Source organism: Aptenodytes patagonicus, chromosome 2 (assembly GCF_965638725.1).
Source record: "Aptenodytes patagonicus chromosome 2, bAptPat1.pri.cur, whole genome shotgun sequence".
In the NCBI taxonomy this organism is placed as follows: Eukaryota; Metazoa; Chordata; class Aves; order Sphenisciformes; family Spheniscidae; genus Aptenodytes; species Aptenodytes patagonicus.
Window position 1 is genome coordinate 125,420,424 of NC_134950.1, and position 103,877 is coordinate 125,524,300.

The following is a 103,877-nucleotide window of genomic DNA, read 5'->3' on the forward strand; positions in this document are numbered from 1 at the left end:
TCCCTTTCTGCTTTATTAGTCATTGTAAACCTCCTGCTACCCGGGTTATAACCTTGGGATTATTCTTTATACGATGAGCATATTTAGAGTGAAATTTTGTGTCCCATAACTTTAACCATGGCGTATGTTATTAAAAATTAATTTAATGGTCCTCCAGGATCCAACTCTGGAGGTAGCGAACAAGCGTCTCGGTTATGCATTGTCTTCAATTATTCATTAAGAACTATGGGGATTTTCTAGAACATCTCTAGCGAAGCTCAAAGCTGTTCTAGTGCCAGCAACAAAGCTCTGCTATTTAGTTTAACAGAAATGGATGCGATTTCCCTGTTGGGTTTCTCCGTTTGAACTGTGTAATATTTTATCACATTTAATAAAGTTTATTACAAACATGACTTGGTATGAGAAAAACCCTGGTGGTGAGGCTAAAGCATCATTTAATTTTGAATGGACATTTTGCCGACAAGAATTTTAATGTATCACCGTGTGTGTGAGCATAATAGTTTAACACACAAATTACACAGCATCAGTATGGATAATTTTCTTGTACACTAGAGCCGTGTTCTCAGCAGTTTGCACTCCCGATTAAGTTTCTTCTATCTTCGATGTTATTCTGGTTTGGACTTTGTAGTTGTTGCCAATTCTTTTCTTTTCTTTTCTTTTCTTTTTTTTTTTTAAAGCAAACCTGTTTTCCTCAAAGCACCTGCTTAATTATGGAGCTGCCAGTGCTGCATCCTCGCTCTGGGAAAGGGTTGTGTTCCACCTCATGCACCAGATGTACAGTTGCACAAATGTACGAGGGTCTATGGGAAGGGGGTATCTGGGAAAATGTCACCTGTTTGAGAGCCAGAGTTGAATTCAGGGTGGTTAAAATAGTGTAACCTCTGTGTGGATACTTGTTCCAGTATTTCGTTTTCTTTTTGGTTGTGTGTATTTCCTTAAACATATACTCTTAGTCATAAGCAAACTTTAAAAAGTATATTAACTGTTCCAGAAGTGGAGAATTACACCAGAGTTACCATAAGTTAAATGTACACTTATAATGCTATCACTTTTGTGATGACAAGCCCTTGTGTGGCTTCAGTGAGGCTGTTTCTGATTTACACGCAGCTGATGTGTTTTAAAATATTTCCCCTTTCCTAAAGGATTGCATTGGAGTTCGGTGTTTCTGTAATCCCCATAAGATGCTTTGCATCCAGAAATTGCTGTTCAAACAATAGTGCACCAAGTCCTGGATTTCTTTTTGTGGATTTTTAATTCCTGCTACGAACAGGTCAAATGCACAAATTTTGTGGAAAGTATTTTTCCTTCCCTTAACATCTTATTTTGAAGGGTAGAGTTTGCTTTCTCCCGTAATTTTACTGCCCTAAACAGGAGGGCAGAGCAGAGGGAGAGAGAGTTATGTAGGGAGAAGACAGACTGGTACAATTTTCAACACAATTATAACTGAACTTTCAACAAAAGCAATGTGACTTTTCCCTCCCACTGTAAGAAGGTTCAGAAGAGTACCACGAACTTCACACTGGCGAACTCCCTCTGCGAAGGCAGGCACTGGTTTTGGAAACCTTGGCAGTCACTTGACTCTGCGTTTTCGTCGCGCGGAGATGTGGCTTTCCTGCAGGATTCCTCTCGGAGAAAGGTCCTGGCCACTCGCGTTCCCAGTGATGCGCTGCTTCCGTGGCAGAAGAGCTCGCAATAGCCGAACACTGAACCCGGCCCTTCCCCTTTGTGTCTGCTCTGGGTATTTGCTCGCTGATACCTCCAAAACCAGCTTAGCTGGAGCGCTGCTGGTAGGTGCCATCACCCATTCCTTTCCCAGTGGCACGTGTGTGACCTGGAGGGTGAGTGACTGGTGATGCTGTATTGCAGGCTTGAGGGGAGCTGATCAACCGCTGTCTTCGTCGATGCAAAGGCAGGAGGCCTGGGTCAATGGCAGGGTGCAGCCTCCCCCAGCAGCCGGGGGGGGGGCTTGGGCCGCTGGAGGTAATGCTGGTGTGGTTCCTGGTTAATTTGCTTAGGCAGATTTGCTGGGAGGAGCTCTGGATTTCTGAAGCCATATTTTCTTCGATAAGCCAGATTCATATTTGACATTGGTATGATGCAAGACAACCCTCACCACCACCTCCCATGTGCATCTTTTTAAATTGGGAAGGAGTTTTTAATCTTCCTGGCCAGACTCTGCCCCTTCCAGCTTTAGAAATGCTCCTGCCCTTTGTATAGGGGCACTTATCACCTCCTGGGATGGTAAATACCCTGCTAATGATAGTTCCTGTACTTCCTTTACTTGTGACTAATTCATTAACCCATTTTGAGATGATAACGTCATTTTTAGACCCAGTGGAGCATCCAAAGTACTGCTTTTCCACACACCCATTTTCCAGATGTGCCTTTATATTCCAGGCATGCATGAATATGTGTGTATTTGCTAATCGTACCTTACAAAGCCATGCAACTGCGGCCATGCATGCATGCTCCTATCACTCAAGGTGAGGAAAGCTGCTGAGCAGTCTCTCTGAGGACAGCAAGACTCTTGGGTTAAGTGAACGCCTAGGCCAGTCCCCATGTATGCCCTGCCTAGGATTTGTTTCCAGACTTTCTGATTTTCAAATAGCTGGATCTTCTGCTAAGTTTCCAGCAAACGAAAGATGAGTGACGGTATTACATGATACGGCAGCTCAGAACAGTTTGGCAGGCTCCAGCCCAGAGCCAGAGGGAAGGGCTGCGAGCACACAGGCTGCGCTGGGACCGTGAGGACCCCCAGTCCGCCTTCCCTGGCACCACCTCCATTCTTGCTGCAAGGGGAAGGTTTTGATCATCCTTCAGTCTGGGTCCTTGTGGGAGGAGATTCATGCATATTATTGGATTTCCCAGTCTCCATCATCTCTGCCACCTCTGGGAAGAGCATAAAGCAGCATCTGAAGGACTCGTTGATCTGCACAGGAAGATCAAGAAAGCAAAGGCATTGCTGGCGGTTTCTGACCATCGTTCAGGTCATGAGCTCTGGGGAGAAACAGGGCTTGGTCCCGTGACATACATACAGTGGAGACCAGGTAAGGATCAGAGTCTGTCTGCAGAACTTGTGGAGACGTCAGTGAAAGGAGAGAATTTCAGTCATCCCTGCAGCAGTTTGTTTGCAGGTCCCCTTCAGACAGCCTGGCTGTGAGGGACAGTGCTGCTTGCTGGTCACGCTGGTCATCTGCAATTAGGATGCTACATCTGATGTTACATCTGCTGCTGCTGAAGGTCATGGGCCAGCGATGCCTTGGGAGCATGGGAGCCCAGGGACCCGCAGTGAGTGGGTATGTCTGGGTGCGGTGAGGGGCTGGCTGGTGCAAAACCTCTTGCCTAAAGCCGGGGCTCCCCACATGGGGGAAAATGCTCGTCCTCTGCAGGGAGCCCAGCCAGGAGAAGCTGGAGGCTGCCTGGAGATGGGGCAAGGGCCACCGCAGGCAGGGAGTCCAGCATGGCTGCAGGCAGCTGCCAGCAGGAGGGCTGCAGGTGGCTGCTTTGCACGGTGCTGTGTGAGCGGGAGAGCTGCGGCCCTAATGAAGCTGAGGGCTGTGGAGCAGCCTCGGGGATGCCGATCCCTTGCTAGGGTGATCCGGGGCGCGTGGGGTGGCTGGGCTCCTCCTGCTCACTGCTTGTAAAAACCATGTGTCAGTCTCCTGGAAATGCTTCTTATAATGGAAATGCTTAGGTTTGTTACAGGATAACTATGAGAATTGTAGTCATCCCGGTATGGAGGGATGGTCACACCCAAAAAGACCACACAGTCCCCACCAGCCTGAGGCTGCCCCAAGCTCTGGGGATGGGGCTGCTTGTGGGGCAGAGGGGGGTGAGCAGGCTCCCCCTGTTTGCTCACACTTTATCTCCATAGGTTTGCCTAATCTCCAGGCCTTACAGGTTGCTTTTCCTTCCTGAGTAAGGGCAGCGATAGTCAGCAAGCAGCATCCCTAAGGTGCTACCAGTGAAGGACAAAAGGGTTTCAGAGAAAGTACGCTGTAGCTGCAAAGCTGGCCGTAGAGACCCCGCCACACTTCACTGCCCATCAGGCACCTCTGAGGACGGGCTGAATAACCCATCTCTCCATCATTGCCACGTGCTGCCCTCCTCGAACACCAGGCAGCAGCTCCCCGGCACTCGCCAGGGCACAGCACCGTGCTCCAAACGCCTTCATGCACTGCCACTGCCGCATCCCCCCAGGAGCACGGCCAGGCCCCTCGGCTCCAGCCCCTTAAGTTGCAGTGCAGGACACGCTGTTTAGGGCTCCATTAGCCGGTAAAATGAATTATATTCTGTCTTTTTTTGTAGCACATTCAAAGAGAGAAATATCCAGGTTATTTGTACATCTTGAGGGTTGCATTCAGTCTGTCTGTCCAGGTGAACTCTTTGGGTCTTCTTTTTAATACAAAATAGAAATTGTCTATTTTTGACTTATCTATTTTAAAGATAAATCTACTGCGAGGTGTGGTCTAATGCAGAATGAATCTCTCAAATGTTTTAACAAAGGGGAGGAGGGTGTGTGAGACCTGGAGCTCTGTCCTGCCAGAGGAGCAGCCCCGCCAGCGCGATGAAAGATATTCCACTGGGGGATTTCTGACACACGCTGCCCCTACATTTCTGGTATTTATTATAGAGGGGAGGGAAGACAAAAGCTCAAGGGAAAACAAAAATCTAGGTCTGCCTCAGGTTATTATAAACTGAGAATTGATAGGCGGTCTCAATTGCCTGTTGCTAAGCAGCCAAGAGAATTGGTTGACCATACCCTGGGCCTTTAAAAAAAAAAAAAAAAAAACAAAGCAGAAAGCTCTCTCTGTGTGTGTGCGTGCTAGGGGTATATGAAATAACGTGTAAATATCATATTAGCATACAGAGCCCCAATTTTTTTTTTTTTTGTTGAATGTGTTTGTGAGATGCTGCTTCATGGGTGATGTGAAACAAGTCAGGCCTTGGGTGGATAGGATAACCTTTGCTTTAAAACAAAAAGAAAGAGAGGGAGAAAAAGAGAGATTCTGCCATGTCAGCAAGGCCAAGCAGCACTTTCTTGAGTTTTGAAGGGTCTCTTTAGGGCATGATCTTGTGTCCCCCTGAAAAGCTGCGTGCTGATGGTCACGGGGACTGATTCCTGGGGATCCAAGTCCCTTCTCTTCCAGCCACTGTCACCAAAGTGGCCTTTAGCATTATTTTTTTCAAAATGCCGATGTATAGAACAGCACAAAGCACTGGAGTCCCCACCCCTCATTCCCACCAGTGCTGGTCCCGGCTTGCTTTTGGCCGGAGCTGTGGGAAAGGCAGGATGCAAAAGTCGTACTGGGTAAAGTAACACCCACTCACCAGGTCCTGGCAGCCCCCGCTGCAGCCCCCGGGGAAGGAAGGCAGAGCCCAGCCCTGACAGGTCCTGCTCAGCTCCAGGCTTTCCCCCTTTGCGCTTCTGGCAGTCAGGTAGCTGGAGTGGGAGAAAACCAGTGTCTGCCTGGCAAAATAGTTTGCCAGAAGGTCATGGGGTTTTTTGTTATTTTCTTATTGCTCAGCTAAGCTAAAATGGTAAAATAAAATAGACATTATGCTTGGTGAAGAGCGTGTTGTCTTGGGAGCCAGCTCTGCTATCACCACCCATGATTATTTTACCCCCTTTTCCTTGTTTCTGCAAATGTGATTTTGCCCACCTTAAATGGAAAAAAACCAGAGCCTATGTTGGTTTGCAATAATCAGTCTCTAAATCGATGATTTCTGTGTTCTGCCTCTGACATCCCCAAGTCCCTTCTCTGCTCCGGTACCTTCCCAGCAGTCCCTCACTCACCAGCAGCACACACAGGGTTATCTCGATACGGAAGAAACATCTGGAAGTGGCCGCACTCGTTTGCACCAAACTTTGTCTTTCCCCCCCTCCACGCAGAGCGAATCCACTTGGAAGATGCTCATGGCCGAGCGCCGCTCCCTGTCCAAACCAGCTGTGGTACGTGCTCCTTCTCCTCACACACGCCAAGCGGACGGGGCGGACATCGGTCTTCAGGGGATTTGGGGTGGTGAAAGCGCCCCAGTACCAAACCCGGCTTGCTCAGGGACTCAGAGTGTGCACGGGCACGTGGGGCCATTGCTGCGACGTGCAAACAGGGGCACGCACAGGGGAGGGAAAGCAGCAGAGCCGCGCTATCGGGCAGGGTCAGGCCACCCCTGCCCCCCCTCCTTCCCCAAGCACGGGCCTAAAAATAGATGTAATCAGGTTTCAAAGAGGAAAAGAAATGAAAAGGTCGAGTGTCACGACCTTAGACATGCTCTGAGGCTGCTTTTCTCCCCGCGTGGCTCGCCTTCGCTGGGCCTCCTGCCGGCGTTTCCGGACCAGAAGCGGCCGGGGCGCGCGCCCTGGGCACGGCCATCAGCTGTGGCCTCTGCTCGGGGGGTTCTTCCTTTTTATCCCTCCCCGTCCGCCTTCCTGCCGCCTGCGACCGGCTCCTTCCTCGCCTGGGGAAAAGCACTGGCAGACGCCCGGGGCTCCATCCCTGGCTCCTTGCTGCGGTTGCCTCATGCGGCCAACCCGTTTCGCCGGGGCTCCTGCCAGAGCCACATTGATTTTGGGGTGCTTGAGCCCCACTCCATGATGGGTGGGCACAGGGAGGCACCCAGCATTTTCCCTTCGCGAGCCTACAAGCGTTGGGTTTCCATGGCCGGCCCACGTGGCCACGCTGCCCCGTCTGATTTTGTTCAAATCATAATAGAATAATGAGGCATGTTTCATGCTGGAAACTCAAGACCCGGAGCAGGGAAAGCAGAGGATACAGTGTCTTTGCAATTACAGTCTCATTTTTCCCAGCTGGTGAGAAATCCCTCCATCTTCCTTTGCTTTTCCCCTGCTCAAATAATGTCTGAAAAATTTGGATAATTGTTTTCAGTGTGTATGTGCTCTGTGCAGGTATGAGTCAGGACTCATGCTTTGCCTTCTCTTTCCTTTTGGTGCAGTGAGGAGCACACGGTCCATGCTCCGGGTCCAACCAAAAAGCCACACAGACCATCCTCTGCCTCCGCCAGCAGCAAGTCTGCCCCAGCAGTCTGCATTTATGAAAGCTGCAGCAGAAGACACCATATTTCACCATTTATCAGTGTGTACCAGGCTGGCACGGTGACAAAAACCTTTCCTGTGTTTTCCATTTGCAGATCTTCACGTCTCCTGTCAGGAGCATTTTACTCAATGGTTTGATTTTTATTGCAGCAGGAGAATGTAATAGCACAGCAAAACCAATCCTTGGGCGCTTTCAGCTCAGTGCATCCCAGGGGCAGACAAAATCTGCACTGCGTCCTGGCCGGTGCCTGCAGATGCAGGAGCTGGTAAAGCACGATTGCCGCAGGCAAAGCTCCGATAACAAATTTCTTCTGCAGAGCCGGGGGGGAGTGTCTGGGTTTTTGAGGATGCCACGCAGCATCGTTGGGGGAGGAGAGCCCCTCACTTTCCACCGGGTGTGCAAAGCGCTGCTGCTCCCTCCGCTCCAGGGCTGGAGGGCAAGAGGGCAAAAAAATGACATATTAAATAAACCTCAACATTTCTGAGGTGTGAATGGTTATTCTAACCACTTGAAATATTTGGCACTGTAGCACTCTGTCTTCAGCGCTTTGCTGTCCTCTCGCTTTGTCCTTGTCCCCTGCTTTTATCCTAAAAAGCTCCAGCCGCCGTGTTCCCAGCGCTTCCCTCTCGCTTGCCTGTGCCTCAGCCCTTCTCCTGCATCCTGCGTACCTGGGATCCTTCCTTATAAAGCGCAGCGGAGGATTTCAAAGCCGATTGTCTCCATACCAGTCCACCCAACCTTGCCCAAAATAACCATGGCACACGGGGAGGTGGTGGCTGTCGTACAGAAAATAACTGTTTTCCAGGAGCAGCGAGTAGCCATGTGCACACTTTGCACAAGCTATCCTGCCAGCAGATAGTGTCCCGGACGGGTGCACGGGGGTCTCGCCAAATTTCCCCTTTTTCTTGCTCCTGCCAGGGCTCAGCTCCCCGCACAAACCCCTTTTCCCCCGCCGAGGCCTCAGCTCCACTTTTGCATCTTACACAGCTGCCCCCATCCTCTCCCACCATTGTGCTAAAGCTGAATGAAGTTCTGCATAAGTTTATCATGAAAATAAGTAAATAAAACAGTTATCTCGTATAAGAAGAGGCAGTGGAAAACAAGAATTAAAAACAGTAAAGATGCTGACAAGTTAGAAATGAATTTGTGGCTGATGAGCACAGGGTTGGTTTGTTCTGCTTTTCAACTAAATATTTTTTATTGATACAATAGATCAATATATCATTATAAATATCATATATATCAATAATACAGTTGATACTTGCTTAAAATCCCAAACTAGAAAATCACTCTGAAAGGGTATATTCAGAATAATACCCCTTTTTCTTTACACAAGAAGAAATATCTACTAAACAGGCATATTCTCTGCTTTAAAATGTTCATTACTCTGCATTTTTCTGCTTCTGTACATTTTAAATCTATTCTGGGCACGTGCCTTCCTCTGTAATGACGTGTGGAAAAACCTGGTGCATGTCATTTTACTGGTTATTTGCTTCATCTGCAATACCAGGATCTGCTATCCAAGGCAGGATTTGCCTCAGGATCCTTAAAAAACTTTAGCTCGGCTATTAAATCAAAGATCTTCTTTAAAAAAATTAAAACCAAGCCCTTACAGTAGGAAGTTTCCCTGTCCCAGCTGGGATCTGCCATGAAAACTGATGAAAACGTTTCTGTAGGAGACTGTCTCAGCCCGGCTGGTGGTGCCAAGTGGTACCTGGAGACATCGGGTGTTGCACGAGCTCTCGGCAATCCTGATTAAGCACAAGAAAGTTCATGGCCATGGGCATCCTCAGACCTGTAAGGTGTCTCCAGGCAGCAGGTACCCCTGCTCGGGCTCCAAAAGGATGTGTGTGGGCCATCGTCTCCGAAACATCCTACGTGACCTGGTGGAAGAAAGGTGAGGCAGTGTTACGAGACCACAGGTTTAATGCTCTCGCACCCTCTTGACCTGAGGTTTGTAAAATGGGATCCATTGATTTTTTTTTTATTCTTCATACTGATCGATTCTTGCTAGAACTATAGATGCCAATGCACCTCCCCCTCGCTCCCCCAGATCCACCTCTGGAACATCAGAAATAAAACCGCTCGATGCCAGACCACGCGCAGTCTCAGGGAAGTATGTGGGGGCTCAGGGGGGGCCGTTCCCACGGGGCTCCCACAGACAGTGCCTCAGCTGATGGGGACATCGGCAGCAAGACCCCTGCGGGCTCCTGGGACCCCCCAGGGACAGCAGCGCCCCAAAGACCTTGATGACTGGTTTTATGGTCTTGAGCACTGCGTGTGCTGGCTTAGCGGGCTCTGGCACAGCAGCCCCACACTGCTGGTGAGCGGGGAATGCTATTTTGGAGATCGAAATCTTGCTCTTACAGAGCTGGGGGGCCTGTCACAGGCTCACTCTTCCCACTGGAATCGGGGGGGGGGGGGGGGGTGTCATCTGCCAAACTGCATCGTCGGCCACATGACTGCCAAAGTGTGTGGGGCTGTGTCAGTGCTGGGAGTCACAGGATTACCTCGTGTCTGGTCCAAAAAAAAAAAAAAATCTATGAATTTGTACAAGCATAGATCGTAACTTCTCCAGAAAGTTGATGAAAACTTTTCCCAAAAGCTGGCTTGCTTGTGCAAGGAAGACTTCCCCCTACGTCCATCTTAGCTAAGCATCTTGAGCAGCTCGAACACAGGTACCGAGCCTACCTGAGGAGGCTGGACCCAAACCTCGTGATGAATGGCATGACCTCTCCAGGCAGATGAAGAGCAGCGCTGGAGAGCCGAGCTCTGGATATTTTTCTCAAGGGTTTTTTCCACAGCATTGGCTGACCTTGGCCAGACCCTCAGGCATTCACCCACAAGCAGCAGCAGCAGCATTGCAGGGCGTATGGCAGGGGAACAAGAACATGGCAGCATGCGGTGCAGTGAGTTCTGGTTCACAGAGCACGTGCCCACGGTGTGCACCAGTGTAAATTCTGTGTCAGGGCCTCTGGCACATTCAACAGAAGCCCAACACACTTGTGCCCCATCTGCTTCAAATTTCTGCTCCAAGTGGCACAATTACATGCAGACGGGGTCTGCAGCCTGAGCTATGAATTGGCTCGGTGTACCCTATAGCTCAGCCCAGGGGCTGTACCAGGAGATTGTCCCACCTCCTCTTACTTGTCCTGTGAAGAAAAAAGACTGAAAATACTGAGGGATAAATCACACTGGCTAGAGGATAACTGGGCTCACTTCAAAATATTTCTTGTGAAAAACACTGATTCCTCATGCCATTGTGGCATGAACTCCTTAAGCTCCACTAGCTTCTCAAGCTATGAGTTTTGCATCAGCTGTCCTTGAGAAACTTCATATCCCAGCAGCCGAGTGGTGCTGCACAGAGTACAGCCGTTGCTGTGGCAGATGGAGTTCAATTAGTTTATGTGTTGCAAGCATGATTTTTGGGCTCCTGCTGCCTCGCACCTTGAGCAGAAGGGTCGGGAGCCATCAGCCCGGGTGCAGTTTCCCTACTGAACAGTTTGCACTTGTAGAGCAGAAAATTAAAAGCAAACCTCCGGGGCCAGAGGTTTGTCTTCCGAGATTGTGTCCACACAAAGAGCGGTCGCCAGTTGAATTCCTCCTGGCTTGTCAATCACGCTGCTAATCCCTCTATGCCTGGTTTTACCCATAGCAAATATAAGGTATCGTTCTTCCATGTCCCTGACTAGATCGGTTTTCTCCCTGAGGGGGTGTATGAGGCATGTCCACAGGCAGTTACCAAGCAGGGAAACCCGCACAGGTAGTTTGGCCGTGTTTTCATGCCGTCCCAAAGGCGGTATGGCTTTCTCATGTACGCAGAACCTTGCTCAGCAAATTAAAATGTGACTTGGTGTACTTAGTTCCTCATGTTAGACCACTGGTCGGAGGCTGGAAAGGATCTGGTGGTGAACTGTATTTAAGAGGGGAACCAGGGAGAAATATCCATTTTGCATGGGTAACTCTTCCCAACTCTTGATGGGAGGAGCATGATACCTCTGAAACATGTAGCTCACGTTTCTTTTTGCTGCTTTGCCATTTGGCTTAGAACAAGGGGACTTTCTTCCAGTCTGCAGAAGTGGGATTATCTCTGCTAATGTCAGGCACCCAGAGGACAGCACTGGTTACCTGAGACTGTATAATCAGTGGAGGGATCTGCTCTTTCAAGGTATGATTCCTCAGGACCTGGCACCTTTGCTAAAATTGAGAGCCAAAGCAGGGTCATCGTGCTCTGGCCTTTTGACATGGACACGTTTGTAATCCACAATGCAGCAAACTGATGCCTCCAAGGTGCGTCCAATCCAGCAAGACAGACCTGACATATTTTAACAAAAGCTTTTTAATTACCCTTTGGGAAATGCTGATTAATTATCAGAAGGAAAACTTCTCAGCTGGGCATTCTCAGAAGGTGCAGTGCAGCGCCCAAGGAGGGTGGCAGACGAGCCTTGCTGAGCTGTTCAAAGTCAACTGGGGTTAAAAAATGAACAATACATAGCAGAAAGTAAAAGAATGGCAACAGTGGGTCAGATCTGGTGTGTCTCCTCACCCCAAACCTCCCTCTAGCAACAACGAGTAGCAGATGTTCAAGGAAAGATGAGAAACAGGGTAAATGTAAAGTGACCTTCTCCTTATACGTCCTCCCAGCTTTCAGCGCACAGTGGTTTGGACAAATATGTAAGTCCCAGGGAAAAATCGTATGTGCGACCTTTTTTAATTCTTATTTCTGTGATGCATGACTATGGGATTTTTGTCCTGAATCCACATGAGCTCATTCAGCCACTGAACGGGCTTTTCAGAAAGACGGCGTTATCGCAATAGCCAGATCTTCTGCGTGGCTTTCCACATGACTGCTGTGGAAGGGCAGCCTGCCAGGCTATCTAAATCCAGCCAGGAAACCTACCAAATACCACTCAACAAGTCACATCAACTCCAATTTCCTAGTGGTTACATTAATGGTTGCAACTCTGACCACAGGAGGAATGGTGCGTACTCCTCTGCAATGTGAAAGCAAGGCCACAACATTGTGTTGCTCAGTCCTCCAGGGCTAAAGGGCCATTAAGGTCTGCCGAGATGGCTGCAGCTTGGTTGAACATCCCAAAGGTTTTGTGGAGAAGGGAAATGCCTAAAAACATAGGACTGAACATTTTGTCTGTGCTGGGGGCTCTACTCGCAGTCTGGTGGACAGATTTTGAATAAAATGAACTCCTGGGAGCCAGTTAACGTTCACCCTGCACATGGAGCGGGGAGGACCCCTTTGCAAAATGCTCCATTTTGGCCGTAGGCTTTGCACAGCAGAGGACAGGGCGGGCTGTGAGTCATAATCCCAAGGAGCTCCCGGCCCTGTGCCCTCGGGGCGTCCCAGGGTGCACCTCCAGGCATCAGCCCCCTCAAGCCGCTTGGAGAGGCAGCAGGGCTGCGGGTCAAGGAGAGGACGTGGCCACCCCAAGGGGCAGTCCCAGGCTGTAACCCACACCGGAGACCGCCTGCTCGCTTCCATGGGCTGAGCTGGTGGTAGGAGAGAAAGGGAAAACTTGGGGCAGCCTAATCCAGCATTAAACTCCTTGCTAATTCTCTCCTTCCTGAGGACACCTGAGCCGCGGGGCTGGCGTGTGGGGGCCGGCGGCTGCCATCCCAGCTGGCTCGAGCAGCTGCAGCCGTCTGCAGTACTTGTCTCCAGGAAGGTATGGTTTCTGCAGGATGGACAACCCAGGGTTGGATTTCTGCTCCTCAGGAGTCGCCCCAGACCTGGGGAGGGAGGGATGCAGCTTTCTGGACAAAAGGAGAGGGGGTATTTCACATCAACATCTCTGGTGCCAGGTGGGAGATGCTAAACCTCTGTGTCTCTCCAGTAGAGTTGCTTGGGAGGAGGGAGAAGTGGTTGCACGGAGCATAGCTCTCCCCTTACCCCAGTAGTTTGACCTGCTGGGGGCCAGGAGAAACACGGATGCTGTATTGAAAACCCTGCAAAGGGCAGGCAGAGAGAAGGCAGGGAAGTCCTATCCCATGGAGGGAATAGGACAGGTCATGTTATAAGCAGTTTGTCTAGACATTTTATCCCCAGTTGCTGCCAACGACAAGAGAAATTGTTGAGTCTGTGAAAAGGTGAGATGAAAAAACTCAAAGCGGTTCTTAAATGTATGCTTATGAAGTAGCAATGATCTGTGAATGGTGGCCTTCCAGCTTTGGATCTTTATAATGTGGCGATGCACGCACCCAGATCCAAACTAACAGTAATATAAACTGACCTGAAAAAAACTCAGTCAAACTGATTCAAAACCTAAAAAAGAGAAAAGATATAAGAATAACATGCTTCACATTTCCCTGTCCTCTTGGGTTGTTAGACCCACTGCGGCTGAAGCAACTTTCAAAATGCATAAACAAATCAAAGAACTAAAAATAACACAAAATTTTTAACTCGTCCAGCTGTATATTCACAAGTGACGCTTACTTTTAAAAGAAAAGGATCAAGATGGGATTTTTGAAAACCTTGCTACATGATTTAAGAACACCATAGACTGTGGTGACTATACCTACCTATATCCTTCATTGACTTTGCTTTCTACCCTTCACACTGATTTTGTTTTTCTCCTTGTCTTTATTTTCTGCTGCTTGGAGAATGACATCAGCCTGGCCAAAGAAGCTTTCTGGTTCTTCTGCCCTTGCACAAAGTGGCTGGGCCAGTCTTCACCAGGGCATGAACATCCATCTGGGGGCTCTGATCAGCCCGAGGGGCAGGGGGTAAGGTTCAGCCTGGACGACGCCTGCGTAGGGCAACGAAGGTGAGAAGGGCATAGGAATGACTCCCACAAGTTTGGGTACTGGCTCAATTGCAGGATTGCTGAGTGCCCTCAGGGAGGTCCTGGGCCAAGTCCTGGGCCACAGTCCCACATCTGTAAAATGGGGATAATGTTTCCAAAGCTTGCATGGCTTTTGGGAGGGTCATGACTATTAATGGTCATGAGAAGCTCCACCATGACAGAGATGCGGACCTTATAAGGGCTGCTGTCTCTCTTGAGAGAAAAGGCTTAATTAAAATCAGCTGTCTCCACTGGTATTAAAATTGTTATCACCTTTCGTCTTTTGGCTGCCTTGGTGCAATCTTTCTCCTTTAGAAATAAAACTGCATTTTAAAGCTTTAAACTGCAATTTGACCTCCACAGCTTGGCCAGATTCCTTGAAAATAGGGGTTGGAGCTTGCTTTGGATTTTCTTCTCACACTCCTGGCCACAACTGGGCTTGAGAACATAAACACCAGCCATCAGCATTCAAATAAAAATTACTCTGGAGTCTGAGGAAAAACGGTACCATTATTTGGGAGCCATACTACAAACTGCCGGCTACCCTCCTTCGGAGCAATAAAACACGGATCATTTTAGTGAAGAAGTAAAATTAGTTCCTGAGTTTCTGGCCTGCGTTTCCTACCCCTGACTGCTATTCCAGACTGCAGTTTAATTCAGCTGTTTATGTGAAGATGCCCTATTGGGATAAGGCAGTGAATCTAGCCAATGTTGCGGAGATGAATGCCTTTATTCTTCTTGAAATAAAAATGGTGTCATGGGATCTTTCATGCCTCCCCGCAGACAGAAGCTTGATTTAAAATGTCATCTGAGGGATCACATCACTAGAAGCACATATTACTTCCTAGCTCGGTGCTAGGGTGTTGACAGAAAGCAATAAAGTGTCCTCAGCCATGACATGCAGTTAGACGTTGTGCTCCGAAGTGCGGCTCAGCACCCGCGCACCTGCACTGTGGCGAGGGACCAGCCGGGCTCTTCGGTCCCTGGACCGTGATGGCAGGATTGTGTCCCTTCGCTGGAGATATTTTTCTATTTGATTTGGTATAAGTATGGCTTTGTAAAGAGCTAATGAACTTGAAACATCCCCGCTGCAGCATTTACTCAGCTCGGCTTTTGACAGTGTAATTTATTTTTCCCCATCCACACCGCTCTTTTCAGACATAGTTAGTACTAGTATTTCAAGTGTAAAGATCCTTGCTAAGCAGCAACTTCCCCATAATTTATCTATTGCTTAAACCATCCCTTGAAATGTGTTTGCTTAATGGTGTCAGCAACCTCCAGCTGACATCACTGGACATCATGGACCCCCATCACCCCCCCAAGGAGGGAGGGCTGGAGCCTGGGTTACGGGGAAACAAAGGTGGCTGCTCCTGCCATCAACCGGGAAAGATGGAGCAGCAGGCACCACCACACCTTTATCCACCTGCCGCTACTGGACCATCTCTCAGTCCAAGCCTCCTGACCCAGCAAAGAGTTACAAAATCTCTGGGGATCATTTGTTTTTGCCACGGTCCCCACAGAGTTTCTCAATGGGGGGAGAGAAGGGAAGCGTTTTGCGGTTAAGGAGAAGGTAAAAGGGGGAGTGTGCAGAGGAGCAAGGCTTCGCTGGCTGGAGTGGGATTGCCCTGAGGAGAACAGGTCTGTGACGGGCATCCAGACCATGCCTGGAGGTGGAGGGCAGCCCAGATGTGGCCTGCTTGGAGAAGCACTTTGGGATGAAAAGCGCTGCTGTTAGTGGTTTATGACTCCCCAGGCTTTGGAAAACAGACAGCCTCGGGGAATGGAGTGCATTGCATGGCCAGGTACGCTTGCAGAAGCAGTGAAATTTTCACTGAAGCTGCTAAAACAAGATTTTTGAGCCTGGCTTGACGTCCTGCCTCTTCCATGGCCCAGTGGGTTTAGGAGAGGCAGGCAACAGGCAGTCAGGGCATTGCTTAACAAATGCTTGGCCATGAGGAAAAAACTACTTTAGCCACAACATGGAAATCTCAACTGCACTGAGGTTACTACCAGGAGTAGAGCTGTCTCCCCACCACCACCACACAGCACGCTTGGCTTTCTGCCCTGGGAAGCCCATGTCCTCCAGAGCAAACCCCTTCTCTGCTCCTGCATCCATCCTCAATGTCCTCGTAGGAATTTGCTGTGTTGAACACCAGCTTGGGGCTAATTTTTTAGCACGGGACCTCAGGGTCAGCTCTGCTCTGTGATGGCTTCCTCAGGTGTCCTCCAGAGATGTTTTCAAGACAGTAAGTGAGCTGAATAGGTAAATTCTCCTGACAAAAAAAACGTGTTCTTCGGTGATTTGCTGTCTTTACAACGAAGGCAAGAAGTAAATAAAATAAGCAAATAGGCATGTTTGTGAGGACATTAATCTGAGAGGGAAGAAGTTGAGCTGATGGGGGAATGACAACTCTGCAAGCGTTTATCATGTGAAAAGGTTTAATGGCACGGCACTAGCTCCTCAGCAGACAAAATCTGGTTCAATTCTTGCACTGCTCAAATCACTGTGTTGGTAGGCACTGGCCTGCATCACTACTGACCATTTCTGCAAGCAGGGAAAACTGCTGGACAACAAACTTGCATGTTTGTCTGCAGCCAGCTAAGGGACAGCTTTCATGCCTCTGCACAGCGGCGCACGGTCCGCAGGAGAGAAAGGGCAGCTTTTCCTCCGGGTCTGGTCCCAGAAACAACTCCGTGCAAAGCGTGCAGGCAGAAGCCGAGGCGGCAGGCTCCCCCCTTGCACTCCTACAACTGCTGCTGCTTAAACACAACCCTCGTTTTCAATCAAATGAAGTGAAATGGAAGGCTTTGAGAAAACAAACTCCCTCCAAACATATCCTTAACTTCATTTCCTCTGGTGGCCCTCCTTCTTTCTGGGCTAGGTTTCATGGGTCACTTTGTATTTTATCTTTTTTTCTTCTTCTAATTTTAATTCTTGTCCCACCAGGGGTTGTTCTTTCATAGGATCCCAACCACGAGTTCTCAGATGGCAACGAGAGCCGAGACGGGGACCTGCCTCTGCTTTTTTCTTTTCTCTTTTTTCTAGGTTTTAAGCTGAGCTCTAACATATCCCATATTTTATTCATTTAGGAGGATTCTTTTACACCACAAGAAAAGTAGATTGTCTTCCCAGTCTGTAATCATGCTAAAAAGATTAAAAACAATAATAAATACAGGTTTTTTCTTAAAATATTTTTTCCACCGAACTCCACTTCTATTGAAATGCAGCCATTTGAGCACCGTTTATTTATCATCACATTTCCAAAACCACAGTTGGATCATCTTTGTCAACAGTCTCTTCTTACAAAGACAGCAATGTTCAATGCCCTAAACAGGGGTACGGTTAAGATCCGCTCGCACTAGGAGTTCAGCCGGAGTAAAACTGGCAGAGCCCGGCACCCTTTCTGTTGGAGCTGTCTTCTGGATGAGACCCGGAGGAGGAAGGTGAGTGACGGGCTGGCTCCTGCTCTCCAGTTTGCTCTCTCCTGGCTGGGCTTGGTGGCCCGTGGGCTGCCATGGCTGCATTGCAGCAGACACCACCAGTGCTTGCTGTGGGATTTGGGGCTGGTTCACACAAGCATGCAGATGATTACTTGCTAGGCATGATTAACGTGGTCTTTGTCACTCTAAGGCAGTAGATTATATTATTTTTGCTAAAAATCTGTTCTTAAGTGCAGTACTCCCAACCCAGGCACTCTGGCAGGCTCAGCAACTCCACCAAAGTGCCAATGACTGGGATTGGGGTTAAGTCTGACAGGTTTTGATCTCCTCTTCCATTTCTCTTGTTGGCACAGAAAGTTGCAGTTTGCCTCTTGCAGTCCAGCCTCGGAGCACCGCTGTCCCCACCCTGGGAGGGCTCCCTCAGCACAAAACTGGTGGGTGGACAAACCCTGCTCTCTGATATTTGTTATAGCAAGAGAGAGGTCCCAAAGCGTGTAGCTCCCTTTCTCCCCCCTCAGCACAGCAGCAGCAAGCCCAGACCTTCCCTCCGGCTTCCTCAGGCCTCCGCCACTCCTTCGTGTGTGTGGTTTTTATCAAAAGAAAAAAAAAAAAAAGCAGTTTACAAGCCCTTCCCAAGGCTGGGAGCCCTGGGCTGGAGACCCACCTCCAGCCCGGCGATGTCCCCGGCGGCGTCCCGCTCCCCGCGGAGCCAAGCCCGGGCAGCGCTTGGCCCCTCTCCGCATCCCGGGGACGTGGCGAGGGGATCATCCCTGTGATGGAGTCACCAGCCGCTGGGTGCCACTCTTGTCCTGCCAAACCCCGCCGAAACCGCCGCCGAGGAGGGAGCCGCCAGCAGCCGCTGCCGGGGCCGCCCCGCCCGGCGGGCTGGGGGAGCCGATCCCGCCCGCCCTCCCTCCGGCTCCCCGCCCGCCTCCACCTCCGCAAGCAAACCTGCGAAACCGGGGACAAAAGCAGCCCCTCTCCTCGAGAAGGTGCACAGGCAAGCACTCGCGACGCGGGTAGCTATTCCCGCTCGCCGTCCGGCGACGCGGCGGGCATCGGCACGCTGCCCGAGAGCATCGCCGGGTTCACACCTCGCGTTTTCTGTCTGTACGCCTGATGTCTGCCTCCTAAACAAGCCTGAGCGCCCTGCAGTCACTGTCCTGCACCGCGGTGGAGTCCACGATCTCCCAGCCCCACCGCCGGGGAAAGGTACAGGTGGCTCTGCCCAAAGCCCTGCGGTGGTGGTCCCCGTTTTCCCATCGTTCCCCCATCCAAAATGCGGGCTATGGCACTAGGCGACGCTGACCAGGCGTAAGAGTCAAACCATGTGCCGAAGGCCTATCAGGGTTATGCACAATGCAAAGCTGGAGACCCTCAGACCAAGCTTTTGTAACAGTATTTAGGTGCTTTACTCCCATTGGATTCAATGAGAGTTTGACACTCAAATATCTTTGTGTATCTGAGCGTTAGATTACTATAATAAAAGGCAAAAGAGCAAGAGAAGTAGGCTAACGCAGGTTTTGAAGCTCTAATTTGGCAGCAACATTTTACGGCATATTTTTGTAAAGTGAGTTCATTTTGTCCCTCTGGTAACACTAGCTACTGCGTTTTTGTCATGTTTTTTATTGAATGGAATGAACTTTTAGACAGAAAACACTGACTTGTGTAGCATCAGGATAAGATTTTAAATTAATATCTTTTCCTATTACTTGTGGATGTTTATTTTCAAGCTGGCAAAGAGGAGATGGGCAACTACCAACAAACACAGGATAGTGGCAAGAGCAGCTGGACAGCACGTTAGCTCATCTCTATTTAAAAGTATATAATTGGGACTTCAATATCAGAAGTCACTTAAAAATGGAAAGCAAGCTCTTACTGCAAACATCAAACAAATTTTCCTGTGTTCACCATTGGTGAAGTTCAGCAACCGGCAGTACTCACGGACATTTCAGCCTATTTAGAATATTTACACTGACAGTTTCCAAAGAAAAGAAGAAACAGGACGTGGGAATGACTCAGTAAGTACAGACTTCAGATGTAACATCTCCTGAAAAATTCATTAAGTACCTACCTATCTGTTTGACCCCAGGCCCATTAATCCCAGAGTGAAAGCTCTGACAACTACCTCTTGGTGTGGGCTTCTGGAGAGCTCTTTCTTCTTGGTCCACATGGTCCCCCCACAAAGGAAGCCCCCATCCCGCATGTGCGCAGCACCAATGTCCCCGTGTGACTTTTATATGCACTGAAGATTGATGGACCTAGATCTCCACTGACTTGTGGCCATTAAGCTCTGAGATACCTTTCTGTGTGGCTGCCAGCTACGCTCAGTCAGAGGAATTCCTCCTGGAAACGTGTATATTGAGGGAGTGTGGATTGTATGGGATTTTATACGCTGTAGGATTAACCTTTATTCAGCCTGTATGCTGGGGAGGAGGATTTAAGTGATGTGCTGGAAAATGTCCCCTGAAGATATTAATTTTTTCCCCTTATTTCACTTTAAGCCTTCTTCAGGAAATTGCTTGTGGTTTAAAGGTGAGATCTCTGATCTACCAGCAAATACATCTCCCAGGGGCCCAAATCTGCATTTCACACACAAAAACCACTTTAGCCAGCTCAGGTGTCTGTCAAAGCACCAGCGTTTAAACCAAGGTAAAGAAGAGATGCAGAGAACAGAGAAACGTGCTCCTGGAGCCACGGCAGATGAAAGAGCCCATCTCCAGGACTCAGCAGGAGCTCTGAAAACCGGGATATGGCACTAGCGAAACAGTTCAACGGCCAAAGAAACAATGATTTACTTGAATGAAAAACTGTTGAAGGTTAGGTATGCCTTTTCTTGAGAAAAACTGTATGTTATTGTTTGGGTGGTTTGAATTTCTGAAGGCTGGATTTCCCATATAGTCCAAATATAGCCTGAGTGGGAGTTGGGTCATTTATCGCTCTGGGAATATAAATCAGACCACGGACTACCCCCAAACTGCTCATTCTTGTAGCGTAATCATGAACGTGAAACAGGTTTACGTGCTTCAAAACTGAGCAGCCAGTACTTAGCACGGCAGGCCAAAGAGCATTCATTATCCCAAAACCTGCAACGAGCTGTAAAGATTTCAGCTGTATCCAAAACATATCATTAAGCCCTCTCTTGATTTTTGGTAATTAGAATCTTCCCAAATATCTCTGAGCGTTTTCATTACTTCGTAAATTTTCCCCAAATAGTTTAGACAAATTATTTTCAGCAGATGGCTTGTTATGAATAGCTTGTGAATTTTTCACTTTGACATCTGTACTGTGTTTACTGGGTGGTTTAATCAGTTCCTGGGCTGAATGACTGAAATGTTTGCAAGGGAGGAAAAATGAACACAGGATACTAAATAAGAAACAGCGCCTTTCAAGGACAAACATATTCGGCTGACTGTGTTCACAAACACTTTCAGAGATTTCCAGCGATCGTTGACTACCCTGTGGATGCTGGATGCCATGATGTATGTATGCCTGCAAATCAAACCCATCTCACTCAGCCAAAAGTGTGATTGTGAACCTTTTCTCATTTTTTAGCAGCCATGTTATGCAGTCAGAACTCACTAGCAGAATTTTTGCTCCAATGAGTTATGTTTTAACCACATGCCCAATTCTGACTGTCTCGACGCTGATGTGGAGGTATTGTTAAGCAGAGCTGCATGTCCAAACGGGCTACTTTTATCTCCTTGCTTTGTCTTTCTCAAAATAACATTGGAAGATAAGGTACACTCTTTCTTTGATCACTAATCTCCGACTCTTGAATGGTGACCACGAAGGATAAGTATGCATTGAACAGAAGTCCTAATGATCAGCACATGATTACAGTTTCAAGGAATGGGAAAATTAAAACAGAAAGCAAAAAACCCAAACATGGGGGAGGCTGGAAAGGAGGGAAAAAGGGCCGGTATAAAAAACTTCAAATATCATCAACAGAGCAACAAACATACGCATTTGCTGATGAGAATTAGCATATTCTTGCTTTAGTGGTGTCCTCTCCTACCTAAAGATAGTTTAATTAAAAAGAAAATCACAGTAATAGGGAGCAAACCACTGGGACAAGGATTGTCTCTGTGGTATGCTCATATGGTGCATGGTACAAAGGGGTCCTGGCTCCTAGCACCGCCATCATGCAAATACTAAATGAAAATAGCATTGGGGGGAGTGGCAGGAGGTTGTGAGGCCGCAGCACCAGTGGCAAAGCCATCTGCAGCAGCGCAGGCTGCAACACGCTCCAGGCTCCAGCCGTGCCTTTTCTCACACCAGATGCTGCTGCGCCCACCACCTCTGCTCGCCCCCGAGTCCCCAGCATGTCTGGCAAGCCACGGCTGGCCTCGGGTTTCTTGAAGGCTTGTGATTTTCTGCGCTGAGTTGCCATACAAAAGGTAAGTAATAAACACTTTAATAATTCATAACCAGTCAGTAATATCTTAAATAATTTAACAAACAATTTGTCATCTTTCCTTGTGATAGAAGATGCTGGCTGAAGAGTGGCTGAGAAAGGTTTCATGTCCACCTCACCCCTCCCCAGGAGGAGGCTTTGCCCCAGCCCGAGCTCAGCCAGGTGGATGCAGCCTGCAGGGGAGCAACGGGAGCCCACCCCAACCTCGGGGGGGGCAAGTGCAGACCCACCGGTCAGAGGAACAGGGGGAGCCACATTCAGCAATCTTCTCCTGTAAATGTTGGGTATGCTCAGAGATGTATTTCTGGAGCCGTTCTCCTACCCACTGGCCTTGGTGACGAGACACTGAATTCCTGTCTCCTTTGTCCCTGCTTTCCTCCTGCAGAGCAACGCAGACCCTGGAAGCCACAGGTCCTGCTTTGTCACTCAAGCTGCTAAAGGATCGCAGCAGGTCTAACGCAGCCTGGCAAGTCAAATGGCCCTTCATTCCCACGCGGTTTAAGCAGCAAGCCCCAACAAGATGGATGTTATCTTCCAAAGGCACGGAGAAGACCTTGGAGCAACGCTTAGTTCAGAGAACCATCCCAGAAGATAAAACCCCGAGAGAAATAAGAGACCAAACATGCTTGAGTCAAAAACAGTAGTCTTGCCTGGTTAGACCGTAGTATATGTCTGCAGCACATTAAACACAAACAGCATCCAGTGAAGGCAGCCAAGCTCTCCAGGTGCTTAAAATCATACAAGTGCTTAAGATTGTAATTGAGCAAAGCACATAAGGAACACAAGTGCTGTCAGCTTAGGCATAAGGAATGTGTAATAAGTCATAGAGAAGCACTTTTTTTATTATGTTTTAAAAGAAGTCTGTACTCTAATTTCCAAGTAGTTCCAATCCACACAGGCTTTTTTAGGAGAAGATGTTGCACTGGCTCCAGTGTAGTTAAGCTGGCAGAAAATGTGGTTCCCTGCAACTTAGCTGTTCCCCAAAAAGGCCCTTTAGCTAAGGCATTTGCCGTATCTAAATATGTATTTTCATTTAAGATGTGTATTTTCATTTAATAGCAGCCACTCTGCTATTAAAAGCATTTAAGACGACCCCAACCTTGCTGTGAGCACCGGGCTAGAGCAATCAGGCAGACAGCCCACTGGAGCACTGGCGAGCGCCAAGAAGAATAGCAAGGGGAGCAGGACAGAGCATCAAAGGGCTGCACTGCCCAAAAACCACACCAGAAGGAAGCACAGCCCGTTCCTGCTGCCACAGCATCTGTGCTGTGCTTTGAGGGTGAGAGCTCGGGCGTTTTGCAGGGCTTGCTCCCAGGAAATGGTCTATCCCAGAAAAGCAAGTGAAACTCAAGCAGCATCATTCTGACCCTGCAAACACATCTGTGGCTAATTGGCATGGCACAGCATTTTCAAAAGCACCAAAGCAGGGCTTAGGAGCTTTACCCGTCCCCAAACAGATGTAAACTATGCACTAAATCACTTTGAAAATTCCCTCTGAGCTTAAAAGTCACTTTGGTGACTCATGACAGGGAGCTGCTGTTTCTGGGCCTTTTTAATGGCAACCCCGGGAGAGGGGAGAGCAGAAGGAGACAAGCCTCTCCTTGCACGGGAGGGTGCTGGTCCACAACCTGCCGGGAGTCCCCTTGCACGGAGACACTTTTGCTGAGAGCCGGCTGGTCCCGGGGACCCCTGGGCTCCTGGAGACAGCCCCAGCCCAGCGGGAAATGGCCGGAGATGGCAGGCAGCTATGCTGAAGTGGTCCTGGAGATTTCTTTGAACCAAAGGGCTTGGACTTTATCCTAGAATGTCTTTTCCGTAACGAGTGACATCTAAATTATCTCTCATAGCAGCTAGTACGTGTGTCAGTGCTGGCTCGGTGCTGCCGTTTGTTATGAAGAGAGCTTCTTTGGGAGTTTCTAAATGATCTCATAAATATATGCCCTTGCTTACAGGTCTGCTCACCCACAAACAACACCACAACACTAATTAACTCCTCGGAAGTACTCTCCTAGCCCTCGGTTCCTGTTGTCTCTCTCCAGCCCTGCTGATGTTTCTTCTTCGATAGATTTTATTGTGCTCAGGAGAATCCCAACATTACAGGCAGTGCGTGACGGCAAGGCTGTCCCAAGGCTCACTCCCATTTGATGGTTGCAATAGTTTTTGACCTCTTTTTGAAGCGGTCCTTCCCTCACCTTACAGGTTTTTCCCCTCAATAACCCCAGAACCTTTTTTGAAAAGATACAAGCTGACACAGTTGGTTGATGTCAGGAAAACTGTCAGTTACTGCATGGGCAGAAATCAGCCTTCTGGGAGATGCAATACATTATTCATCATCTTCCGAAGATCATCTAAAGGTCAGGCTATTTCGGCCTCAAGGTGGATAAGATATGCATTCAGCCTTATGGGCTGGCTACGGTTCCTATACCTGAAAGCCTGAGGTATTACGCAAGGCGCTTGCATCAGAAACCTGAAAAGCAGAGATGGCTTCATAGCTTTGCAGATCACTGTTGCCGGGATCAGATAGCTATTTACGGGTTTTTGGAGCCACCCTCCGCCTACCATGTCAGGAGAGAATCAGCACTTCAGGCTTTGTGAAAAGGTAGTGCTTTTCTGTTTCGCTGCTGAGAAACTACAGCTTTTACCAGTTTTTCTCCTAACTTTTGGATCTGTGCAGTCAGAGAATAAAAATCCAACAAAAGTTCATCTTAAAAGACAAATATATGAATTCAATTCAGAGCAGCTACCTGCCAGGGCCAATGTGGCAAGATGCCCAAGGACAGTCAAGGCAGAGCAGGTGCTGCCTCAACTCTCGGCTCCTGCTGTCGGGGTTGAGTGTTTTAATTTTCCTGAGATGCCCAGTTTCCCAGGGGTGCTCAGTGCTCTGGGAGTTTTGTTTTGACAGTCATGTAGTCAATCATCCCCCGACCATGCTTTTGGCCAATATTCAAAGTATCTTTGGAAGGTGTTTAACATTACAGTTAAGTTTAAGACATTTCCATCTTAAAAACAAAATATAATTCCCCAGTTAGGTTGAAGCTCTTAGGGTGCTGTGTCAAGCAATATCAAGACAAAATACAAAATCAATTAAAAAAATTTAAGTTTTCCATATCTGGGATTTAAAAAGACAATGACTGAAAGAAGATTGGTTCCAGTATAGCTGTTACCAAGTAGAAATACTGTTTGCATCCAGGAAATACAAAGCATTCCCTCATACCTCCAGAAATACCATGGTATTTTCCATCTGCCTTTGCTTTTAGTGGTGAAGGTAGCCACATCAGAAGGGCTTAAACTGGACCAGATTCTCATATCCAAATTTGTGTCTCTCATTCACTCTGCAATATACATGCAATTAAAAGGACTAACAAGTAGAAGCAGGAACAGAAACACATAAGGCTACTAACTGTAGCAATGGTGTAGGACAATGTGTCTTCTTCTTCCACTTGAGGAACATCTGTAACCGAAATACAGTGATTTTCTCAATTGTTTGAGAAATAGACTCTAACACCGTGGACTGGTCATTGGTCAAACTGCAAAAGTGCTGCAATTTTAATTGCAGACATTAACTGTCACTGTCCTGTGTTGTCCCCCATAAGCAGTATTTGGGGCTTTGCAGGGTTGCTGTTTTTCAGGCTGTGCAATGCTCACCGTGATGCCATGAGTGGTGGCTTCTGCAGTCATAGCTATCACGCTGCACAGGGATCTTCACTTGCTCCTTTTGTCTTACTTGAAGGCTGCTTTGTACATCCATCAGCTCCAACCAGGTCTGTGTTTGATCTGCCAATCGATGCCCAACTTGAGGTCTGCTGTTAGCATCAGCCCGTGTACTATCCTGTTTGGATTTGGTTGATGAGACATAAAACATGATATTGTTTTGGCTCTCTGCTTGGATAAGTGCAAATCACATCTGGCCGTGATGGAAAATGCAATACGCATGCACACACACCATTGCTGGTGAAGGGCATTAATCTATCCCAAATCCAGACTTAGAAACATGCTGAATAGCTTGGAGTTATGCTGGGGACCACTCTGCTGTCCCTCACCATCAGGTGCAGACAGTAAGAGGGGGCTGGGTGCCAGGGGGAGACCCACATAATGTATTACCTGGTGCAGAGTTCAGCTGGTCAGGCAAGAACTGTAATGAGCTGCTCTGTACTTAAATGACATCTAATTTTTTGGCTTTCATATGGGGCGGGCACCAACCCCACCAAGCTGTGATGTGCCCTGGCACACAGTTTCCTACCAAGCTGACACCTGGCAATGGACTTGGAAAAGCCTCATTCAGTGGCTTCTTTGCCTCACTTTTACTGGCAAGGTCTCAGCCCAGTTCCACAGACTGGGGGAGAGAGGCACTCCCCACGCTACAGGAGGGTCAAGCTAGGGGCCACAGAGATAAGCTGCATACACGGCAAGTCCATGGAGCCAGATGGGATGCGCCTGAGGGTGCTGGGGGTGCTGGCCAACATCACTGTGAGGCCATGCTCTCTCATCTCTGGAAGGTCATAGCAACCAGGATTGGTCCCTGATGCTGGAAAAAGATTCCTGCCTTCAAAAAAAAAAGGCAGAAAGGAGAATCTGGGGAAGGACCAGCTGGTCAGACTCAACCCAGTGCCTGGGAAAATTATGAAGCAAGTCCTGAGGGACCCTGTGTCCATGTCATGAAGGACAGGAGAGTGACTGGGAATAGACAGCATGGGTTCTCCAGGGACAAAGTGTACCTGACCAGCCTGCCTGCCCTTGTGATGGAATAAGCAATCTGCTCTGCAGAGGCGAGGAGGGCAGTGGATGTTGCTTTCCTTGGCTTTAGCAAGGCTTTCGCCATGGTATCTTATAACACCCTTGTAGCTAAACTGAGGGGGTATGGGCTACATGGATGGACTAGAAGGTGGATGAAAAACTGTCTGGATGCTTAGGCTCCAGAGGGAGTGGTCATGGATTCAGAGTCCATCAGGCAGCCAGTTATGAGTAGTGAGCTTTGGGGTCAATACTGGGGCCAGAACTGGTTTACACCAATATTACCCACAACCTGCACAATGGGAGATCCCATCCTCAGCGAGTTCACAGACAATGTCCAACCAGGAGGAGGTCATTACCCTGGAGGGCAGGGCTGCTGTTCAGAGGGACCTGGACAAGCTAGAAAAATGCGGCAACAGGGACCTCATGAAGTTCGACAAGGACAAATGTAAAGTCCTGCACCTCATCTGGAATAACTCCCTGCAACAGTGGAGACCTACTACCCAGGCAGCAGCGCTGCAGAAAAGGACCTGAGGGTCCCAGTGAGCAACACGTTGAACATGAGCCAGCAGTGTGCTCCCACAGGGATGAAGGCTAACCCCAGACTGGGTTGGATCAGCAAGTGCATAACCAGCAGGTCAAGGGAAGCGATCCTTCCCCTGTTTTCAGCACTAGTGAGACTGCACCTGGGATATTGTGTCCAGTTTGGGCTTCCCAGTGCAAGAAAGTAATGAATATACTGAAGCAAGTGCAACAGAGGGTCACTAAGATGGTTAAAGGACTGGAGCGTGATGCGCAAAGAAAAGCTAAGCGAACTGGGTTTATTTAGCTTAAGAAGACTGGAAGGACAAGAGGCAGCAGTCACGAGTTGCAGGAAGGGAAATCCTACCTGGACGTAAGGAAAAACGTCTTTGTTGTGAGGGGTGGGTCAGACATGGGAGCAGGGGCACAGAGAAGCTGGGGAATCTCCATCCCTGAAGATTTTCAAAACCACCCTGGTAGCATTTTCTTTGCCTGCTACCAATGCAACAGCCACTTGCAGGGACTACAAGAAATAAACATTTTTACTTGGCTCATTCTTAAATGCCTAGCAGGAGCCAGAGCAACAAAAAGTACCATTTATTGAGTGAAGACTTGAACACCTCTTAGGAACAGAGACAGTGTGACTGGCCCAAGGGCAGCTTAAGGGCAGGAAGTTGAGTGCCTGGGGCAGCAGCAACACTCAGTCTCATCACCTTGGTATGGGACTTCATGAAAAGATTGAGAAAGCTGCTAGTGGCCACAGTTTAGTTGGAATTTGGCCTGGAGTGAAGTCAACAAGAAAGAAAAAAGCCTCTAACATCAAAGCTTTCCTTTCAGGGTCAATTTACACCCTCAAATTGTCTGTTGTCTGAGTCAATCTAACAGCTCACTGCTGAACAGGGAGGGTTTGCTTACCTCCAAGGACCCCAACCCTCTCCTGCTCGTCCAGCTCCCTGGTCCCACCACCTCCTCTGCTTGAGCACTCATCAGCCCTTGCTGTCAGCTGCCCGGGGTGTCCAGAGACGAGCAGCAAAGAGCAGGAGCTATAGGGAAGGAGCAGGACTTGCCCCTTTCTGAAGTGTTGAGCTGTTAGATTGGCTCAGCCACCTCCTGTCACCTCCTGCCAAAGGGCTGGGTAGGAGGGAGGGAGGGAGGGAGAAGGAGCTAATGGAGCTGTCTTGCTGCAAAAGAAAATCCTGATGTTAGAAATGCACAAGACCAAATTTCCCTAACCTAGTGCTGGCAAGATCATTTGCAGAGTCTCATCATGGAAGAGATTCCCTGGTACGTGGTGGCCGCAGATGTAGCAGCGGTCCTCCCCAAACACTCACCCTCTCATGCCACTGGCAATGCCACGACAGGCACTGGCTGCTCTGCTTGGTCTCTGCATAGCGGATTGCGGGGTGTGTTTACCACCTGCAGAGGGGAGGTCACTGACTCTGTCCCCTCAAGTGCCCAGAAGGGCAAAACCACAATTCCCAGATAGATGTTTTTCCTCCATCTACCTAAGGCCAAGGAAGCAGGATCTGCAGCTATTTAATGTTGCCCAGCGTAGAGACTGGCGAGGGGAGATTACTGACTAACCATTTATTTTTACGTAAAAGAAGCTAGCAACATGCGCGGGGCAAATTGTCTTTCTGCTTCATGCATCACTACCTAGAAGGCTGCTTTCCTACCACTGCTGCAAATCAATCCTTCAAAAGTTTCCTGGCTTGGTCTCCAAATCACTTATCTTTGATTATTTCTAGTTCCACTGTATAGTCCATCGCGTCTTGAGGCCACAGGACAAAAGCCAGGAGTCCCACAGTGCAACCGCTCACTTAATTCCTTGGGTGTCTTCCCTGCTGATACATAGCAGAGATTGGCAACTAATCTATATATAGTACAGCACCGCAGCCGAGACACAATGGCTGCATTCAGCGTGCATACATGATGATGTCAGCAATGGCTGTTTAATTGCATCATGGGAAGTGAGGGGAGAAAAGAATTGGAAGAAAAAAAAGAAAGGAGGCCCCTGGCCCCTCCACTTTACATAATTTCCTTCACAGCCAGATGGGAACGCATGGGAATGCCGGCCCCGCATCTCGGGAGCTCCCTCCCCGAAGCCTGGCACAGCCACATCTGTTTCCCTGATTTCCTACACTTCTGATCTTCTTCACGTGCCCTGCACCCCACCACCTTGGGCGAGCTTCCTGAGATGCTGCTACCGCCATTTGATTTGGCTTCCTGAGGCTCGCTCCCTCCTTCCTTATTTTTGCTTCTCTGGCTTGCAGTAGCATCCAAAGGCCGGTAGCTGTGAAACAGTGAGGAAGGGTAGGGTCTGCACTGCGGAGACCACACAAGCCCCTTGGCTGCTTTTATTTAAACAAATGAGCATCTGTACTGCCAGGCAGTGGTTCACAAAAGGGGCTGTCAGGCTCAACGCAACTCCACTGCTCTGCGGCTAGCAAACAGAAGATATACAAACTTCTCTTCCCAGCAGCCATCCATCATCGTAAATGTACGTGGGTTTTATTTGAAAGGAGACACAACACCCTGCTTTAGTAAGGCGAAAAAGGGAAAAGATCCTTGGAGTGACAGCGTTCCCCGCTTTGAGACCTACAGCATCAGTCAAATCCCGGTGTTCTGGCTCAACAGCTTTAAAATGTCCCTGAATCCCTGCCTTCCCTTTAAAGTTCCCACTCCTGCAAACAGTACTCGTGGTATCCTCCATTTTAAGAAAGCTTCCCTTTGTCTTATCCCCCAGCCTATTTATAGCTCCTGTGGCGGAGGTATACTGGGAAGGATTTACACCAGCAGGCGCAGGGCCCTTCTGCGCACAGAGAGGAGACATGCCGCAAAGGGACATTTAATAGCCTCCAAGAAACATGTGGCTCCTTGGGGTGCATTTTCTGGGAGGAGGCTCTCACCCAAAGGGTTTCAGCCGTGTGTTTTCCCAGCAGCACGTGAGAGGGGCTTTGGACTGTGATGTGAGTGACGGGCTGCTTTTGTAAGTCCACTTTTACGAAGGACCGTAGGGATGCCATCAGGGTCCCACGTAGGAGAGGAGACAGCTGCCTGCTCCCGCTGCCAGGGAGAGCTGCCCAGGCAAGAGCTTCTCCCTTCTTGGTTCCCTGGTGGAGCAGCGAGGAGGGGAAAGGCCTCTTCATGGGTCATTTCATGTTCTCAGAGACTTTGCAGAGAAGCCGGGATCTGAGACTCCAACCTCTTGCACGTCCCGTGAGCGCGCAACAGCCTTATCCTGTAACCTGAGTCTGGAGGAACCGTATGATGCAAGGTAGCAAAAGCTTCCTCTGAGTCCATCTTACAGCTTTCCCTACAGGAAACGCAATTATAACCACAATAAATACTCACATGAACCAGAAACTTTGATTATCACTCTGCATGGCAGCTTGCTTGTTCATTCACTCTTGTAAAGGAGCGCATTCCCTTTGCATGTACGGTCCCTGACCAGTGTTGGTTTCAACATTTAAAACCCTAAACATTTCAGGTCCAGATTAGCTCAAAGCCTGTTTCCCGCTAAGGACAATGCAGAAATACCTCCACTTTTCTCTCTCAGCATTCAACTTATACCTCTGGAACTGACCTGCCTTGATTAGAGCAGCTGTGGGAGAGAGCAGCACCTGAATGTGGGTCAGGATTAGTGCTGCATGTAACACAAAATCGTCTGAGGGCACGTGCCACTTTCCAAGGGTCACGGTTTGCCAATGCTCAGGGAATTACATTGCATGGCCCTGAGGGAGAAGCGATCTGCCCAGGTTCCCCAGGGAATGATGAGGAGGCAGAAGGGGACGGGCAGCACTTGGACGCAGACAGCCTTAAGATGTAGATGATGTCTTTTTGCAACCAGCTGAAGAGATGGAAGATGCTAGTGTCCCTCTGAACAGCCTACAGAAGCGCTTCACCCTTCCCAGCACAAGGTCAGCCATGGCGGTGCTGCAGTGTGTTAGGGGACACTCACGCGTCCCTGTTTAGGGACTGAACTGGGTGCTGGTAATGAATAGCTGAGGGTGCCAGGCTTCCCAGCTCCTGCAGCCAGATCTGGAGGGGAACAGCTGCCTGCACCCGGAGTTTACACAGCTGTGTGGAAGCGTTAGCAGCTGACAAGCCATTCTCCCTTAAGCGTCAGCATATACCACCTCTTGCAGTTGAAAGCACTCCCCCAGCTGAGTAAAAGGATCTTGCGGATGTGAACAAGAACGAAGGTAGGGCGGACTTTTGAGTTACAGCTGAGTTAACTGTGCGAAGAGGATAAATACGAAGTGAGGTATCGGAGCAGCAGCAGTGTCAGGAAACAGGAGGCTAACAACAAAACATTTGCAATTATTAGCCCATAATGTTGGCACCTGCGTTCTACCTCCAGCTGCTCAGAGCTTGCATTTCTTGACCTGCAGAGCATGGTTACAAGATGTGGCTTATCTGCCAAGTTTTTCCTGAAGGGAAAAGTGATCTGATGGGAGATTTCACTGAAGGTGAGTTTGAGAGCCTTTAATACTATTCCAGCATCAGTTTTTGCATGTGTTTTGTAAAGTCCAACATCCAGACAGTGAAGTCACTCCCTTGTGGGCCAAAGCCTGGATTTAGACCATTCTTAATGGTAGGCGTCACGTTTGAAAGCTGTGACAGGGTTAGAGCAGAGTCAGGGTGAGAAGAATAGACATTTGCATCTTCTGGCCTTGAGCCCATCCTGGGGGGCAATAGTCACACTGTCATAACCAGAGATTAAAACCAACACAGGTACTTAGTCTAACAAGAGATCTGATTGAACAGATGGTGAATAGAGAGAGATTTGAGAAGTCTGGAAGAGGAAACTAGTTTTAGAGATACAGTCATTGGGAGGTAAAGGTGCTAAAAGTCCTTGTGATGCTAAATCCCACTACATGGTTAGAAATGGATGATTTTCAGCCAGAATTTCTGAAAGGAAGAAGGAATTAATGAGGAGGCACAGGAAAAAAAGAAAAGAAAGGTCATTTAGTTTCCTCTCAGATGCATACCAAGTAGTAAGAGAGCTAAAGCGAGGCTTAAGCAGAAAAGGTGCTCCGGGAGACTCTACCAATACAAGTGAAAAAACCCCCATTCTTTAGCACATCCAAAAATGACACCTTTGCATCAGTTGCCTGCAGAGTTCCGTGCTGTAAGGCAAGACAGTAGGGGTTTACTTCGCTCTGGGACCGGAGAGTAGAGGATCGATCCCTAATCCTGGTCGTGTCTCTGGGGTTAAAAGTAGTGTCAGCTGTTTGAGTGCAAGATCCCCGCTTCCCAAAGCCAGCCCTTGAAGAATGTAAAGATGTGAAGTTGCACACCGCCAAGAGCTATAGATTTCACTTGCACATGTGTATAGGGCAGGCTATCTCTGTTCTCCTCTGGATCCCATCACATCCTAACAAGCACATCTTTAAACTCAAGGTGACCCTGCTGTAGGGGAGATGGATGGGTGGAGGAGGGGGTGTCAAGAGCTTGAATTAATATGCTGAGCAAGCCCGTTCCCAATGATTTATACCATGGGGACAACACTTACGCCTTCTTTGCTCCCCAACCCTCCACCCTGCTCAAGATCCAGCATACCATAAAGGAAGCTCAGCAACACATGCAGAAAGTTGAACTTACTACTGTACTTACTAATGGATCCAATGACAGATATACGGTTGAGCAAGAGTCAGTATGCAAGAGCAGGCATGGCAAATTTGGAATCTGAGGCAAATTTAGAAGTTTGTGCTCACAAGAGGAAAAATGAGGAAAGGAAAAAAAAAAGCACAAATCAGCACTAAAGTGGTTGGACTTAAGCGGCACAGTTGTCCGTGGAGTACAGTCCTGGTGAAAGCCAAAAAAAAGATGGATATTCCTCTGAGTGTAATGAATAAGTTGCTAACGGTGAGCTAAAAAACAACAGCAAAACCTTCCTCTTTCATTTATCTGGGACTATTTGACAAATGTGAAATCCCCAAAGACTAAGCCCACATCAAGGTCTTGCTGAAGTCCTTCCCTGTGGATAGACCTGTTGGAAGTGTTCCCTTCGTACATTGATTTACTAGAGTGTGGGAGGCAAAGATCCAAGCAGGATGCAAAGCCGTGTCTCTTGCCTCTTTGTAAATGTTAACAAATAAAGAAGGAAGCGGATTCTCAGGTGCACCAGGACGGGGAGAGTTTTAGGTCTCTATAATCCCTAGAAAATATTATGCAGAACTTGAAGCGATGAACCACTGTCTTGGCTTTTTATGTCTGCGGACCTCTTTGGTATAGCAATACTGGAGGTGGAAATGTTTTCTGGGCCCTCAGGCGCAAAACAGTAACAATGACAACAGAAGTTCAGCCCGGTATGTTCATTATTACCTGTGCGCATTCAGGGACTTGCACCAGCTACTCGGCTACTTCTGTTCGCAAGCCCTGCCAAGCTTTGAGCTCGCATGCTGCCTTAGCGCTCAACATAGCAGGGCAAACAGTATCTGGCTGCTGGACCATTTCACGCAGGTGGTAGAGGGGAGAGCTCCTTATGTGAATGTTTGCCTCTAAAATTACAGTAAAATATCCTCAAACCCACAATTACTGTACCTGGTTCTATTTAACAAAGCTTTTAACCTCCGGACCCCTGGCTTTTCCAGCTGTATTGCTTTTGGCAGGAACACGGTTCTGTTTGTCCTGTAGTGCTGCTGGCGGAAAGCAGATGCTTTCCTTCAAGCAAACGAAGCTTCCAAGTACGGACAGTGGAAAGCACATCCTGACATTGGAAGCAGATGCTAGAGAATGACTCAGGTGCAGTCTTCTGCCCCAATATCCTATTTTCCACTGAAATAAAAGGGGGAAAGGAAAAAAAATTACGTATTTTTAATGCATAGTTTAGCTGCAGTGGCTGGGCAGCTAGTCAAGGACAGACAAATGTTGCCAAATAGAGATTTTCCAACTAGGTGGAAGCTGGCCCATATCTTCAGAGCTATTTTGATGCCCATTAGATGTCTCTGAAGATCTGGCCAGTCATGCCCAGATTTTAGCATTGTCAGAATGTTTTAACGGTTAATGTTTTAACACAGTTCTGATGTGATCTTGACACAGTTATTATTTCAACAGTTTAAATAATGGGCTTGCCTTTAGTACAAACTACACCGTTTCAAATTCAGACCAGCAACAGCATATGAATGGAGGACAAAAGAAAGATGAGAGAAACAAGTGTGAAAAATACTGGAGAGAAGGGAATAAATGCGAGAAACCTCAGCAGAGTGACACAAAGGAGAACAAGCAGAATGCAGAGAAATGCCTCAGACGCTCACGTAAGCAGTGAGATTTCATTTATTTGGCACAGAGGGACAATAGCCCCGCTAACCAGGATAGCTATTGTTCTTTTGTTTTTAAGAAACAAAACGGGTAAATGCGAAGCACTAGCTTCCCAGGGAAAAATCATAAAAATAAGTTCTCATCCTGCTGTCTACCGAGGAACCAGAAGCCTCTTGTACTTCACCTATCGCCCTCGCACTGTTATTCACCCACGTGTTTGTCGGCTTAGAAAACAAATGAAATATACTGAGGCCTTGCTCTATCTGAGGAGAGCTGAGAGTTTTTTAATAGCAGAACAAGTTAACCGGATCGAAAACCATCGAGTCAATGCACTAAGCAGAAAAATGCACGGTGCTATCTGCTGTGTAGTTGAGGACACATGTGCTCCAGCAGCTAATGTTTCAGTGCGTAATATTGGCGTATTCCCTTTAGCTTTATTTCAGCGTTTTTCATAACGAAGACAGAAAGCCATCCATAATCAGAGGAAGCCTCGAAATGTTGCATTCCTTCGGCGGTGGTGGAGGGAGAAGAAAAGAAGGACTTTGATTTAGAAAGACAGAGGTGCTCAAATACGAGGATGACAGCTGGGGAATAAGGACCCACTGTTCAGGGACAGTGAATTGCTTATAGCCTTTTACAAGCTCAGGGAGGGTGTAAGCTGTAAACGAGGTTCGGGAGCTTTGGCACAAATACAGTGGATCCTGTCAGCGAAAAGGACCTTCTGCAGCGTATAGGTAGCCTCGTGAACCCGTTAGAGCCATTTGAAGCATGGACGCGCAGAATTCCCCTCTTCAGCCGGTTAGCTGGAAAGCAAACAGCTGTCGCTGAGGAAGGCAAGGGGTGTCAGATATGCCTGGAGACATGCATCAGGGAATTTCTGCCCAATTAAAATATTTCTGAATGCAAAATATGACGATTTCTACTGAGGGAGCTAGTGGAAAGCATTATCTGGGAAACCCAAACAGATCAACCGTGCTTCTTCACGACTAACTGGCTTCATCTGGAAAAGGACAAGCTCCACAGCATCATAACCCTCTGCGGCAACCACAGGACAAACAAACAGAGCTGAGGCAAGGCTCGATGATTTTTTAACCTCTGCTAGTCAAAGCTGCGGTGGGTTTCACCTGCGTGCTCAAATGTGAACATATGGATACGTAATATAAAGACCACGGCCCCTGAGCCAAATCCTTTAGTGATACACAAGGCAAGTTCCCAGCTGAATATACTACTGAGGGGCATAATAAATATTCATGCTTGTTTACAACTTAAGGTACGTTTGCTGCCCCATGGACTTCATCAGTGATTCCCATTGCTTGGTCTTGCATGAGGACGACAGCGCTCTTGAGTTTCTCAGTTCTCTGAAGGGCTTTTGGCGAGAGATCCTCACAGGCATGGTTCATCGCTGTGTTTAGTGCCTGTCAGCACAAGACAAAAGACATTTTTATTTTTAAGTAGACAGTTTAAGTTGGCGTTATTTGTGTGTCTAAGGCCTAAATAGCGTTTGTTATTTGTACGTCTAAGGCCTAAACAGAGGAGGAACGTCAATCAATATATTTTAATAGCTTGTTTTCCTTTTCTGTGGTGTTTTTAAAATATTATTATCATTACTTAACACTAATTTGTTTTGACTTTATTTTGCTTATTTACAAATGCTTTTGTTCACGATTCCGTATGTATCTTTTCCAATTTTTATTCCTTTTCCTATTTTTTTGGCTTTCCACTCTGTGAGACGGTTTCATGTTTTAAAACTTTTCAGCATTTCCAGTTTCCTCGTTAAGCGTGAAATGCCATGCGTCCTCCCTGGCTAGTACGAGCCCCACTAAAACAAGAGGCTGGCCACTCAGCCGTGCTGCAGCGAAAACTTTCCTTTCAGCAGTTGCTGGTTGCACGGCGTTCCATTAAAACAAAATAATTGTTGCGTTTTTATTTCAGTTTGGTCTCGCAGCAGTGCAAATGGCATCGCCGCTAAATTTTGCTAACTTCATCGCGTCAGTTTAAAGGAGAGGAAACGCCTGCCCCTGGCTAGCAGCAAACCTCGGGCTCGCCCTCCCGGGCACGGCAGACCCGGCAGCGACCGCAACGGCGAGGAAAGGAGCCGGAGATCAGCCCTAGACTGGGCGTAAGAAAACAATTAATCGAGCGACTTAATGTTTAAAGCTGCATTAACGCCCCGATGCTTCCAAAGAACGGCCCCGGAGCCCCGCTCCTTCCCCGCTCCCATCTCAAGTCGAGAAAGGGCGAGGGGGGCTGGCAATCGCCCGAGCCGCGGCCGAAACGCGTCAAACCGGGGGTGGGGGGGGGTGTCCCCGGTGCCGAAAACAGCGATATTACAAAATCGCGGGGGGGGGGCGGCGGGGCTGGATGCGGGCGGATGGGGGCAGGTCGGGCAGGAGGAGGGCGAATGTTTCCTGCCCGCCGCCGCCGCCCCCCGGCCGCCCCCCGCAGCCGGGCGGAAGTCAGCCCGCGCCGTCGGAGCTTAAAAGGCTCCCGCACGCCGCGCCGCCCCAGTGCCGGCGGCCTCAGCGGGGCCGGAGCCAGCGCCGCCGCCAGCCCTGCGGGCCACGCCGAGGCGGGCCATGCGCTGCCCCGCGCCTTGAGCTTACCCCCCACCCCCCCCCCCCCCGCACGCCCCCGAGCCGCCCGGCTCTGCCCCTCCGCACCCCGCCAGGCAGGGGGAAGGCGCCCGGCGCGATGGCTCTCCCCGGATCCCACGCCGCCCGGGACGGTGCTGCTGCATCAGTGAGTAATTCCTGCTAATTCACCCCCCGGGGCCGCCGGGCTCCGGCCCGGCAGATCGCGGGGGAGGCGGGCGTTTTGGTTTTTGCTGCTTTTTTTTCCCCTCCTCCCTCCACCTCTTCGGGTTTTATATTATTTTTGTTTTCTCAATAAAACACCACGCGAAGAGGCGAGATGACAAAGGAAATGTGATCCTAGGCGCTGCAGGGGCTCAGAGCGAGCGAGAACCGGAGAGGAGGAGGAGGGGGCGAGCGTAGCGCTCTCGGATAGCATTGCACAGCGGCTCCAATTTGTGCGAGCGAATATAATACACCCCCCATGAATAATTCAGGGCGGCCGGCGGGGACCTGCCGCTGCTCCTCTGCCCGTTCGCGGCCGCCGCGGCGTGTGCGAGCCGCGCCGAGCCCGCGGCGCTGACCGGCCCGCCGCCGGCCGGGAGAGCCACCCGAGCCGCCGGGCACCGCGTGTGGCGGGACCGCTGCGGGCTCGGCGCTGCCCTCCGCGGGGGAGCCCCGCTTAAAGGAAGGCGGCCGGCGGGAGCCGAGACTCCGAGAGGCGAGAGGGGATTGCTCTTCCCAGCCGTCCCCGGAGCCCTTTTCTTCCTCCCTTCCCATCTCCTCCTCCTCCTTTGCGTCCCGCCAGCGTGAGTCTCTGCCGGTGGGGTGGGCACCAACGCCGCCCTCCATCCCCACCCCCAGTCATGCGGTGGTGGAGCAGGCGTCGGCGGGGGAGGACTGGAGCCGGAGAAGTCTGCCTGGCCACTGTGTTTCAGTGCCTCTCTCTCTCCTAGAGCTGCTCTGGATTGCAAAAGTGGAGGGGGGAACTGAAACGAAATTTCCCCTTCCCCCCCGACAAGCACAGGTTTAAAGGAAAAGAGGAAAAAAACCAACGCCCCAAGAAGAAAGAGCGAAACTTGAGTTAAACCCCTGCTGCCCCCCACCCGCGCCCTCCCCGCCCGGCCAAGAGGGACTTGCACTGCCGCCCCGACCCCGTCCTGCGGCCGTGGGAACCGGAGCCGAGCCCCGGCGGACAGAGGTCCGGTCGCCGCTGGATGCGGTGGGGATCGGGCGGTTGGCGCCCATGCACTTTCTGTTTAGGAAGAAGACAAGTAACCAAACCACGTTGTCAAACTGCTGACCCAAGGGGGAAATGAGAAGACTGTGTGAGGTATTGACCGATCTGGGAATCGATACAGTTTGTCTAATGCAACGGGGGATCGGGGGTTAAGTACATGTGAGGGAAGAGAGGATCCATTTGCTGAGAGAGAACGGGACAGCTACACCTTGATACCAAAAACACACCCCCCCCCGCAGCAGCAAGCCCGGCGGCGGCGGCAGCGAGGTACGAGGCGAGGATCCAGCTCCCTGCAGACCGCCGGATCGATGACACCGTATTTTCAAAACCGGCCAATCGATCCCACTTGGCAAAACGACTGATCGATGCCAGCTTGCTCGTAAGCCGCTTGCAGAACTACCTTCTCCCCGCGCCTCTCCAAACGCCCCCCCCATCGCCTCTGCTTTTTCCGCCCACGCTTTTTTCTGCGAGGGAGGGGAGATACGTTTTTGCCCCCCATCGGGGAGTCAGGCCCATCGCAAATGGCTTCGTTTCCCGAGTCCGACTTCCAGATCTGCCCGCTGTGCAAGGAGATGTGCGGCTCGCCGGCTCCCCTCTCCTCCAACTCCTCCACCTCCTCGTCCTCCTCGCAGACCTCCAGCTCCTCCGGGGGCGGCGGCGGCGGCTCCTCCTGCGGGGGCCCGCCGCGGCGGCTCCACGTCCTGCCCTGCCTGCACGCCTTCTGCCGCCAGTGCCTGGAGGCGCAGCGGCACCCCGGCGCGGGGGACGCGCTCAAGCTGCGCTGCCCCATCTGCGACCAGAAGGTGGTGATCTCGGAGCCCTCGGGCATGGACGCGCTGCCCTCCTCCAACTTCCTCCTCAGCAACCTGCTGGACGTCGTCGTCGTGGCCGCCGCCGCCGACGAGCAGAAGAACGGCCGCGCCGCCGGGGCCGGCCCCGCCGCCGGCTCCGGCGCGGGAGGGGGCGGCGGCGGCGGCGGCAACAACCGCCACCACGGCCGCCCCCCGCCGCCGCACCGCGCCGCCGGCTCCTCGCCCGCCGCCGCCGCCTCGGCCGCGCCCTCCTCGACGTCCTCATCCTCCTCCTCGGGCGGCGGCGGCGGCTCGGCGGCGCTCCTGCTGCGGCGGCCCCACAGCCGGCAGGGCGAGCCCCGCTGCAGCTCCTGCGACGAGGGCAATGCCGCCAGCTCCCGCTGCCTCGACTGCCAGGAGCACCTGTGCGACAACTGCGTGCGGGCGCACCAGCGCGTCCGCCTCACCAAGGACCACTTCATCGAGCGCTTCGCCGCCGCCCCCGCCGCCGCCGCCGGCCCCGCCGCGCCGCTCGCCCTCAGCCCGCCCTACCCCGCCTCGCCCTACAACATCCTCTCCGTCTTCCCCGACCGGGCCAGCTACTGCCAGCACCACGACGACGAGGTGAGCGAGTGCGCGGCGCGGCGCGACGCGGGAGGGGGCGGCCGCGCTCCCGCCCCTCGCCGGCGCCAGAGGGCCCCCGCCCGCCTCGCACCCTCGCGGCGGGCGGGCCGGCCGGCCCTGAGGGGCGGGCGGCGGCGGGGACCGGCCGCGGCGCTTCCTCCGCCCGCGGAGGCGCTCGGGTCTTGCCGCCCCGCGGAGCTCGGGGGCCGGGGGTGGCCTCGGGGGTGGGAGCAGGGCCGCCGCGCCCCTGCAGCGGCCGGTGCGGGGGGCGGGAGTCGCTAACGGGCCGGGGGAGGGCGTGCGGCGAGGCGGCGGCGGCGTCCCCGGGCGTCCCGTCCCGCTCCTTCTGGGCGCCGCTCCGCGCCGCCGCCCAGGAGGAGGAGGTGAGCCGGGGGGGGCCCGCTGCGAGGTGCGGGAGCCGCTGTCCCGGGAGGCGGCCGTCGGTGCCTCGGGCCGCCCGTGCGCGGCGGTAAGCCGCTAACGCGGCGTGCGGCGGGGTATCGGGCTGCTGCGGGCGCTGCCTGTCTGAGGGAGTTTGTCGGGCGCGTACCGAGGGGTAGCGAGACCGTGGAGATGCAGCCGAGGAAAAAAGTCTGGAGTCCCCCAAGCCCCTAATGTTTCTAATGCAAAGTTAAATTACTTCGTGGAATCTGCTTTGTACTGTGTTCGGCGTGTAACTCATTGAAGAAAGAGGAAACGAATAAGTAGGGAAGGAAGATAACTGTAACGAGGAAAGGACTCCTTTTTTCTTTTTCTTTTTTTTTTTTTAATTGAAGGTAGTCACAAAGTTAGCAAAGATGTTCACCCTTGCTTATGCCAGCTACATCTCCTGCTCTTGGTTAACATTTTAGCTGCCTCTGTGGTGCAAATGAGAACTCTACTGATACAAAAATGGGAACTTGCTTTATGTGGTCTTCATTTAAAACGCTTTGCTTGCAAGTTTCGTTTCTGATGATCCTAAGTATTGTTTCACAGATCTAAAAGAGGCTGCGGCTTCTTCAAAATATACTGACAGTGTCTCGAGTTTCATTGGGACATAGTTTCTTGCTCTGATAGTTTGAAACTTGATTTTCATCTGAAACGAAAATGGCGGTCTGCTGTTTCCCCCCCCCTCCCCCCCCCCGCCTTCTGCTCTGGGGGTCAACGCAGGGGATTTTGCTGGAATTTTCCAGTAACTTCAGTGTTGGAGGTAATTTCCTCCCAGTATGAAATTGGACAACAGAACAAACCACTTCAGGGGAAAAGCCTGCCTGAGGACATGGTAGTACAAGAGTTTTCTGTGGGATGCTTGGTTAACTGATACATGAAGGCGTTTAGCCTAGTGAAATGTGGTGATGCCTTTGTCTTCAGTTTGCAAGGACGCTTTTCCTATCTCCTCTAATGCTACTGTACCTGTGGAATTTCTAGAACGCTCTGGAAGAGCTTTTCTTGTTTCTTAAAGTTGCTAGTGTTAGAGGACAAAATATGAACTCTCTGGAAAAAGAAAAACCTTAAAATGACACTTGGTGTGGTGGTGGTGTGTGCTTGAGGGGCAAGGAGGTTTAAAAAAAACAAAACACCTTACTGGCAATTGGGCTGCTTACAGCTTTTTGTGGTGTCTAAGTATCTTCCTGTTAGTGGGCTTCCTAAAGAACATATGTGATACTAAATGCCAGAATGAAATGAAGCATGGTGTTCTTAATATGCTAAAAAAGCTATGTTTCTGCCTTCATTTTGGAGTATAACTTCGGACTTGTGGTATGGGCTAAAAAGCTTCTAGTTCTTGTGTTCTTAGTATCATAAAGCTTCTCAAAGTGTGTAAAATGAAACAATAGAAGGCTGTTGGCCATAGAATATCCAGCTTCTAAAGCAGATGTATTCTCCACCACTTGGTGAAGAGTAGCTGGGACAGGAGTTCCAAGGTATTTTGTAGACTTAAAAGCTTAAATTGCAAAGGGAAGAAAGATACTCTAATCCAGCTTAAACTGTACAGCTTTTCTAGAAGTGACTTCTAAAAAAAAAAAGCTTGTTAACTTATTTTACATAATTAATACTTTATTTTCAATAGTGTGCTTTGAAAAGAGTACATGCCTCTTCGGATTGGTTTTGGGTGCCCTGTAGACCTAGAAATTGTTTTAAAACAAGTGAGCATTTTCAGGCCTTCAGCTCCTGTTGAGAAAGGCTTTTATTCTGCAAATTAATGATCTACTACTGTTCTTGATTAGTGAGTTTTGGTGGTTCCTTAATCTGGGTGTGCCTGATCAGTATTTGCAAGTATTTATTATTCACTCAAGGGGAAATGTTTGGGAGAGACTATGACTGTTTGGAACAGTTTATACTGTGAATCTTTCTCACTCACTGAAAATGTGGGCGAGGTGTACAATTTTTTTGAGAAAGGGTGGCTGCAAAACTGTGAGGGTTATTGCTTGTTTAATTCTAAGAATGCTATTTACAGCCTCATAAAAGGAACGATAATAGACAGGCAGCCTTCCAAGAGAGTACTTAAGTGATGCACGGAGTACTTTGTTTGGCTGTCTAATAGTGTAAAAACAAACCTAAAATGCAAGGCTGGAATGACAGCTTGAAACCTTAATATTAGTAGTTATAAACTCCGGTTCTGCTCAGTATGTAAGTGGGAAAAGCTGGTGACAGAGCAGGATATTCCTTCAGACTAATGTCATGCAGGTAAGTTTGAGCACAGGCAGATCTCATCTGTAAGCTGCTAGAATAGTAGTTCTCTTGGATTCGGAGTTCTCCTTCCCCAGGATGTATCTTCCTTACTCTGTTTGAGAAGTTATAAGGAGTTTGACACTCACCCTGTCCCTGAGGCTTTTCTGGGCCAAAGCAGTTGGCTCCCTTATTTTCTACCTCCTTGCCTAGAACATGATACTTCCAACATCACAACTTCGCTTGTTACCCTTTGGTTCTGTTTCTCCCTGGTATTTCTATCCCTCTTCCTGGAAAAGCAGTGTCCATTCCCCATAATTTTCCCTCCCCCACCCCCATTTTGAGACTCCCTCATGTGAGGAGGGAAATAGCACTGTGGGTGGTTACTTACTGGGTGTTCCAAGTCTCAAAACAAGACTACAGAGACGCATTTGCAAGACAAGATCAACGTAGTTGCTCATCCTTCGGTGCAGAGAAATGCAGATTTCAGCTCTTTATTGGGATGTCTGGAGCAGGCTCTTTTTAGTTGAGCTGGTTCTGTTCTCACTTGAGCTGTTGACTCTTGTAAAACAACAGTAACCTGTTGTGTGCTACGAGTACAGGCAGTCACTGACAACAGAGAATATTGACTGTTACTGTATTGGCAAACATTAAAGAAAGTGGAACTCTGGGCACTGCTTTCAGGGTGGAGAGTGCCTGCAAATACTGCAAGGATGTGTGAAAGCAAAGTAAACTATTCCTGCAAAAAAAGCAAAAGCCAATCTTTCTTTGTCACAGAGCTGCTGTTGAAACCAAGTATGGTTGCTTACTAGTTGGAACCTCACGGTCTGATGTAAAATGCTATCAGGGCAGCAAGGGAAATGCTTAATCTGTCAGATGCTTCAAAGCATTCTACAAATGTAGCAATATTTGTGTTGCAACCCTGAAAACTTTCTTCTGTGTGACCACGTTTGTGTGGATAGAATTACCAACATTACAGTAGTAACTAGATATAATTGTCATAAAAGCCATCAGAACGGGATTTTAAACTTGAAAAAGGTTTTGCCTTAGTCTTATCCATAATTAAATCAAATATGCTAACTGATATGTCAAAGTGTGCTTGATTGTCTTATCTCTCAGACTGAAAGAGCACCTCTATTTTTCTTTTCACAGAATTCTCAATAATAGGCCGCAAACCGAACCAGATGCTTAGAAAATGTTGAAACAGCTGTAGGATACTTGGCTTGTATAGATAAACTACCTGGATTCAAATGATTTTGCTGTTGCAGAAAGTGGAAAAGGCCACAAGTCTCAAGTTAAATAATGTGGGGTTTCTTTTATGCCAGCTCTCAGCTGCTACATGCTGTAGTATCACTTGGTGATAACAGTGGCGGATGGTCAAAACACTTCAATAGCAGACTTCTAACACTTTCTAGGGAAAGTGTGGAGTTGCCAAATTCAGTCAACTTAATGGTCTGTGACCCCTTAGTTCTCGTACAGCTTTACAGATTTCATTTTAGAAGTGGTTCACAGACTACAAGGCAAAACTCTGTAGCACCATGGCTCCCCCCCACTGCAAGAAAAGATTTTAAAGTTCTTTCTCCCCTTGCCCTTAGCCACACTGTTCCTTCCTTTTGCTTGCATCAGTTCTGGCTTTGGTCAGATTCTTCATTGATCAGATTAATTCACAAACTCGGAAGTTTCTTGCCAGATCAGTGAGTTGAAATGGCTCATGGGGGTATCAGTGCATGTGGACAAGACTGGCTAAAATTAGATTGCTAATATTGAATTCTGGAGTTGCATATATTCCTGAAATTATTGTCTTTTTAGACTACAAAAAAATTACACTTCTCCTTATTTTGTCTTACAGACTGTAAAAGATGCAACTTTTGAAGGCTTTTGTATGTATAGGGGAAGGCATTCAAACACATAACTCGGCTGAACTGAAAGCTACTGAAAGCTACTTATCTGCTACCTTGGCTAAATTTGCTGATTGACTTTATACCTAAGCTGCTCTAATGTAAGGCAAAGCTCTGGTTTCACAATAGGGAGTGAGCTGTCTTAACATCTCATGGCTACTCAAAAGAAGGGGATCTCGCTTCCTCTGTTCTCACCAGCCTTGGTTATGTGCACTCAGGAGATGCTTCTGTGAGCCAATTTAGCTCGCTTAACGTGGCAGAAAACTTTTTTCCCCTTCCTCCTCCTTCTAGCATTGGTATAAGTTTATTTGAATTGAAGAGGAATCTGGCCCAAACTGAACTGGTATGAGGGAAAAGGAGGAACAGTGTGGCTAGGAAGGAATGGTAGGTTAAATATGGTCCCTTTTGTGTAACGGCTTGCCGTCACTGCCAAAGACTGAGCTTTTACTCCATGGTGCTCTTAACACTGTCCACCCACGTCTCACCAAAACAGTTGGCTAACACAAAGGGAATATGCCTGTGTCCCCACTTCCGTGTCTCTTGCTTAAGGGCTATTTATATGAAACTGCAGTATGTGATACAAATGTGACGCAGGCTCTTGCTGTTCCTTTTTCTAATGGTTAAGGGTTTTTTAACCTCCTAACAAAATGATTAAAATTTTTAGGAGTGCATCCTGGGGGCACCGGTCTTAATCTGTAATACTTTGTTGTGTTGCAGTTATCGTGGCTGCTATAGCTTCAGCTTTATAGGAGAATGTGTACAGAGCTAGAGAAATACATACTTCCAGTATATGTAAGAAACTGTGCATATACTTCTTTACACTGATGCACCCTTCATTTATCGTACTTACTGTGTCTTTTCTGATATCAAATGCACGTGCAGGTATATCGGATTCAGTTACTGACACTTGTGTGTTCCTTTTTAACTTTTTCCTGGTGAAGAAAGCAGGGCAGTGAGTTACCTTGTTCATACATGGTCTATGTAATGTGGACTTAACATCTTTGGAATGATGAAGGGGTTTAATCTCTACTTTCACACTTTTTTTACTTAAAAATAATGTTCAGATATCTGGTGCTGAACAGGTCACCTCTTTGATTACTCTGCCTTACTTTCCTTTCAGCTGCTCATTCCCCAGCATACCTTTAGCTCCTGGCTCTTCTCTGTATGTAGAAGTATTTTATTTAACTGCTTCTCTCTTGAATGAAAACTTTGCTGGGCTTGAGACAGCTTTAAAACCATACTGGACAGAATCAAAACCTTCCCTCCTTTCCTCTTCTTTGGTGTGACTGATGTTCAAATACTCTCAACATTTTAGGGTAAATATAGCAAAGGTGTTTTTTCTTTTTTTCCTAGTGATAGTCTGATCTCATTACACCACTGGCCTAATTAAACATGACTTCAGATTGCTTCCAGTGAGTAAAAATTGGAAGAAACAGAAATACCTTGTCTGTTCAGGCAATTTTCATGGACTGTTTTTACTTTGAGAACATCTTTGAAAAACCAACAGTATCAATACAGTAGAAACTTGCAGGCTGCAGCATAGACTTCTGAGGTTATAATAACTTTCTTGAGAAAATAGCACTGGAGATATGCATACAATAAATAGGCATGAAATTAGTCTACTGTATATGGAGAGCTTAATTTTCTTTAACTTCTGTCAAATCCCTCAACTTGGAGAGAGGGTCTGAGTGAACTTTGCTTCAATTTAGTGAAGAAATCTTGCATCGTGTGTAGGAGTTTCTCCTTTCAGCTAAATCTTCAGAGCATGTAAACATGCTTGCTAGACCATGCTTCCTTAGAGGAAAACTACCTAGTTCCTCTGTTTTAAAGTTAAGAAGGTATCATTCCTCTTTCAATACTGTCTTGACCCTGTCTCTTCCTAGTTTTCCTCCCATACTCCCTTCCTTCCTGCAAAGTTGTTGGTGTCTTCCCATCACACAAAGAATCATGGTGTTGAGAGCAGAGATCTTAAGCTGTACGAACAATGCACCGAATGCAAGACTAATGTTACCACAGATAAGATTTCACAGAAGGGGTTTATTGTCTTTAGCTGTAATCCACTTTCAATAGAGCAGTTACAAATATAATCTTGGAACCTAATTATGTAGTACATAATTTTTAGTAATGCTTCTACCCTATCATTCTAAGTCTTAAAGTATAGAAATACTGGATGGGAATGGGACTACTGCTTGGCAATGCAAGTATTGGGTAATGTAATGAATGGATCCTAAAATATATTTGGCATATGTCCTTGTTTTAGCTGTTCTCGTCATGGGCTCAGCTCCAGCTCCTTCCACAGGCTGTTTTCTACTTTCCCTGGCTGTGCTTGTTGAAGGGCTATGTGGGTGGGATGGGTTTAGTCCTCTTAACAAACAAATTATGCTTGTGCATCCTGATCAATTTTGAATAGAACAAAAACATGTTAAAGAATCAGAGCAATACTGTCTGCTAACTGTTTTCTAACATGAGTTCAGAAGCTTCTTTACTATCCAATATCACTTTGGACAATTTTATCTCTTCCTCTTCCCCTTCTCATCTTAAAGAAGAGAAATTGTATGTGGCTAATGAAGAAGTAGTACTTCTTTCCTAAAGTTCTTTTGACTCTTAAGCTACTTCTTTCTCAACACTCAACAAAATAACAAAAGTTTCAGCTATGGAGTCCGTAGCTAATAATCTTATTTAGGAACTAAAAATGCTGACCAGCTTTGAATGCTCTAATTGTTTAATAGAAAAGGAGTAAAACTCGGTACCCACAGATGAGGCTCACAAATACATGTTCTGTGTTGTCCTACTGTGCTGCCTCTTGGATATGTGTGCAATACTGACACTTCCTCACAAGAATTAATTCATAGTTACATGTTCAGCTGTAAGAAATAAGAGCTCCAGTCCTGTTATTTCACTTGAGTGTATAACATGCATTTCTAAAACCTCAGATGGTGAGCTTGTTGGATAGGATGATGTCTGGTCAGCAGTTTTCCTACATATGTAGGTGAAATATTTTTGAAGTGACTAAGACTTGAACTGGAAACTTTAAATGAGAAGCTTATTGTTTTATGATTCTGCATACTTTGTGCTATGCCTCTGCACTGGTGCTGGAGAAAATGGCTTACCATCCAGCAGTAGGTAGACAACTTGAGGAAATCTTTAAATTTGTCCCACTAGCCATGGGTGAAATAACTTTTCAGAGTTGAATATGTAAAATTTTGGGGACAGTGAGGTGTGTCTTCAGTGCTATAGTGGAAATGGTCTTTACTGAACAAAGAAACATGAAATATCTTAAACTCGTTTCTGAAATGAACAGATTAATCCAATCAAAGGCTGCTGTCCTCCTGTTACCTCATAGTTATGTCTTACTCCTGTTGGTTACCATGGTATGATCTTCACTAAGATCACACAAGTAATCGCCAAGCCTGCTCTCGTACCAGTACTTTCCAGGACTGTCAATAGCGACTGCCTGCCCTTGGATCTCAGTGCTTTGGGGGGAGAAGGCTCCTTAAGTGAGCTAAAGATAATAGCTAAACTTGTGTTGCATCCTTTTCCCTTTAATGTTGGTCTCCATGCATAACCAAAATATTTAAAGGTATTTTGTCAAGTTTGCTAAACCTTATCTTTTCTAGTTGTTTGCTTGTATTACGTGCCCATCCCATACATTGTGGATAGCCAATGTTGTTATAAACTACCATATACTGTAAATATTTCCTTTCCCTAGTTAAGGTATTGTAAATGTACAGAACTACTGAATACTGCGTTTGGCTGGATTAAAAGGCTGGCAGGGACCTGAGATTCAGAAATCAAACTTCAGCAGGATTCTTGTATGGTAATGCTAGAGCTTGTTGCTGTAGCTTCCCTTGTCCCATGTCATCTTGGGTTTTGTGGGTTCCGTTTGCATGTTTAGGTACTCTCTGTCCAGAGTGGCAGGCATATGCTAGAAGACTAATTTTATACAGCCTTTTGTTCAGCTGCTTTTGGTTAACAAAAGGCAAACTATTATTTAGGGGAAAATGTCAGCTATCAAACTTCAAATCCTCCCCTCTTCCCTCCCCCTTCACTTCAGTGGTTCTTACTACTCACGCCATTCACACTGTCATTCGACAGTTAAGTGTACAATATAAAAATCCCTAGCCTTAAGTCTTTGGTGCAAGCAAAGCTTGAAAGCTGTCTGCATTATGGATGCCTTTAAGCTTTGTAATCCAATCTAGTGCTGCGTGGAGGGACTAGAGAATTCTGCTCTCCTATATGAGGGTTGGTAGTGTGGTCTGCGAATCGCCAGTGAACTAGTCAGTACTGGTCCCTGTTGCCTGACAGGGTTACTATTCCTGATCTTCTGTAACCTTGAGTAATGCCATGTCAGGTGATTGAAGGTGTAAGAGATAAAGATCAGGTAGCTTCTAGGGGCTTGCTGTTGCTGTGTCTTTCTGTAGTTTGGAAGGCAATTATATAGTTCTAAAATGTTTTAGTAAGTGCATGTATATGTGAGGCAGAGTGAGTCTATTACTTTGAGGAAAAACTTGTTAGAGAATGGAAAGAATCACCGTGCCTCCAAGCCTTCTTTTTCCTTTAAAAGCAATGCTGGTAAAGAGTTAAATTTCACCCCCCTGCAGCACACCCCGCCCCCACTGCTATATACGGTGTGCCCAAAGGCACTGGAGATTTAATACATTGAAGTTGGAGCGTGAAGGGGGTCTGCAGGCTGCTAGACAAAGTCACTCAAATTTCAAGAATACTTGATCCATACAAGGATGTTACTTGAGAAAGGCATGACTTCTCTGTAAGAAACTGGTTACCAAATGAGCTGGCTGAGTGTGTCCTAAACACAGGTTTTGTGGCTAGATGAGCAAATTGGAAACCAGATTTTCTTTAATTGATGACTGATAAATAAGCCAGCCAGAATTGTTGTGAGAGCTGTCTCCCTTCAGAGAACAATGGTTATTTGTAGGGGAAAATGAAAATTGTGATTCTCCCACTTGAAGTGCTTGCAAGTTATAGAAACTATTGTGCAGATATATAAATTCTCTATTGAATCATATTGAATTGACTGAACACTAGACTGAACAAATGGCAAATATAACTTCTCCCCTTCTAGTTACTGTAGGTGCAGCTGTAATGTCGCAGTGGTGTCCCAACACAATGCATTTGGTGTCAACTTCTGTTAAAGGCTTTTAAATGGGTGGGCAAATATTTTGGGAAGGGGGGGGGACTGTTTATTGAGGGGTGTGGGGGAGATAAAATTCAGAACTAGAAGTGTCAGGCAGTGGTCTAGAGTGGATTCTACCTGGAAAGAAATAACAACCAAACAACAACAGAACCTTAGGGAATTGGAGAGGATGAAATACAGAAGAATTACTGGAATACTGAGGTCCCAGTCTTCCCAGTCCTGTACTTAATACAATGGTAAGGGGGTGGGAAGATGTAATACTCTTCTTGCTTCCTCCCCTCTTGTACTTAAGACAATTGGGTGGGTGGGTGGGTAATGCCCCCCCCATCCCCCCAATATCATGGAAGCATTGATAAGATTAGAATTAGGAACTAGATTAGAGTTATAAATGGTGGCTATTGACAGTGTCCCAAAAGGTAACAGCATGCCCTTTCTTGGAGTGAAGGTGTCGTCTCCTTTCTTCATTCTAGACAACATGTATTTTAATTGACAGTACTGTTTTGTGGTAGCTGTTGCTCTCCTAGCATTACTGATTTTTCTCAAGGACTCTGAGCCTCTTACTAGAGCAGAGATAACTAATGTATGACCCTTGAGCTTTCCGTTGCTGAAGCATGGCTCCCTTACTTGGGTTATGCCATATGGTTGTCAGTGAGATAGATAGCATGGAGGTTAGTGGGCAGTCTAAGCAGGCTGGTGTGAGTGGAAGGCAAGCCTGGATGGAGGGTCTTGAGCCGATATCTTCTGCATAGCTGGCATGCTGCTGCAGGGCTGCCTACTCCAAACCTTGGGCCATTCTTGAGAGGTGCTCTTCCCAATGACAGACTGCATACAAATTTGATACACTTGATGGAATAAGTTTTAGACAATTGTGACTTGTCAAAACAAACACGATTTTATCTTCATGTTATTGCCTTTCTGGCAAAGGTGATGTTATCCTATCTTTGCATCTTGTCAAAAAGTAGTTCAGTAAGTACCTCTGAATCTGAACTGTTACTCTCTAAACAGTAGCAGCTGTGTCAAGCCAGCTTAATTTCTTTGTCTCTGTACCAAAGACAAGCAGAAAACCTCTTGGGCAACATTCATGTGAGCCTGAAGGGGTGGGGGGGCTTCCACTCAGAGTGGCTTACTCCTGAAATAATATTTTCAGGGAGCCCTTTGATTGCATGTGATGCTGCTGGTTACAATTAATTACTTTATGATCCAGGAAGGTAGGCCTTCTAGAGAACTATTAGAGATTCTCCTGGAAGTTCTGAAGCACTGTGATTAAAATTAACATAATGTATATGTTCATTTCCCTTTGCGTGAGCCTTTGGCACTGACCGGATATAGGTAAGGTCAGCGTGCCTCTGCAAAGACTGGAGTAGTTGGGTTCTCTGGCTGGCCACTTAAGCTTGTAGTGGCATACTATACACTCAGGCTTGGGTTTGATCCAAAGGCTCTTTCACTTGGATGCTTCCTTGTCAGTTCTTTCATTACTTTTCCTATGCCTTTAAGTCGGTGAAGTGAGTTCAAGTAGTATGTGCTTACTGACAGTATTTACTAGTGTTCTTATCTTGGTCTCTTGGCAACAATGCCAAAAAAAACTTTCTACGTTGAGAGTAGAAATGGGAGAACCTTAATTTAAAAGTGCAGGTGTTAACATTAAGCTTACTTTTACAAACTGGAACAAAAAATAACCTTGAACCATTCTTTCAGTTAATAGCTTCAGTATCATATCTCAGTCTTATCTCAGATGCTGCTCAGCAATTGAATTGTATTTATCTACAGAAAGGACCATAATTTTTATAGTTGTTGTAGAAGTAATTTAGGGTGTTGAACTACTCATTAGCTTTGCTTTCATTGGTTTCTGATTGGCTCATCGAGCCACAAAAACTTTGTGTGGAGGACCTACTCAGCTGGCTTATTTGGCAACCAGTTTCTTACAGAGAAGTCATGCCTTTCTCAAGATACATCCCTGTAAATACAATTCAAGGCTAGCATTTTCATTCTGTTTATGATGTCACTTCTGAAACCTATTCTTAATGCCAGCCTACGCCATTCAGCAAAGAACAGGGCTGCTAAGGAGCTTGAGCTGATGAAACCCCTCAGTGGTATGGACTCCAAGTGGGGTCGAGGCATGAAAACCTGCATTCATTATGGGGGGGGAGGGAAGTGATACAGTGTTTGATATGCAGGCAAAGCAAGGTGGCTTACACAAAACCCAGCTAGCTGCCTCACTAGCCTTGGCACAGGTATCCCTTGTCATCTAAATCTGCATTTCCTTTCTGCTTCAGCCTCCTTCAGGCAGTCTGTGTTCTGTATCTGATCCCTTCACACATTGATTAGCAACAAGTAGCAGGGTGAACTGGCTCAAATCTAAGAGGAAGGAAGCCAATGCCAGGCTGGCTGAAATGATTAGACGATGGAGGTAGCAAAACCCTGCAGCTGAGGATGCTGTAGGGAAGAAGGAGAAAAAGTACTGAAGATCCCTTTCTCTCGTCCAAACCTGTTCATCTCTTCTCCTTCCCCAGCTGTGCCTTAAATCTAGCAACCTGAACTTTGAAAGGGAATTAAATAACTTGGATGCTTTGAATGAATTTTTGGTTAAAGCCATAGTTCTGCTTTTCATTATAAAGCATTCTTGTGACTAAACATCTCACTTTTAAACTAAGTCATCTTTTTTTGCTAGTGCAAGCCACTGTCTAAACATGGAGTATGTGTTCATTCCTCTCAGCTGTTAATAATACGCTTTTTCTGTTCCTATTATTGTTTTCATTAGATATTGTAGTATACCTATATAAACACTTACATAGTATTTATGAGGGTTTGGCTAGCATAGTAAGACTGACTTATTTTTCCCTAAATGAAAGCTAAATCTTGATAGTTAATCAATCGAGGAATAATGTATTGAACCAGTATCCTGTCAGAACTGCTGTTTTGTCTTTACCAATGTTCAATATAGCTGTTTCAGAAAAAAATATGGAAAGCTGTATAGTATATAGTTCTAGAGTAACTGGTCCACAAGGTGTCCTTCCATTTTAATTTACATCTAAAATTTTCAAGGCTTTCCCATGATAATGTCCTGTCTTACATTCTTTTGCTCATATTAGAAAACTAATTAGAGTGTAAGAGAAAAAAACATGGTCTCAACTGAAAATACCATATAATACATGGAATTTAATAATCATCTTGGCTAGAGGAGAAGACAGTATTTTCATGAATGTTTTTATTTTTTGAAGTTTAAATTCGTTTTGATGCCATCCAAGGAGGAAACATAAAAGGAAACACTTCTCATAAGCTAGGGGATAGATTGGAAAGAAATGTTGCATGTTAAAAGAAACACCAAAATAAAAAAAATAGAATAGTGATATCTCCCAGCTGAGATTATTATGTACTATTCAAACACGCTAGCAGCAGGTGAGACTCACTGAAATGGTATGCTGTCTTGGAAATCGTTTGCTCTTCCAGGTATTCCTCAGCATATGGGAGAACAGTGTAAACTTCTTGCAGAATTCAAGTGCATTTTTATATGGCTTACCTTGGGATGGAAATCTAAACTACTCATGATAATGAGTATATTCCTATTATAACTCTCTTCTAGTTGTCTGTTCTTGGGAACTGACAGAATTTGGTTTATTCCTTGCTTTGAGAACAACTACTTCATTCTATGTTGTGGCTTATGGTTTTACTACAAAGCTTGCTGGTATGAATTTTCCTAAGGTGTGTGTAAAGAAATAGTTGCTGCCTGTATTAGTGGATTCTCATTTTGGGAATAGATTGGCAATTTTCCATTTGGCTCCTGTGGCAGAGATACTTTGACAGACAGCTATATAGTCCCTTGCCCTAAGGAGGGACGTAGGGGGAAATAATCCAAGGTGACTTCCACAGCTGTAAATCTAGTAACTTGTTTGGATGCACATATTCTAATGAAGTAGCACATGTTTTTGAGCAGTGTGATGTGAAAAGATATAAAACACTAGTGATCTAAGAAAGGAAACTCCTCTTCAGAGACCCCTGTCTGACCCAAGCAAACTGCTGCCAGGAGTTCACTAGGAGCAAATGGCTGTTGTTGAAAGATACTCTCCTAAATCAGTGAGAGTCAGAATATCGTGGTGTGTGGGTTGTTTTTCCCCATTTCATGTATCTGTTTTTCTCCAAGCAGGGGAGATATTCCTGCCAAATATGTATGCCATGGCTCTCTTTCTGCTACAACTAGGTAGAAATGCTTTCAGAATGAAAGATCTTTATAAATCAAAGTTTAAACAAACAAAAAGAAACAAAACCAGCAAACAAATTCTCAAAACACCCAGCTCTCATGTGGCCAACGAAGCCACTTCTTGGAGTAAGCGGACTTGTTTCATGTTTGATCCCATATGGAGTTACGGAGGGAAACCATTCCTTGAGTGCTTTTGTTAAATAAAGCTGTTGCCATGAATTAAGCAACACTGCCCTGGAATGTTTCTGATCATGGTCTTGCAGAGCTTGTGACCTTTGCACTGAACATGTGAACTGAAACTTCATCTTCCAGTGTTCAATAACCATGTTAAAAATTCAGAGGTGAGGCAGTCTTGGGATTTCCTTAGGCTAGCTTAAATGCCAAGTGAAATTTAAGTACTGATTTATGCAGTTACTCTTCCTTTTTTTTTTTGTAAATCTAGATCAAATTGAAAAAGCTAAAATGTTCAAGTATTCTAAAACTGAGAATTCTTTGTCAAGTTAAACTGCATAGACAATCTCTTATAATGCTTTCATTTATTGGAGACTACTAAACCACTAAAATATTGCCACCTTCTTGTCTAGATGCATCCAATTACTATTAATCTGGATGTTTGTAGTTGTATACTACTTCTGCTACTTAAAGCAATTGCTTTAACCAAGAACTGGATGTAGCACCTGAAGAGGCTATTCAGTTTAACTGGGCTGCAGCTGAAAGGGAGAGAGGAGCAGTTTAAAGTCTCTGCTTCTCTTGCAATATATCACTGATGCCACTGGACTTCCTACCCTTCTAGAATGCTATAAACAATTCGTATTTTTCTTGCTTACCAGATAGAAACACTGCCATCTCTTGGCTAGTCATTGTCCTGACCTTTTTTAAAAATACTTTTTTCTAGTTTCTTGTGATGTTTTCTGATGCTGTGTTTCTGAATAATCAGATGGCTGTGTGGTGATAATAAGTCTTAATATTACATACTGTAGACTTGAGATTTTGTATGGAAATCTTAATCATTTACTGATCCTACCCTGGCACAAAAGGAAGAGGGGATACTACCTGGTTCTATCGACTCTCAACTCTTCCTGATCTGCCTCTGTGTATACCTCCCTTTAAAATATACTAGGCTAGGATGGGCTTCTGTCCTTGCTAGACTAGCTGGCCAGGCAATTTGGCAACCGTGCTGGCATCTGAAAGTAATGTCTGGCACAAGGGGATTCAGCCTTTATGCCCTAAAAAGGGATTGACAAAATACTTCCCACTGATCCTAGTTTTTACCAAATTCAAATAAACAATGTTGATCAAATACTGAGTTCTGAATTCTGCAGAGCTGGGGAAAGAGGGTGATATTAGGTTCTGACCATGTTTCCGATAGCAGCTTCAGTGAAGCTGGCTTGAGGAGTTGTTTAAAAGTATTGCCTCTATTGTGTGGGGTTATAATAATTAACCTTTAATTCCAGAAGACTTCCCAATTGAGAGGGAAGTTATGCTTCTACTCAAATGCCTCCTCTTGCTGTAAGCAGCCTTGTCTTTTCCTGTAAACATCTAGTGTTGTGCTGGCCGAGTGTTTGGTTGCACAGTGAACCTTATTCCTGAGAACGTATAGAGAAGGGTGACTTCTTCAGCCCAGTCAACCTGCCAAATATGAAAACAGCCTTGAGGAACACCGCTGATGCTGGTTCTTACTCTAACAAGCCAATCCAATGGGGTGCTGGAAAGACTTCCTGCTTAAAACCTGCCCAAGTGAGAGAGAAGTCTGACTTTCCACTTCTCAGAGGACTTTTCCCATAGAACAGCTCTGGTGCAAGGCAGTAACACCCATATCCCAAAGGGCTGTAATACCAGTTAGTGCAATCCCCACCCCAAGCAGCAAGTTTTAGTAGAATGCAGAAACTTGAGACAGAGACAAGGTGCTTATAGAACATGAGAGGACTTCAGTGGTTGAGTGGGAGTGTCAGGATGCTAACAACATCCTGACTTCTATATTAGCAAATGGAATTAATTTCTTGATGTGTAACTTAAGCTCCGTGATGGGGATAGAGGATCTGGGTTTCCAGCATCTGTTCAGAAGTTGCAGCTCAAAACCCTTTCCCAAAGGTAGTCTCCTTCTTACACCCCCTACCCCAGCCCCTTTGAGTGTGGGGGTGGGAGGTCCTGGTGGAGAATTGACTTTGCTCTGTTGTATCCCTGTTGTATGCACCTCTCAAAGATGAGGCAGGTGTAAATCCAATTTCCTGTGAATGAACTTTCAAGTCTTAACTTCTGGGATGGTGGTTTGGACTCTCTTGTGGGAGCTGTTCAACTTTATAGAGCAGAACCTGAGTGACTGGCACAAGAGAGCAAGGATGAGCCTGGCTTCCTCATCAGTAGGAGGGGAGGGGGGGTCTGGGGTGCCAGTCTGTGCTCCAGTGGCTCTTGTTTCATATCACTAAATTCTTGATTCTGAGTTAAAAAAAAAAAAGGACTCAGACTCTTGTATTACTGCAGTACAAAGTAAAAAATAAGCTGGGGTTGCTTAAAGACGTACTGTAGCCATAGCAAATAAGGTTTTACTGTGCAAGCTGTATGCTTCCTTTTTGCAGATTTTAGAGTGAGGAAATAGAAAAGGATGAAAGATACTATACAAGCTTTACTAAGCCTTCTCTCACATCTTGACTTTTTGTAAGCACCGTTAGTTGTCTAGCTTTGAATCATGAGGTTTAGAAGAGCTCTGAAATGTCATTCTTGGATTTAAATAGCAAGTAATATGACAGTCCCAGAGGTTCCTAAAATATTTTTGTCTAGCAGCAAAAAAACCCCTATGTTGTGTTTAATTTTGATGGCATACAGATTAAAGGTGTGTTGTGCAGAGTGCTGATGCTATGTCATTAATAAAACTGCTATTTAGTGTCTATTTTCCAGCACCCTTATTATTGCAGAGTCAGTTCATACTATATAAGTGGTAGTGACTGATTTTTAAAATGGAGGTTTGCTGAAGGGAGGAAGGATTCGCAAATAAGGTGCATCTGAAAATTACTGGAAAATAGGAATTTTCAGAAGTGTTTTTGTAGTGGCAGACTCATTAGGATAAAATATTAACTGAATAGTTCTGGCTAGTTTGTGATAAAAGTGAACAGATAATGGAAACTTCAGAATTGCTTGCAGCTATTACGATGGCAAGTATTTTGAAAGGAAGAACAAAAACCTACCTTAAGATTTTTTTCAGTCTTTTTGACAAAGCTTAAGAGTTTAACATCTCAAAACATGTTTGACCTCCCCACCCTTAAGCCATTTTGACACTCCTTACCATTGCATTTCAACAGGAAAGAAAGATCCTTTTTATAGCCAAATGGCTTCCTCTTCTCTTCTCCCTCTTTTCCCTTCCATCCCCCACCCCAGAGTGCCTTTCTAGTGCTCAGGCTTCAGCTGCTGCCTGGATACTGGCTACATCTGTCTTGTTTAGATGGTCCTAAGGAAAAACAGCACAGAATGTGACTGGAGGGCCAACAAGGAAGATATGTTTCTTTTCAGATTTGAAAGGAAGCCCTGCACTCTTCTGCCTGTTTCCCTCAATGTTTTTTAAATGGCTATGGCTGGTAAATGCCTTCTCTTCCCTCCCTCCCTGAAATGGTCAAACTCCAAAACATTTGAAAAGTCTAATGAGTTAAATATGGTGGTGTTCACAAGACTGTTTCCCCTTGTACAACTTCCAGTTTGATGAAATAAATGCTTTTTTATGGGCTCTTGCTTTGAGACAGCCATTGGGAAAAGTTTCAAAGAGGATAGTGTTGCTCTGGGTGGAATTTGGAGGTTTGCAACTCCATAAAATGCTTGCATTGACAGCAGACTGGGCTTTTGTACCTGCATGAAAAGGGACAGCATTAAAACCTGATTTTGGGTCTGAGCGGTGCTTGATGTTTTGTGGGGATTGTGGTGTAAAAGATGGTGACTGTCAAGGAAAGAGTAATTATGTGGGGCAGATAGAGGACAGTGTAGTTCCTATTTTGGGGGATTTTTCTGGTATTTTAAGTGCAGGATGAAGTCTGGGACAATGACAATCTATGCCAGTCAAGAGTGGTGTTATAATCTTGTGGGGTGGTGGTTCTGGTTTTTTAAAGGTTAATCAGCTTGGGGGGCGGGGGGGGGGGAGCAATGCGACTGGATCCTGTTCATAAAATCCAGCTATAGTTGAAATGGATTCGCCCTTGCAACAGTATCTTGTTACACACAAAATAGGAGGAGACTGTCTTTAAAACATCAGCTTGTTCTCATGCATTTACATCACAACCTGTGTGTGTCTGGCTGTTGTGAGGTGCTAGCTTTTGGTTAGCAGTCCCTTACCACCCCCCACCCTGGATAATGTGCATTATAATAAACTGCAGGGAACAGAGGAGAAACAAATAGCAGCAGCAGAAATAGCTCTTGTAAGAACTCGTGTTACCCCTTGTTTTAATGATGGTTACTACTACTTTTATCCGTTTCAGAACTTATTAGCCATTTCATTTTTTAATAGGCTTATACTGCAGTGAATGGCTATAGATGTATGACCTATGTTTTATTGTTCATTGTGATGTTTTAAAGAGTCATGGAACACGGACAAAATAAGTATGTAGGCTTAGGAGATGTAGCCTAAATAGTTTGCATGTTACTGGTGTGACAGAGGTGCCCAAGAACTCAGTCCTTTAAATTTTGTGGAAGCATTGCTAGAGTGAGACTCCAGGTTTCATTTCAGCATTTCCTCTGTGGTAACAGTGCTTGAACTTTGGAATCCACTTTCCTGGCTTTTGTGTGGGGAGGCAGAGCAAAATGGATGTTTGCACTGAACTCAGCACGTGCACTGAGCTTCAGATAACAATTATTTGGCTTTTTAACATCCTTGTATTTGGCATGTTGAACCAGCGACACAGGGTTCTCCTATGTATTGGCGCGCGAGGTGCAGAAAGTAACCTGGTCAGCTTGCAGGAGCTTTAGCTTTCATTACCCATGTGTTGCTGAAAACTGGCTTGTGATTCTGTGCAGAGATGTATAACGTCACCCAGCTCTGAGGCTGCTTCGGCTTGTGTTGGGGAACAAAGATTCTGAAGCGTGTGTCTAGGATGTGTTATAAGGACAGTCTCTACCGCAAGGCAGTCTCTCTTAATACATGTTGCAGAACTTGTTATAGAATGGGTAGCTTAGGCCTAAAACTAAAGGAATGCTTTTAAAATGTGTTTCCCTACAAAAATGTGCATTAAATAGGGAAATGGATTTGCAAAAAGTAAATTTAATAACTCTGACTCAATTTTCTCGACTTGAAGGGGTAAATTTCAATTTCATTCACTGATTTAATAAAAATTAGTGGCCTAACATCTGTTGATTTTTCAGCAGACCTGAAAGAGGTCACAAACTGGAATAGGCTGTGCCTGCTTAACTGTGCCTATACTGGTGGGATTTAAGTGCTGACATAAACTGACAATGTACACTAGCTGGCTTTTGTCTTAACTAAAAGAGCTGTGGAGCCCACTGAGCTCAAACATGCTTGTAAATAAACTGTAGCTTTGTCTTCAGACTGCTCTTGAGAGGTGTGGATTTTCCTAGCTGAAATGACCTGCTAATGCCAAAGACCTCCTTATTTTGAAACCTGTGTACTGTTTTACAGTCTGTGCCTTTCCCCTGCGGAAAAATGGGAGGTGGGGGAGAGGGATGCAGATTAATATATTAAAATTATTAGCCCTGGCTTTCATTTTCAATTTAGTAAAAGTTCAGAGATTTTGAGTTTCTGACTTCCCAAGATCACGCTGCGAGGACTGGTCTTGCTGCCAAAATTCTGCACTTGGCCCGTAGCTCTGCATGCAGTCCTCTTCCTCTGGCATGGGGTGGGAGGGGGGCTCAACGCCCAGGTTACTGGGGAGGTGGACCTGGAGGATAAATGTTCGCTATACTCAGAAGTAGCATGTGACTGGGGGGAATGCTGCAGGCATTAACGATAGCCTGTGTTGGAAAGCGCTAATATGAACCTGCCATTTTTATTCCTAGTCATTGGGAGCTGATGTTTGGCCTCTCCAGACTCTGCCCTGAATGCCTCCAGCTCCTCAAAATGGAGGCTGTTTGCTGATACAAAGACAATCAGCAATGCTGCCGGAGGGCGTTCCCTCCCCACCACTTTGCTCCTTCAGGCGGTGGTTCTGCAGTGGCCCCAGCGAGCGAAGTGCATGCTGCTGCGGGGAGGAGGGGCAGGCCGGCCGGCCCCTCTTACTCTCCGGCTGGCTGTTCCCACCACTTGCTTTTACATCTGCACCAGCTTTTACACCTGTAGTAGTATTCCTATCACTAACCCAACATCGGTACAACAAGCCATATTAGGGAACTGAGCTGACTTGTGAGCAACTTTATAGATTATGGAAAAGTTCAGGGTAGTCTTCCGCCAGATCAGTTCTCTGATGGCACTACAAGGTGCTAATGCTTGCATGAAGGAGTTGACTAAACTGGGGGGTTGCTGATGGGGTGGTGGTTCTTTAATAGGAGGGTTTGCTTGGATCAGCCTTGAAGCAGTTGTGAAACCCCCGCTACATACTTGCAAACACAAGTCTGTGAGGTTGTACTGCATGCTGCATCATGGAATCGATAAATGCTTTATGTAAGTTTGTAATCTCTTTGGAAGCAGAACTGACTTGCCCTGACTGCTTCCACAGCGCAGCCCTGGGGACTTGTAATGCTGACTAAACTAGAGGGGAGAAATGGTGTGGGATTGCGACAATTACCTGAAGCCGAGAATCTCTCAGGATTGCGTTCCTTCTGTTTGACACCATGAAACCACGGTACTAAACAGCTATCTCTTACGGTAAACCTTGAACCGCATGCACCTTCAAGTCCAAAGTATTCCCTGCAGTGAATTTGCTTGCTCTTTTTTCTTCAGCACATTAAACTATGCCGCTAACAGAAGAACAGTCCTTATCAAGAAGAGGCATTGGTCCACTGCATGAGCTGAACACAAAGTCAGTGTTACAACTGAAATCTGTAATAGGGGTTCTTCCCTCGTTCCTCAGTTTACTGAAGCTTTCCGCAAATACCATCTTAGAATGGAGCTCTTAACACTTTCAGAGTTGTTAAGTTGTAGTCCTTTATCTTTCAGATTTGCTGCTTGTGTCTGGCACCACAGCTTTTCACCTGTCTTCTAATTCAATGCTTGTTTTTTTGAATCTGGCTTTAATGAACAAATGTAACTTTGGGTTAAGGGAAGAATATTAATGTACAGTGTAACTGGGGCTTCTGTTCACTGTAAGGGTCTTTTGACCTGCTTATTAGTGGGGGCATTGTTCTGGTAAGCCATTCCAGGACCCATCCTGCCAGTCTTCTGCACAGGATTAATCATTTCCTCTTGACCTCCTGCTCTCTTTTCCTAACATGTTGCATTGATCAGAATCCTTAAGTCGCAAGTTTGCTCCTGTTTTTTAAAAATGGGAGGAAAAGGAGGGGGGAAGGAATGCAAAGAAATTAGATATAATGTCTGCTGTTAACATTCTTAGTAAGCTTTTTCCTTTTTTCCTTCTTGACTCCTCCCTTATCCCAAGAAAAGAAATCCCTTCCTGGTATGTATTAGCTCCAGATCACAAGCATCTTGAGTGCCTCTGTTTCACTGGAATTACTTTTTTTGAGCATGCAACTTCCTGCAAGATCAGCTTTGCTTATAAAGGTCACATTTAAAGCTTTACCTAGCTGAGGCTTTCAGCTACTGATCTACCAGATTAGAGCACTATATTAATCTTCTCGATCTGCAGTATTTCCATCATAGGTAAGGCAGTGTCAAGAATACTGCATGTGACTCTTAATTTCTCTCTCTTTTTTTTGTGCCAGCAGAGGAAGGTATTTATGAGATCATACAGGGTATCTCCTAATAGAGAAAACTCCATGTTTGTCTTTACTGACAACATCTTTGTTATGCCTTTAAGGGAGCTGTTGACTTTAAGGTACAAGGGTCTGCTGCCAGCCAGTCCCAGATTATATCAGTAGCAGAAAGGAATACTTGTTCTGTTCAAATCACCCGCGGGTCCCTGTATTCCCCTACTGCCTTTGGCTGGCAGCTGAACCAAACTTCCCGAGAGCAGACCCCTCTAGACTTCAAATTTCACTTCTGCCTGAGCTAGTTGTTCTGACCCACTGCGTCCAAACGTGATCTGGCTTTTGAGAAGGCTGCTGCAGCTTGTGCTTCCTTTTCTAAGGTGTTAATGGCAGCTCCAAGGGAGAGAGTTAAGCTGAAGAAAGCCAATGGGATAAAAGCAAAGGTCTGTTTCCTCTTCTCATAGAACCTCTTTCTGTGAGGCTGCATGTTGGAGGTAGGCTTCCACTCTTGGCCCTTGCTTTTCTCCGAGCAGGGAAGAAACCAGTGGTAGGACTTAACGTTTCCTGGAAATAATCATTTAACCTGCCTTGTATCTCTGAACAGTGATGCTGGCTGATAAGCTGTTCTAGGTTCATGGCCTAGCTCAGCTCAGAGGAATGCTAGATGTCTGTGCCTGTTCCCAGGAGCACTTTGTGCTACTCTGGGCTACCTGGAGATTTATCTTTGCACCACAGTTTAGGCTCGGAATGGCTCCAAAGGGGGCTGAGACATGACTGACAAAGCACAGACCTGAACACACATTTCTGAATAGCAGAAATGACAAAGCTAGAAGTAGACCATGAGCTGGAAAGTAAAACTGGATGTGGTTCTCCTATCAAAAGCAAACAGATTGGAAGCTCTGCCTCTAGTGAAACTCGGTCCCATGGAGTGAGAGAGCTGTCTAGAAAGCCCATCCACTAAGCCCATGGATTCTGAGATTGAGACACAATAGCCCTTTGTTCTTGAAACTGTGGGGGTTATTAGCTTTTGTTAACTACTGGTTTTGGAGGAATCTCCAAATTCCATTTTGTTTCCTGCCCCAAGGTAGGGTTATGGGATCATCCTTCCAGTAAGAAAACTATGATGGCTAGTAATGTCTTCTCTCTTCCCAAAGCAGCATGTTAGGACCGAGCAAAAAGACCACATCACAAAAAATGACCTTTTTCTTGCTTTGTGTGCATCACAAAGGATTTGGAGGCAAGAGGGTTCTTTCACAAGAACACCTCTGTGGAGATGGAAGTGGACCTGTTGCTGCTTGGTAATAGACAAAGTAAAACAAACCACCTGCACTGAAGGAGGGTCCAGGCTGATAGTTCTGGCACTATGCATAGGAGGCCTGGGGGTAGGTGAGGGGAGCCATATGTCTTTCCTGCTTCTCTTCTCAGAAGGTATTGTGGGGTGGGGGTGCTTTCAGCCATGCCCAAGACTTTGCATTAAGTAGTTGTTTTTAGCCACTGTTGGCCACCACACCCGAACATCCAGGCTATTGTCCCTGGCTTCTGCTGCTGGCTGTTGTGCCCTCCACCAGCTCCCCTAGCATCTGGCTCTGCTGATAAGAGACACAGTAGCAAAGATGAGGAGGAATGTGCAGTCACAGAAGGGGGCCTCTTGGTTGCCCCGGTCTAACTCCCAAAGGTCTGTGTCTTTCTTCTCCCTAACCTTTGTTGTAGAAGGCTACAAGGTCCCTTACTGTCATTAGGTGGTATCAAATGGGCCCCTTCAGTTGGGGTGTGGAAGGGGATAAGTTGCATAACACTCTACCCATTTCATGTGTTATCTTGATGGACTGTATTGGCAGTTATTACCCTATTTGATAGGGGGGAAAAAAAAACAAAACAAAACCCCATTGACTTATTTCTAAAACTTCAGCTGTGTGGGCATACATAGGATTGTTTTCATCATTGAGACTGGACGCTTGCAAAAATCATTACATTAGTGATTTTCTAGGAGTTTCTTGTGAATGCTTTCAAGTTTTAGGGTGGCTTTTCTTCTACTGTGAACTTGAAGTCCTGGCTCTACCCCATTTACAGAGATGAGAATGGAGGTCTAATGGAAATTTTTTTTCTAGTATAAGCAAGAGAAGATATTTTTCAGTTCCACATGGCAGTCAGAATAGGGCTGAGGCAAGATCAGGGCTAGTCAGTCACCTGGATGATTCCCATCTTGTTCCACTCCTGTGACATCTTCTGTTGAAGAGCAAATGACTACCTGTAGTGCTGGTCCAGCATTTGGCTGCTGGTAGTGGTCCAGAGAGTATACTCGAACCCCTGAAGAGCTCTAGGGCATAGTCTTGTCTTATTTCTAGCTCAAGCAATAAACAGAACTATCTTTTCAGGAAAGAAGGTATCCCAGTAGCTGGATTTCGTAAGTTTTTGTAGCAGAAGCTGTCAGTGAAGTATCCAATTCCAGAATACCAGTTCCAGAAATAGCCTTAATATCCAGTCCAAAACCAATGTAATTTGGTGACTGGCCTGTTTATGAGAATTATTTTTTTAAACTAGAAATGTGAGGAATAGCTATTTTTAGCAAGGCCTCTTTTTAGCTTTGTACATCTTACACCCTTCTCAGGACCATGGAAGGTAGTGCAGCAATAGTCATAAGAGTTAACTCCAGTTGTAACTTGCAGACCTGATGCAAGCTTTGGTCTTTCTCTCTTGGAGGGAAGTTTGCAGTGGTAGAACCTCTCCTCTATCTAGGAAACAGTAGGCACGTGCAGGCTGCATGAAGTGAGGGTAACACTTCCATGGTGTCTCAGTAGTGAATTTGAGCTTGCGCTAATGTGAGTAAAGCAGAATGCTAATCAAACAAAAAATCAGGTTGGTTTTTTTTTCTTCTGAAAGGTCTTAATGAGGAAGTACATGTCTTACAAGTCTTCTGTAATAGAAGGCTTCTGATTACTTGTTTTGCTCCTTCAATGCTACCTGAACTGGGTACCTGCAGAAAGGATTAAGATCAACTGCCCATCTGTATCTCTTAATTTGCCAGCTAGATGAGCTTTGAAGTTGCTTCCTCTAAGAAATTACCAGTGTGGTCTTTCAGTGTTCTGTTTTGGTAGTATTTGTTATTAAAGCAAACTTAATTCTTTCACTGGTTTGAGCATTATAACATTAGGCTTTTTGGAGAGAGAAGTCTTGCTTCCTGTGGTTAGCTCTGTGACATGTATATAACAAGTCTGTATGTTCAGAATGTGTTATGCTTATATTGGCTGTGTGATCTTGAACCTTTCCTAAAAAGAAAGGGTGTGGGAAGAGAGGTTGTTCTGCTCATCCTTATTCACCAAGGTATTTGTTACGGGTGGTGTGCTTTTCATCTTGCCAGTGAAAATACTGATTGTATTAAAAAAAACAAAACACAAACAACACATCCGGGTGGCTAGCGGCACAGGGATGTATCTTTTTTTTTACTCGGTCATTAATACCTAATTGCAGTTTTCTGAAAATACTCCTCCTCCTTCCCCCACTTCCCCTTAGGGGTTGTGGATATATGACTCAGTCCATGCCTAAAGTCGCTGCTGTGGCTGTTAGTTTCTCACATGAAGAGCTGGTAGCGACTAATCCTGGAACACTGGGGCATAGGATGGGGAGGGGGGTTCTTTATGTTCTGTTTGGACAACTTGCTGGTCCCTAAAGGAAAGCAATAGCTTTTAATTTTTTTTTATCGCCCTTACAATAATGTGTGGGCTGGGTGACCCTTTTAGACTAAGGAAATTGCTTGAAGTTACTTAAAAATATGCATAGGAATGTCTTAAATACACATAGAAACCTCTAACAGCTGATTGCATGCAAACTGGTTTTGCATGTGTGTGCACGTGCTCAGCTGCTAATGGAGGATCAAACATGCTCTTCAAATGTACCTTGGTTGTGTCGGAAACCCCTTTGATACCTGTGCTGCTTTTTGCCAAGCGGCAGTAAAACCAACCCCTTTCTAGGAACTTGGAAGCAGCCAGACCAGAACTCAGCATGTACAACGCAGACATTCAGCAGGGCAGTTTATAAGGACCAGTCAGGAACTATTACCAGAGGGCAGTAGCAGATGAAATTTAAGATCATGGAGTCTAGAGAAAGCAAAGGCCAGTTTCTTATTTTGTCTTTCTGTCTTTGCTACCTCAGCTATGTAAAAAAAAAAGTGATCATTAATGGGGATACAAATAGACTAAATGCAGTGTTCTGGTCCTTCTCAGTCTGATGAAGCATGATCTCTATCTCAGATGTATAGTTTTTAAAAATATGCAACTAAGTAAACGGCTTTCAACTGTAATTTCTGAAAACTTAAATCATTCCAGGAAAGAAATACAATATTCTAATATTCTCTAAAGTGTATTCATTATGTTCTTGAATTCTGCTTGCTCTCCCTGCTAGGTGAATAAAAGCTACTTGAATGATTCAAATGCTTCAGTGTCTTTGCTTTAAAGTTTGATGATTTCATATTCATTATTTGCACTTACAGCTTCACAGTGCAAATTTGGTCTGGAGAGATTAAAGAGTTAGTTTAATCTTTGCCTGCAAGACCTTAAACTCCTCCTTTTCTCCCACCCACCCCTTTCAAGGATAATATTCCACTGTGCCAGATTGCCCATATTGCCACCAGAAAATTGCTTGGACCACTTCTTACAAAATCAAAGGTCAACTCCATGCCTTGGTGGCAGCTGGGAAACTAATGATTTAATGCTGCTTTGACCTTTGGCTTCCTAGTCCGTTTGAGTCTGACCCAATGTTTTAATTTTCCAATACTGCTGGGCAGTTGGCTTTTGTCTGTTTCCAGATGTAACTTGCATATTGAGGCCTGTTACTGAAGTGAGAACAAAACAACAAAACATCTTGGCCTACAAGGGGAAGGAAAAATAACAGCATCTAAATTTTTTTTTATGCTACAAAATACAGCTGTCCAGTGAGACTGACTCTTCTACAGCTAACAAGGTCAGGTTTAGAATAACAAAATGTGAATATTTGTCCAGTGTTTACATGTAGACTTAAAGTATTTTAACGGCAGTCTTGCTGAAATGCTGCTTTTTTTTACAGGTCTGTAAAAAGTAACAGAGTAAAAACAGTAGCTCTTTCCCCTTCTGCCCTCAGTCTCTCCAAATCAGTATTTTTTTTATTGGAAGAAAAGTCAATGTTTGATCTGATACTGGGAAACATCAGAAAAATAACCAGTTGGTTCTTGAAAATGCATGTGCTTGCTATTGGTGGGGGAATAGAAGTGTAAAGTGAGATGAAAAGCAGTGGTGAATTACACTTTTAATGTGATTAGGAAGTTCCTTTTTTTTTTTTTAAGCACTGCAACATTTGATCAAGAGTACTTTGTCATGGATTTTTGGTATATACACAAGGTGAATATTGCATTAGGTTTTTGCAATACCAGTAATTTGGCAACCATTGCCAGTACAGTTTGAATTTGCTATTAATGGTGTGATAATGGTGGGGAAAGAACCCTAAGGTGGCTAGCCTTTTCTTAATGAAGAGACTGCTGATTGTTTGGAAAGATTCCCCTTGAGTACTGATGCATATGGAAACTCCCCCTTAAGTACTGATGCATATGGAAACTGCTCTTAGCCTGAAAGTGCAAATCTCTTGTTTTGTCTGGCCTGTCTGCCCATCGCAAGTACCAATAGGACTTGATTCCTGCCTGAACTACGCTGCAGCTCTCAAAGGTCAGCTCATACCCGGGCTTGTGTGAGAGGTTAGTTTTGCAGAGCAGATGGGCTCCTAAAACTTTTATGGTCTCCAGTCAAATCACCTCAAGCTGTAATCTCATTAAATCTTAAGTGAATCAGTGGGTCTGGTTATTACTTGAAAGCAGAGTTACAGGAAGCGATGTTCCTGATGCAGTAGGTCTGTCTTGGTAGTAAGCTACCAGAGGTACTTGCCTGTGTGTGGCTCTTAACAGAGCAGCTTTGCTTTGATAGCAAAGGTGGTATGTGGGGTGCAGCAAGTTAACCTTTTGGTAGAGGACAAAGGTAGGGATGCAGCTTTCCTTGAAATCCTTATTGTGATAACTTAAGGAGTTTTAGTTCTTCTCTGCACTTTTGATCACACACCTATTACAACTGTCCCAATAAACTATTTGTGTCTTAGAATAAATTAACCCAATAACTTACTTCCTGACAGCAGAGTGCTTAGCACTGTGCACACAGTTGCTGAAAGAACTACGTGACAACACTATCCAAAAGCCTGGCCACCTTCTTTTTTAATTCAGCATATTGTCTTTGGGAGTTCCTGTGCTAGAAAGCACTACATAGAAGAATATTCTAGAGGCAGGCAGGTAGCTTCCTTGAAAGTCTTTTGACCAAGCAGACTTGACTCAATAGGTTAATTGTCTTGCGCTTGGAAATCTGGTTAAACATGTTTTGTTCTTCTGCCTGGATTGCAGAAAGTATTTTTCTTTTTTTAGAGAATAAATCTAATCTATGACCTCCTCAAACTTTCTTCTTAGCAGGCAGGGGACATGTAGGACTAGTTTGGCAATACGTAAAAAATTAATGGTCATGGCTTAACATGTAAGACTTGTGTGTACACAAGAGTATTCATAAAAACTTCTTGCTGATTGTGCAGAGATAATATTTCTTCTGCCTTGCCTACCTGCTTCCTCCCGGGGGGGTGGGTGGGGTGGTGGATGACGGATGGGCAGACAGACAGGTGATGCACACTGTACCTTGTGTAAACCCAGCCTTTTGGTGAATTGGTGTATCTAAACTGCAGTCTGACTCCTGCCGTGCTTGTCAGAAATAGCATATTTCTAATGTAGATGTTCATGGTGCACTTTCACATGCTTTCACTGCAAGAATGGTCTCTTCCTTAGAATTGTATTATGTATAACAAGACAGTGCAGACTTTATAATAAAACAGCTTTTTTTGGTAGTAAGACTAGTGTGTATTTTTTCTCTTCAAGAATTGGGCAAGGATTTAACCTTCTTAGCCATCCCCTCTCCCTTCTTCCATTGGTAAAGTGAGTCACATTTGACTCTTGCCCTCTAGTTCAGCCTGTGGATAGCTTTTCTTCCCTTCACTGAATATTGAGCAAGCTTTCTATATTTACACTTACCCTGATTTAAAGCTCAAACAAGGCTACAGCTAAAGTTTGGGGTAAGGCTAACTTGCCTGCACAATACAGAAGCAATCTAAAGCTAGTGTTCTGTGGAATGGTGGTTGCTGCTATTGAAAAGGCTGGTGCTTTCATTGAAGGATTCAAAGTATTTAAGCATTTTAAAAATTCAAAATACTTTCAAATTCTTAAGGTCCTTGAAATACATCACTGAACTATGACAGGGTAGCACCAAACCACTGTAGTTTGGTTAGACCAAAACTATAATGCTCTACAACAGAATTTATTTGGTGGCAGTATGAATAACATACACTATGTACTTGACCCCATGGGAGCCCCATGGAATGGGTTAAATATAGAGTGTGTCTATCAATCATAACTTAAACCTTAGCTGGGATGAAGATTGTCCTCACTCTCCCAAAACTGAACCTACTACTCAATAATGGTGTCTATGGCAAAATTATAGTGCAATTACTAGTGTTTCTTATTCATTGTCTGTAAGCACCTCAAATCTACCCTGCAGTTTGAAGGAGTAGTAATTCTGCTCTGCTTCAGTTTTCACTTAATTGAATATTCATCCTGGAATGCTTATCTCTTCCCACCTCTCCCAAATTCAAAAGGAAAGCAATCTTAAGTCCTCTCCATGAGGAAAAGGGCTGTTATAGTAGGACACTGTGCAGCACTTAATCTATGACAGAAAAGCAGAAAGTTCTTGTTTGGTTGTGGTGGTGGTGGTGGGAGAATTAAAAAAAAACCCACACTACTTCATTGGGGAGGAAAATACAGGTACGAGCAAGTTTAAAGCCTATATTTTACCAGTTTGGAAATAAGTGTGGGGCAGGTAAGTGATTAATTTAGAGTTCTGATACTTCTGATGTCTTGCTGTTTGCCTCTCTGGCAACAGAGCAGAAGCTAGAGATGTATGAAGAAGACACTTAAATTGTCCATCAGGACTTGGCTTAAATCTTCAGATAGAAATAAAAATGTCTCTAATTTTGTGTTAATGGCTTGTAAACAAAGGTTTATCTGTTGTGCTTACTGTTCTATAGTGATGGAGAAAAAATTATTCTGAGTAAATACTTCTGACTTCCCAGAACAGATCTCCTTGTTCTTAGATATTTTTTTCTTTTATGATTTACAGTACCTTTTTGGCAGTAACTGCAGAGCTGTGTCATTATATGATAGATGGACAAGAATTTACTCATTCACTCGCAAGGGATTAAAGAGTAACCTGCAGTAATGTTTGTTATATGATTATTGAAATGCCCTGTGGCTGTTAAGACAGCTAGGTCTTCCAAAACAAACATTAAATACTAGAGTTCAGTTGGAAGTAATACTGCACTAGCACCCATAGGATAACGCTTTCATGAGGAGTCTTTCATAAAATGTGACTGTATAATCCTCCTTAAAATTAGGAGGAATTGTAACAAGTGTATTAATCTGACAAATTTAGTCTGGCATTCTACTACAAGCAGCAAAGCTTTGATCCTCATGGACAACATTGTTTCTCTGAATAAGATACTCCGGTGTTATGTGCCAAGTCCTATGCTGGGAGCAGATAATGATTATTTTTGACATGGATGGTACAATTTGATGGTGTTAGCTGAGGAACCCTGATACAGTGTCTATATAATAGGCTTTTAGAAACTACTACCTGGGTCTGGAGCAAAGCAATTTTTTTTTTCTTTCAATGCAATCCAAATTTGTTTTTGCTTAATTAAGATTCCTCATTTATGAGGAATCCCAACCGAAACCTCAACATGTCGTAATTTTTCTTCCTGCTCTGAAACATGTGTACCTAAGCTAGTAAAAATTTTATACTTGCATATTTTTAGTGTGAGCATTTGAGAGGATGATGGTATAGAGGGAGAGCTTGAATGCTTTTTGAAAAGATACCTTCCAAATGTTCATGTTAGCCATTTTTGGGTTTCAGTGAAGAGAAGTTCCTTCAAAGGCCTTATTCTGTAAGGACTTGGTATGTGGGTATATAGTTGTTGTAAAAATAGTGTTTGGGACAGAGTAAGGCAAGAGAAGCAGGGAAGGCAAAGAACAGAGCGGGCCAATTCAGTGCTGTCTTTGTGCTTTCCATGAAACCTGTTCCACATAAGCAGTAACTAAAAACATTGCAGTATAAAACACTTGGAATGGGTTTATATGTCAGTTTTCCCAGACAACCGTCTTGCCTGTACTTCCTAATAAAAGGCTATAGTTGGTCATATTCACTTTGACCTGAGTTTGATGTGCATATGGCACTGGTGGTAACTGGACTTGTTTAACAGGCATGGATTGTTTCACAATTAAAGAAGGAAAAAAAAAAAAATTAACAGCTCCTGCTGTGGGGGTTCAGTACCATGGCTGTTCTTGTTACAGCTTTCCTCTGAAGACAGAAGAGGTTCAAGGCAGAAGTGGGAGGAACAGCAGAACTGCGCTGTTCCCATCAGGCGTCCAGGCTGCAGTGGTAGCCAATGCCTAATGCTGGGGTGGTGGGGGGAGAAGGAGAGGAGAGCAGGATGACACTTCCTTCCCTCTCCCCTGTCTGCCTCACACGCTTGGCCAACTGGGCAGTTTCCCACTGAGAAAATGTGTGAGGAAGGAGGAATTCTTTCCTATAATATCCCAGGTTATGCCCCAATACATAAATTTATATTACTGTGCTTTGTTTTTACTCTACGTAGTTTAAACTGCCATAGGATCACTATGGTTCTGTTTAAATTTAGAAACCGATAGAGGTATTTTAATTTTTTTGTAGATGCAAGAGTAAGTCTTACCACAAGGAGTCATTGCAAGAAGCCTAATCCCTTCAGTAATTGCTATATCTGTAGTGATAGTAGCTTGTATAATACTAGGTAAATACCTGTTGAAGAGCCGATACTGGAAGTGTGTGTGTGGGATGACGATGATGGGACAGTGTCTTGTACAAGTATGTGGACTGATTTGCCTACCAGGCTATTATGCAAACTGCAATTACCAGAGTCTAATAGCGGTGGTGTTAGAAATCTGAATTGCTTCATTTTGCTAAATGTATGTTAACAACCCTCTTTGTTAAAAGGGCTCTGAGATTTGTTATTCTGAAGGTTGATATATTTTTTCCTTCATCTTAACACAAACCCTCCTTTTTTAAAAAGGTCTAGAGAGATGCTTTTTTAATTCTGTAGAGATTATGTAACGTTATTAAAATTAAAACGAATAAGGGGTACAGAGACAAACCTCACCCAAATAGAGTATGCACTTGAAGATAGAAATTAAAGATGTTGAGCACCTCATACTTCTGGTTTTATAGTAATGGTACTTCCATATAAAAATGGCTTTATCTGAAACTTACTACTTTTGAGCACTGTTCTCCACTAGTTGTTTTGACTCTGGGTTCTTGTGCTCTTCCCCTGTTGTTGGCAGTAAGGCCACACAAGCAAGGGGGAACAACTAGACAATAAAGCTGCAAAGTGGGCTCAGAATTCATAATTGCTTTGTTTTCTAGTACTTAGTTTTCTAGTATTCTCTAGCTACTGCGGTTTGAATTGCAGGCTAAATTCACATGATGGTTAAACTGTGGGAGTTTTCAAATGTGCACTTTCAGTGTTTTTTCTTGTAACTAATAAGTAGTAGATGATGTAATTGAAGCATTACACTATGTGAAAGAATAAGCGCAAACTCGCGTTCGAAAGAATAAGCGCAAACTCGCGTTCGAAAGAATAAGCGCAAACTCGCGTTCGAAAGAATAAGCGCAATTTTTCTGAACCAAGATTTTTTTTTAGTACTACCTAAAACAAAAGAAAAACCTACAAAAAACCACCAACCCAAAAACCCCACACAAAACAAAAAACTGAGTTAGAACCTATCACAGAGTTAAAATGGGTAAAGCCACAGTTTCTCTGGATAAATGTATTCTTTCTCCTCATACTCATTTTTTTTTTTCCCCTAACAATTGAGCATTATGGATTTAAGATGCCTAGCCTGATAGGCTTTCTGACCCCCCAGAGAAGCCCTGTAAAAATATTAATGGGAATCTGTTGCACCAAAGTAAATTTTCTTGGGTAGTGGCGGTTTGACTACAGACTAGCTCTATAAGAAAATTAATCCTACAAAAGACCTGTTTGTGCTGGGATCAGGAAACTGCTCTGGCAAACTGCACGCAGCCCATCAGCTTAAGATGTTGTTTCACAATTGACTTGTCTTCAGCATGAAGACTAGGTGGCCCTTGAGTGAAATCCAGGAACTTTAGGGTTTGTTTCTCTTCACGCTCCCTTCCCCCATCAAATCAAAAGGAGTAAGGTTTGTTTTCAGTATATTAAGAGACAAAAACGTTTTCTAGCTATTTGTTTGCAAGGCATATAATAGCATCCTTGCTGTCAGCTTTCCATGTGAAGGTCAACAGTTGCCAAGGACCTGAATGGAGGTAGTGTTCTCTGTAGTGGTGTAGGAACAGCATGGAGTTGAGGAATATAGATTTTTTTTTTTTTTTTGAGAGGCGAGGTCTATACTGACGTTAGTCACAGAGGAGGACGCAGGAGCCTCGAGTGTACCCTGACTCCTATTCTAACCCTTTCTGTGTATAGAAGGAAAAATTTCAAAAGCTCTAATGCTGAGCTGTGCAGGAAAAGGGAAAATATGTTACGTAAGGAGTTTGTAGAGATGTTGAAGTTCGTTGGTTCTCTCTAAGAAACAAAACACCATGTGCAATAGCAAAGCAATTGTCAACCCATTACGATTTACAGCATCACTGAAGTCACGGCCAAGCTTTGGCGGGAGAACTGTAAGACACTCTAGCTTTTCAGAGAGCTGAAGAGTTAGGGAGGCTCAGTGAAGGATTTGCAGGGACTTAAAAGCAGTGACTTGGACAGATGGGCTTGGAAGTGGAACTGGGTCCTGACCCACTCTAATGTCTGCTTCCACAGCAGGCTGTTAGCTTGCTTGCTTGAACTGTTGAATATTTAGATCCACCCACTGTCCCCTGTGCCAAGACCACCCTGCTGCTACTCGTGTCATGTAGATTTGGCACAGAAGCTGCATTTAAACAGCTAATGAGTTGCATGTTGAAGCACAGGCTGGTCTCCCCTATTGAAATCTGTAAAAGAGCTGACTTATCACTGGCTAAGTAATCTACTAGCTACTGATGCTATCGCATCTTTCCATAGACTGTCTGCTTTACCTGCTTTAATGCTGAAGCAGATGCTGTGACTTCTAAAACAAGTGCAGATTTTCTTACCCCAAACAATTTCTTTGAAAGAAAATTGCAGAATGTAGAATTGCCATTATGCAGTAACTAAATGATGGCCCACTGTGGGATAATTGCACATCAGAAAAATATTAAGCCTTGCTTATCCCTATTTAGGAAGAATTGGAGTGATGAGTTAAGGTGGGTGTGAGATGTTCTTTCCAGTCCATCAATAATGGGAACCTCTGTGGTAGTACATCAGATCAGCTGGCCAAGTTACCTTGCACCCAAGAGCTTTTAGAAAGCTAGCTGACGAGATGTTAGTCTTTACCTGGGCAGATTCCAGGTGAGTGGTGTAGTGCTCCCTCTGTATTTAGAGTGGATGAACAGGGGGGTACTGCAGCTGGCAGAAGTGCTGCTGTGAGAAATGCTTGGGGTGCTGCAGTTCCAGGGCTTCAGGTGGGTGGCTATAACCAGGAGCTACAGTCATCACATGAAGTTTTATGAAAAAGACGTTAACTCAAAACACAGAAGACCTGGAGCCAGCAGATCCTTAAACCAACTTTGTCAAAGGTGTGACTTCCTGTCTCCTAGCCCCAGTTTGCAGCCTGTTGTCGCACCATTGTAGTGATCATGTGGCCTTCAGAGTGAAGTGGATCTTGATTGGCACTTCTAACCCAAGTCTTTGAATTTCCAAATGCTGTTTGCATTGGCAAAGAAACTTAAATGGTCTCTGCTCCACTCCCAGCTGACTGTTAATACTCACTGGATTTTCTAAACTTGATTAATGGAACAGTGTGTCTTCCAAAAAAACCTTTGCTTTTAATCTAGATGATTTGACTGACCCAACATTGTCATGTCACCACTCTCTAAAATATGCAGCTGTTTTTACTGGCTTCATGACATCATAGCAGGATTGAAGAAGGTAAACATCAAGAATTTTAGGAGTATGGTAGTCTGTTTGGCTTTAACAGCCTGTTTAGCTTATCAGACTCAACTCGGTCTCTGGTTAGATACTATTCTTCCAGTTAGAACTTGAGATGAACGCTATCAGTGAGAAGATTTACACTGATTTCCAGCTGTGAGGTTGGCGAGGTACCAGAACTGAACCACATAGCTTAGCACTGTAGCTCAGCTGATAGTTAATAGATAGTTTTCATCAGATTTCTCCATGTCCTTAGTTGTGGGTTCTTCTTCCTCCCTTGTGCTGGCCCTACTGCTATTCTGATCCCAGGGTCAGCTGATTGAATAAACCATTTTCTAAAATTAATTTTCTGGTGTTTGTAAAGATCCCCAAATCTCTTCACTGAGACTGGAGGAGCAGTGAAGGGGGGAGGAAAGGAGGAAGGCAGGAGGTATAGGGCTTCCTCTTAGAGCGGCTGTGAGTTTAATTGTGGAGTGAAATGACAGGCCTTGTGGTTCACATTGGGAGCAGTGCTGGTTAGATTGGGGGTTTTATAAGGGAGCTTCCTTCCCCCTCACATGCTGGGCCTGTGTGGCTGAGAAGCTGGAGCAAGGAGCAGAACCCACTGGAGCATCTGGGGAAGGAAGGGTATTAACACTAGCGCTGGAAAAAAATGCATGTGGAGTTACAGCTTTATTTCCTACAAACAGACTTGCGTGAGTCTTAGTCATCTGTTAGCTGGGCTTTTATTATCCCATGTGGGGTAAGGAAATAAAGCTGAATTTAACAGAAGGGCTGAATGATCCTCTTGCACTTGATGAACTTATAAATGGACCAAAACCCATCTCTGTTCATCCAGGTGGCAAAGGAAGGTAATAAATAGCAAACTGGTTTCATTAATCCCACTTGGTACAACTTCCTGTGCATACGGCATGCCCTATGTAGTATGGGCTGTAATGCTTCAAGGTGCCCATGTTCTTGTAGAAACTTTATTGTTAGAATATTGACCTGAATTTGAGAATTAACTCTTTTGTCTGCTGTGGAGGCCTTCTGGAGCTGGTGTACCATTTCCCATTACCGCTGGATGTAGTGAGGAAAATTGGTGTTAAGCCAGCCAGTCTCTTCTAAACCAGAGCATTAAGTCAAAATACAGATTCTAAAAGTAATTTGATCATTAACTGGTACACAGAAACATGATGGTTTTTAAGTATCTCTGAAAGCAAAATCTTTCAGATATACTGGGAAGTAGCCCGTAGTTCTGATGTGTATCACATGGCTTGCTCGTACCTTCAGTCTTTATATTTTGTATTTAAATTTCAAGCCTTACATCAGTGCAGAACTTAATGTTCCTAAAACTCTGATCCTGGTGTGAAGCAAGTTAATTGTCACAAATTGCTACTAAATGGAAACTAAGGACCTACTACAGAGTAAAAATATTACCTCTTAAACTTGCAACAATTAGCTGCACCAAACTCTGAACCAGTCATCCTGGGTGGTGTATTTATATATGCTGTTAAAAAAAGAGTAACTGCTGCATGCATGATGCAGGGAAGCAGCTTTTTCTCCAGTTGGGGGTGGGGTGGGGCCAAAACAAACAAAACACAATGCTGAGGGAGGAGGACCAAAATTCATTGGAAAATGAGTTTATACTAAATTCGTAGTCATCTAAGCTTTACACACTACCTAACAAAGCCACTGGTGTTTGAGTTACTGTCAAGGGAACTAGATAATAAAACACCTTTAGTAATGGAAAACTTTAGACTGACTATGGTAAGTATGATTTTTTTGGTCATAAACTCTCAAATGCTGTACTGAAACTTTTCCAAAAGCAGAAACCAAGAGGCTACTGTTTTGTCTGTAGATTTTTTTTTTATTGTTGGTTAAGATTACAGAGTAGTTTTTAGAGCGTCAGACTTATATTTTAAAATAATGACCTTATGTGTTGCTGCCTTGTACAAATTCTTAACTCTGTAGGCTTAAATCAAATCATTGCAAGACACTAAAATGTCATGACAGAAAACAAATGCTTAAACATGGTTAGATTTCACAAGCTTTATTGATAACTTCATGCATATATGCTCTTAAACATGCTCCGAAATGAGAGAAATCAAGTGTTTGCAAGCTGGGAGGAGAAGGGCGCTGTGAGTATTGCTGAAGGAACACTTATTTAAACACAGGTTAAGGATAAGCCGCCTCAACTGCTGTTTCTGCTGAATTTTCCTCTGTCATGGTGCCTACCACATTCCATTGCTTTTGTCTGGGCTTGGTATTTGGGAAATTTTGGTGAGGGCTGGAAGGGGGGGGGGCGGGGGGGGGCGGGCACGGCACGCTGGAAGCTGGTCAGCAGTAAGGAGAGGAGCGCTGGTGTGGGAATTGTGGAGTGGGGTCAGGGTTTAACTTTAGTGGCCATTCATCAGATGATGATTGATTGCTGTGCAGTCCCAGGGGACGTTTAACAACATCTCCGCCCATCCCCCTGCCCCCTTTGAAAGCAGATGGACCAAAAAATGGGGAGAGCGACACCCAGGAATTCCTGCTGTTGTAAAATGTTTTTACGGTGCACTGTACAGCCTTTCCTGAAGCAATCACATTTATGGCCTTGCTGTTGTATTTCTTGGGCTGCTGTGGCTGTAAAAGATGAATAGCCCTGTAATATGGTTCACTGATTCTGTTTAAATTGAAGTAGGCTCCCTTTATTGTTTTGTGTCTAAAATTGTATGCCACCAATTCAGGAAATATTTCCTGTTTGGGAAATAATCAACCCATAGCTGATTTATTTTAAAATAAATCACTTTTAACTATCTCTAAAACTATTCCCTTCTTGCTTCTGACTTATCTCTTCATTTAATTTTGGTGGAAATTCTAAAATACTAATTAATGTAGTGAAGCAGTTCTTTAAAAAAAAAAAAAAAAAAATACTAAACTTGCTTATGAACCTTTTTTTCCTTACTAGATAGTTACCAAAATGGGTGTTGGAAAGGCACCAGTTTTTTTATCTTGAAACAATTGTATTTTTTCTTAATTACTTATTAATTACTACAGAAACAAACAATTCATTAAATGCAATTTACACAATTCTGAATTTCTTTGAAAGGAGAAATCTGTCTCTGCTTTCTTCTCATTTTTCTCTTGCTGCATATCAGAACACTTGTGTGGTTTGGAAAAAACAGCATGTTTGAAGGCTTTTGCTTATAAAACAGTTTTTTCATACATTTGGGAAAACAGTGAAAATAACAGGACAATTAATTTACAGTCAAAAGATCCATCAAGCTGTATCATCTCTGCCTCTTCAGATAAGGCAGAGGGGGGGAAGTTTTAGGACTTTTAAGTAGTGTGTGTGGTTTTTTGTTGTTTTTTAAGCTGAGTATCATAAGCTGATCTTTGTTATGGAAGACTTAGTATTACTCTTCCCTTCCCTTCTACTACCCCTGCCCATCCACATTTCAAGATCAGTCTTATTATTTTATTTGTCATATAATGAGCACAGAAGGAGCAGTAAGTTGCTATATTAACGGTGCAACTGAAACTTGGGGTGGCCTTTTCGTATCGCTGAGATTGGAAGAAGGAGAGGCTCTGCCAGCCTTTTAGGTACACAAGTGCATCAAATCTGAATTGAGAACACACTCTTGTATTGTCTTACTTCAATAGGACGCTATATTGTTGGTATGAGGGTTTTTTTGCAGGGGATTGCTTGTTTTGGTGGAGTCTTTTGGCTTATTTTCTTCCCCTTCTTTGTAGAAACAGGCATAGAAACTTCATCTAGCAATACGTGACCTTTATGGCCGTGACGTAGGGACTGGGATGCGAGCAGCCTTGAGCTTAACAATAAATGCCTGGTTGTGGTTGCAAGCGCAGGCAAGCTGGATGCTATGCTCCAAGCTGGCACAAATGCCCCTCGCTGTCGCACCCTGCACAGCTGGGTACTTTCCAGTTTAACTCTCTGGGAGTGTAGTCCTACTGCTTGGTAAAGCTGATGTGCAGCCTGTTGGGTGTTCCTGACGGCGAGTGCGTGAGATTCTCCACAGGAGGAGAATTGCCCTTCTGGTACCTCTGCCAAGTTGGGGTTTCTGTTGTAGGCTTTGTGTCCAGAAAGGAGTTTCTGGGGGGTTCCCAGTTTATCTTGAAGCTGGCTGATTCTTCCAGTTCCTTTCTGGTGACTAGCTCCCTTCCACACTGAGAGCAGTAGGGATTATGGGCTTGTGTTTTCTCGTGTGCATATTTAAGGTAGCTGTTTTAAATAACAGTGTAATGTTGGAGATCAGTCTATCACTGTCTACCTCCCTTCTCTTCACCCAAGCCTGTTAACTCTTTTGCTCTCAGACTTTAAATCTAGGTTGTTTTCACCATTTTGTTTACTAAGAAACAAATGTGAGGTTTTATCAATGGCTTTGTAGTGTTTACCCAAAAGACTTTTCCCCTGCCATGTTCTACATAATTGCATATTTCTGAAATGAGATTATGGCTCTTGTCTCTCTTCATTCTAAATTCTGGAGTGATGTTTTCCACCACGTTTTGGTGGGTGGCAAGAGGCAACTGAACAGCTTAAATTTAGTTTCTCTTTGGTTTGAACAGCTGGATGACTCTTTACCACTGGATGCTGTTACCTTGCAGCAGGAGTGCTTGGGTGATAGGACTGATCTTGTGGTGTTTTACCAAGCTTTTGCTTCTGGTGTTGACTATTTTGGAGGACTAATAACAGATTTAACTTACTTCTGGACTTCTGTCTGTTCATATGGTCACCATTTTCCTTTCAGCTGCTCTGCTTGATTGAGGCCCCAAATCCCTGCTGTATGTTTTTAAAGTATATCGAATTCATATGGCTTAACTTGATACCCTGTCTTGGTTTTCATTCTCTCTCAACTTCTCAGTTGTTTAAGTGGAGTCATTCAGCAACATGTAATAAACATTCCCTGTAATTTCAACAGCAAAATTACAGAACTGCATGAGCAAGTGAACATTGTATACAGATTTAGACAACCATAGTGTAAAGACAAGGAACCCTCTAGTTGAGGAAGATGATGCATTTGAATAACGCATTTCAGAGCCAAGGCAGCTTTTTACTTACAAAAGACAGAGGATCTGAGACACTGCTTGAGGGTTTAGCATTTGAACAGAAGCAAAACGTAACAGTCTGTTCCAGTTTCCCTACAGCAAAACTTAACTTAAAAAAAAAAAAAGGTTTTAGTAAAATCTGACATGTGTGCACAAACACACACATACCCCTTTGAGAAATTAATCCATATACCACTTCAGCTGTTGAGCTCATAGGAGCTTAAAATGTCACTTTATGCAGCACAGGCAGTCTTGAGGGAATCACCTGTCCTCTTCTCCCCCTTCCTTTTGAGGGAGAAGGGAAAGGGGGATGTTATGCACCATACCACGAACTGTTAGCTGGAATCAGGAGTGGCTGGATGACAGCTGTGAGAAGACAGGCATATCAAACACTTGTCCAATCTTTGTTCTGCTCTTGCTCCTTTCTGAGGTAGATTTCAAATAGCTGGTGTTGGAAAAACTGTACTATGAAACCTTGTTTGCCATTGTATAGTGGATTTTTGGCTCTTCCATGGTAATCTAGATTTTCTAACATTACACCCTAACAAAAATAGGGTATGCAGCTAAGAGCAAGACTTTGAATACAGAACTATATTGTGTTGAAACGTTGTGTTCCTTCACTTGTGTCTTTGAAAACAAAACAGCTGATTTCTGCTTGCCTCTAAGAAAACACACTTCATGGAAGATGCTATTTCTGTGTGCTGCTTCCCTCTACTGGGTGGAATGGGAACAGTTATGGCTGATGAATGGATCCAACTTCCTAGGCTAACATCTTGTGTAAGACTTTCATTGTGATTTGAATATAGGGGTTTTAAGTGCTTTGTGAATAGAATGGGGTTTCAGTGGTTACCCACAGTTCACTGTAGCATTCAAATGGGCATGCCAACGTTCCAGTCTTGTTCTCCTCCAACTCCAGTATCTCTAAGTATCACTAGCATAGAAACACTATGGCATAGCAAAGGTTTTTTTGCTTTGCTGTTGGGAGTGGCAGAAGGGAGTCTTGCCTTATGTTGTCACTGCCCTGAACATAAGGGATTTGTGCATTTTGAAAAAAATAGAGGATGGCTCTTGGGCATTCGTACATTGTCTTCCCCTTCTGGGAGGTGGGTGTGCTGGTGCTGCAGTTCTCCAGTGCAGTGATTGTTAAATAACCCACTTAAGAGAATGTGGTGTTTGTGTATGCAGGAAGAGTCTTCACCTGAAACTTGCCATAGATGACATCTCCAGTCTGCTAGTGTTGGCAGATGGCTTCCGCTCCTAAGAGGAGCTGATGTGGACACTCTTCCTAGTATTGTATTGCAAAGAAAACAATGATACTTCCATCTAACTGTTAAGAGTATGATTTGGAGCTTACTGGGAGGGATAGCTTTTCCTCTGTGGAGAAACTATTGTGAAGTCTTTACCTATTGCTACTGCCTCTAACCATCTCCTTTATAGTTGAGCTGTTGGATTTTTTTTCATCCTGGCGCTATTTTCTCTTTAATTCTTCATTAGATAGTGATACAGATTTTTTTTTTCTTTCAGGTACTGCATTTCTACTGTGATACCTGTTCTGTCCCCATATGTCGGGAATGTACCATGGGACGACATGTGGGTCACAGCTTTATCTACCTCCAAGATGCCCTCCAGGACTCCAGGACTCTCACCATTCAGCTCCTGGCAGATGCTCAGCAAGGACGACAGGCTATTCAAGTAAGATACTCCCAACTTGAGTACTTTATTTCCCCCCGCCTCTTCCCCCACAGCTTGTCTGTTACAGGGCAAGGTGTCAAGGCAAAAAGCCCTCTGCTTCTGCTGTCAGTCTTCTCACCCCTTCTGTTCTCTCAGATCTGACAGAAGTGGCTGTGGAGCTGAAAACAAAGTGCTGTTATATGAATTTTGCATTCTTGCAGCATAATCCTGTCATGTAAATCACAATATATATATGAAGCACTGTACAAATGCACTTGAGCGTGAAGCATTTTGAAGGAAGTTCTGATCTTGTATAGCAGTGCCAAGCCTGGTTTTGTTTTTACAACTGAGACTTATTTTCAGCTGTCTTTCATGCCTGTACAGCATCTAGCACTGTACCTACCTACAACTCTGGTTATGTCTTCAGTGTTGCCACCAAATATAAAATACTAATCAGCTGTTGGATTAGTGTGAAACTTCTAACCTGCCTGTGCAAAGGATCTGGAGCTATCTCCATGCAAGGATTACTCTGCACACACAGATGCATACTATAATGGCCTATTATTGCATTCTACCTCAGCTATGTTTTATAATACAAATATAAACACAGGGCAAGGACTGGAAGGAAGGTAGTATAGTGCTTCAAACTACAGAAGAAATTTACATAGGGAAGTAACCCGCAGGGATATGTAGATAGCTACTTTTGCTGAATAATATCGAGCAGTAACTGTTATATGATATTAGCAGTAGTTTTGCCTGTATAAGGAGACTTTGGATGGGGAAAGCATCATGGGAAGCTACACTCCACAGTACTGTCTTCTCATTTTTGTTAGCCTCAAATGGTCTAGATTTGAGCTGGATATTCTGAAACTCAACACTTCTATGTGGTTTAACTAATAAGATTTTTTTTTTTTTGAGTAAACATTGGTAGAATGCCCTGTGTAGGAAGTAAACTTATTTTCTGAATTGGGTGTGCTTTCCTGGCACATGCATGGTACAAACAATAATTAAAAAAAAAAAACAAAACCAACAAACCTTGTTGTCCACCCATCATTGCTTGTTTCTAGCAGATGAGGATTTCAGTGGGTCTCTTAAATTTTCTTGCTAAATAACATCTGTTAAATCTCTTCTTCCATTGTTGTTGGCAGTGACCACCCCTTCAGTCTCTCCTAGCTCACTTTCCTGCAGCGCTACGGAATTTGTGTACTCTGGGCAGGTTACTTGATGTAGGGCTTGTGTGTCTTGGGGACTGGCTGTTTTGAAGTTGGATCCCTTTCTGTAATGTGACAATTTTTCTGCCTCGCTGGTTAGTGAGAAGAAGCCATAACTTTTAGCCTGTTAGATAGCTATAACTCTTTTAAGTAAGCTTGTTCGCTGGGACAGGAGCAGCTAACTTTTCTCTCCTTAAGTCTTTACACCTGTGGAATGAAATAATAAGTATTATGATGGTATAGATATTGGACTGTTGTTGATGTCTCCCTTCAGCTTGTGATGTTAACTTGGTACAACGGAACAGCAAACACCAAGCTTTTGGAGCTGGATGGCTAATTTAAAACTCCATCTTAAAACAGAATCCTGCAAACCTTAGCTTCTTCCAAGATTTGTTTTAAATTGGATCATAAGGCTCTTCAGCAGTATCCGTACTGAAACATTTAACATGTCCTCAAAATGAGCAAGAAGAAAGGGATTGTACTAAAGAACCTCACTGGTGCAGTGTTGTGAATTTCTCCGGGCTGTCTTAGACAAGGGCTTGTCTGTTAGTAATTAAATTACTGCTTTTGACCTTCAGGGCTCTTAACCATTTAACTGGGGTGGATAAATCGGGGTGGATAAATCATCTAAGAAGGGACTGACTCTTAGAGTAGAAACTGGCAGAATATCATTGAGTACCACTCTACTACTACTGCATGAATGCTTTTGTGCCTGCTTGCTTCCTACTGGGTTTACTTTGCTTATTCCTCCCCCATTTCCTTCTGGCCTTTATGTTGGAGGCTCCTGCAGTTATGGTGACCTGACTACTTTATGATGGTACAGGTAAAGGGTGGGTGGTACTGGCTATGTTCATGAAACTCGAACAAGCAGCTCAACTGAAACTAGTTTGTGCAGTTTTGCCCTGGTCTAGCTACAGCCCATCCAGGTTCAGAGGCTATCTTGAAAGTGTTAACTGGGCAGCTTGTGTAAAGATTCTATAAAATGAACCGTGCTTTTCAATAATGAGTTGTCTTACTAGGTTAGTGGGCTTTTTAATCTGGACTGCTGTACAGAAAAAGGGTGTAGTGAGCAAGCAGATCAGTGATAAAGTTGAGGTGGTGGTAATTTGCGTGTGCATATGCAGGAATGGGAAGACTGTACAACTCAAGACAGCTGCTATCTAAGCAACCTCAGCAACAACTAGAAGAGCATGTGATGCAGTTAAAAGCAGAGGTGCCTGACTCAAAGGTTGATGCAGTGAGCTTGCTGCATAAGAAAGTTTTCAAGGAGCAGAGCTTCCCTTGTTCTTGGGATGATAGGGCTATGAAGCTATATAGTTATCCTAGGGAGGAGACAGCATGTCAGCATGAATTTAAAACAAACTCTAAAGTAACTAGACTCTAAATCAAAAGAAATTGGTTTGAGTGCTTTTGTTAAAGTTTGAAAACAGTCAACATGGAATTAAATGCCAGTACAAGCTGCAATATGGGGAACATAAACTGGAGCTCTGAGGCTTGAAAAGTGATACGGTGTAGTAACACTTCTTAGTGGGACTGATTCATACTGCTGTACTAGTAAGTCTTTCTTAATAGGCTCTGAAAGTGATAGCTCTCTGACATGAGATGTTGAGGATGAACAAGGGAGGGGTAGTTGAGAGTAAAGGGGGAAAGATGGAATTTGAAGGGCGTTGCAGGAGAGAGGAAATCAAGCCATGAGTCAACTGGCTGGAGAGTATCTGGTTAACCAAAGTTGAAGGCTTTTAGGAAGAAATGTTTATTTAAACTCTTCCTGCGGCTTTGGAGGAAAGATTGTTTTTCAGACTTTAAAAAAAAAAAAAAAAATGCTGTGAGTTGGGATACATTTCAGCCTCTTGATCTACTGAAGCCTGATCTAGTCTGTCGCTCCTGAAAAGTCCAAACCTCACTTTCCAAAGGACTTGAAGTCCTCTGTAAGAAATAGTAATCCTGGCAGCAAGAGGCTTGCTTTTTTCCTCAGTGAGGTTCTGCAGCAGTGGAGAGCTTCCCCTGCTTCCCCGTGCTGTGCTGGTCGTGGCCTGGATCATGCGTTTCTAAGCCCGTCCCTAACACAAGAACTTGTGCTTGTGTGCCTGAGTGGCGAGCTGATCCAGCTGAAAGGATAACCTTTCTGTAGGATTACTTTTTGGCTGGGTCTGCCCCCTGGCTGGTTCACTGCAGTGCTACCAGTACTGCCGATGGTGTCAGGGAACGGAGCAGAAACACCCAACTCTGTTGCTTGTAGGACCTCTTTCTTGTCTCAGTGGAAAGCTATGCTCTTGCTGGGATGCTTTTCTAGCCTTTTCAGAGACTTGAATTGATTCACAGGATGATATGAAAGCCAAAGTTGACATTGGATTAATAGGGTGGGGGGAAGCTGGATTGCTGCCTTTCTATATGGGGGAGGTTGCCCTGCTGCCTTGTTTTACCTCACGAAAGCGCACACGTCTTTCAAAACTTTTTCCAAGGACCCGGCCACGAACGTAAATCTGTTATGATGAAAGATAGATGGCTTCTTCAAAATGTCATGTTCTTAAAATAGATCTATACATGTGTAATTGTATATATGTGTGTGTGTAATCTAATGCACTTGCGTAACAGGAAAGCCTTAAGTGCTTATTCCCATTTAGAGTCAATTTCCAGGTGAACATGTTAAAATACAATTTGATCTGTTCATGTCAGTTGTCTTAAAAGTGGTTTTATTGGAAAACAAACATTCTTTCCTAGCTGAGCCTATAGTTGTTTTTGCTGGGATGTTTGACAGTGCAGGCTTCCATGTTTAAATTAATGCAGTGAGACTGGTTATGCGCAGAACATAGAGGGAGCCGCTCTCTTATCTACCAGCGTGAAAGGCTTAGGAGTTGGTGGTAAGGTGGGTCAGCCATTAAGGCAATGCCTCTTCTCTCCAAATTGTGGAGGAGGTGGTATGAAGTAGACTAACGCTTTTATTCTAAGGAAGGGGGGAGGGAGGTACTGTAAGAAACTTGGCCGGCCAGAGGAGGAAGCTGACCTGTTGCCTTGAGCCTCTGCCCTTCAGTGGAAGCTTCCCTGTGGGTTGCCATATGGATCTGTGCTGCTGGGAGGTCGATACCTGAGAAGGATGGCCCTGTTGTGCTGCAAGGGATTGTTCTGGGGTTGTCACATCAAGGTAGCTCAGGCACCCTTGTGTGTGGCTTTGAAGTCAGGCTTGCATGTTTGAGAATCTGAAATGAAGCTTTGTAAACAAAATGGAGTCAATTGTGCTTTTTGAAATCCAGGATTTATATCAACAGAGGCTGAATTTCTTTGTACTTCTGGTTATTCTTGTGTTGTGTTTTGAGTTCCTTAGTGTAACATGAGCAGATGGTTATTGGGAAAGATGGATTTGACATGTGTCACTGTCCAAACTACTGTTCTGCCTAAAACTTTAGGCAAAAAGCCTGTTCTTGCAGTACAAACCAAAGTGACTGTTGGTTTCGGACATGAGTTAACCTGGCCTCTAGTCCTCCCTCCATCAAAGCTTCTTTTAAAATTCTCTTTATGTGAGAATTTTTTTTAAGGGAGAATTTTTTAGCATTTTACACTTTTTAGACTGAAACCTTTAAGTTGGTCCAACTACTGTGACTTGTGCTATAGCTGCACCAATACTACTGCAAAGACACTGCTAAGCTTATTAATCCTAGTATCTTTACTGCAACTATAGTTTGTATAGGATCTTCCAATTAATTTTTCTAGTATAAGAACATTAGGAAGTTTAGATCTAGTTCTTGATGCTGGAGAAAGCTGGCTGTTATGTTCTGGTTGTTTTATCCTGCTCTGAAAACAGTGATAAGCAATTGGAAGAATTCTTTGAAACAAGCCCTCTGTATCCTTTTGTTACCATAAGGAATTGAAAACAAACTATTTAGGGATGGAACGCCTTTAGCATTTGGTGGAAGAGGGCTAACTTGAGATATACGGAAAGACTTCCTTAAGTTTTTTGGTTTTAATGTGCTTTTAAAAGCTCGGGGGGTTGCCAGAGAATATGCATCTCAAAGCTTTTTTTCCTCCTAAGCAGGATTAACTTCCTCTTAAATTCCTTTGTGTTTAAAGTGCAAGTCCTCCATATTGAGCTAGAGAATTGTGTATTTAAGGTTCTTTAGCTGTTACCTGTGGTCCATTCACTCACCCCTGAAATACTGAAGGATTCCTCTGAAGAAAACAGTTTGCTTTCAAGTTTGAATTTTCTCTCCAGAAGTTTGTACCTTCATTGGAAAACTTAGACTAGCAAACTTAAATATTGGAATTAATGCCTGAAAAATTATACCTCCGTCCCATCTTTGGATGGATGGAATTAAAAATCCTAAGGACCTTTTCAAAAATGCTCATGCAAGCTAGCGTTGATAGGTTGCAATACAGTTACCATAAGCAGCCTTTACACATCTCATGGTGTTGCCACAGTGGTGTGTTGTGCCGCAGTTTGTTCAAATGTATAATTTTCTGAATTGATATAACCTATCATCATGGCTCAGCATCTGGATTAACAGGCTCTGCTGTTTCAGAGACATAAGTTAGCCTCTTTAAATAACTGTGTGCTGTGTGGACATACGGATTTTAATTTGGGTATTGGACTGTGGAAACCATGCAGTGAGGACATCAGCACCGTTACAGTAGCTCTGGATTTCTTGTTTGTAGTCCGTCAGAGCATATGCTTTGTAACGGATTTTCTTTCTCCTGGAGTGTTGTATGCTTCTAATGATTTTTCATTTACAAAAGCAGCACTAGTAAAAACCTGGAGTAGTGATATTTCTAGAACATTACACTTAAAAATTCCCATGGAATATTTAAGTTAAGTAAAGATTAAATTGTAGAAAGCTTTTTGTTAACTTGAGGCTCCAGTTCCTAATGTCCAATAGAAGACAGGAAATGTGAAAAATGGCTGAAAACTGCCAGTCTACAAAATGGCAAATCCTGATTTGGGCCCCACTGTAGTCAGCCCAGATATCCAGAAGTGCAGCCAAGTTCTATGATACTACTTTGCTACTTCTGGCTCTTAAGTTTCTTCATAGCTTTGTGTCGTAGCATCAGTTGCCATGTCAGAGCCACTGTAGCAAGCTCATTACTAGTTTTTTACCCAGGTGTTTAAATGTAGCTAAAGGGGAGCTCACAGAGGTGCCCACCTAAAGGGGGCTCGCAAAGGACACCTGGGGTCCAATATGACTTTGCTCTTCACCTTTTACTCAAAACTGGCTGGAGCATGTAGGAGCTGGCCAGGCATGCCTGGGTCTGCCGTCTTGTCCTGGAAAGGAGTGTTTGGTTTAGCATGTTGTATGTAGGCGCTGGCGCCCTGGGTGCCAGTGACACTTACATAGGGGTGTGTTTATGCAGAGCTAGGTCTAATAAGATGTAAAATGCTGTATGAATTATAGGAATAGCTACCTTGCGGTGTTAACAAAGTAGCCTTTTTGGTTTGTGCAAAATGTCCAGAGAATAAAAACTGAGACCTGCACCTTTAATAATTCTCATTAAATGCTTTGAAATCTGAAAGTACAGGTAATACTGCATGTCATTGTCCTCTTCTCCTGAAGTATGTGTTTTGAGTGTTGTTTGCTATTTGGGTAGGCTTACAAAGAGTAGGAAATTCTGAAATGTGCTGGTAGCAATAGCTAGTGATGATGTCTGTATTGCTTTCCTTCATGAAAACATGCTTGTCTGCCCCACTGGAAGCTCTGTTTGCAAGGTTTCCTTTTGTTGTGGCCCTCTGGAACGTATCGCCTGCACAAACACTGTCATTACTTAAATTTTACTCTGAGGAATTGGAAGTACCAGTTTCAACCCTGAAGTTTACAAGATACATTGCAAAGTCCTTTATTAACAGAAGGCACTGGTGACATCTCTAATAGAACGGGGAGTGTATTGGCCATCTTTGGGCCCCTGGGAAGTCACGAGTGAATAGGTACAGCTGCAAATAGGTGATTTACTGTATCAACCAACAGCAGGAAACAAAATAGTTGTTACCCATCTCAAATTCAGTAGCCCAACGAGATGCTCTGTTAAACACAGGCCTTGTCTTCTGTTTCCCAAGCATGTGAACTGGCTGACTGTCTCATTCACTACCACTGGAATAATTATGACATACCGTGAGGAGAGTGCATCATAAAACTGCTTTTCTTTAAAAGGATTTGTTGTTGAAAAGATTGTGTGGTGCCTGACCAGGACAAGAAATGCTTCTGCTTAACATGTTTCCTAAGAAGTTGACCTCTCTGAAGGCAAGTTCTGCACAGGAAATGTCTGCAGAACAGCAGGAGAGAGTTATCATGGCAGCACTTTGATATCTTACAGTAATCAAAGAGAACAAGGGATTTCCATGTAAAGAAGGCTCCCGAAAGTTGTACTTAAAGCTCTTGGCTTTTGCTTCCGATAGATAACTTGCCTATTACGTTCCCTCTGCACCATACCACTGCCTGCTGCTGTGTGTTTGATGCTGGCCAGCCTTCCTAGGCTGTTCAGCCTGTTTTTGGCAGAGTGCAGGATCATGTGAATTTCACCAAAACTTTGCCAATATCCTGGACAATATTAGAGCCTTGGTGTTTTGGACATTCTTCATTGATCTGGGCTGTTCAGACTCAGGCAAGTAAAAACAAATCCAGATTATGACATGAGTTGTTGGTAGAAAACCTTGTGCTGTTGAGTACAGTTACTTGCCCTACCATAACTGGTTCCTACAGATGAAAGATCACAGTATCCACAGAAAATTAATACCTCTCCTGCTATGATGGAGTTCTTGAAAGGTGGCCTCTGGTTTTGGTGAAGAATTGTGAGGGAGGTTGAGATTGCTATAAGGTATGAGGAAAGCATACACACAGATCACTGTCCTAGTAAGTACTGCTGTACAAAAAGCTCAAACGAGCAAACCAAGACTTTCATGCTTTCACAGACATGTTTGCTAGAATTGGAATATGAGTGGATAGCATAATTTCCCTAACAGCTCTCAAGGAGATACCTGTTTCTCTTTGCAAGAGAAGGAGGGTGTTTTGCTGTACTTGACAAGAATCCAGGTCTGTTTTGGAAGAAAAACGTATCTTCCCTGCAGTAGAAGCTGGTTCTGTATTTGAATGGCAAAGTAGAGATGATAGAGGCACAGTATTCTTACATGTGGACTTTTCCAGCTAGGACTGAGACTTACTGGCTTTTATGAAGCCTTAATCTGTGCCCAGTTGTGACTTCATGTCTGCTGTGCTAATTGTTGTAATGAGATTTTCACTTTCTGTCAACTTGAAGTGTTGAGTCAAATTTGTCTGCCAGAAGCTTTGTGTGAAGGCAGGTCAGGTCTGCCTCCAGTGGGACTGGGATACTTAGGCTGTCCATGAGTTTGAAGACATTCCCTGTTGAAAATGTAGGTAAGATGACTGGGGAGTTGCATGAAGGAGGAACAGCTGAAATACTGAGCCCTGTGCTGCAGAGGGGCTGTCAGGTAGCACTCCTATTTTCCTCTGCCAGTTTGCAAGAGACTTCTCTTGGATTAAAGATCAGAAACAGTGCCTTGTCTTATTTTCTCAGGGTTGTCTTAATCTTGTCTCCAGAGACTAATCACCTGACCAAGTTAGTCTTTCTTTTCCTTTCAGTTCTCTACTCCTACGTGACCTGGAAGAATACATCTAATTTAAACTAGTTGTCTTAAAATAATTACCTGGAATGAAAATGTCCAAGTAACAGTACACTTCTGGTTTTATGTTTTAGCATTCCCATTGTTGGCATAAACTAGATGCTGTTGAACTTGCCAGATCAGACTTTGAAAATACTAACAACTAATTCCATAAAAGATAACAAAAAGCCCTATCTGACTTTCTAGACAAAGCTGGATCACATTGGGTGGTTCATAGATTGTTGCATCAGGTGATTCTTAGATTGGTACATACTCGCATACAGAATTAAACTGAGGATATTTTCCATGAGGCCCTGAATGTACAGTAAAGCCTTTAAATTACATTTTTGCCCACTTTATCAAGCCTGCATTTCTGAAGATTAAAGATGCCTTCTGCCAGAGCATTCCCTGGCTACCTAGTCTGAAACAGCTCAAGCTCTGAAATGGAGCAGTTCCTCAGACCAGAGTGAGGGAAAGGTGTTGTAAAGTCTGTCTAAAATGCTGTATTTAAAAACAAAATACCCATGGCTATTTCCATGGCTTTCAGTATGTAATGTGAAAAATGGAGGTGAGTTTGAGTTAGGTTCTTGGCTGTTAACAACTTGTTGAGCAGCTACAGTCATGTGTAGTGTGTTGGTAGGGGTTTAGATGTCTTGTGTATGTTGCTTAATACTAAAATTCTGGAAATAAAAACTGTGTGCCAAGTTTATTAAAAGAGAAAAAAGTAAATGCTTGATGGTACAGTCACAGAATCACAGGATGGTTGAGGTTGCAAGGGACCTCTGGAGGTCTTGTCCAACCCCCCTGCTCAAGCAGGGCCACCTAGAGCCGGTTGCCCAGGACCATGTCCAGACAGCTTTTGAATGTCTCCAAAGATGGAGACTCCCCAGCCTCCCTGGGCAGCCTGTGCCAGGGCTCGGTCACCCTCATGGTGAAAAAGTGTTTCCTGATGTTCAGAGGGAACCTCCTGTGTTTCAGTTTGTGTCCATAGCCTCTGGTCCTGCCACTGGGCACCACTGAAAAGAGCCCGGGTCTGTTCTTTTTGCACCCTCCCTTCAGGTATTTGTATACATTGGTAAGATCCCCCCTGAGCTTTCTCTTTTCTAGGCTAAATACCCTCACATACCATCATTTTGTTCTAGAATTTTGTAACTAATAAACTAGTATCTTTTTAACCCCTTAGAGCTTCACAGCCTCATTGCATGTTAATGCTGGTTCGCTGTATGACAAAAAGGTGTTGAAAAGATTCAGTTAACTGATGCTATCGAACCTTTTCCATTGGGAACAGTGATCCTTCAGATTTGCCTGCCCTTTATCTTGTTTGGTTTTATGCCCTTTTCTGTAATATTTTGTGAAACTGGGAGCAGTTTGGGAAGGACTTTTCAAGGAAACAATTTTTTCTTTGAGGGGAGAAAAGAGACATGTTCCTTCCAGGTGCATTCTGTGTATTTGCAGAATACTACTGCAGAATATTTTTAAGATACTAGTGTTACAAGGTTATGTTAGAAAGAATTTGGTCTCTATCCAAGGTGTGAATAACTATATGAATGCTTTTTAATGATAACTATCTAATCTTTGTTTTTTCTTTTAAAACTGATTAACGTCACATTCTGTTAGGGGTACTTCTGTGCAGCTCAGATGCATAGATAAAACAGTCTGTTCCCTACAGTGTCATTTCTTACTAGAAGCAGAACAATCACACAACAGTCTGAACCATTTTGAGGGACAAGACAAACCGGGTTCTCTATATGTAGGAAAACATGAGTATGAATTTCTGCGCGAGTCTCTTGTTTGAGTTCATACTAGCTGCTTGCTGGAATTGCACAGAGAATTTAGTCCTGTGGTGCATGGTACAATGAAGGTGTAAACTCCATGTAATAGATGTATTAAAAAAAATTATGTCAGTTTTCAGGCTCTGATGTATGAAATGGGCGAAGGCCTGGTAAAAAAACAAACAAACCAAGAGTTGTCACTTTATGCCTTCACCTGAAGGTAGTGAAATGTAAGCAGTATTCCTCTGATGCATTGCTAATTGGTTTGGTTGAGCCCTAAGTGTGCTGTCTTTTTTTCTCCCCAGCTGAGTATTGAACAGGCCCAGGCTGTGGCAGAGCAGGTTGAGATGAAAGCGAAGGTGGTACAATCTGAAGTCAAAGCAGTGACTACTAGACATAAGAAGGCCTTGGAAGAGCGGGAGTGTGAGCTGCTCTGGAAGGTATGCACCTTACATTTGTGGTTTGAACTGCTGACAAGTGCCTTTTCAAACTGAAAACATGCTTTTTAATGAGTACGTGGCCAGATTCTGATATCCTTCCAACGAACACTGAATTGAAACACTACAGTTTACTGTGAACTCACTTTTCTGTAGGTAGCAGGATGCTGGATTCCGGCCCTGGTTGGTTTTGTGCTGAAGGTATCTCTTAATCTGAGAAACTGGTTGGGTTTTTGTAGGGACTACGGTATCCTCATGCGAGCTCAGCCCCACAAGTAGGGTGGGCACTCCCCCTGCTGGCTCAGCAGCTATGCCTCGCATCTCGGTACTGACCGGAGAAGAGATCGCCATTAAACACCTTGTTTAAAAATGTCTATAAAACCTTTTTAATACGTTGCTGTAGTAGGTATGTAGTATATGGGGTTTCTTACATGATCCACTTCCCATAAACAAAGGAAAGGAGCAAAGCTGTATATGCTGTGTCCTTTTTTAGAAAGACTAGTAGAAATTCTGCAAGACGTAACTTTCATTGTCCCCACACCTAAAAACTTACTTTACCCTCGATCAAGGTAGTGTTCCTCTGATTTTTTTGGGGTTTTTTTACTAGTAGAAGAAATGAATACTCTCTAGCAAGAGCATCTGCACAATCCCAAACTCCTGCACTCACTTCAGCCATGATGCATGTGTGGTATTTTGAGAGGAGGAAAGCAAGTAACAGCGAAGTTTCTTATTCTGGAAAGGTAACTTAGTGGTCATGGCTCTTCTCTGCTTGTTCAGCACAGAGTAGTTTAGATTGGCCCTTTGGGTCCCACTTGTAGAATTGAACAGAAGCCCACTCTCTGCTGTTGGATTAGGTCTTTTAGATCAGTGAGTCAAACTGACTTGTTCTATGACCACGTGATTGCTAAGTATTGGTATAGGGGAGCAAAAATGTGTGGTCAAGATAGGAAAAGTTATAGCAGCATTCTCAATTTACTCCTAAATACGCAGTCGCACCAGATAAAGCGTGGCAGGAAACCAGGTGCTGTGTGGCCACTGCCTATACTAGCAGAGCCAGGCAGGGTGGCATGTACGTGTGGTTGGTGAGGCACATGCTGCCAAGAAGCAGAGCCATCCTGCTAAAGTGCTTCTCCCTGCCTCTTCTCCATCCACACTGACTGGAACAGTAATTTTCTGGTTTAATATCTGTTGCCACCAAAATGACCACTCTGGTAAGAGTTTATTGTATGGAACTACAACTACTCTAGCTACAGTGAGACTAATTCCCTAAAAGAGAGGTTTGTTTTTCTGTAGTTCTTTTATAAGTGTCAGTGGCAAGATTAAAAATGCACTTTATATAGTTACTGTACTTCTAATGCTGCTTTTTCTGAGGTATTTGGATTGAGGGAGATGAGCTCACTTTCCACGGTTAGCCTTCCCCAAGAAGCTTGGCAGCCTTCTCTCTTGAGGTATTCCTAGTACAGGACAAGTAAGAGCTGCCCCTAAGCTATTTGTATCCCAAGAGGCTGCATAAATGCACTTTATTGCACTGAGAGCAAGTTTTCTACAGATTATAAAACATTATTTTAAGAAGGAAACTTGGTGGTGGTGGTAAATCATTCTAGCAAAAAATGCTGAGTGTATTAAGCCCTCATGTGAAGCATGTTAGTGAATAATTTTGGGTACCAAAGCTGAGGCCAAGGATTAAGCTGAGACCTAAGATTAGTAACCTCTTTTGGAAATCTATTGGAGGAAGCATCTCTGACTCTTTTTTTTTTTTTTTTTTACCAGTCTGGTAAAACCTGCATGCCTTAACTTTAAATGAAATAGCCTATTTGTACATCTGTTATCTAGTCAGTGTATAACCAAGGAGTCTTCAGCCAGTGAGTTGTCCCTCGTTAAAATACATTGCTGGTATTGTTCTGCAGCCAAGCAGGTATTCAGACACAAGAACATGTATTTTTGCAACAATAAAGCAATTACATGTTTCGTTAGTTTTACAAGGCAGGTGTCTTTGCCAGCTGGTCTAAAGTGATTTTTCACGAGTATATATAAACACAGGCTTATATAAAATATTCGCAAATGAGCCATTTTTGCTTGAGCTTAAGTCCCCCAAGCAGGGACTGGCAGCAACCTTCTGTGTCATTTGAAGTGACATTATAAAGCATCGTTGTAAAGCACTAGCTCGGCATGACTGCCAGTATTTGCAAGAAAATATTAAAATAATTGGACCCTAAAAATCCCTGGAGATAGATGTCTAGTATTATCCAGTCACATGAAAACAGTTTTGGCAGGCAGGGGAATGACAAGAGCCCATGTGCATTACCTGATGCTGACTCCTAGCTTCAGCTTTGTGTGATAACAGCCTACCTTCTGAAATTGGTCTCGATTCTGGTTAGAGAAGCCTAAGCCTCTGCTCTTTCTTGAGAGTCTGAGTAACCTCTGTCCTCCCTGGAGTCTAAATAAGATGTACCTTCGGATGATCTGTCAAGTACCTTGCAACTAGAAAATAGAATAGCATTTGAGGAAGCAAATTGTTATTAGTAAGCAAGTGACTCTTCCTTTCAAATGGCACTCTGATGCAGCAGATCTGCAGAGTAAGAATGTATGACTTTTGGCTGGAGGATGGGAGAGAATAATAATCCTGAATTGGGATAAATAATTACTTTTCCTCATTTCTGCTTCTCTACATCACAGCTTTTAGAGGCTTGTTCTGCAGTTCTGTGTCAACATGCTGCAACAACTGCACAACCAGTTTTTATGTAGAAGAGCGACATTAGGAAATGTTTCTGTGTTACTGGTTGCCTTTCCTGATGTAAGTGTGCTTTTTCTCTCCCTCCCTGTGCCCCCCAAGGTGGAAAAGATTCGTCAAGTCAAGGCTAAGTCACTCTACTTGCAAGTTGAAAAGTTACGTCAGAACCTAAATAAGCTGGACAACACCATTAGTGCTGTTCAGCAGGTCCTGGAGGAGGGTCGTACCATGGATATTCTTCTGGCTCGGGACCGCATGCTGGCTCAGGTGCAGGAGCTGAAGAATGTGAGAGGCCTTCTCCAGCCACAGGAAGATGACAGGATCATGTTCACTCCCCCTGACCAGGCACTGTATATGGCCATTAAATCAATGGGCTTTGTCAGCAGTGGGGCTTTTGCTCCTCTGACCAAAGCCACTGGGGAAGGCCTCAAGCGTGCGCTGCAGGGCAAAGTGGCCTCTTTCACAGTGATAGGCTATGACCACGATGGTGAGCCTCGCCTTTCAGGAGGTGACATGATCTCTGCAGTGGTGATGGGCCCGGATGGAAACCTTTTTGGGGCAGACGTCAGCGATCAGCAGAACGGGACCTACCTCGTCAGCTATCGTCCACAGCTAGAGGGAGAGCACCTGGTATCTGTGATGATGTGCAACCAACACATTGAGAACAGCCCCTTCAAAGTTGTGGTGAAATCTGGGCGCAGCTACATAGGCATAGGGCTGCCGGGGCTCTCCTTTGGCAGTGAGGGAGACAGCGATGGCAAACTCTGCCGCCCCTGGGGGGTTAGCGTAGACAAAGAAGGCTACATCATTGTTGCTGACCGCAGTAATAACCGCATCCAGGTGTTCAAACCATGCGGGACCTTCCATCACAAGTTTGGCACACTGGGCTCCCGGCCGGGCCAGTTCGATCGCCCTGCCGGCGTGGCCTGTGACATCTCACGTAGGATCGTTGTGGCTGACAAGGACAATCATCGCATCCAGATCTTCACGTTCGAGGGGCAGTTCATTCTGAAGTTTGGGGAGAAAGGAACAAAGAACGGGCAATTCAACTACCCGTGGGATGTGGCTGTCAACACAGAGGGCAAGATCCTGGTCTCTGACACAAGGAACCATCGCGTTCAGCTGTTTGGGCCCGACGGTGTGTTTCTTAACAAGTATGGCTTCGAAGGGGCACTCTGGAAGCACTTTGATTCCCCCAGAGGTGTGACTTTCAATCATGAGGGCCACTTGGTAGTGACAGACTTCAACAACCATCGCCTTCTGGTCATCCATCCAGATTGCCAGTCAGCACGTTTTCTGGGCTCGGAGGGCACCGGGAACGGCCAGTTCCTGCGCCCGCAGGGAGTGGCGGTGGATCAAGAGGGGCGCATCATCGTGGCCGATTCCAGGAACCACCGGGTGCAGATATTCGAGTCAAATGGTAGCTTTTTATGCAAGTTTGGCACTCAGGGAAGCGGCTTTGGTCAGATGGACCGTCCTTCAGGTATAGCCGTCACCCCTGATGGCATGATTGTTGTGGTCGACTTCGGAAACAATCGAATTCTCGTCTTCTAATCTGTGTTTGAATTAGGAAGAAACTGTCTCAGGGAAATTCTTCTAAGAGAAAATGAAAAAATACAACGTTAATTCAAACCTACCTCATCTTTAATTTTTTTACAGATGAATGTACTTATCTTTTCTGCAGGGAGTGAGCCTGTAAAGTTAAATTCTATCTACCTCATTGTCCTCCCTTCCCTCCCCGGTTTCTCGCCCCCTCCCCATCCCCACACACTCACAGTTTGGAACATTTTACCTCTCCCCCGATGGGGTTTCATGCACAAACAAGTGTTGCTGTGCACATTAGGTGGTTTGTGTGGCGAGTTCTGTAGACTAAGCCAAAAAAGGCTCTGTGTAACTTTTTTAATGGAGAAAATGGTAGTAGGCGTTTGTAGAGAATTTGTGTTCTTGACCATACTGCAGTTCTGTGGGTGGGGACATGGGAGGGGGGACTTTTGTTTTTTTTTGAATTGCTGCTGCAGCAGAGAACTTTTTCCTGTTCTCCTTTTTATACCTCAGTGTGTTTGATTTACTGGTGAGCACAGCGTCTCGTTCCCAGATGACTTTGAACGTTTTGCGAAAGTGAGTGGGATTCACTCGCCGGGAAGAGCAAGTTTGCATCTTTTTGGCATTTCTGTGTATTTTTTTCTGAAACACAGTAATCCAACAGCACAAAGTGAAGCTGATGAAAATGCACAAAAATTCTTTAAGTTTAAACCAAATTGTTCATTTTAGTGGCTTAGTGCGGTCATTGTAAAGTTTAGATAAAAAGCAAGGCTTCCTTTAATGTATCCTGTCATTGAGTATTTCTTTTTACCCTTTCACCTGAAAGCTAAATTAGTTTTAAAAAAAGTTACTGTTTCTTTTATCAGTGCGCCTAATCTGGATAACAGAAGAGGTTACAATGAGCATTGAAACAGGGAAAATCAAACCCTTTTGATTTACTTTCGTGTGAAATGACTAGGTTTTTTTTCCCCTCCCCATAGAGAGACTTTAAGGGAATAACGTTTGATGGATTTGTTAGAACAGAAGTGGTACCTTTTTCCAAAAGTAAGAAATAAGCACAGCTTTGGAGATTCAGGGTGCGTTTTGGAGAAGTCAACAGGTTTTTTGTGTTTAAAGAGGATTGCAATAACTCTCAGTGACAAAAATATTTTTTTTTCATCTTCTGGCTTCCCCAAAGAGCTGGACTGAAAAATTTGGGAAGGTTTACTGTAGTTTTTAGGGTGGGGTGGGCCTGTGGCTCCGTGTATCTCTTGCTACAGATCCAAGTGAAAAGTTACCAGTACCAGCATAAGGCAAACTGCATCAAGATGAAACTTTGCTGCTTTTTTCCAGGGCAGTACCAAAGAATTCTGTGTAAAATAAATGTATATGATCCTTAAAAGCTTGGAGGCAGGGGGAAGTTAGCCCTTTCAGGGATATTAAAAAAAAAAAAAGCTTTTCTGAGAGGTGGAAACTTTTTGGGAGAATAGAGAGATCTCTAACAAAATGTGACTTTGAGTCCCTGGAAGCATTTGGTTTTATTCTTCAATTTCTGGCATTCCAGTTTAGCTGTTAATGCAGATATGGTCTCTACAGAGCTGTTGCTTCACCCTCTGGATAAGGCCTTTGGTGGCAAACAAGAATGGTTAAAGTAGGGAACCAGAGGGCTTTTCTGTCTCTCCGTGATGGAAAAATTCATGTATCGGTACTCTTAGGCTTGGAGATGCCATGGGATTTACCTTACTGTTTGCAAGAGGAGATCTCTGAAACATAAACATGGTCGTTATCAAAAAGTCTGAAGAGCCTTAACCATCCTCCAAGGAAAGGGTTCATCTCTCTGCCAGCCACCATGCACAAAAGTGACCTGAGATTGAGAGGCTCTCTACAAGTTTGTGAGAAATCACAAGGTGCACTTTCCTTCTTGCTGCTCTTCCCCTCCAAGGAATGTTAACTTTCTGGGTTTTGTAGAAATCCTGATGATGTGTGCAGACAGATAGCTGCCACTTAGAGGAGGCTTAAACTAAAGGACCAGAAAGAGACAGACAGATTCATGAGATGGCAAAACCTCTTTTGAAAGAAGGGTGAGGAAAAACACCTAAATTAAGATAAAATAACTGTGCTGCCTTTCAGCCAAAGCCTCAAGGAAGCAAACTCTTCAAAGCAGTGTGTTTCAGTTAGGCTTAATCTTAGGGTAGCATGGTTTAAAAATAGTCGTGAAAGGATAATCTTTTATACAGATGTCTGTCACTAAATTTGTGTGGTCACTCAAAATATGGGTATGAGAGAAAGCTAGTTTACCTTCTGCTTTTTCAAGTTCTGCTTGTGTACGTGTCTCCCTTCTTGGGGGTGGCCTTACAGTTGTGACAGATGTCCATGTTTGTCTTGTATTATTCAGTCCAAGAATTATTTGCAACTTGGGCTGTGAAAACTAATAGTCTGCAAGATATAGATACCAAAGAAAACTGGTTTTAAAAGCTTTAATGTTTAGTTTGCAGTGTCCTTGCATTTATCCTATCATGTCTTAAAAATGCCAGGTCTCTTAATACCTTGACCGGAGTGGCTGATGGTGTTGGAGTATGCTAGAAATGCTCTCGTGCTTTAATGCTTGTTGGGTCCTCCCCTTCTCTAGGACTAGAAGGGAGTTGTTTTCCAGGCATTAAAAAAAAAGTTAAGTGTGCATTCAGGATTGTTTTGAACTGCAGAAACCTTTTTGCCCCTCTCCAGCCTGCACCGTGTAGAAGGTGACGGAGACTGAAGTTGCCCTTTGCTATTGTGTGTGGAGCCATTGCACAAACCCCCAGTCCAGCTCTGTCAGGAAGAGGAACGACTTTAACTCTTTCTAAGTTGCCGTCTAATTCAGTGGGATTTGCTTACAAACCAAACCTCAAGTGTTTGACCTCACGTGTTGGGGAGCTTTTTCGTTTCAAAAACACTACTATTTAGCTACCCAAAATAATTCCGTATCTTTGTCATAGATAGTGCTAAGCACACTTGGTCTCATTGAAAAGTGGTAGTGTAGCTTATAAAATGGAGCGTTTTATATGCAATGAAAATAAGTAGCGATAATATACAATGCCAACATCAGATGCCCCATAGGGGCTTTTAAAAAGTAATACTTAAACGAGATTCAAACTTCGCTCTGTTTTCCCATGCATGTTCTCAGGTTAATGCCCCAGTATCATAATACACATGGTGCAGAGAGAAAAAGCAAGGCTTTGAAGCTGGATTGCAAACTGAACAAGCATTCAGAGTAATCTTCTGAACTAGTGGAAATGGCCTGGAGGAGGGTGAGGTGAGCTTGTGCCTCTTTCTCTTAGCTCTGACATTGGGGAACAACAGATGTGGGTGACAGGCCTGTCCACTAGAACTCCCAAAGGAATTTCACTGTGCCAGGTTAAACCAGTGGCTCTCGGTAAACTTTTTGCTTGACAAAATGTTACCAGCAGTCAGTATGGCTGTTTTGGGTTCGGCCTATGAAGCAATCTTGTCCTTTCTCAGAACTATTTAAGCAGGAACTTCAGTAGCAAACTGAAGCAGACTCAGTACTTGATAATGCAGGTCCTTCAGATAATTCACTCCTTTTTATTTAGTACCTTTTAAATGTAACTTATTTAAGGAAGCCCATGAACCTTAAACTTGTAAAGAAAGCAAGGGAAGGATGACAACACCTGAAAACTAATGCATGTTGGGACCAGATGTAACCACGTTGGGAGAAAGAAGAACAAGGCATTTGGATGTGGCATTCCTTTGGAATTGCAGGAAAATGGGCCCAGTCTGTTATGTTACAGTTGAACCAAAATTAATTTCTGAAGAGAGCAGGCTTATAGGCTTATCTTGCCATAACTTTGATCTTAAGATTTCTTTGTTCAGTTCTGGTTTAAAAAAAAAAAATTGTGCCAAAGTGTTTTGTTTGTTTTTTTTAAAAGGAGTGTAAGCCAAATGGTGCCAAAAGGTAATAGGGTATTTAAAAGTAGAGATATTTAGACAAACAGTTAGGAGCTGTATAAAAAATGAACACTGGTACTTGCGTTAGACAAATATTGTACCTTTGGTCTTTGAGTCCTTGGGAGTTTGAAACTGAGTTTGCTGTGGTACAAACTGGAGATGCCACTAGCTTTTTCTTGAAGTTCTACCTCACTTTGCAGAAGTAAATCATCTACCTCAATTTAGCATCAGACAGGTTTGAGAAATAATTGAGAATCTGCCTGGGGGAAGGATTCATCCTGCCTGTTGGACAAGCATTTTAATTGAAACAGAGATACTAAGTGTGTACAATGTGGTGAGTGCTTGCTTTTGTTTGCTTTTGGTTTTGCTGCCTGCCCATGGAAATACTAAGCTGCCCTTGCTAGAGAATCTGTAAATAAAACCAAATGTTCAGGCAAACTGGACTGAGATACCTGAAACACTTTTGAGATTGTTCCGTTTTCACTACGAAGTATGGAAATGTAAACTTTTTTCAGTATTATGACACTACTAGCTGACATGACATACTTCATGTTCATTTGCAGTGTTCTTATGTCCGTAAGACCTTTAGGTCTTCTCTCTACAAGAGAAAAACTTTTATGCATGCCTACAAATATGTCCTGGTTGGAAAGACTGATTGTTATGATTGCTGTAAACACAATGCTATACCAAATGCTTGAAGGGAATAAGATCCTGATTTTTTTTGACTTGGTGATTGTATTAGTAGCTTTCTTGACTCAATGGGATTTTTTCCACCATGACAAAGCAACCAAGTTCCTATTCCTGGAGGGCAGTTTAGGTTCAGACATTCTCAGGAGAGGCAGTTTAAAACCAGTATGTTGGGGTTTTATGCAACTTTAATGGTGACATGCAACATGCCCCTTGTTTTACCTGTGGAGTAAAGTTGCAGAAGCACATTTTCAGATTACTATATTGAAAAAAATCTTTTTTCCTCCCCTGCTCATATTAGGGGGTGACAGAAGTGGGTACAGGAGACCCCTAATAACAATAGGCTGTGTTGGGTTTGGTAAATGTTATGGTGGAAAACGTACATTGATGTCTCTAAGTGATCTTACGGGTTAACGAGCCAGACTGGCATCTTTTTCCATCATTGTTTAACCAATAATGGTTCTAAAAATGCTTTGTGTACCTGCATGGTCTTAGACCTTCTATTAATGATTGTATCAACTTACAAACTCAGGTAGATAATTTTTTTAAGCTCTTTTCATAGAGCCTTACTGACTGAATGTTAAGTGTCTGTGTAGTGATGTAGTTAAGTAACTTCCTTTTGAACTACCAGACTAGTTTAAAAAAAAAAAAGTCCTTTTATAGGTTTGTAGAGTACTTTTCAGACAATGTAGTAGTTTTTCCTTCAGAGGGAGAGATGTCTGTTTCTGGGTTTTGTTTTTAGTTTCTTTTCTAAAATGACTAAAAAGTTTTTAACTAGTTTGTAAGGTGTGCTTAGTCACCTGAGTTGGTGGGGGTTTCTTACTGTATGTGACTCTTGTTTGTACTGTGCATTACCTGTCATGCGCTGCTTGGTTCGTGCACAATTCGTTGGGAGTAGTGAGGGTGTTGAACACACGCCTGCAACTTAAGTCGAGGAGAAATTGGAAGTCTTGAACAAAATGAAGGTCGTCCACATGAAACCCCAATGTCACAAACGTGCATTTTTTTTTTTTTCCCCCTCATTCAATTGATTGTAGCTGTATGGCCCTGTCTTAAAACTTCATTACCAGTGTATAAGTAGCGTTGCCTCAGTGCAGGTTTGCATCAGGATCCAGAATGATTTTGTCAGTCCTTGGATGTTGGGCATCTTGAGTCGTTTGGTTTTGGAGTTTCCTCTTCTGTTGCAGTTGTTTCTCTTCTACTTTAGTGATTAATCATGCTGCTCCCCTAATAATAATAAAAATGTCTCAGCAGGACAGACAGTGCTCTGCTTTTAATGAGCTGCCCAGAGCTTTTATATCTAATTGATAATGAAACAGGCTGTGACAAGAACTTCCATGCTCCAAAAAGGGCATCACATTTCTACTTGGACAAAAAGTGACATTTTTAGATGTCAGATGTCGAGTACTGCAGAGAAGAAAGCATGACAGGTTATGTGCAAACTTTTACGTAGAATAAGTGAGCAAAATGTTAGAACCCTTGTGTTAATGGAGGCTTCTGAATGTATCTTTGTGGTCCATAGGGAAGGCTGAAGGATGTAGCAAGGAGACGATGTATCAGCTACTGGCAGCCTTAAAACAAAGTCAGTGTCTCTCTGGACTTTAAAATGTTCCTATGCAGTTAATTTTATTTTTGTTTAATCAAATAAATGTGAGGAGTTTTTTTTTTCATGGCAAATCTGTCTATGTGTGTTTCTGTATTACCCAGCCAAAGCCTCCTCTTCTGTTGGGATGCAAAAAAGCTCTTGCCTGAATTTGAACCTGGGCTGCCTCCAGGTGATGACTACTGAAAACTTTAACCACAGGCACCTGCTTTGAAAGGAGAGATGAGAAATGTTGGGGTGCGATGGAGGGAAGTGTGGTTTAAAACAAAAAAAGTAGTTTTGATGCAGTGTCAAACTCCTACTTGTCTGGTCTATTAAAAAAAACAGCCTCACTGTCATGATTGGAGGAAATGGCTTTGATACTGGACTCACTCCATGCAGTTTTTCCCGGAAGTTTCTGGTTTAACCTTGTTGGGTCCACTTCCAGGTTTCCATTTCTTCACCTTTGCAACTGTGAAAGTAATGCTAAAGCAACTGAGGGAAAAGGCAAAAGCAGACTGTGACTCTAGGGCAATGCCAGCGAGGGAGACAGGTTCTTGACTGCTCCCTTCGTTGATGTGTTTTGATATTTATTTTTCCCCTCTGTTAATGGTAAAACGATGAAACCCAACCACTGCTCACCCCTCTCTTCAAGTAGCAGTACAGGCAGGAGGGAAAAATCCCAGAGCTGCTCTGGTCAATGCAGCTGCCTTAGGGCAGAAGAGCAGGCATTGTTAGGGGAAGAGTGGGGGGCTGAATGCTTCTGCTCACATGCAAATGCAGCTGTGATTGATAAGATGTGCGGTAGCTGGGGAACAACAACTGCATCCTTGATCGAGGGGAGCGTTGGGTGCCTCCGGGTGGAGCTGGGCACTGCTGAAGCAAGGCATTAGCATCTTTTGCATGTGAATGTCCCACATTCCTGGGGGGTGGGGAAGGGCAGAGAAGAATCTCCTCTATTCAGGGCCCGGGACCACACAGCAAGCATCTTTAACCTTTTTTGTATTTAATCAGTCAATCTGCTGTGACTTGAGGGATGTATCAGCTCCTGTTCTCCCTTCTTTCAGAAAGGTGATCTCTACACCCTGTTTCCTGATTTTTTTTTTTTTTTTTTTATTCTTAATACTTCTAAACAGCTTGCCCCTACCTGAGGACAGAGTGGGTGTCACCTCCTACAGCAATAGAAAAGTTATTGAAGAAGTCGGCTCCTTGGTCATTACTCTGAAAGCCTTGAAAAGGAGCAAAGCCAGTTGTCTAGCAGAAGAGGGATAGTAGCAGTTCTCAAGCTTTCTGCTGTACTGCTTCATGATGGCTAGCTTCCTCCTGAGGGGACACATGCTTGTATGCATTCTACAACTTGTTTAATAAACTTACTGTTGTTCTTCTGTCAGTTGT

At 44.7% G+C, this 103,877-nt stretch overlaps 1 protein-coding gene across 1 annotated transcript; it reads left to right on the top strand.

The window, feature by feature from the left end:
• Positions 1-38,560: 38,560 nt before the first annotated feature.
• TRIM71 (tripartite motif containing 71) lies at positions 38,561-96,333 on the top strand. The gene is made up of 4 exons (XM_076332315.1): positions 38,561-39,454; positions 80,853-81,020; positions 91,885-92,019; positions 94,850-96,333. Exons 1-4 carry the CDS (start codon positions 38,561-38,563, stop codon positions 96,299-96,301), a joined length of 2,649 nt encoding a protein of 882 aa, XP_076188430.1. The 3' UTR covers positions 96,302-96,333.
• The last annotated feature ends 7,544 nt before the right edge of the window (positions 96,334-103,877 follow it).

Bases quoted from the DNA above. Each gene is read 5' to 3' on its own strand.
- TRIM71 (XM_076332315.1), top strand. From the start codon at position 38,561: ATGGCTTCGTTTCCCGAGTCCGACTTCCAGATCTGCCCGCTGTGCAAG. The intron at 39,455-80,852 runs GTGAGCGAGTGC...TTTTTCTTTCAG, and splicing joins GCCAGCACCACGACGACGAG to GTACTGCATTTCTACTGTGA. The intron at 92,020-94,849 runs GTATGCACCTTA...GTGCCCCCCAAG, and splicing joins AGTGTGAGCTGCTCTGGAAG to GTGGAAAAGATTCGTCAAGT.